The following is a 144,179-nucleotide window of genomic DNA, read 5'->3' on the forward strand; positions in this document are numbered from 1 at the left end:
GCACGCGCAGACTCGAGTTGCTGTTGTGTTATCCTTTTGTGAGCACGTCCCGTCGTCGTCTGTCATGGAGTCCCACAGGCATTTGTTTCCCGGGTTATGGCTCAGAATATTTCTATCAGAATACAATAAAATGTCGATAATATCGTTAATAGTGACGTATTAAACCAACACTATATGAAAGGGGTAAAATTACACATGTTTCTGTGATCGCGCAGTTTCACTAAATGCGAAGGAAGACACGTGAAACACGGGAAACAAATGCCTGTGTGGAGTCCCACGTCTGTTCTGTCAGATTTAGGTCTGTCAGCTTTCACAGCACGTTTCTTGACAGAGGGAGTCACTTTCTCTCATGTGCTCGACATGACTGAGGAAAATTTAATAAGTTTTGGTGTCAGAAGATTGGGTATGACCGACTTGATTTAAGAAGTCGGTGCCGGGAAGCTTTGGGGCGGGCCGGGCCTGGGAGCTGACAGGGGGTCCAACTCGTGCGGCAACTAGATCGCCTAGTGACGTCTAGATCGAGATCTACCGTAACTAAGGGGAGAACCGTTTGATTTCTGGGGGGGGGGGTATGGAGGAAGTAAGTATGGGAGCAATTTTTTTTCCCAGTCAGAGTGACAGCAATTTTTTTTTCTACTGTCAGTCCTGCATCAATTTTTTTTTCAAATGGAGTAGCAGTGCAATTTTTTTTAATTAATCATTAAGTTTGAATGCGTTGTTCATACTTATACCACGTCACAATGGTTCACAACTGTACCTCTAAATAACTTGTTCTGTGCAAGTAGAAGAATTAGCAGTTAGTATGAAAGACGTCTGTCTACGTTAAATTACAACTTTAAATTATAGAACAGTTCCAAAATCAACTCTGATCAGTACTAAACTTGCTTTTCTTTGAATCAGTCAATTCCTGTAAGTTCTCAGGGAAGATATTATTTTTTGTATTTCGTTATATTTGTTGTTCCTCAATTTTCATTCTCAACTTGAGAAAGATTTATTTGTACATCTTTATAAGAGATTTATATTGAAAGAAAAACACTAGATTTTAACACTAGTCTATTGACTCCTGTCTTGTTTTTTAAATTGTCTTAATTTACAGAAACCAAATAGTCCCCTTCAGATATTGACTGTGTCATTGAGATATTGCAACAAAAATCCTGAAATATGTTTTCTTGGGTCAGAAAAGGAAAGGAAAACTTATTAAATTTTCCACAGTCATGTCGAGCACATGAGAGAAAGTGACTCCCTCTGTCAAGAAACGTGCTGTGAAAGCTGACAGACCTAAATCTGACAGAACAGACGTGGGACTCCATGACAGACGACGACGGGACGTGCTCGAGCGCTCACAAAAGGATAACACAACAGCAACTCGAGTCTGCGCGTGCGTGTTTGAATCGGCGAGAAAGTGTGCCCTCTAGCGGGGGATCTTAACGAAAGCCCTTAATAAACTACTGTATGCACATAACGACGTAGTGTTACCGCATATAATAATAGTAACTGTACATATAATAATACAATATGCACATAATAACTTAAGATTTGCACATAATAACATAGTGTTAGCGCATATAATAATAGTAACTGTACATATAATAATACAGTATGCACATAATAACTTAATATTTGCACATAATAAAATATTTAATGCACATAATAACATAGTGTTACCGCATATAATAATAGTAACTGTACATATAATAATACAGTATGCACATAATAACTTAAGATTTGCACATAATAAAATATTTAATGCACATAATAACATAGTGTTACCGCATATAATAATAGTAACTGTACATATAATAATACAGTATGCACATAATAACTTAATATTTGCACATAATAAAATATTTAATGCACATAATAACAGTGTTAGCGCATATAATAATAGTAACTGTACATATAATAATACAGTATGCACATAATAAACTATTAAATGCACATAATAACATAGTGTTAGCGCATATAATAATAGTAACTGTACATATAATAATACAGTATGCACATAATAAACTATTAAATGCACATAATAACATAGTGTTAGCGCATATAATAATAGTAACTGTACATATAATAATACAGTATGCACATAATAACTTAAGATTTGCACATAATAACATAGTGTTAGCGCATATAATAATAGTAACTGTACTTATAATAATACAGTATGCACCTAATAACTTAAGATTTGCACATAATAAACTATTGAATGCACATAATAACATAGTATTTGCACATACAATAATAGTAATTGCACACTTAAGTCAGCTGTGGCTTTCCATATTGCAGGCTAATTGTTTTAGCCGATCGAAAAAAAATGATGTTTACAAAAATAAAACGATTTAATCAACACGTTGGCGCATCGAAAATGAACCACGCTATCTTCGAGACTTGTGAGTTCACGTCAGATGCGTGACATTGCATCGGCGATTTCCGGGTATTACATTTCTGTTTCTGTAAGATTCACAGAACGTGGCCGTAGACTAGCTTTGAACTTTCGCGTTGGTGGATTTTGACAACGTCCTCTTCACATACTATATTATATTATTCGGAGTGTCTAGTACCACCGCGGTGGCAGTAGCCGATCCTCACTGGAACGGCTAGTGCCACCACCCGCGATATTTCTCGTTGTTGAACATTTCCCAACAAATAAATCACACAGAACTCCTCGAACGCTTCCATTCTACCTTATAATACCAAATGCAAACTAATTATTTCATTTCTCGTGCAGCGCACAATCGCTCAAAAAGTCACCGTAACGGCAGCCATTCGGCCGGGCATGCACCGATGTCATGCATACGCTGACACTTGTGACACCACCACTACAGAGACTGGTTGTGCGCTGCGCGAGAAATTAAATAATAGCCTTCCATTTGGTGTTTTAAGGTAAAATGGAAGCATTTGAAGAGTTCTATGTGATTTATTTGGGAAATGTTCAGCGACGAGAAATATCGTGGCCCGGGGTATCGTGGGTGGTGGCACTAGCCGTTTCAGTGAGGAATGGCTAGTGCCACCGCGGTGGCAGTAGTCTCCCCAGTGAGGACCACAGGGGCATGTATTATTGCTTAGATTTCCGTTTTCTTAGGAAAATATCATACGAATCTTGCTGCTACAAATGTATCGATATCTATAGTACTACGTATACTATAAATACTACTCTTTCCCTATACAGGTAGGAATATATATTCAAAAGGTTGTTATATTTAGTCTGTAGACCTGGAAAACAACAATCTATGCAATATTACACGCCCCTGTGGTGAGGACCGGCTGCTGACACCGGGGTGGTACTAGACTCGGCCTATATTATTAGGGTTAAGGTCCTATAAATTGAGTGTGGCAACCACACTCTAACGATCGGCTTATCACGGCTCGATCCTTCGTGAACTTTCGAGACACGTCGACACCGAGTCACATGTACTGTAGTAGTATACGTGCGTTGCGTTGTTTATTTGCGTCTACGATGACGCTGTCTGAACGTAAACGGCAAAGAATTTGGCACCGAGCGATCCTCAAGGCTATTAAAGTTATAAAATGGAGATTTTGAAGGTACAAGTAGTTTAAATAAATGAGGTAATGTCTACTACGACTCCGAGTATCATAAAACGTCACTCGCAGTGGAAGAAAAACTGTTGACGTGAGTTCAAGTACCATTATTTATACCGTAGTTTTTGTAACACTCCTTACAATTTGTATAACATTCCCGATGTCGTACGGTGTCGTGGTGTGGAAATTTGATTTCAGGGAAAGGATTAACTTTTTTTTATTGTGTGTCTTCAACGAAACACCAACAACGTAGCAATGCCTAATACATGAGCAGGAATATGGAACGTAGCCCATATTCGAATCAAAACACGAACACCAACTGCGTAGAGCAAGAGCTTCGAATCCAAACCAGAAAGTATACTATGTAATGTCGAGAACGGCACGCGTACCGTATTAAAAGATTAAACCAAAGTCTCCACCCGTAGATGAATAATAGATGACTTGACACCTTTATCGCGGGAAACAAACACGTTTCTATCTGTAGCATTTCATGACCCTCCTAAAATACCCGATTTTCTTCATGTCTGTAGCAAAGCAACGTACACAACCAAATGGCAAGGATTGAGTAACATATTTGCAAGTCACAGAAAACAGCTGTTGCAATGTCTGTCGAATTTGAAAGCTTTTGTCGGGCGGAAGGAGTCCAATTGTGTTAATTAGCATTTTTCTACGTTCTTTATTTTGTATACTGTGTGAAGTTCAAAGCTATTTAACTTTGCGTCAGAACGTCCCAGCTGCGTCAAATTTGGAGACAATACTCGGAGACAGTGTGTCGAAAAAACGTTCCTCCGGATTGTTTAGTTTTTGAGGGAATCAAGAGATATTGCGTTGAGAAGTGTGAAAAGCGGTAATTTATGCAAAAAACACAAAAATACAACTTTGGATGATTATAACAAGACAATGAGAGACAAAATAAAAAATCCGGAGGAACGTTTTTTTGTTTATGTACATAGCTTTCATTTGAAGTCGAAAAGAGGACTATATTCAACTGTTTGTAAAAGTTAAATAGCTTTAAGTGAAAATCGTCAAAAAACACAGTTTTTGGGTACAGATCAATAATATGGTTAAAAATGTAAAAAATCACCACAGAAACCACAACTTCATACAAAGACTCGACATAATTAATGAAAAAAATGGTATATTTATCTTGTCTTTACTGTGAAATGTGATGGAGGAAAAATGAGCTAACGAACCTGCATCTCAACCTTAAACTGTTGGTACATACTCAGTTTTGTTTTCTGTCTCATTTTCTCGCATCATTCTGATTGGAAGTTTGACATTAATTGACCCTTAACAAACTCGGAATTAACATACATTGATATATTCTATAACTGGTGCTATTTTAAATGTTACCATGGAAGTCTATCGCAAACAAATTAGTGTTTGTTTTTTATCCATTGAGATATACATAACAACCATCAGATGTCCAATAAATTTTAGCCAATCACATTTATTCTTTTCATTCTATGATGACTGATATTTTATTAAATATAGCCTGATTACCGTCACACCTAAATCAACTTTATTGTCATTTCAATATGGTTTCCCAATGAACATCAGTTGTACTTTGATATTAACCCGGACATTATTTTATGATGATCCGTACTTTTTTAGTTCTGAAGAAAATGTTGTCTAGAAATTATCTTCTGCCTGTACTTTCAATGTCACAGGTAAAATAATTATATTGTTGGAAGTAATGCTAATGTCTGCTACAAATATCCTCATTTCTAATGTTTAAACGGGCTAACAAGCTTTGTTTCCCTAGGTCAAAATAATTACAATTGGCCTAAAACTTTCCCAGCTTTGTACACTCTTTAGAACACTAGAACTAGAGGTGACAATAACAGAAAAGCAGATTGCATTTACAGACAGACAGACAGACAGACAGACAGACAGACAGACACTTTGCCATGCCTATAACACTAATGAACCTAAGAAGATCAGTTGTTCTAAGTCTAAAAATGAGTTACATATTGTGCAACATAATACTTACCCTTTTTTTTTCGTTTTATTAATTTCCTTAAATACTTCATAATAATCTTCATTACCGACATCTGTGTAGACATAAATAAATGATAAAATTTATACACATGTACTACTATTGCAGCAAATTCAAACATTCAGCCACTGAATTAGTGAATCTCAGAAAGTGTTTAACTTTGCTTCTTTCAATGAATACATTAGCCATTATTAAGTCACCGTAGTGTCATTCTCACAAACCAGAGTTATTATTTCTACCACTACATTTTGAAATAAAACTCTTGGCATTTTACGGCTGTCAAATTTGTATCTCACACATACGTAATACATATTCATATGCAATGATGTCATGATAATCTGACCAATCAAAGTCCGTCTCTCAAAGAGTACGTTTCAGATAACAATTAACAGCCTCATCAATCACGGCGAATAATTACAACTGCCGCAAAGTTTGCGGCAACACAGAAAAACTTCAGGGTAACTCACACATACAACTTCCTCAACAAGAAGTCCTAAAAACTATAATTAGGGAGTACAAGAGAAATGATGGACTTTCACACAGTGATTTGTTGACACTGCAGTAAAAGAAGCTGTGGTTAGCATTAGCGACGCGACGATGATCAACGGAGTCCCAACACAACTAGCTAGCGTGAACAGCAAACGTACGGTATATACAGATGCATGCACTGAGTGAATGTGAAAGAGTGAGTCAAAAGACCAGAGTAAAAGTTACTAGTCTCATTTAAATCTACTAGGATAACCAATATTTGACAGGGTTAAAGAGTACAAAGGAAGAACAGGGAAAGATTTGTTGAACATTTACATTATTATTTTAAGGGCTGATAAACGGGTAATGTGCTAGTACGGGTGATGAATGCAGTCGTCCCGATGTTCTTAACTCATGCGTCCGAAGACACTGTGCTAAAAGGTCGTACTTTAATTAGCGTTCATCACAGGTTTAGTTCCTTGTAAAATCAAGACTACACATGTTAAACAACACTTCAATAACTACAAGTTGTGAATGGAATTAAGATTATCTTGAGTGAACTCCGGCGCTTGAATCAGCCAATCTTGGCTTGTTGTAACCATGGCCCTATTGAGATAATCCACATTGTAAACCTACTTCAGTACTTGCTACAAACTCACGAATGACGGTACAACAAATCCATTCTCTCACAAACCCTGCTTGACACTTCGTGGCAAGATTTATAGATTATTTTATGTTCATACATGTATCAATCCAATCTTGTTTGTAGGATGGCAAAATAAAATTTCAGTACAAGAGCCCAACTTGGCCAAGCCAGATTTCAGTGTAGCAAACGCAACAATTATTGTAGCTCTGGATAAGAGGTTTCTCCGTCCGCCGAGAAGATGCGTTGAAACACCGTGTACGCCTATACATCCTGAGCTACGATTATTGCAGCTAGCCTTGTCACATCGCTTGTCAAACAAGTTTATTTTCAAACTTGGGTCAAATCACTCGCTTTCTACCGAAAAACATTTGGATGTAGTCCTTTTCTTACGACGCCATTTTTAAAAAATCAAGACCCCATCAATTTGGTAAATTTTGAGCGAAAAACCGACCGAAATTGACGACATAAGACATAAGCGTCAAATTAAGTGGAATGTCAAAATGTAACGATGTATGGTCTGATGGTAAAAGCCACTGGTGAAGTTGTGAACGCACACGTCCGATGTTCTGGTTATAATGAGATCCAGTGTATGTCCTTTCATGTGTCGGAAACTTAACAATAACATGTTGCTCCAAAGTGTAGAAAGTCGTTAAAATGTGTGGCATCATTATTGCTAGGGTCATCGGTATGTATGTTAAAATCCCCAGCAATGACAAGATGGCCTCTTGCGTGAATGATGCCTTCAATAACGGTTGCAAATTCATCAAGAAAATCAGTTACTGTCCACTTACAGCTTTTATGCGAATACGGAGGTCGATAAATGACAATCAGACGAATTGTCGATGCCAGATTCATATTTCCATCTAGTACCTCAAAAGTCTTGAAGGAAGATGTTTTGTTCACATTAAACTTGAGATTTTTCTTGGCAATGACAGCAACACCACCTGATTATATTTGTGATGATTTTACAAAAAACATTTAAAAGAAATTCCACGTTGTTTACTTACATATAAACAGCCGTCGCCACGTTCGAAACGCCCGCGAAAATAGTAACGCAGAGAAGTAGGTCAAAATTGCGACGGAGTAGCACAAAATCTACGTCACACGTGCGCGTACACGTTGAACATGCAGCCGAAACTCTCTAATATACAAACACGTACTGCGGGCATGACATACATAATATTCGCGTCAATTTTGGTCAGTGTTGTGGTGAAAAAGAGCCAACGGTTATCACTGAACTAGATATGGTGTTATTGTTCCTAAAGTTTAGGGCATGTTGTTTGATGTCGTGTACATTATAAAATATGAAAAAGCAAGGTATTTTTTTCGCATTTGGCGACTTGGCGAACGTATAGAGTAGTATGAGAAACCCCACACACGTCTATTTTCAAAAAAAATTATATATAAAAGTTATTTTATCACAAGCAGGAAAAGTTACCTTATAAGTTCTGCGGCTACAATCTCTTCGTAAATTTTCTTTGGCGCGAATGTCGAAGGTGCTAATGTTGTCACGTGATTAGGGGTAGACCATTCGATATCCTGGGGGTGGCTTGGAAGATTGGAGAGTCATTATTTTTTCCCCACCTGCTTGTCAGTGAATTGTTTTTTTTTCTCCTCTGCCTATGCTGGCAACTTTATTTTTCTTTCCTTCTTTGAGATATCCGGATTTTTTTTACGTCAATGTTGAACACCTACTTTTGTTGCCACAATTTTCTGTTTGGTTTTCGCACAGGGTAATACAGAGAATAAAAAGATGCTGTTCTATCACACACACATTATATTTAGAAAACTACATATTTCATATGTGAGCCAAGATTTCTCGTTCTCTCGATTGGTCACTTGTTGTGTTCGACAGGTGTAAGTTTGGATATTTTACATTCAAATGAGCTTTATAAGGCGAGCCACACCCCAGACGTGACACTTCCAGAACGGGCGCCTTGCCGTAGGTAGTGTCACTCAATGTCCCTCTCGGTCTAGCCTACGTGCGGGGTAAGAGTTTATGTACTATTTATAATTCCTTATACTTGTGTTACTTTTATTAGTCCCATTTAATGAATTATTGTTCGCCTTATGTATCTGCTTTGAGTTGTGTAAACTTTCGTATGCTTTTCTTTTTTTGTATACTCATTGTAGGTTTTTTTCTAGTCGTCTATTGTCTACACGTGAGTGTGAATAAAGTCTTGTTAGAGATTGAGTGAAACACGTCTCTTTGCCGTAGTTATTTAGTGACCCCGGTCACACATACATGATTGATTTTCAATTAAATAAACATAATTGACAGTTTTTTTATACCATGGTATGATGCCACATTGAACATGCAAATCGGAAACTTGATTGGTGACCTCAAACATTCAGATAGACCAGTCAGTTTCTCCAGCCGGGGGGGGGGGGGGGGGGTGACAGTGTTTTTTTGCATTAGGCCAACAAAATGGGATATGTCCACCTCTTGTGTGAGTGTGTGTGAGTGGGGGGTTGGGGGGGGGTTCTAGGGGTCTCTCATAGAGGCCCTGGAGGATTATTACTTATAAAGGCAATGTTTAGGCTATTCACAGACACTTTCAGACAATAATTTACAAACTTTACAAGACAGCTCTAACATGTAAAAAGCTACTACATAAGGTTAAATCATTTTTTAAATAAAGTTTCATTGCATCTTGACAGAGGTTGGGGAAAGAACTTTGATTTGAGACTGGAACATGTCTACCTCATATGGGGGGGGGGGGGTTCTAGGGGGTCTCCCCCTAGAAGCTCTGGAGGATTATTACATTTATAGTCAATTTTCAGGCTATTCACAAACACTTTCAGACAGCAATTTGCAAGCTTTATAAGACAGCTCTAACATGTAAAAAGCAACTACATGGTTGACACATGGTTGACACATTTTTGAAATAAAGTTTCATGGCATCTTGACAGTAAGAGATTGAGAAAAGAACTTTGATTTGAGACTGGAACATGTCTACCTCTTACGGGGGTCCTAGGGGGTCTCCCCCCCCCCCTAGAAGCTTTTGAAGTTTTTTACCAATTTTGGTGAATCTTCAGTTGTTGGTTTAACGAATTATTGGCCTATGGGGGGATGGGGTCCAGGGGGTTTCCGTCTGGCAGATCTGCAGTTTTTTGTAACAGTTTCTACTTAGGCAATTTTTAGGTTATTCTGGTAATATTGCCAAGCTTCGAAAAGCTAAAGTAAATAGAACTTTTAGATAAGTTTTCCATGTTATAAAATTGGGCCTGTAACATTGGTATGGGGGCATTGATAGTGCATGTACTTTAAGTAAAGTCACTGATGTGTTAGAGCACTTTAGGAGGTCATACCTAGTGTACAATAGAAACTTGAATTTGATTTGTGGTGTCGATACATGTAGTGTCCGAAATAGGAAGTATATTCACCCCTTCTACAAATTCATACTGAAGAGACTAGAACGGTACGAGCAGGTTGAACAGTACATGTCGAACTTGTGCATCATTTCCCTGCCAAGACATTTTTTTGTCGGTTTGACCACTTCGTCGCGTCGCAAGCAATAACCTTTGACATATACCTACGTGTCAAATGACGTTCAATGTTATGGCTTCGAACATTGAACGTTTTTAGTATAAATATTCTATTTCAGCAAGTATTTTTTATATCATTTCGATTTATCACCACGATTACCACTTATAAATAGTATACAATGTCTATGAATGCTTGATTTCCGCTGAATATCATTTTATTTCCAACTTGAATGCAAGTAGCGACATCGGAAAGATCAACATCGCCCTAAACGAACTTCGAATTGAATAGAGTTTTACTATCGATACCTCAACAAGTTTTCAGTCATTTTATTCGTAAATATTAGCAATTTCATAGCATTTTTGCCAAATTCCTGCCGCTAGAAGACTTGACCTCGATGACCTGTAACTTTTATATATTTACGCATGTGCAACAGTTAGCTCTTGCGACTCACCATGCAACTAGTTGCATCGTGTACGCGCTCCCGTCGCAGTTGCTAGCCTCGTCGCATGCGACAAATTGCTTCTTGAGTTGCATCGTGTAACTGGGCCTTTAAGTTTGACGGTAAATTGAGATGAAAATGGCGAAAGATTGCAAGTGTGTATCAATTTTATCAATAGAGAATCGGTAGCCTATATACTATTTAGGAGTGAACGCAGTGTGTGGTCATCGCGTCCAGCACGCGACTATCCAATATATCGCAGCTATATATCGAGCAACGCTTCAGAACGTATACGCATGCGCGAACATGTATTCTCAGTTCGATTTTCGCGCAAAAATTCAACATGTTCTCTAATTTCCAGGGTAAATTCTCTCATATCTCCTTGCATTAAAATTACGGGGATTTTTTATCTGAAAGTTTCGCCGTAAATAATGCATATACCGAAGACTTTCCGAGTCAGAAAAGTTTGACCTCCTGAGGAGAATTCATTGACCTTACGTATAAATAAATATGACCCCAAAAGACTCACTAATTTGAATATGAATACCAAAATTGTATCAAATTTTTAACCCCTACCACAATTTTGAACGGCTGTGCGTTAGATCGCGAAAAACCTCCGTTACATCGGATTCCAACTGTAATTTAACATACTTTTTGTGACAAAATATCCGTCCATGTGACAACACTGAACTTCTCTTTCGAAAGATGGCTTGACATGGGGTTTCGATACGTAGAACATCTGTAAAGTTAACTGTGCACTGGGGTAACTTGTAAGCTGTATCCGGATAGCTATAGCCGGCCCTAGTGTAGTGTTGTACTACCATAGATACAATGTATGCTTTTTATCTTGGTCTAATATATTAGTATGGGAGACTTGTCTCAATCTGCATAACAATAAAGGTATTCCCCGTCAACGTCATTTCACTTCGGCCTAGATTTCTGACCGGAGGTATTGATAATGTCAACAAATAAAAAAAATAAAAGTTACACGAGTATCATTTACGAATGTCATTCTTTTTGACGTCAGTTTATTTTATTTGGCCCCTCCCACCTGTCAAACACAGACGACGACAAATCACCCGCCAAACTTCAAATTGTAAGTATCGTCTGCCAGGTGCCATTCTGTACTGTCAACAGGTGGTTGTCACTGTTAGCATAAAAATGACGTTTGTTTGCGCCCATGCCCCCCGAACCAGAACTTCTGATGGTAGATTATGTGGTGGAAGTTTGCTGGAAGTGTCAAGCGGGATTATCGCTCGAAATGCAAACGTCACTTGTGGAGAATATCTCTGCAAAAACCATTACATGGCAGCAGTCCGTCTGAGATTTTGTTCAAGCCCCAAAACACTAGGATTCCATTCACGTAGTTATGTACAACTACCATTGAAGTATCACTCAGTTTTTGATGAACTTGGTCAAAACAACCATAGCTATCGACGTGGTTCATACATTTGTACTAATTGTTACAAAAAAATTGAAGAAATAATTGGACCAAAAACTTCTCAGAAGAAAAAGTCAGATTCAAAGGTAAGTTGAAGTAAACTTCAATGTGAATTTGATACAGTTGGTCTCTGACGACATTTTCCCCAAATTGACTGAATGAACAATTAGACATATAATTATGATCTTTATTGATGCAATCATGAAATGAAATAATACAATGTGGTAAATCTATTTTATAACTCATTGTGTAAAAGTTGTTATACTTTACTTTGTTCAATTTGTTGGTATATATGTACTGGTAAAAAGGGTTTGACCTGCAAGTGTAGTTGTTGTTGCATGTCCCTTTATATCTGAAGAATATATTTACTAGAGTAATGAACAACAGCACTAATGAAATGACCTGTGGTTATATTAGTCATATTATTCAAAAACTGAATCTCGCTTCCATCTCACCAAACTAGACATATTTCTGCCAACCTTGTCATTTTCTCATTATTTACATTTTTTTTATATGTTGGTTGTAAATCAGTGCTCTCACCATTTCATTTGCCACAAAGCATATCAAACTACAGTCAACTGAAACATGCTGCCCATTTTTTTTTCAATATGTATTCTTACAACAAAGAGGTTATGTATGTTGCAAAACAATCCTAGAATATGCATTACTGGTTGCAGTATGTCATTGCAGATGACTGGTTGATTTGTTGCAAATCCAGACTGTTATTGAAATGATTATTCAAGACTTTTTCCTATACATTTGCATACTGAACTCCTGAGTTTTTAACAATGTATGTATGTATCAATATATACATGTTGGTCAACATTGTTTGCTAGCATATTGGTTTTGGCAGTATATCAAACTGTTTTAAAATACTTAAGTAATATAATGTTTGAGATTGTGGCACTGAAGTTTCTCAATGGACGAGTACAGTGTACTTTTAATAAAAGTTTGTGTTTGCTAGAATAATAAAATTAAGTTAAGAAAAACAACACAACAAAAACATGTAACTGACTAGATTGTCCTCAATGTTTATTAAAACACACAGAGTACTTCTCTTGATTTAACAGCATTGATATGCATGGTCATTTAACTATGTACATAGATCAGTCTTTGCTAACGGTAATTTAATGGTGTAGAAAAACACAAATCAGTGAACAGATCTGTATATCTGCATATTCTTGTTATTGTACGAAATACATATTTCTGGTAGTTTCTGTGATTGACCACATTTAATTTATGTCCAAAGTCAATATTATGAATGCAAGGAATAAATCTCTTCACATCTTAGTTGTTCCTGACTTCTATGTAGAATTACATGTAGGAGTTCCAGACATTTTTCAGCTGATGATTGATTATGGCTGTGCCACTAGTATTGTAATATCACTGAACATCCAGCAATTACCTGTAAATATAAATGCAGATATATATCCATGTAAGTTTTTGGAAATATCTTTTTTAGGAACACAAGCATATGGACAAGTCAGCACAAGGGGGTGTTGAAATAACATTAGACTACTGGAACAAAATACAGAGAATGATGTCTCAATGTCCTGATATTGGTAAGCTATTTTTTTACCTCTTAGGCTAACTACATGTATCTATTATGGGATATGTGGAATAATATCAATGTTCAAGCTGGTGAGAGAGAGTTTCTCTTGGAATATAAAAAATACAAGTAAAACTTCTTCATAATCTACCTCTGCTCTGACAGTCTTTTTTCTTTTCAGAACCACCTACATGTTTTCCACAACTGCTGGCAACTTTTCAGAAAGAATTATTCCGACACCAAAAAAACAATCCCGAGGAGAAACTTTACAGTCCAAACCAGATGAAACAATTCTGTGAGGAAAAGTGTCCTGGCTTGTTTGATCTTATGGTATCTGCACTTTCCAGAGATGATCCAAGATTATCTTATGATAGGTCAGATGTCATAGAACAAAAAGCAACAGCGGCACTCCACATTCTAGCATATATGAGGTAAATTACGTGCTACAATTACGTCTTCTCTTGGATGTTCTTAAGTCTGAACTGTATGTGGTACATGTATATCTCTTTGGTGTTAGATAACTTATTCATACTGTCATCTTCCATTGTTGAAGTTGATAGAAAATTAAGCATTATGTAACTGTTAATATCTCTCCAGCTACTATTTTCCAGTAATTCACAGGCTGAGTTTATACAGTATTTACTTTTAGTAATGCATAATAATTTACATAAAACCATGGCAAAACTAATCAAGTATAGTGTTTACAACGATTCATGTAGCCATGATATGTGTCACTTTTCAACAACCATCCAACTTATGTGTTGTGCATGTAATGACAGGGATTTCCTCAGATTTTGTTGATATGTACCAACAATTATGTCATCAAATATTTCAAATATTATATCTAAATACCAGGATTGAGTAATGAACGAGTGTGTTTCACTTTGTAGGCAATAGTCATCATATGTGACACATTTCACTACAACTACAAGACCGGTCTATATATAAAGTAACTGAATAATTGTCCTCCTTCATGCAGATCACAGAAAACAAATCAACTACAGAAGGACTGTGGCCTGAATCTTATGCAACATGGTGTATCTTATGATAGTCTAATGGCTGGTCCAATACTAGGATTCAGTGCTGCACCAAACACTATAACGCTACATAGATCTAAAACAGCCAGAGATAATACTCCACTTGTTTCTTCTCTACTATTAAGAGCAAGAAAGGTAAAGTTCAGTGTATATTTCATTTATTTGTAGACAGAAAGAAATAATACAAATATACTTTCATATTGTTATCATTTTAACAGAATGATTTTAGCAGAACTTTAGCAATTCATGTGCAGTTACATTATTCTTCATCACATACTACACAATAACTTATGTTCAGCCTCACATTTCTCATGGGTGGTGCAAATAAATATGATCTCTAAATCAACAGACAAACCAATTACAAAAATAAAATAATTGTTACTATAGCCATGACTCCTTGTGAGTTTCGCTAATTCTCCTGAAAGGGATAAAGTTATTCTAGACCATGACAGAATCCATGACGCGAGTACCAGTGTGAAAGACTATTGTCAAAGTTGCACTTTTCACTGGACTTATTTATAGTTGTGATAAACTCTGTTTTGATGTCAAAATTATTATCTTTCTTTACAGGAAAGACATCTAGTGATTCATCTACTTGATGATTTCACTAACATTCAACCAATAAGACAGGCAACAAATTTAACCACATTCAAGGTATCCAAAATGGCTTCCTCACTAGTAGACGTTCATACACAAATCCTTGCAATAAAAAAAAGACAGACTCCACACAGAACAGTACCTGTTGAAACAGCAGAAGGCACACAAGACTGTGTTGGTGGTATTGGTATTGAAAACATACTTGAAATCATGACCATGGGAATGACGGAATATTCTACTGTCTGCATCAACACATTGCCACAGTACATGAAACACCTTGATCCAGCAACCATTGAGCAATCACTCAAACAGTTCAGGTAAATGCCCCTCTTTTACTACATAAAGTTCAGGTATTAAAGGGGAATGCCACTCCAGGAAATAGAGCCATTTTCATATGTGTTGGTTTTTATACTGGAGAGTCATTACATGATTTTACTTCACCTACAATTACTTGCAATTTCAGAGAACAGCAAGTTGATCTTGTGCCTTTATATAGGGTAGTACTGTATCTTTACTATGGGATATTGCATCATGGAAGTCTTCACAAATTGAGTATTCATAAGCTTGGAGTGTCTATACCCTTGAGTGTACAGAATCTCATTGCGCAACTTGAATATATTATTTCTACTAACTCCCATGATGCAATGTTCTACAGCAAAGATACCCAAAAGGGCACAAGATCAACTTGATGTTCTTTTGAAATTCCAACTAATTGTAAATGATGTTAAATCATGTAATGCCTCTCAAGAATTAGAACCAACACTTAATGAAAATGCCTCTATTTAGTCCTGGAGTGGCATTCTCCTTAAATGTGGAATAATATATCAGGTAACTATTGTTTTACAGCAGAGTAACAACGACATAGGTACACGTACCCTTATTAAGACATAGCTTTTTATATGTGTTACTGATCCAAACTAGGTTTTCTTGTGAGTAATCTGTAAATATCACTACCCTGTTTGTTTACTCCAGCCTAATGTACACAATACGCGCATTCGAACAGCCCTGACTTTTGGCTTGTATTTGTAAGTGCTATGACAAGATTACTGTCATTATGTGTTGGATACTACAATATGTGTCAGCTGGAATTTAAACCTTGAACACTCACAGCCTAGTATACTTACTTTCACAATGTACTTTTATGTTGGACTCAATGACAATGCGTGCAAAACTAACAATTAAATCCACTTCTATATCTATTAACCTCAGACTTTATCTTTATAAGTGTACTTAATATCTGTCCTCGTCTTTCAGGGTCTACCAACAAGAGGACCACTCAGAAAGAAGCACACTTCAAACAACATACCTCATCGACGAATTTCAACAAGACTTGCATTCCATGGAAGACTATCAGAAAGCATATGATCACATCTTTAATACATCGCAAGACTTCTTTTCATATGCTGAACAGTTTGTAATTCCTGCTCCTGGTGATTGGCCGACATTTTATTTTGTAAAGAAACTTATTGCCCAAGACAAACTTAGTGATAGCATTTTACCAATACAGGGACCTTTCCATGTTTCCCTTAATCTTCATGACGACCATGTTAAACTTTATCATTTTTTTTACAGTGACTTGTATTCCTTTGTTTTTGGGGGAAAGCTCTCATGTAACCCCAAACCATTTAAAACATCTCTTGTTATCATGGCTGCTTTTACAGGTTGGCAGATTGTACGTGATTCCATCCTTCAACATTTTCTCAATTCCAAAGACCCAGAATACCTTTGCCTTAAACACATCTTTGACGAACAGTTACCTCTTCTGACCTTTCAATACACCTCTATTTTTCGTTCAGGAAATCACAACTTATACCTTCAAATCATGCGCAGAATTTCCATTTTATTCATCATCTGGAGAAGACATCATTATGACAAATCCACTCTTTCTATGCTTTCAGACACTGACTTTTACATGACCACATTTCCTGATCTTTCTGAACTCTTTCAAACTTATTTTCCAGTCCTCACTGAGAAAAAGGTAGAAGTATGGCACTCCATTCTGCGTAGTCAAATCAAACCACACACATCACCACACACAATAACAAAAACAGCACACAGCATTGCATCAACACGACTGAACAACACATTTCACCAAAACTTCTTACATGGCTATGGCAGAGGCAATTGGCATCATGACTACACTCTCATTGCAGGTAAGACAGCCGAGTATATTGTACAACTCTTTGGGAAGGTTGCACAGAACACTGGAAAATCTTCACTACTGGAATCAAAAACAAACATACTAAAATACCAACTACCAACATTCAAAACAGACATAACTAGTAAATGCTTACCCCTTGCTTTCAGTTTTGGAATCAACAATATACCAGCCATAGATAAAGTATGTGATTTCAAACCATGTAATAATCAGGGAGATACAATCAAAGTGCTTCCCTGTGGTCATAGTTGTCATGTGAATTGTTTACAATCATCAGAAGGCAAGTGTACTGTATGTCTTCCATTACTACTTGCCAAAGTAACAGAGCTTAGTAAAAGCTTTAATGAAGCCATTCTCACTCCAACACAACACAGGATAAGAGACCAATCCAAACAAAATGACAAAGATGTGGACACTGATGACACCACTGACATAAACACCACAAAAGACAGTGAACACTACACATCACAAGCATTTAAAGACAACATGACTCACTACATACAACAATATCCACCAATACAACAGCCTACAAAAGACCACCAACATCAAAATACCCATCAACCACAGCAGAACAACAGACGATGTGCTCACTGTAGACAATATGGTCACACAAAAAAGAAACGAGGTGTCATCACATGTCCTCAATTACTACAACAAACAAGACAGAAATCTTACATTCCACAACACCATGCACTCATTAACATACATCCCATTTCCATCATGTATACTGAAGGAGAGATAAAACTTTGGGCATTGCCAAAACACATATCTCAATCTACGATTGATGGCCGTGATGGAAGCAATGCCTGTTCACTTATTACAATAATATTTGGCAACACGTACTGGAATAATTTAATCAATCATGTGTCTCTCCCACAACAGGTATTACCACCACAGTGGTTTGAGGCGACACTCACAACATTGAGAGAAGGCAACAGAGTTTATGAGTTGTATGTAAGTCAAGTTGGCAGAAATTTGTCAGTACATGAAGCAGTCAACATGTTGCCGTATATAAATGTATGTAACATAGGACCAGAAACACCTATTGATATCATTGATACAGATAATGATTCACAGACACTTACACTAACTAATCTCATATCCCAACTCACCCCAAAATCAGCAGGCATTTTCATTTTTCAGGGGAAATCCATCATATTCCTTTGTAACCTTGATTGTAGCCATATAATTATGTTTGACAGTCATATTCATGGAGATGTTGGTGCCCTTTTTCTTTCCTGCCCTAGGAGGGAAGAAATAATAGCCAGAATGTTACAATATTTTAATTCTATTGCAAATAGCACACAGTTTACACTTGGTTCTTTCACAGTATTGAGATATGCCTAGATACATACATAGTTGTGTATACTGTCATCTGCGTAAACAGAAAATAATACAAATTGGTAATGCAATTGTAAGTATTTTACTGTAAAATTAAATACAATGTAGATTTGGGTCAAGATACTTTTTTAATTTTACACACTCTCACAAAACAAAAGTCTTAAAAAAGAAAATGGAATACAATTATCTAGACTTTGTAGTATTTTAAAGACACACTGGTACAATAAATGTACACGTATGTGTTGTAACCTCCAGTAGCTCCATGTAGCAGGTGAAAATTCACTGGATACTTTTTAGGCTCTTTATGTGAGCCTTGTAGGTTGTATTTTCATTCTTTTTTAATTAATTGTACCATGCATACCACACTCTCTGCTAGTGTGTGTTGAGTATAATAAAGATTGATTGATTAATTATAGGAACCAAGAATGATGGATGTAGATTCTCATTTACTTCCACGAGAACAAGAAGTTTACTACTCTTGACTTTTGAATGTAATGTAACTAATCCTTAGAAACTATTTTGTTAGCTAAATGTGTAATGTAAACAAATCTATACTAATACTCAGTGTAGTTTATCTTAGGAAATATATTTTATGATAAGGAGGTAAAGTTTACCTGACTATCAAAGGACTTTTAACTCTTTCAATTATAATCAAAAGCTATAATGTAGCTTCAGTAAACACATTTTTGAAATTCACCTTTTGCTACTGATGTTACTAAATATTAAGAGAAAAAAAATATTGACAGTATAGTATTGTCCTTGCATTTATATTAGAGTATAGATTTTCAAATACAATGGCATTCACATTTTGTATATCACACACTGTACTTCTCATGAGTAATTTATTCAAACATATAGTAACTTCCAGTGGAATTACTAAAGGTTACAAAGTAAGGACAAAAATCAAATTATTTAAAACTAAATGAGTACATTTATGGAATTAAAGTATTGTATAATTGAGTATGTATAGTAGTACTAAAAGAACATTTGTAAATAAACTGACTATGTAGATTAATTATTATATTGTATGATCATGTTTGTGTTTGTTCATAATTGTTTCCCAACTTGTGATTTTTTTGTAAACAATACCGTCCTGGTAGAAAGAGGATTAAAACATGGTATCAAATGTTATAAATATATTCCTTTAATGATTAATTCATATTGGTATTTTTGTGATAATAACAATCCCTGAATGGAACTGTTTACCCTTGAACATTAGGGAAGTATCATCCAGTTATTCAACATACTCATCACTAATATTAGTAATATGGTTGCTAGCAGGTTCATTGTTTACATATACGTGTGGTGGAGGAACGTACAGTGACAATGTGATAAACAAGTATGTAAGTCGTAACACTCATTACTATACGATGAGTGTCATTTACTTACCTGGTTAGGTGACGGTTATTCCCATTGCAAACACTCCGATGAATCGCATGGAAATGAGTCAATTTCTACGTACAAGTTACCTACGATATATCAATAATAACGCCATCGTGTTACAAATTCCATACTTGTCATGAGTACATCCATGATCCATTACGCGGTGAAGTTATACACGCTCTTCGATCATGTTTTCTCAAACGGGAACAGCAAAGGAAGTGTCCTGTTATATGTATGAAATCATTGTCCACAGGTCTACCTAAAACGTGTTTTAAATAAAGTGCGTATCTCCAGAGGAAGGCAGGGAGAACGTGAGCTCATGGCGTACATGTGCACCGACCATGCACGTCCATTTATTTTCATTTCCGCATATTCTGACGCATGCGCATTGCGTTTTGAAGCGTGGCTTATATATCGCTACATTGGAACGCATGCGTACTGTATACTGTAATCAGTTGGTGGAAACAATAGTAAACATGAATTTACACAGCGTCTCGTACATTTTATTAAGACAATAAAAATGCACCACTCTGGATGCCTATTCCGCCTGTGTTAAAACGTGCTGAAATATAAATAGAATAGGGCGGACTGGGACGTAACATCAACATGCGTAATGCATGTCTAACATATGGAAATCCGATTACGACATGCGACCTGCGACCCGCGACTTGCACAATTGCGATCTGCGACTTGCACAACTGCGACCTGCGACTTGCACAACTGCGACTTGCGACTTGCACAATTGCGACCTGCGACTGCGACTTGCACAACTGTGATCTGCGACTTGCACAACTGCGACCTGCGACTTCCATAATTGCGACCTGCGACTTGTACAACTGCGACCTACGACTTGTAAACCACTGTGACATGTTTTCATTTTAATAAATATAAATGACATAAATAAATTGATTTTGGCAATTTGTAACACTTCAATGATTGCGCGTTTGTTTACAACCTCGTTTCCAGAAGTGATGTGTATCACGTGCGCCAATCTGATTAAAATCCGATGTTGTGAAAGCGGCTTGATGTCCTTATTTACCTCTATTCATTACGTTTGTTTTGTTCGGAGTGATCGCCGAAGGCGGCGATCACTCCGAACAAAACAAACGTCACTCCGAACAAAACAAACGTCACAACACGATGAATAGAGGTAAATAAGGACATCTAGCCGCTTTCACCACATCGGATTTTAATCAGATTGCTACTTATCATGCCAAACAACATGGAACAGTTTGTAAAAATTACATATCAAAGTGTTCAAAAGATATCTTGCCTTCAATACTATTGAGTTTTACAGTGAGATGGTGGTGGTACAGAACAAGTTCTAACGTGTACTCGTAAGTCGTACTGCAACTAAAAATCTGAATAGCACTCCCAGTGGCCAAACTGTATAATCTTTCATCTTTCAGTTAGCTAGTCAATGCCCATGAACAGACTATATTACATTGAGGGTGGGGGGTGGGGGGTGGGGTGGGGGATGGGGGGTGGTTCAATATATCATTCTTTCTTTTTGGGTATTTTGCAGATTTCCCAAGCCTTGTTGGCAAACTTCAACAGTCCCTCAAATTTCAAGAGAATCCGACACCGTTGATGGACTACACGCGTATGTTGTCATATTCACATGCGCCAGGACTGTATCATACGATACACAAGTCCATCTCTACAAACAGGCAACACAGTGTGTCCAGGGAGGTTTTACAACACCAACGGACATCTTCCTTGTTGGCAAATGTTGCATACACTTTGCTATTTCAGGTAACTGTAGGACTCCAACATCTTCTTTACACTTTCTACCTATATTTAAAAAAGAAGAAGTCATGTTAGTACAATTCTTGATTATTATTCAACAACTTTGTGATATTTCTTGTGTTTAGGTCACAAGTTACAAATGAAATTCCTATGGTAGTTGGTCAGTACATGGCACAACATGGTACATCAAGTACAGCACTGGCATTAGGTCCAGTTTTGGGATTTGGACTGAATCCAAGGACAATATGCAGAACTAAAAACAGGATAGCCAGTGGTCATAACCAAATAGTGGCAACTAAAATATCAAATAACTTGGAGGTAAACTCAAATTTTCGAGATGGTTTTCTACAATATGTCAGAATTTAGGGGAGAACCATTTGATTTCTGGGGGTGGGGTTGGTGGATGGAGGAAGTGGGTATGGCAGCAATTTTTTTTTCCATCACTGTGACAGCAAACCTAGTGTATGCAATACATTGCGAAAAAAAAATTGTCTATGTAGGAGAAACCAGATCACCTATCACAAATCAGGAAAACAATAAATACGAACCAGTTACTTCAACGGACCATCTCACTCAATCAAACACTTCAGGATCATAGCAATTGAAAAACTCTACACACCAGATAAAACCTACCGTCAGCTACGGATACGTGGATCAATGGGGGTAAATAGATACAGTCACTTACCAATGGCATCAATAGAAAGCAGTAACATAGTAACCAATAATCACCAGTACTCAACAGCTACAGCTGGCTGTGTGTAATATTCATACCATTCCAGGACAAAAACACTATTTTGCATGACAATAACTGCTGTTCTCAGTATTTAAAATTTAACAGGACTTGATTTCTTTGACAGAACTGGAGACCCACCGGTGAAGAGAAGCTCAGTCTCTTCGAAATATTTGGGTCAGAACTGTATGGTTTACGATATTATTTAATATATAGAGAACCTCGGTGTAAAGTTATATATATAGACTTTTTTCTTTCTTTTCACCTCTCTCACTCTCTCAGACACACACACACACACACACACACACACACACACACACACACACACACACACACAAACGTGTTGGGTCCTCGGTTATGCGCAGATGTATGAAATAGACTCTAGAAGTATGGTCACTTCATGATTTTGAAGTTATTTTACCCAGATAAAGCAGCTAGACTCAGTCAATATCATCATCAAACACCTAGCTATCACCAGGAACTTGATGTTACCTGTAAGACTGTTTGATGGCCATCACATAGTTTACAATGATAAATACAATTTGATCAAGCTTTCCCAATTGTCAAGTCATTTGTAGTTCACATAATGTTTTGGAGAGTTCATGAATCATAGATGTAAGTTGAGCTATAACACACACTGGCTAAATGAATTTATTTTGAGAAGTACGACAGTGTGTTAGTTTTCAGTCGCCCTAGACAACCACTCTTGTCTTGACCTAGACTGGAAGGTTCGGTCGTTTATTCGCACTCCTTACCTCATTCTAAATGTGTTTGGCATGACTTAAGGAGTGCCAATAAACAACTGAACCTTTCAGTCTAGTCTTGACCCTACTTCGATTCGAATTCCAGTCCATACATTCATGATACAAATCCAGTTGTCAATTATGATCAAACAAAATGATGAGTTCGGCAGCACCATTGCGCATCTGGTGGAAGATAATGTATGAACTACATGCAGATTTCTAAATACCTAAACGAAAATTAATTATGCCATCCAAAAGGAGGTCATGATTGTCAATAAAACATGCCCTTACAAAAATTTACAATATTCATTCTTGTTTATGTGTTATTCAGTGCATTTAGTCACATATTTTCAATATACTTATTTTTCTCTACTGCTTTGCCAAGAAGACTCAATGACAAAGAGACGACTTGACAGTGTCTTGCCACACAAACTGGGCCTTAAACAGTTTATTAGAAAGTTGAACTACTGATTACCACTGATAAATAGTGGATTATTTCCTAAATCCTATTCATATCGACATCAAAGCTGCCTTCTAAATGAAGAGATAGTTTTGATAATGTAGCTATTGTGCAATGTAGTTGCCGGTGCAGTTGTTGCCTTGTGCTACGACCTCTCTCTAGACAGTGCAACCCTAGATGGCTCATTTACATAATATTTTATACATTGTTGCAATTTATTGTTTGTGTTGAAACTGTAAATATCCAAGGCTCACTTTTCTTTGGGCTGGGGGGGGGGGTATTAAAATTTGCAGCCGTAAAATAAACAGCTCCGATGTAATAACAGTGTATTATCACAGTGTATTTTGGTGTATTGTGCTTTCGATCTTGTTTTGACTGCAATGGGAACTCCACCCACATAGTGGTCACCTCCTATCAGAATCAGTGGATTGATGAACTTCACTAAAAGTTAAAATGACATGAAATAAAGATAAACATACTGTGATTTTAACCTTGATAAAATACTAAATGATGTCAACATTATGTAACTATATTATGCAAATATAATTTTATGACTTGAAACATGCATGTGATTAACTTCCCTAGTTTAGATTAATCATGAGGTTGACATTCTTATACGAATAGCCCCGGGCGAAGAGCCATGACTTTGAAACAGGTTTGCATTTCTATAGGAAATGTTATTGTGATTTTCTAGAGGTTTTAAGATACAGGCTAGAGGTTGAGATACTCAGACAGGGGCGGAAGTAGAGACGGCAAGACAGAGATAGAGACACTATGGTCCAGGGCACAGGGAGGCTCTCATTTGTAAGCTATTCCACAAAGCATTTAAGGCAGCAATAATTGATTGACAGCTACAATATCGATTGATTATACAATGTTGCAAAGTTTAGTGAAAAGAATATCGATTTTTTTCTGACACAGATCGTACTGACTGTGTTGATAATGTCATCAAAAGTAAGTTACAGCCTGCATCTAACCTAGAGTCTAACATAAGATTTTATTCGATAATGGCTATTTGTGTAATGTCGTGTCTTCATGAGGTCAGGTATAAAAAAAAAAGACATGAAGCCGCGACATTGCACATTTTCCATTATCGGATAATAATCAGATAATATCTAACTTTAAGACTTTAATATTTAGACTGCACACGACTCATCACAACCCCGGCCTCCCAACCAGCACGTCTACTATTAGACTCTAACTGAGATTGTTCCGATAATTTCTACCTAATTACAGTATAAAATCTAACATAGACTATAATATTGGACAGTTCACGTTTTATCGGATATAATCCGACAATTTCTAACTAAGAGTATAAAATCTAACTTAGACTATCATAGAAATATGCACTGAGAACTGCGACACAACTGCTGACAGAGTTCTCAAAGCATATATCAGAGCTAAGGTGGCTATTAATTGTTCTGCGTGTTCGAACGTTAACAATCAAAGTTATAAGCGTTCAAGTCACGCCAATCATGCCAATCAATTGCAATACAAATGCAAGATTTTAAAATAACACTACAAACGTATAATAAACAATAAAGAAAAAATAAGTCTTTTTTATGTTTCTGTTCTCCTACTATGAATACTTGCTATAAGAATCTGGCCACAGCTACTCATACAGCTACTCATGTCCTAGTCTAGTTGCTAGACCTCGTGTGTCATTCCGAATTTACAATACAACAAGGATAGGCGTCACAGCGAACTTCGTCGGAAGAAAGCCCCAACGTTTATCAGCAAGACTACTTGCTAGTTTATATTTTAGTCTTAGTTTCTATAGTGGTCTGAGTGTCCATGCATACACTGACAAGAGATGGGCAGAACAATTCTTTATTTCTGTTGATATAAATGATGAGACCACTATTAGTACATTCTACCAGCTTAGCATATTAACTAATCTCGAAAATCTGAGGTTGGGAAGTTCTCAATGGGTCACACTTGCACTTTAGCATCGGGAGAATTGTAATGTGGAGTCAGTCGTCTGACAGGAACGTAGACATATGCACCATCTGCAAGCAGGACGAGGCAATGTCACAATTTAGACAAGAGTGTTTCAGTTGGTAAAACATCTACGCATGATATAATACCGTTGCTATATCTATTTAAATCAAGTTTAGTTAATAGTGTAGCCATCACAGGCATTTCATTGAATTAGCTCATACGCGGCTGAGAAAGTTTACAATACAAAAAAAGGTCTAATGAGGGATACTACAGAAATGCAAGCTGGATAAATGCAGGTCGAGGGCGGGGGGGGGGGGGGGGGGGGCTAATGCCCTCAACGACGAGAGTCTGGAAGCGAGACTATTAGGCCCACCGGGAGTGTGAGGTCGGCGTGCGCAGATGTGCACACATTCCGGGTACACAGTATGGACGCTAATTCAGAAAAGGTAGGTATATAGATAAAGTCTCTGTATATTTCACAGTAAACGCAGAGTTTTTGATCGTAAGTATCATGATGAACATTAATAAACAACCACTTTGACGTGCGGTTGAGCATGGACATGATGGAGCTCCATGGGTTGAGAGATGTGAGGTAGCGATGTTTCATGTAACGTAATACCTAAATTTAGCGCACGTCTGTCCATCATCAAATGCAGCGTGGATAACTAGACGACTGGTTGTTTGTTTGAATTTTACCATATTAATTGTAAGTGTTTCCTCACTTCCCCTGTCATATGAATGATAGTCACGCTGTATTGCTGTAACCGTTAATTGCCTAAGTTAATGCCAATAAATCTCATTTTTATGTTAGGAACGTAATGGTAAATACATGTCTCGTAGACAGTCGAGGGAGAAACCACTCGATGTGGCTAAAGCCTTTTTGGCAAAAGGATGCGACCCTGACTGGTTGTCACTGCGATGGTGTGGCGAGAAAGGTATGTTGGGCCAAAAAAAAAGAATTGGTTCTGGTCAGGGCAGACTGACTAAAATGGTGCGACTATGCGATTTTTTTTTCTTTCTTTTTTTTTACTCCTCAATAAACCTGTCATTCAGTCTCCAGGGCCTAGGGTTAGAATTTTCTGTGAAAACCTACTAGACCAGGACTAGTGGAAATTGAAATCCACTAGTCCTGCTTGGAAATCTACTAGTCCTCATTCAGTTTCTTCTAAAGCCTGTTTATGTACATGTTTACGTACATACATATTTGCATACAGGGGTTTTCCTATATTTGATGAAGAAGTGGGATAATGTAATTTACATGATAATTTGCATATCATTACCATATTTTCAGAGCAGAAGATAGAATTTGGGGACTATACATGTACCAAACTAAAGAGAAGTAAAAGTCCATAGAATTTGATATATTTCATTGTGAATGATATTAACACACATTTGATAATTATCATGTAAAAGGTCCAGGAATATTGACAAGTGACAGAAAGATAAAGATTGACAAGTGACACAAATTTGAGGTTGTTTAAAGTGGCCATTTGGATGAAAATTGATTTTTAATCTTTAAAACAATTTTATCATGCTTGCTACTTGGAAAATCAATATGAAACAACATATACAAGGTCCTTGTTTGTAACTCAATAAATGGCAAAAGACTAATAACTGTGTAAAATGTTTGTAATTGTACATACAGTCAAACCTGTGTATAGTGGTCAGTCAAGGGACTAACAAAATGTGGCCACTATAGAGAGGTGGCCTTTCTGTAGAGGGTTGGTTGTTTTTGTAATCAGGTGGCCAAAACATTTAGAAGTTAAGAGAAGTGGGGACACAAACTAAATACAACATAATATTAAGGGTTTAAAAACTAATTATTTAATCTCACATCAAAAATACATGTACATGTATTTACAATTCAATGACAACTCTGCTTTGCATACATTCTAGAAGTAATTTTGCAGTTTCTGTGAAAAATATCAATCATGAATTTATGTAACACAGTTTTTCGTCTTTCAAATCTTTCTTTTACGATCACCTGGTGCGTTGCTTTCGAACTCCTCCAAAAATTTAGACCTGCGTTTCTTTATGATCAGTATCTGGGTACGCCCAACACCATACTTCTCAGCCAGTTTGCGTGAGCCCACAGAACAACCACTCGCTTTGTACAGACTGATAATCTCGACCTTCTCGTTCAAAGTCAACGTCTTCCGAACAGCCTTCGCCATGGTTTCGATGATAAACGGTAAATAATGCTGCGATACAATTTGTTACGACGTGATAGCCACGATGCAAAAGCATAGAATGGTACATGTACGAAGCTCTCGCTCCGAAACACAGTTGCCGCCATTGATGTTTTGTTTACGTTCACGCACAGAGGGACTGTGGTTCACGTGTTACGTGATGACGCACTTTGACCTACGACCTGTCAACTGTACTTCGATGTTTCTTTGTACGGTAAAGTTTCTGACTCCTTTCGGCACTGCAGCAAGTGTTAAACGGGTATCGTTGACATTACTGTGGGTCTATTGGCGGTACGGTCACCCTGTTTGATGTAACCAAGATGTACTTAGTCAGTCCACTGTTTTTTCAACTCTTGCCATGTTTTGTACAGGTGCCGTACTTGTCCTGGGGAAGTTTTCATGCCAAATCCCACAAGTATTTTACAGGAATCTGAACCAAGCCACAAGCTGCTCTACACACTTTAATGGGAGCCGAGGCGAGTTTCTTCCACGAGTTTGTGGCAGACTGGAATAAATATGTTGCATTTGTACTCAATCTTCTATACTCCCTGAGAAGATTATCATGCACGGTTCCTCCACCACATCTCCATCATTATTGACTACACACACAGCTGCATCTATGATTGCACTTTTAGCCTGGAAATCTTTATTTTCCAGAGGTGGATTATCAGCTGGACTCAGTGTAAATTCTTGGCTTTCAGCCGAATACACCATCTTGAAGCTACCGAAGTCATTGATCTCATAACCATCTGGTGTTCTCCTTCCAATACTAGGAAAGACGGTCTGGGTTCTTCTCAAGTCATCCATTTCAATATTCAAATCTTCACTCGACCATTTGTCTTCACGAGTATCATAGCGATTGATGACGCCTGGATGGTGACGTACGTATAGATATATGTATCTATCATTCACAACTACGACATCGGGAGTAACATACGCCTCTGGAGATGACCTCTTTCTCATCCAACGGTTTGTGTGAGGATTAAGCATCTCAATGGATTTGGGGTTACTCTCTCCACCGATAACATATATTTTGTTATTGCATACTACGGCTGCACCAAAAGTATGAGCGAGTAAACTCGGTGTATATATCGTATAATCCCATTTATTCTGCAATGGGTTATACACTGCAGTTGTTGTATTTGATATAAGTACTAAGTTATTGTTCAGAGCTACTGATAAAGGTGGGCTTGTGACTGGAAGGACGGTGTCAGCTGAAGGCAATGTCACCCATTGGTCTTTACTCAAAATGTATCCAAGCATATTTGGCATTGCTCTCTGGACTTCTGATGTTCTATCAGTTCTCTCAAATGTTATACCACAGCACACGAGAATGACATCAATCAGTATTTCACATCTGAGCTGCAGTCGGATATTGTCACTGTTGTCATCATCGTTTGCGAGATGGAACCGTGTTGCTTCCATGACATACATTTTACACTCTGGACTTGCCTTCACTAATGGCTCCACTTCTACCCGGTCAAGTAGGAATTTTTTGTCCACGTGTCCAAGTCGGATGTGGCTCATCAACTCTGGGAATTTGGATTTACGTTTTCTCCTCTCAACATTTACCCATTTCACTAGAAAGTCAAATAAGTCTTCTTCTCGTATTTGTATGCCCTCATTGGATATTATCGAACAGAGTTCATCAGCTGACAGGCGCAGCATATCATCTTCATTTTTTCGCATGATTTCGCTGAAGTGATATCCCAACACTTTCTGCGTCTCTGCTGACAAACTCTTCATTCTGAACTGCTCGGCCATCTTCTTCATTTGGAGACAGTTGGTTGAATTTAACTCTCCTTGGAGATAACTTTCACAGTACTCTTGCAGATGCGTCATCATAAAGAAGTCTGTGCCTTTCAAAATGTCAAATACATTGTCCAAGTTCAAGTTGATCGTACCAGAATAGATAAAATCAAGAATTGCTTCCATACCATCAGCGGACGTACACTGCAGTTCTACACTTCCACTTGCAGCTTCTTTCATTCAACTCCGTAGCATTGACTCGAAGTACGGACTACATGCTGCCAACACATTACGGTGGACCTTGAATTCTCGTTCTTCTACACGTAACGTCATATCACAGAATATCTCATCATCTCTTTGGTGTCTGATCTTGTCGATCAATGAGGACTGGTGACAGATTTTTACACTTGCAGAACTTACGCGACTTGTACTTGAACCCGCCATCCTTTCAACATGGGCGCTATTTGCGAGAATGTCCACGTCGCGGGTTGGCGCTGTTGCTGCACCAGCTCGCGTTGTCACTAGCACACAGGGGCAACGAGCATGTAATTGATTGATGATTGATTGATCGATTGATTGAATGATTATTTTTATGGTGAAATAAAACTTACTTTTTTTGTGTGATATCGATCAATTAACTGACTGATTTTGTGGTGATGCACACAGGGGGCAGCGAGCATGTAATTGATTGATTGATTGATTGATTGATTGATTGATTGATTGATTGGTTGGTTGGTTGGTTGGTTGGTTGGTTGGTTGGTTGGTTGGTTGGTTGTATTGACTAATTGATTTTTGTGGTGGTGATATAAAACTGTTCTTCTTTCCCTGGTTAGTTTTCTCTTTCAACAACTCTTTATTGACTAAATAAGGACATCTTGTCCATTCTTCTCCTCTTAGGGCGGCCCTTTTTATTTTTCTGTTTCTCATCTCCCGACCGACCCCTTTCCGACCGACCCCTGAGCACAGCAAAATTGTAAGGTTCCTCATGGCGTCTTAGACCAGTTCTGCCGAGGCCACGACCTTGCGACATTGGCCCCTAAAATTACAAATGACGCAATAATTTTCCCACCTTGCGTCGCTTTGGCGCATTCATTTTATGGCAGACATCAAAATTATCTAAGTCCACGGCCGGACCAGGCCAGGCTCTGACTCGACGTCAATCCCACAAGAAGTATACTGACTGCGTAAGGGAAAGTTTTGTTGACATCATATAAGATACAGTGACAACGCGCAGTTATATTGTTAACATAAAAAATGCCACAAAAAGATCAACTTTGATAAACTTACAAATTGAAACATTAGAGGGAGTAGATGAGACGTCGAAATGGACGTCTCGTCACACGTTTTGTCTACCGTCACTGTCGTGACCTCTGACCTACTCACTGACGTGTGCGAAACACTGAACTTGCTACCGGAACGCGGAACATCGATCTATCTGCCACAGCTCAGGTTGTGATTTTCATTTGTGGATGGGTTAAATTAAACGGATGTGTATTTTGATTCCGAAAAAGCTGTGTTAGGGGATCTTGTTGCATGATGTTGACAGTGACACATGTGAATGTTGGGCACTGAATCAATGCGTAATCACTGGCATGGCCACTATAGACGGTCACACATGAAGAACGAACTTGTTGTGCAAATCAGAAAAAAATTAATGTGGCATTTACAGAGCATCCCAACTTTGACGTTGTTGATAGTTTTAGTTAAAGATTCAAGTTCTGAGTGTCAAGGACACCTAATGTCAGTTTTCCGTATCAAATTTACGGTATGTAACTATGCTGTCATTTGATATAGCAGGACCAAATCATGATACACAGCCAGTAACGGTTAATTAATAAAAAATAAATTTTTTTAAAGTTTGTTTGACTATTATTTGTAAGTTTTTCGTTCACATTTGGTACTTTTTAAAGTCAAGGATTTTTTTTCTTCAAAATGTTATGAATTTGAAGAGGGAATGATAAACACAGCAGTGTACTAACAATTTAAAAAATGAAACAAGTGGTTACAAGTTTAGGATTTCTCAAAGTTTTTATTCAATCATATGTTCACTGTGACTTATTTTGAAGTTCTTTGTCCTTGTCTGAAAAAAAGGGAATTAAAAATTTGAGCACTGCTATTCATTGATATTCAGATTAAAAATTGTGACTACCTGGCTGTCCAATCTTTCTAAACAATATATAATATATTCTGTAGAAATGACTTAAAATTACATAATCTTAATTGCCTTCTTTTTATAAGGTGTAATGTGTAGTACACAATTTTCAAAAAATAGCTTACTGGGAACTGTTATTATGAATGGATTTTTTTATGTAGTTAGGTAATGGTCTATACGTAATGGAATATCTCAGACCACAGACTGGGTACTATGTGTTGTTTCATGTTGATTTTTCAAGTAGAAAACCATGATAACATAGTTTTACAAATTAAAAATCCAAAACATATACTCAGTTCTCATCCATATGGCCACTGTTAGTTCTTTAGGAGTATGACGTACACTGCACTCACATAACATGATACAAATACCAAAAAATGCCACTGGGCTAATAACCATTGAATAGTTTCAAGTCACTAGATTCGTTCTGTAAACTCGTAAATGATTCAGTAAAATAAAAAATAAAATATGACTGTTCATTTCTGTTTAACTTAGTAAAAGTTATCTTGATTCATTAAAGTGAAAAGAAAGGGAAATTTTATCATAAAAATTTGTTAGAAACTCAGTGTTTAACTTGACGAATTTGAGGCTATGCATTATACAATACGTCATCGCTCAAGTTGGTCTTGCAAAATGGCGGCATCACTTACGTTTCGGCAATGTTTACATCGCAAATCATATCCGAAACAGATAATTTACGCCTGTAATTCTACTGTAGAACCGGAGTAGTTATTCTTTGGCAATAAGTATACATTTTATGCTCCCATTTACATTTATCAACACCATAACGTATTTCGCAAACTTGCCTATGGTCCGTAGCTGGTACAGTACATGTATCTTAAGGAGTTTCCCTGATGACAAATTAACTGATTAAATAACATAGTATCAGATAGGGTATACTTTTTTTGCATAAAATTGGTATCCCCAAATTGTGGGTTTTAGTATTAGCGCAGAGCCTCGCTGCAATGTTACCCATGGAGGTACCCCAGGCAGTCCCATTACGGACTGCCTCCACGGCCTATTAGGTACTGTAACGTTTCATTGCATTCACTCCATTTTACTGTGGTCTACTAGGATTCTTTTACGCACCATGACTGCTGTGGCAAATTTTTTGACAGTTTAAAAATCTGGCATGGCAATCACGGCATATCACGTTTTCCCCTCCCATCCCCCTGCGTTGTCTCACGTCCATCCCGTTTTGTCCAGGGTGGCCTGAAACATAGTGTGGGATTAAGTAATCTGTGTAAGCAATTTTGTGTTTAGACTTGACAGATTATTGGCTGGACTCCTGATTAAGCTGCTTAAAGTGTTGTTGATTAGTCCCCACCACGGACAAAGTCCGGGACGGGGACTTATAGATTGGACTCTGTCCGTGTGTGCGTGCGTCCGGAGTCATTTCTCAGACATGACTGGATCGATTTCTCTCAAACTTGGTACAAGGACAACACATTATGTCATACATATGCACGTTAATTTGTTTTGTGATACGATCCAGTATGGCTGCCAGGCAGCCATTTTGTTTCAATTTTTACATGTCTAGAGCCAATACTTGAACATGACTAGACCGATTCTTCTTAAACTTTGTACAAGGACAAGACAATAGAGTGTAAATATGCACGTCAATTTCCTGGGTGTTACGGTCCAATATGGCTGCCAGACAGCCATTTTGTTTGACAATATCATTGGTGCTATATTTCATAGAATCTAATCACACTACCATGACTGGTGGCAATTCTCTGAAAACATTCAATGCAGGGACTGAGTCATCTCTGATGACAGCTTGTTAATATATATGTTTTGCAAATTTGTCAGTACTGCAGAAATTCAGAAACATTTTTTGAATGAGTTTATAACAAAAATTATAACTTCTTTCTCAGATCCATTCCCTATTAACTGTTGGTGGAGAAGGTGAAGATCTACGAGAATGTTCAGTGTCTAATGTAACATCACCCAACCACCTCGTTAACGTTGTTAAATCAGTGGCTGATACTAGGAAGAACTCAAAGTCTGCAACCCCTGTACAGAAAAACGTAAGTGTTTGAAAGCTATCCATTGAATACACAGGGAACATTGCACATCCCAGTACTAGGATGTGGCCACATCATAGAGCTAGGAAGAAGAGCATAGCTATGTGCCAGCTGTGTGCCTCACAGCCCCGTTACAGGGTATATTTTTTCACAGCCCTGGTACATGCCAGTTGAATGGATCTGGAATACTACATCTGTGCCATGACTGCATACTGCACACAGTTGTGCACATAACTGTAACAGCTATGGTGGAATAATACCCTGTAGCAACCCTTTTGTTCATATCTGACTAGCATTGCTCACATAGCTGGTACATGGCTGTGGGAAATACCTATGTTGCAGCTAATTGCTAACATAGCTGGTACATGGCAGTGGGAAAAAGCTCTTGTACATGGATGTTGTAAAAACCTATGCTGCATTGCTATTTTCACATCCATGTTAAATTTATGTTGGCATACCAGTTACACATCTGTCAACTCTAGGTATGTTACACCTGGTGTGTTGGCCAGAGCTGTTAAAGGGATATAGTGCACATAGCTGGTACAGTTCCCATGGCTCCAATGAGCTGGTACAGCTATGTTCACAACCCTGTCCTAGGTATGTGAATGTTACAGGGATGTGCAAGGTTCCCTGTGTAACATGTGTTTTTAGTTCACTTTATACAGAGGCGTTTCACTGTACAAGATTTTACCCACAACTCTCCCTGATTTGTACTGTTGGACATCAGCTCATTGAAGTCAGACAAATCTCACCTGTGTACAGGATTTTGTATGAATATTTTTGCCATTTTCAAAACGTAGAATTGACACTGATGAGTTTCTGAATATATATTTTCATTGGTTTTGGTATCAATGATTTATTGTAGAAGGAGTAGCAATTTTAGAAATTTGTCAACAGATTTTCTTGAAAGACATGCAAAATATTTTCCACAAAACTAAGGAAAATATATGCACCTGTTATGACTTTGCCAAAGATATAGATTTATTTGAATAGGTATGACAAAAGAAATTTACATACTAAAACACATCATACACACTGTCTACCCAAGTTATTGATACTTTGACATTGAAAAGTGTTTTATTTACAGTACATGTTTCATTTACTTGTTAGCACATTTTATGCAAAATTTAGAACTTTATTTTTGATTCCCCAATCGTACTTTTGTTACATATTAATTAAACATAATTACTATGCTTAAAATGTTGGCAAATATGGGTTATTGAAGAAGTTATAAAATAAGGAACTTCCAAGCATACCAATCAGAGAGAGTTGTGGGTAAGATATTGCACAGTGCGTTTGTGCATTCCTATTGCACCCATTTTTGTGTATACTATAATAATAGATGACATCATTAAAGTGTGAGAGCTAGATTTATGATATGTGGATATTAAATAACTTGATACATTTTTTTCTAAAACAACAATATAATAACTTCTTTTCCAGTTGAACTCTCCAGTAACTGGGGAAAGTGAAAATATGCCAGAATCTACTGAGTCTCATGAGAACCGTTTGACATTATCCCACCACATTGTTGAATCTCAAAGGCAGTCAAAAAGAACAAGTCAGATACTGCATCACCTATAAAGAATGAGGTAAGTGTTTGATAGCTGACGTTTAATCCCTACATGTTTCATAGTCAACAGAGGAAATTTTGCACACCTGTTTGTAAATTTATACTATAGTGGATAATCAAATTGATGCAATGTGTAAAATCAGAAAATTCAGACAAACTTTGGACTCATGTATACAAGGAAGTCCTCTATTTCTATATTTTACAGTTACTATAAAGACATGGCAACCACAGGCAAGTCATTGAGGACCAGGTTTTTATATGGGTTTCCTTTATAAATTAAACATGGCAGAAAAAAATATGGATTCCATAGATGTCATATACAATAATAATTAAATTAATGCTCGTGTTATTTTTAAATTTTCATTTGGAAAGCGTATTGAATACATTTGAGCTGATGTGGGGGTGAAGTCCTTTGTAATTGATATTTTGTGTTAAGCCTTGAAATGGGATTGGCAAGAACCCACATTTTTACAAGTGTTGGTGAATTATATATGGATGAATATGCAAATTAGGTCTAGAAATAGGCATTGTGGTGAAAAATCTGAATCCCAAAAACTACTGGTCTAATTAAGCTGAAATTTGTGGGGGATGTTCATTAGTGGGTGATTATCGATAAGAAAGTCATCGATAAAATGGTGTTTTCTAGAAGGATCATTACCCTGATGGCAATTTGTAAAGTATGAAATTCCTAGCTGTTCTAGTATGGCAAAAGCACATCTTGATGAGGGTGTTCTAATAATATGGATTGGACATATATCATGTAAAGTTGAAAAGTCCTCAACAAAGTGTTGTTTTGAGTGTGTGAGGAAGTCCTCGATAAATGGTGTTTTTGACAATTTGTAAAGCTTGAAATTCCTGCATCTGTGCTAAAATGGCAACAGCACATTGATAAGGGTTTCCTATATATGTATTGGACATATATCATGTAAAGTTGAAAAATCCTCAACAAACTGTTGTTTTGAGTGTGAGGAAGTCCTCGATAAATGGTGTTTTTTTATAAGGAATTACCCTGATGACAATTTGTAAAGTATGAAATTCCTGCATCTGTGCTAGAATGGCAACAGCACATTGATAAGGGTGTTCTAATATGTATTGGACATATATCATGTAAAGTTGAAAAATCCTCAACAAACTGTTGTTTTGAGTATGTGAGGAAGTCCTAAATAAATGGTGTTTTTGACAATTTGTAAAGTATGAAATTCCTGCATCTGATCTAGCATAGCAACAGCACATTGATATGGGTGTTCTAATATGTATTGGACATATATCATGTAAAGTTGAAAAATCCTCAACAAAATGTTGTTTTGAGTGTGTGAGGAAGTCCTCGATAAATGGTGTTTTGTATAAGGAATTACCGTGATGACAATTTGTAAAGCTTGAAATTCCTGCATCTGTGCTAGAATGGCAACAGCACATTGATAAGGGTGTTCTAATATGTATTGGACATATATCATGTAAAGTTGGAAAATCCTCAACAAACTGTTGTTTTGAGTGTGTGAGGAAGTCCTCGATAAATGATGTTTTCTATAAGGATCGTTACCCTGATGACAATTTGTAAAGTATGAAATTCCTAGCTGTGCTAGTATGGCAAAATCACATTTTGATGAGGGTGTTCTAATAATATGTATTGGACATATATCATGTAAAGTTGAAAAATCCTCAACAAACTGTTGTTTTGACTGTGTGAGGAAATCCTCGATAAATGGTGTTTTTTCTATAAGGATCATTACCCTGATGGCAATTTTTTTTTTTTTTTTTTTTTTTTTTTTTTTTTGTATATGTAGTGCAATTGCGAACAATAGCCACTTCAGGAATAAATGACAAAGAGATCTCCTAATTGGCCAAGCAAATTGGTTCGCTGCTGCTCAGAATAACAAAAAAAAAAAAATAATAAAAATGTAAGACGGCAACACTTTACGAAAGGTGTACATTGTACTTTAACGTGCATTGGGTATTGCACTCCAATACACGGGACCTCTATTTTACGTCCTGTCCGAGGGACAAAAGTAAAGTATAAAAAGGAATCAAAAATACATGAGACATACAAGTGTACAAATATCCATACGTTCTACAGAGGAGGCAAAATGCATTACTGGAAACCCAAGTGACCAATAAAAGAACAAGACCCTACTAGAGAATTACAGCACCAGGTCTTACTGCACTGTTTTCTGGCAGTTTAAGGAACAGGTCCAGCCAGCTCATAAATCACAAGTGCTCTAGTAAGCCAGGTGAATTGCCTACATCTCTTGAATCACCAGTCATGCATTCCACCCCTCACCAAGTGTATCATACCTTGCCAAAGATAACATGAAGCATGATTACATGAATTACACAGGATTAGAGTCTGCCTGTCAATGGTGCTATATTAAGTGTTTGTGCACTCGGCATTTGAAAGACTGGATACCATCACTGTTAATTTTTCCTACGACTACATCTGGAAGGTTGTTCCACATTCTTATTGCAGAGTGAAGGAAACTTCTATCCAGTGTAGATGTTTTTGCCGTTGGCATAGTCAGGGCATGATCAGGCATAGATGTGCTGGCGCGAGTAGTTCTGCGAGTTGTGTACATATTTGGTAGCATTGCCTGGAGGTCTCTGGGACAGTGGCTGGTGTGCATTGTAAAGTATGAAATTCCTGCATCTGTGCTAGAATGGCAAAAACACATTTTGATGAGGGTGTTCTAATATGTATTGGATATGTGTCATGTAAAGTTGAAAAATCCTCAACAAACTGTTGTTTTGAGTGTGTGGGGAAGTCCTAAATAAATGGTGTTTTTGACAATTTGTAAAGTATGGAATTCCTAGATGTGCTAGAATGGCAAAACCACATTTTAATGAGGGTGTTAGACATATGTCATGTAAAGTTGAAAAATCCTCAACAAACTGTTGCTTTGAGTGTGTGAGGAAGTCCTAAATAAATGCTATTTTTGACAATTTGTAAAATATGAAATTCCTCCATCTGTGCTAGAATAGCAACAACACATTGATAAGGGTGTTCTAATATGTATTGGACATATATCATGTAAAGTTGAAAAATCCTCAAGAAAGTGTTGTTTTGAGTGTGTGAGGAAGTCCTTGATAAATGGTGTTTTTCTATAAGGTTTGTTACCCTGATGACAATTTGTACAGTATGAAATTCCTGCATCTGTGCTAGAATGGTAACAGCACATTAATAAGGGTGTTCTAATATGTATTGGACATATATCATGTAAAGTTGGAAAATCCTCAACAAACTGTTGTTTTGAGTGTGTGAGGAAGTCCTCGATAAATGATGTTTTCTATAAGGATCGTTACCCTGATGACAATTTGTAAAGTATGAAATTCCTAGCTTTGCTAGTATGGCAAAAGCACATTGTGATGAGGGTGTTCTAATAATATGTATTGGACATATATGATGTAAAGTTGAAAAATCCTCAACAAACTGTTGTTTTGAGTGTGTGAGGAAGTCGTAAATAAATGGTGTTTTTGACAATTTGTAAAGTATGGAATTCCTAGCTCTGTTAGAATGGCAAAAGCACATTTTAATGAGGGTGTTCTAAATTGTATTGGACATATATCATGTAAAGTTGAAAAATCCTAAATAAATAGTGTTTTTGACAATTTGTAAAGTATGAAATTCCTGCATCTGTTCTAGCATAGCAACAGCACATTGATATGGGTGTTCTAATATGTATTGGACATATATCATGTAAAGTTGAAAAATCCTCAACAAACTGTTGTTTTGAGTGTGTGAGGAAGTCCTCGATAAATAATTTGGAAATTTCAGAGTATCAGTCCAACTATAATATTGAGCGGGTCCCAGGTGTTATATTCGGAAACAGTTCTTGAAGATGCTTGATGATTTAGGAATAAAACCAAGAGACCAGTTTCCAAAGTTAAAATTCTTTATTTATCCGACGTTTCGGACTTTCACAGAAGACCTTCCTCAGGGTACTAAAAGTGAATAGAGACAGTGAAAAGGACCGGTAAAAAAACTGGATATTGGGCAGTGATACAATAAAATATAAAAGGATACTTGGTAAAATGATACAGGTGAATAAAAAAGTTCGAAAAATGGAAGTGTTGAACAAAATAAAAGACTTACAAAGTGGTTCAAACGGCACACAGGTAAACTACGTGTCAATCGGGCCGATCATGGATGTTACTGACAAGTGATTGAGAAAGGCCCACCTAGCTGAGTGTAGATTTAAAAAGGAAATGAATGCTAGGGGTTATATAGAACAAACGGGGTCAAATGGGTTACCAGTCTTTTTTGTTCAAGCCGTTTGGTGAAAGTGTATCTAACTCATGGATTATTTTAAGTTCAAGCTGTTTTCTGATCTTATCTGTTTTGGAAAATACTTTACAGAGTCCTGAGAATTGGAAATCATTCATGCTGTGACATTGACTGTTAAAATGAGCGGCTACTGGGGTGTCCTTGTGTGTTTTGATACTGTATATGTGTTCCTTGATACGTACACGAAGTTCCCGTTTTGTTTCTCCTATGTATAACATGTTACATTTTGAACAGTTGATGACGTATATTAAGTTCCTTGTGCTGCATGTTAGTTGTCCAATGATCGGGTATGATTTCTTTGTCATGGGGTTCGTGATTCTGTCATTGTTGTGTATGATCATTGAAGGGCACACTTTACATTTGTTGCATGGCTTGCAGTTCCCCGGGTCTTTACTTTTTGTTGTTTCTTTGATGTTGGCTCTTACCAGGATCTTTTTGAGATTGGGCGGTTGTTTATAGGAGACAATAGGTGGTGTATGAAAGGTATCTTTGGTTTGTTGATCAGAGTTGAGTATGGACCAGTGTTTACGAATTATGGTGGATATGCTTGGTAGTGATGGATGGTAGGTTAAAACAAATGGTATTCTTCCTTGTGAGTCCTTATTTTTGTCCTTGTATTGAAGCAGGTCATTGCATTGAGTATCTCTGGCTTTCTGGATGGCATTGGAAATTGTAGTCTGTTTATACTTTCTATTAGTTAGTTGGTGTTCTAGTTTTTTTGTTTCAGCGGTGTATAGCGTGTTATCCGAGCATATACGTCTGTATCATAGAGCTTGACTATAGGGGATGGATTTGAAGACATGGCGTGGATGACAGGACGATGGCAGAAGATATGAATGTTTATCAGTGGGTTTGCTGTATACGGTTGTATGGAGTTCGTTGTTCTTTATGAACATCTTTGTGTCAAGGAATGCAATTTCTGAAGTGCTGTGTTCCATGGTGAATTGGAGTGTAGGATGGATCGAATTGCAGTGAGTATGGAAGTCAGAGAGTTGTTGATCACCGTGTAACCAGATGAATCTGACGTCATCGATGAATCTGTTCCATTTTTCTGGTTTGAGTGGAGAGCTAGATATGATTTCCTTTTCCAATTTTCCCATTGCTATGTTGGCATATGATGGGGCCATTTTACTGCCCATTGCTGTTCCTTGTATTTGTAGATAAAATGTGTCGTTAAATTTGAAGTAGTTTTTGCTCAGAATGAATTCGATCATTTCGGTGACTAGTTGTGGATGTGGAGTTGTGGTATTGTTCTCTTCCAATGCTTCTTGTACAGCCTTTATTCCATATTCATGGGGAATATTTGTATACAGAGATATGACATCCATTGTGACTAGAGTGGCAGTGTCAGGCATTGTGATATTCTTGATATCTTGTAAGTGATGAGTGGTGTCTTTAATATATGATGGTAGGTCATGTACGATAGGTTGCAGAATAAAGTCAACATATTGTGCCAGCGGGGTTGTAAGAGATTGGCATTGTGGGATAATTGGCCGTAGTGGTGTGTTCTCCTTGTGGATTTTTGGTAGTCCGTAGAAATGTCCTGGCTTCGGTTCTTTAGGTATCAGCTTGTTAGAGAGATCACGTGATATCCATTTTTTCTGTTCCCATCTTTTAATTTTTCTTTCAAGTTGTTTTAAGTAGAGATCCGTTGGGTCTTCATCAAGTTGTTTGTAGAAGTTTGTATTATCCAGGTGTTTCATGCATTGGTCTATGTACCATGGTGTATCCATGACTACGATACCACCACCCTTGTCTGCTGCTTTGATGGTTATATCATCTCGATGTGAAATTTCCTTGATTGCTGTCCTCTCTCCTTCGCTTATATTGTTGTATGTTTTTTTCCAATTTTCTCGTTCTAAGATGTCTTGTTCTACTGCATTCAGGAAAGCTTCAAGGGTTATGTTTTGGTTTGGAGGGGGGGTTGTAGTGGGATTTTTCGCGTTTGAATGGACCGGCTTCATTGACTTGTGGATTACTTTGATTCTCTCTATCTCTATAGAGGTATTTAAGTCTGCATTTTCGTTTAAATTCACTAATATCTGATTGTAGTTCATTCAAGTTGATATGATTGGGTGTGGGGCAAAACATAAGACCTTTCGAGAGAACACTAGCTTGAGCCTCGGTTAGTTGGCTTGATGACAGATTAGTGACAATTGACGTATCTGGTGGGGGTGGAGTTGTTTGCTTTTTTCTGTTTGAGTGTCTGTTGTTTCTTTGCTTCTTGTTGAAACGTCGATTCGGTTTACTGTGTTTTCCCGGATGTATGCGATCGGGTTGGTCTTCGACAAGACGTTGCAGTTTCGATCTTTGTTTGTTTATTCTAAGTTGTCTTAATTTAGTTGTCATCGATGATAGTTTTTCATGAACGTGAGTTAAGTCAATGGGGTGGAATTTATCTTCCATCTCTTCTTTTGTCTTCTTGATGTCACTTTGAACAGATGATAACACTTTCTTGTTTTCTTTGATAAATGGTGTTTTTTCTATAACGATCATTACCCTGATAGCAATTTGTAAAGTATGAAATTCCTGCATCTGTGCTAGAATGGCAAAAACACATTTTGATGAGGGTGTTCTAATATGTATTGGACATTATCATGTAAAGTTGAAAAATCCTCAACAAACTGTTGTTTTGAGTGTTTGAGGAAGTCCTAAATAAATGGTGTTTTTGACAATTTGTAAAGTATGGAATTCCTAGCTGTGCTAGAATGGCAAAAACACATTTTGATGAGGGTGTTCTAATATGTATTGGACATTATCATGTAAAGTTGAAAAATCCTCAACAAACTGTTGTTTTGAGTGTGTGAGGAAGTCCTAAATAAATGGTGTTTTTGACAATTTGTAAAGTATGAAATTCCTGCATCTGTGCTAGAATGGCAACAGGACATTTTGAAAAGGGTGTTCTAATAGCTATTGGACATATATCGTCATGTAAAGTTGAAAAATCCTCAACAAAGTGTTGTTTTGAGTGTGTGAGGGAGTCCTCGATAAATGGTGTTTTTTATAAGGAATTACCCTGATGACAATTTGTAAAGTATGAAATTCCTGCATCTGTGCTAGAATGGCAACAGCACATTTTAATGAGGGTGTTCTAATAATATGTATTGGACATATATCATGTAAAGTTGAAAAATCCTCAACAAAATGTTGTTTTGAGTGTGTGAGATAGTCCTCGATAAATAGTGTTTTTTTCTATAAGGATCGTTACCCTGATGACAATTGATATGATATTCCTGCATCTGTGCTAGAATGGCAACAGCACATTTTGATAAGGGTGTTCTAATATGTATTGGACACATATCATGTAAAGTTAAAAAATCCTCAACAAACTTGTTTTGAGTGTGTGAGGAAGTCCTAAATAAATGGTGTTTTCTATAAGGTTTGTTACCCTGATGACAATTTGTACAGTATGAAATTCCTGCATCTGTGCTAGAATGGTAACAGCACATTAATAAGGGTGTTCTAATATGTATTGGACATATATCATGTAAAGTTGGAAAGTCCTCAACAAACTGTTGTTTTGAGTGTGCGAGGAAGTCCTAAATAAATGGCATTTTCTATAAGAACCATTACCCTGATGACAATTTGTAAAGCATGAAATTCCTTCATCTGTGCTAGCATGGCAATTTTGATGAGGGTGTTCTAATATGTATTGGACATATATCATGTAAAGTTGAAAAATCCTCAACAAAATGTTGTTTTGAGTGTGTGAGGAAGTCCTAAATAAATGCTGTTTTTGACAATTTGTAAAGTATGAAATTCCTGCATCTGTGCTAGAATGGTAACAGCACATTAATAAGGGTGTTCTAATATGTATTGGACATATATCATGTAAAGTTGGAAAATCCTCAACAAACTGTTGTTTTGAGTGTGTGAGGAAGTCCTCGATAAATGATGTTTTCTATAAGGATCGTTACCCTGATGACAATTTGTAAAGTATGAAATTCCTAGCTTTGCTAGTATGGCAAAAGCGCATTGTGATGAGGGTGTTCTAGTAATATGTATTGGACATATATCATGTAATGTTGAAAAATCCTCAACAAACTGTTGTTTTGAGTGTGTGAGGAAGTCCTAAATAAAAGTTGTTTTTGACAATTTGTAAAGTATGAAATTCCTGCATCTGTGCTAGAATGGCAACAGGACATTTTGAAAAGGGTGTTCTAATAATATGTATTGGACATATATCATGTAAAGTTGAAAAATCCTCAACAAACTGTTGCTTTGAGTGTGTGAGGAAGTCCTCGATAAATGATGTTTTCTGATGACAATTTGTAAAATATGAAATTCTTACATCTGTGCTAGAATGGCAACAGTACATTTTGATAAGGGTGTTCTAATAATATGTATTGGACATATATCATGTAAAGTTGAAAATCCTCAACAAACTGTTGTTTTGAGTGTGTGAGGAAGTCCTCGATAAATGGTGTTTTTTCTATAAGGATCGTTACCCTGATGACAATTTGTAAATATGAAATTCCTGCATCTGTGCTAGAATGGCAACAGCACATTGATAACGGTGTTCTAATATGTATTGGACATATATCATGTAAAGTTGAAATATCCTCAACAAAGTGTTGTTTTGAGTGTGTGAGGAAGTCCTCGATAAATGGTGTTTTTTCTATAAGGATCGTTACCCTGATGACAATTTGTAAAGTATGAAATTCCTGCATCTGTGCTAGAATGGCAACAGAACATTTTGATAAGGGTGTTCTAATATGTATTGGACATGTATCATTAGGTCAACAATTTTGAAAATTAAGAAATTAGGTCAGGCTGAAAATTATGAAGATTTCAAAGCATGTGTAAATAAAGAATACAATCAAGATGTTGGTATTTACGTCATCAAAAGTACGAGGGAAGTTTACAGCTTCATAAAATCTTTGTCGTGCTTCCTTCCTGTATTTGAAGGGAAGATATAATTTTTTCTAGCACAGATGCAGGAATTTCATACTTTACAAATTGTCAAAAACACCATTTATTTAGGACTTCCTCACACAAGCTGCTGTTGTATAATTACCAAGGTTAAAACAGATATAAAATGGTCACAATTACAAACTCTGGCACTACTGAAATTCGGTAGAGAGAATTCCAAATTTTGATGAAACCACAGCGTCATTAAAATTTAATTACCTCATCACTTGACAGATATACAGATATACAAATATACAGATATACAGATATACAAATGAGCAATGGTACTGGTCTACAAGTAGTCTAATTTGGTACACATGAAGAAAAATCACACTGCCATGACAAGAGTCAATTCTCTATCTCAATCAATCTTCAATGGCCAAATATTTGACTTTATTAGGAAGTCTTAAATTCTTAATTTCTTAAATTCCAGTCTAACAATCAATTTGACATATGCCCAAATCTTACATAAAAACAAGCAACGAATATCAATTTCAACATGATCCTGGGATCCAACTTCCCTCACAAGATCATTATACAGTCATCACTCTGATACATTGTCGTGAATAGCACATCATTTGACGTGTTTGAACTAGACTGTATGCAAATGAGGTCAAATGTCCAGCATGTATCATGTGTACATGTATAGGATTAAATTTGCCATGGATCTGAATATGAAATCAAAAACATATTCAGGTTTTACCTGACCTGCATTTGAAAGGGGAGTGCAAATTAGCCATGGATTCAAACATGAATGTGAATCCAAAATATTTGGTATTTACATGGCCTGTGTTTGAAAGAGAAGGTAAAATTTGGCATGGATCCGGGTGTTAATATGTATACAAAAATATTTGGTCATTAGCTAATCTCGATTATCCAGCCTCTCATCACTTGGAATGCTACTACGAGACTTCCCCAAATGAAAGTCTGGAGATACTACATTTAAACTTTCTCACAAAGGAAGTACCTGCTGGAGCAGTGCATCATGGGTACACTTCACATCCAACATTGCAGGCTGAATGATTTAGATACTTTCCATACAGATCATCACTTCTCAAGCAACTGTTATATAATAATTACTATAATCAAGTATGGCTAGCAGATTTTTTAGGCTTCCAAGATATGTACTATGTGCCGTCTGGCGTGAAAAAATTTGACTGTGGTTTCTCCAGACTGACATATGGGTGGTCTCATAGGCAGTGCCGCAAACAACGAGAATCTGGATAATCTAGACTAGTCTTTAACTTGCCTGTGCATTTGATAGGGCAGTGGAAATTTGCAATGGATCCAAATGTTAATGTGAATCCAAACAAATATTGTCTTTATGTGTCCTGTATTTGAAAGGGAAGATATAATTTGGCTTTGATCTGGATGTGAATATGAATATGAATCCCCCAAAAATATTCGGTCTTTGGGGAAGATGAAATTTTTGATGGATCCGAATGTGAATGGAAATCCAAAAAAATCCGTTTTGACCTGGCCTGGCCTTGCCTGACCTGACCTGGCCTTGTCTGACCTGAAAACCTTGAAAACCCTTTTGTTCAAAGTATCAGATGTAACCTTTTTGCAGATTTTAATAGAAACAGGTATATCAATAAGTTTACTATTGAATATGTATAAGCTCAATAACAACTTTAATAAACAAGTTGCTGACAGTTGAAACAAGACCTGGGGATATACTTGTAGGTATTTTTAGTGAAAATATTACTACTAATATACCTTCTGGTAGTTTCACAAGACTGCTGCTTTCAAGGCTTAAATAGTTTCCACCGAGAAGTTAAGGCAAGCTAGAGGATTTGTTAGCCTGGATAATAACTGAGATATTCTATTCTTCAGGGTTATCCATAAAAAATGATGGGTGTAAAACAGGATAGAGTACTTTGACAATGCTTGCTATCACTAGTGCATATAAGTACTTACTTTTCCTTGAATGTTTGATCAGTTCTGCTGTCTTTAACAGTGAGCAGAGCTGTAGGGTTAGGTTGATATCTGACCTATGTCCATCTGTCTGTTGTCTATCAACTTTTTAGATTTCAATCTTCTCCAAAATTACTCAATATCTAATTTAGCTAACATTTGGTGTCCTCTGGGGAGTGGATGTAAGTTTGTTGTTACAATTAAGCATGTGCAAATTACGTTTAAAAGTGGGTTTGTATACAAAAAATTGTGTTCTATCGTACAACAGCCCTATGATATTTTCCCAACTCCTTGAAGAGCATACAATCTGTTGTAGTTGAATATAGTTGAATATAGTATTTTATTTGCCACAAACTCAAAATCATATCAACATAACAAGAGAGAAAGTAAAAAAGACAGTGGAATAAATATTACACATAAACTGATGGATGAATACAGAGTTTATGGCTGGACCACAAAAATAGTTTGAAACAAACTAGTCAAATTTGTGGCCCATACTACAATTGATTAAACAAAATAATCAAAGCAAAAACAAAAACAAATTTGAAATTAAAACAAAAACAAACAAAAAACAAACAAAATAAAACGCGTTCTCATAAAAAAAAAATATAACAACTGGCATTAAATGCAATGTAAGGTAGAAAAAGCTGAATTAATTTTGTAACAAATACTGTTTTAACTGAGATTTAAAAGTAGTCCTGGATTGTATTTTTTTCAATTCTTCAGGTAAGGAGTTCCAATGTTTTGCAGCTGCATACTGAAAATTGTGTTGCGTCAAAGTAAGATTTACTTTTGGAATGTAAAAGTTATCTCTCGTTGCATTCCGAGTGTGATACGTATTTGGTGGTGTGTTGAAATAGTCGTTAACTGTTTGCGGGAAGTGACCAGCCCTCAAATTGTCATAGTCATATTGTAACCACTTTCCTACAGCAGGGTTAACTGAGGCATGGCTGTGGTTCTCATTTTGCCTGAGAACATTAGTTATTCAGCAGTGGTGGCAGCAAGGCTTGTCCATACAACTGCTAGATTCCAAACTTGCCACCCAGACTAATAATCTGCCTATCATGACTCCAACTGATCAAGTGTAGGTATAGATGGGTTGACATTTTCTGCTAGTCTTAAATGTCCATAATTGAAAGATCTAGTACCACCCCCACCCCCACTCCTCATTCTTTTAACCATAAATTTGCTAACACCTAATTACTAATTAAATCATAACATTGACAAGAAATATTTGGGGATAAAATACACAATTGAAATTGAGAACTTTCATGACTTTAAATATATTGCATTTTATTTGTATTATTTGCAGGCTCCCATAGAAAGAAATGGCGTGCTGAAGAGCATGAAGTGGTTCTGCAACATTTCGAGAGAGAAAGACATAAGACTTCTAAGAGTGCCTGGAAAGCGGGATTGTGAATCATGTAAAAAAGAAAATCCTGTGTTGCAAAACAGGACATGGTCAGACATTAAATTTCATGTCTACAACAGAGTACAAATTCTTAGAAAAAAAACAACCCATTTTTAGCTCCAATGTCATAGTCATCTAAGCTGTATACTAGGGGCACCACAGCTGAAATTTTGGAAAAAAATTGCCCGGCTTGAAGTACAAACTTTGGCAGTATATTTAGTTAGAGTAATATCTGGGCCTTCAGAAAACTGATGTTGCCCCTCTGGATTCTCTTGCACAAACTCACAGGAGACGGTTTCCATAGTAACGTTGACACTATTTTGAAGGATGCTGAAACATTGAAAATGTCATATCTTGTGCCCCAGAAATACTACAACCATAATTAAAAGTAAGTGTGTATATGTTCGAAGGGACAGACAATTGAATGAACACAAAACCTGTTTGATTCAATGCCAAGGTCATAGTCAAAATTCAAGGTCATCTTCACTTTTTGGATTTTTATAGAAACATGCACTGAATATTTTATGTATACTCCAATCAAGTATGACGTGTAAAGTTGAAAATGGGTCAGAACATAGCCATGTATACAATCTTTCAGAAAAAAGATGAAAGAGCAGATATGAATTTGCTTTGTAGCAAAAAACAGTTGCTAAGACAACTGATGTCAAGATCCACAATTATATCGAAATGTTGATACACTGAATATTTCAGCATCAGAAAGTGCTATTCACACGATGTAAGTGTCTATATATGCGTTTTTTAGGTCAAACTATTCACTGATGACATGATATTTTTGATCCAAGGTCAAGGTCATTGTCAAAATTCAAGGTCATCTTATTTTTTTTGTAATTATTAAAACTCTATCGGAATCTTGTCTATTAGTCAGGTGGCTTAGCTACATTTTTGTTACATGCCGGATAAAAGCACCAAATTTGGCATGAATGATCCTTAGGATCTACTGATTGATTTTAGTGTGGGAGCCCTCGTGAATATTTGCATACATTGCATACATCAAGACAATTCAAAATGGCCACCATCACTCATGAAAAGGCCCACTTTGCAGAACTGTTTGATGAAATAAAAACACCGAATTGGGCATGAGTGGTCTCAAGGACCTACTTATTGAAATGGAACTTTTGTGAATATTTACATAAATTTGTTTATTTTTTTTAATGGCCACCATTACTCACAATAAATCCAAATTTTCTAAGATATATCATATTTTGCTGAACTGTGTGTTGAAATAAAACCCACAAATTGGGCATGTGTGATCCTGAGGACCTACTAATGGCATTTAGAATGGTAAGTCTCGTTTCTGGTTTTTGTAGTATATTACACTATCTGTAATTGTGATTATCGTAATGTTTCGGTGATTTGTTGATAAAAACTGAAAAAGTAAGATAACCTTGAATTCTGACAGTGACCTTGACCTTGGATCAACAAATTGAGTTGTCCGTCTCCCCCCCCCCCCAAACATATATACACACACTTTGATTATGATTGTAACACTTCTGAAGCCTGAGATGTGATGTTTTTTAATGTTTAGCATCTTTCAAAATAGTATCACCATTACCATGGAAACTGCCTCCTGTGAGTTTGCGCAAGAGACATCAGTTTTCTGATGGCCCAGATATTACTGTGACCGAATATGATGTCAAATTTTGTACTTCAAACCATGTGAGGTAACGCTACTTTTTGGACTTTGTGCCATGACTAATAGGGAAATTATAGTATATGGTAGAGTGGTCTGAAAAATGGTGGGAACATTTTCTCAGAGGTGTATGTGGGTTAAAGTCAAAAACTCTTATCTCAAAAAGTACTTTAAATAATTGAGTGTGAAATTTGATGAGATGTTTCTGAAAGTGTTATTCTGCAGATTTTCTCCAAAAACATTGACAAAATTGCCCCTAGCAACCATGACCACGCCCTTAGCAACAACCAAATGGCAGAGTATTTTGGTCAAATAACAACATCATCTGGCGAGCAATTGAATAAACATTCAAAAAATATATGCAAATACCCTAGCAACCATGACTAAACCCATAACAACAGCCAATGGTGCTGTATTTCACAAGTATATATGTAACAATGGATATTCTTAGGCAAGTGAGCACTCATTCAAAAACTGCATGCAAATATGCCTTGCAACCATGACCACGCCCATAGCAACAGCCAAATGGGAGTACATTTTGGGGAAAAAATACTATCATCTTGTAGGCAATTTAGTAAACAGAAATGTATGCAAGTATCCCTATGAACCACAGCTGATGCTAACATATTTCATAAAGGTAACATTGCAAAGTACAGTTGTGCTACAACGCCATTGGCGCTATTTTTTCTTTTTACTTTCATTGTGTAAGCTCATCAATGCAAGCATGATTTACCCAATAGAATTTGATGTACAACACTTGCCTGCTTAATATTTGAACTTTTTTTCTAGTGGTCCCTTAGGGCTGCTGTAGTTAGGCACCTTAACGCATTTATCATCACCTTAAAGTTTAAGGATGGCAGTGTAACGAAAAAGCCATCACAGCATATACTTTACTGATCATAGTGTTATGTATAAACAGATTATTACATCTGGCAGAAAATGATATCTCTGCTATACAAGTATACACATGTAGGAATACATTCAAATAGTCTACTGCCTTGTTTGTATCATGATTTTGGATTCATTGTGGATCGTATCATACTCTGCTGCTTCACCCTCTTTAAAACATTATTGAATGACATATTTACAACCATTTCTGAAATAGATATTGTTCAGGTGAAACTAATGAAGTATGGTTCCTATGAAAGGTAGCTATGTTAATTACATCAACATACTGTTATTTACAGAGTAAGAGGTTCTTTCAGATGAACGTGTTATTCTTGGCAGATACAATTTGAAACTGTATATTTCAAGAAAACCAGGTATTAGACAAGATTTAGCTAAAGATCGACTAGCACATTACATTAACCATAATCACAGTATGGCATCATTTCAAAGTAACATCCTTTGGTAATGTAGCAGCGGTAGAATGTGAATGATATTTCCACTGATAAAAGTAATTTAAGGAAATTTACACTTCATAAAAATAAACAACACTTCATAAAGATAAACAAATCGATCAAAGAAAAAAACAACCTAGTTTTGCTTTTCTTCACTCACTATGTTGTTGAAAGTGCAATGCTATTGCTTTGTCATCATACAAATTTAAATCTAGCCATTTTGTAGCAATTATGCTTTAGCTGAAAGAAGTAATGTAAAGGATAAGTAGACAAACATTATTGTTCATTCTGATGCTGAAAAGTTTATGCACAACATACATTAAATACCTTGCATTGTTTTGAATTAGAGTCAACGTATTTGTTACTACATAAATAGATAGCAACTATTTGTTATTTATTTGTTAAAATGGAGCAGAGTAGTGGTAGATGTTATTGTAGAAAATCAGAAAAAGTGCATCTACAATTTGTTTCGAGGAAGTGTATAACTTCAAATGCCTGCTATGGTCATTGAATTCGTCCTTAACAGTGTTAAAAAGAGCATGTGGCAATCATTTAATGATAAAGTCCTAGTATGTGGTCAGTCCAATAATGTAATCAATCTGTAATAAATGTACATATAGTGGTTGCTAGATATTAAACAAACTACTACAGTCACTGTGATCAAAGTTTCAAATTGTAAACAAAAGTATACATGTAGGCCTTAAAATTGCAAAGTCACTGTTAAAGATCACATTAGACTGACCACATACTAGGTTTATCATTGAACTACATGTACTTTATTTTATCTGGCATCGTTTACAGATTGATTACATTATTAGACTCTCCATATACTAGAAGTTTATCATGAATTGATAGCTTATAATGTCCTCTTTTCACACTGATAAGGGTGAATTTAATGACTAAAGCAAGTGAACTTCAACACTGATGGTATATTTCATACAATCTTATACATGTACATCACACTAACATCACTGGTGGCAATTCTCAGAAAACATCCATTGTGGGGGGGGGGGGGGGGGGGCTGTCATCTTCGATGGACCTATTTGAAATAAAGTTATATTTTGCATATTTCAACCAATTTCATGTAGTAGTATCTGACTGTAGTGGAGCAGTTTTACCAAACAATTACCTTGGTTCAGTGATACTGTTTGAGCTAGAGTGCTAGTCCCCTTAAATTTTAAGTGACTACTTATAACAAGTAGCACAACTGAGAAGGAGGATGCTGGTCTATCACTTAAATTTCAAGTGACCATACAGAGATCTTGCAGCTACCACTGAGTTTGAGAGTGCTAGTCCTTCCTTATTTTATAAGTGGCCAGTCAGAGATCTTGTAGCCACCCCTGAGTTTGAGAGTGCTAGTCCTTCCTTATTTTATAAGTGACCAGTCAGAGATCTTGCAGCCACCATTGAGTCTTAGAGTGCTAGTCCCTTCCTTAAATGTTTAGTGACCAGCCACCAGAGTGTGAGAGTACTAGATACTCCCCTTGATTTCAAGTGACCAGTTTGGAAGTAATAGTCCCTCCCTTACATTTTAAGTGGCTAGTCAGAGATCTTGCAGCCATCATTGAGCTTGAGAATGCTAGTCCATCCTTAAATTGTAAGTGACCAGTCAGACATCTTGCAGCTACCACTGAATTTGAGAGTGCAAGTCCCTCCTTTAAATTTCAAATGACCAATCAGGGATCTTGCAGCTACCACTGAATTTGAGAGTGCTAGTCCCTCCTTTAAATTTCAAGTGACCAATCAGAGATTTTACAGCCACCCCTGAGTTTGAGAGTGCAAGTCCCTCCTTTAAATTTCAAATGACCAATCAGGGATCTTGCAGCTACCACTGAATTTGAGAGTGCTAGTCCCTCCTTTAATTTTCAAGTGACCAGCCCAGAGATCTTGCAGCTACCACTGAGTTTGAGAGTGCTAGTCACTCCTTTAAATTTAAAGTGACCAATCAGAGATTTTACAGCCTCCCCTGAGTTTGAGAGTGCAAGTCCCTCCTTTAAATTTCAAATGACCAATCAGGGATCTTGCAGCTACCACTGAGTTTTAGAGTGCTAGTCCCTCCCTCAAATTTCAAGTGACCAGCCAGAGATCTTGCAGCCACCATTGAGTTTTAGAGTGCCAGTCCCTTCCTTAAATGTTTAGTGACCATCCACCAGAGTGTGAGAGTACTAGATACTCCCCTTAATTTCAAGTGACCAGTTTGAGAGTAATAGTCCCTCCTTTACATTTTAAGTGGCCATTCAGAGATCTTGCAGCCACCACTGAGCTTGAGAATGCTAGTCCATCCTTAAATTGTAAGTGACCAGCCCAGACATCCTGCAGCTACCACTGAGTTTGAGAGTGCAAGTCCCTCCTTTAAATTTCAAATGACCAATCAGGGATCTTGCAGCTACCACTGAGTTTGAGAGTGCTAGTCCCTCCTTTAAATTTAAAGTGACCAATCAGAGATTTTGCAGCTACCACTCAGTTTTAGAGTGCTAGTCCCTCCCTCAAATTTCAAGTGACCAAAATCTTTGGATACAGTGCTTATCACATGACAACCCCTGTCTGATAGCATATTCTGTGGATGTAAATATATAGACTCACAGGAACTCTGTTCTTGTACTGTTAAACTTCAGAGTGTATTCATATTTATGTGATAAATGTTTAAACCAAATATACCACCACAGAGTCCCCCAACCAATATTAAAACATGACAATTTTTTCAGGTCCTCTGTTTGTTCATAATATGGTCCTCGAGCTGAAGCCCTCTATGTAATAGTCCAGATTCACATCTTTAAATATCAAGAATTCCCAAAATCTCTATAGCCTATAGTAGTCTAGGTATGCCCAGTAATAACATATTAACTGTTCATGACTATACCCCTAAGGGAAATGATGGTCCTCTAATTACCACGTATTGAGATGAGTCCTCAAGATGGGGGTAATGCCAGTATGTGTGTGTGTGTGTGTGTGTGTGTATGTGTGTGTGTGTGTGTGTGTGTGTGTGTGTGTGTGTGTGTGTGTAGGAAGAATGGGAGTATCTGCTTTCATTTTAATGCTTGTTTATGTTTTGTACAAAATACATGTTTTACATTTTGTACATTTTATAATGCAAAATGATATTTGAGTCAGTCAACTTAATAGTTAATTATTCCTATTTCAAGGGACACATATTTGGCTATCCATATAATTAACAATGGCTATTTGTACAATTGCATCAGTGCTAAAGATATGAGTCAAAACATTTCAAATCACCATTAATTTTGCCAATTTTTCATAAATTATGCTGGAGGAGGTATAAATATGTTATATTTTGATATTTTACTTCAATCAACAGGAAAATACTCATGAACCAAGAATTTTGTCACTGATCATCTTGAGACTCTTGACAAAGCCCCTTAGGTCACTCATATTTTCCTTGGCTGAAAGAAGAAATATCTGGGAAATAAATATCTAATTTTCCTGTTTAAAATATTTACATCTTGTTATCTGTAATACACAAACTTGAATCAACTTTGTCATTTACAGGAATCGATATAAGATATTTATCTAATCTTGAAGAAAAACATACACCAAGAATGACATTTGTGCAAGTTTTAAATTTGTAAATTTTAGTTTAAATTAACAAATCATTTAAATAGCATTTTGATTATTTGAAATTGTGTAAAATATGTTTGAATTATTACCGTGATCACCCTTTTATTAAAGCATATACATGGAACAATTATATGTACAATATGTTGGTAAATCCATACTATTTTCAGCTACACTTCATATATATATACATGCATGTATGACTGAACACCAAGTTTGGATTCTGCAATTATCAATTACTTGTATAGTAGTCCCATAGTATTATAGAGTGCTCTGGACACCTCCCTGCATGAGCATGCACCAAAAATTACCCCAACAAGGAGCTAACATGAACAGTGAATATGGAGCAAGTTTCAAATATGTATTTCTAGGCAACTGTGCACAACATAAGTGATGTAAAATCATGAAGTGTTTATACACAAAATGCCTTTATTTCCATAAGTAGTGACTTGCCCTGTAGTTTATCCCTTTTTAATGCCTTGGACAATAACCCTTGGATGGTAATCTAACATTGTAATCCCCAATCTCGCTATAATGGGGCAGTACATTTGCAAACAGGACATTTGGTTATGAGGTGTACACATCATATTTAGTCCCCGAGGACGAAGTCCGGAACGGGGACTTATGGATTGGGTTCCATCTGTCCGTCCGTCCGTCCATCCGTCCGTCCGTCCGTCCGCAGCCGTTTCTTGGAGATGCATGGACCGATTTTTTTCAAACTTGGTACAGGGGCAACATGCTATGGCATACATATGCACGTCAATTTGTTTTATGATACGATCCAATATGGCCGCCTAGCAACCATTTTGTTTGCGAATTTTCCCTGTCTAAAGCCATAACTCAGACATGCTTTAACAGATCTCATTCAAAGTTGGTATTAGGACAGTGTTCTATGACATACATGTGCATATTCATTGTTGTCATGATACGATCCAATATGGCCGCCTAGCAGCCATTTTGTTTGTGAATTTTCATGTCCAAAGCCATAACTCAGACATGCTTGAACAGATCTCATTCAAAGTTGGTATTAGGACAGTGTTCTATGACATACATGTGCATATCCATTTTCGTCGTGATATGATCCAATATGGCTGCCTGGCAGCCATTTTGTTTGTGAATTTTCCATGTCCAAAGCCATTACTAAGACATGCTTGAACAGATCTCATTCAAAGTTGGTATTAGGACAGCGTTCTATGACATACATGTGCATATCCATTTTCGTCGTGATACGATCCAATATGGCTGCCTGGCAGCCATTTTGTTTGTGAATTTTCCATGTCCAAAGCCATAACTCAGACTCCATTTTCATCGTGATATGATCCCCCATACCCAACCAATCCTTTATTGTTGGAGGCATATTCCATGTCCAACAAGCACACACAACATATCTAAGTCTGTTTGTTTTAGGTTCACAAATGTTGTTGCGTGATCAGAGTAGTGATAATTCCTTAAAACCCAATTATAGCGGGGACTATGTCATTCTCAATGACTTGTTATTATTGTTTTATAGTTTAAAGATAGTCAGCCAAGTAGTGAAAAGGAGATAATACCGACTCCATCACATGGCATCTATAGATCTGGCTATTAGGGCAAAACTGTTTCAACAATAATAGGAATTTGTGGAGGAAATAAGTTGGAGAATTCAGCATTCTGAAAATTGTTAAAAGCCTATGGATTCAATTCCTACATTTCTTGCAATAGTGCTATTACCGGGTGCTAGTATTCAATTCCCACATTTCTTGCAATAGTGCTATTACCGGGTGCTAGTATTCAATTCCCACATTTCTTGCAATAGTGCTATTACCGGGTGTAGTATTCAATTCCCACATTTCCTGCAATAGTGTTATTACCGGGTGCTAGTATTCAATTCCCACATTTCTTGCAATAGTGCAGCGATTGAATCACTTTATGGTGACAGTTTATACATATCTTGATTACTGCACGCGGTTTCAAACTTAGCTGTTGTCGTCTAGCTTGTATAAGTTTCCATTCCATATCCATTGACTCCTCAACACGTCATCAATATAATTTAGTCAGCTTATTTATTTTTCATCAAAAACCTGACGATCACAGAATGTAATGTATAAATGTTTTTACAATCCGGGGTACAAGAAAACACTGTTAGTAAAATTTCAGCAATTCCATTATTTTCCCCCCGTTTAAAATCAGTTATAGTCTATATTCTATGTTTTCTTTTAATCCCAGAATGATTTACAAAATATACAATAAACTATTGTTTTATGATAGTTTCAGTGCACACATTTGATGGCGTTCTACATAATTTCAGATAATTTATACAGGGGATTTCTTCAACATTCTATTATAGGTAATGCTAAATTGGTAAGATGTCGTCTAATTGTTTATGCATCAAATATTGGGTTTGCGTTATGAATACCAAGAGCTGGTTAAGTTTCCTTGGTAGTATATATAATACTGTAAGTACCATTTACATGTAATACTAGTATGTGAGGAAACGTCTAAAACGCATGCGCAGATGATGACCGTTTAAAAGAGTTATACGTTATAATTATAATAATAATGTCACTATTTATTTCGCGACTGAGTGCACAACTTGACGCTTTGATTGACAATTCACGTTTATCAACTAAATTAGGAAAAAGTCGCTTCTTAGTGTATTCTGGTTTCTTTGAATAATGTTCAAATCTCTTATTTATTTTTCATTGAGCGATCTAAGATTGAAAATCACCAAAGTTGCGCATATATTTGAACCGTCAGCAATTGTTATCACATCGCCACCTAGTGGCAGCTTCAAACACAAATATAGCTATTCCAAATATATAACTTTTTTGTGGCCCTATAGACACTCAACACATTCCTTCTTATTTCGGCTCGATTTGATAAAACACTATTTTTTTAATTATATACAACTTTGACCTCTACCAACTGTCAAGGTAAAGTCTAAGTGAAAAAATGTAACACGTCGTCATACGTTGCCAGTGTTTTCTCAGAACCAAAATGGGAACAATTATTTAGTATTTCTGAGTGCGAAAATATGTATACTGTATGTCTGTGTTCACACATTAATATATGTCTGTGTAAGCTATACAGACTTAGAAGACGGGGCAGGTCACCGACACCATGGGAACTAGTCGGGTTCAAAACAAGTTTTACAATAAATTACAATAAACTTTGAATATATGAAATGACAGTGTATACGTATTCTCACTTGTCAACATATTAATTATTATACAAAACATAACCGTTCAATACAAAAAGCAAACATGAATCGACTTTCAAGAACACCACCGGATCAATTTCAAATAATTCAAATGAATACAGTACGTTATTCTTAAATGAAATTACCTTAAAGTTTCTTGTTATCAAATACAAAATATGAACAGTCGATTTAAATCGACGGATATAAAATGGGACGACTTTGTCTCAGCAATAAATGTTATCGGCAAGTTTAGATAGAGTATAACATAATATAATATAAAATGCTAGATATAATAAAACTGCCGTGGAGTTACCCTACACTGGAATAGAGAAAAGAAAGTTCACGTAGACAGAATAATAAAACCGGATAGCTCCAGACAAAATACCCACGTAATTCACAAATACTTGATCAAATAAAATTCACTATAACCAAACAAATATATGAACTTGATAATTCCCGGAAAGTACCGTGTAATCTCGTCCGTATTCAGCAATGAATTCACAATTGAACTTAGAAATCCCTCGAAGGAGTGTCTTGTCGACAAGACTATGAATTCACAATTGAAATTGGAAATCCCTCGAAGGAGTGCCTCTCGACGGACAAAGCTATGTCCCTCCTCAGAATTCCGACATACAAATTTAAAAACATGAAGTTCGAGAGCAAAGAATGGAAAGTTTTTAATGTAAATAGAACGTGGGAATGGTGACTGTTTTAGCATTGACAGAAAATTATGGGTCGTATATATTCACTTATATTACCTTGAAAATGATTTCTCACGACAATTTTCTTTGTCAAATTGATGTTAACAACATTTACTCAAGGCAAGATGGAAATTCTTTTCTTGTCAAATAAGATATCCAAAGGTATATGTTTTCAATACTTAATTCGCTAATTTTATTCTCTAAAGTTATGGAGAGTTGTTTCTACCATAAATTTATGTGTGATTCATTTCTTTTCATCATTTCAACAGAGAATCGTGAAAAAATGACGAATTGGACAAATTAGAAGACAGAACTTGAACATAAACAGAGGAGAGTTTATGGCAAATAAGACGGAGTAGAAGAGAAACTAAGAGATCTTGAGATAAGAAATTAAATACTTGACGACACTCGACAACAGCTAGAAAACCCAAATATGAACTTCGTACAGAGAATGAGTAATTATCTACGTTTCAAAGATTAGCAGATAATTGCTTCGATAAATTTGTCAAGTGCAGTTGCGACAGGCGTTAATGCGTGATTGGTCAATTCGTGCTAACAGGTGTACCAAGTGTTACAGGTATATAAAGGGTGTTGAAAGGCCGGTGTGTTCAATCTCAGTTGCCAACACCCATGGTCAGACATTTAAATTATTATAATAATTATAGTAGTTCTCGTTCATTTTCAGACAGACCTTCAGGATTCCAACTGTTAACGTCGGTACCGTTTCATGATTCTTGTTTGTTTTTTCTGCCTCGTCCATTTTGCTCCGACTGTAATAACTTCATCAAGAAGATTGTAGTACATCGACGAACTGAAACAACTCTGAATTGCACTATTTATGAAATGTAAGAGAGAGCTGAATAAACGCGTGTAGTACATGGGGACAGCAACCAACACAAACGCAATTTGCGAGTTCTTGTTTTCATGTTTGAATTCGTATGCTTTGAACTTTAGAATAGATAGAGAGTTGACATAAGGAGCCATCATTATTTACGACCTGGGGAGAGGGGGGGTCGGAGGAATTTTTTTTTTGGGGGGGGTCACTCAAAAACTGGGGAGTGAAAAGGGGGGGGGGCTGCTCAATATTTGACAACTAAGTTAAAATAGCACCAGAAAGCATTCTTTTAGGCCTTGAAATTCAAAAATCTATGAATGAACATTGGTATGACTACAAACACAATACAATATGTATGCATCAATCACATACAACTTTTAATTCGGTGTGGACTTAAACTGTGCATGGTAAAGACTCTCAGTGTTGACACTATCTTCATTACAATGTGGTTATATTGAAGTAGAAGTGATGTTACCCCGGTTGTAAAAACTGATCGCTTCCTTAACATGATCTATCTATGAATGGACATTGATAAGATTACACACACAATACAATGTATGCATCGATCACATACAACTTTTAATTCAGTGTGGACTTCAAACATAAGCCTCTTCAGCCCCAATGGGCACCACCTGGTGGAGGCTATTACATTGGGTGCGTGTCCCATCAATGCGTTCACTCTCATAACTCTGATATGCACCAAACCAAACTTGACACAAAGGTATTCTATGTGAGTCATGTGCTCATCACTTTGTTTTGCAACTGATAAATTATGGCCGAATGGTGAATATATTTGTTGCAAAAGTTCATAATATGCATCATAGCCTTGGAGATGTAATGTAGGAACACTTTTCAAGTGCCTACGTCCACGTTAACTAATAGTGACCCTTCTCCTATTACTAAAACATTTCCAAAGACGTTTTGTTCTTGAACAAGCAGGTGTCACTTCATTTAGACAAACCATTTTCGTACATTCTTGTCCCAACACATTGCAATAGTATATTTTAGTTGTGCAAATTCATCCTGTGTTATCAAAAAAATACTGAAACTGCATGCGCATGCACGAAATACGCCTATACTTTCCCACATGAGTCACATGTTTGCCATGTTTTTTTGTTTTTCATGTACAACATTCTAAAAGTGCCTGTAGTTGGCAAAACGTTTTTACTCTTGAATGCACCCAGTACGTACAAGAATGAGTATGAAATCTATGTGAAAAATGTAATTTCTAGCACAGAAGACACTAATTCCATGGAGATTTTTGAAAACAAAGATGACTGGTGGGGAATTGCTGAAAAAGAATAACCTGACGACAACTAATCGAAAATCTACACCAAATATAATGACGGATTCACATCATTGGATCTGAATGTGAATAAAAAAATATTCAGTGGATACATGACCTGGCTTGGCCTATATACCTGGCCTGTACCTGCGTTTTGTACCGACCGCTAGTATAATACTATATTAATAGCTAGTATAATCTTATTACATGTATACGCCATATTAATTTGACTCGTGAGAGATACCGAGGATATACAGTATATTTCACAAAACATGCCAAATATTTTTGCCTGATCACTACTCATGGAAAATAAAAAAAGCACATTACGAGCAACGGAAAATGTCCCCATCCTCCCTAGAGGCTAGATGGAATGGCTTTAATTATGTGAAATCGTATCATATCATCACACACCGTCATTCCCTTTGGTATCGATAGAGGGCGCGCGTTCATAGTTAGTTGACATGCGCAGACCTAACGTCGAAATAAAAATTGATTTTCTGCAGACTCCACTCGCAAGGGTTTATTTGATTTCTTGTACGTTTTTTCCCAATTTTGTGGTGTCGGCACGAAATCAGCTTAATAGTGATGTAGCTGTGGAATTTTGTTGTAAATATTAGGTAAGTAGAAGTGATTTTATCAATACTTATGGAACTTCTTTGAGACGTAGCAATAGTTCGAGTTGTTGACTAAGCTATGCCTATGCGACTGATCGCTAGAGCTGTCGACGGCAGATAGACATGCGAACCCGTCTGTGGCCATTTAATTTCACTCGTATTTTTGCGATAGAATAAGCATAATGATTCCTGTTTTATGTAGCTTGCCAGAAATTATCCAACTCATAGATCGGCAGTGAAATATTTACATGTCGGTTCTTTAGATCGTAGAATTTAAGTGCGTTGCGAATGTAAACTATCGAGATGAAGGACCGAGTATTTCAAAATGGCGCAGCCGGGATACGCTTTACTCGAATTTCTCTCCGTCGATGTAGTGCGGGTATGTAGAACAGTTACTGAATGACAGTTCAATCTAAAAAAATGAGTGCAGTGTTTAAAGTTAACAAGAAGTCTTATTAACGTGAACACCCACACACTTGCTTCAAAAATAGTAGAAAGCGTGTCTGATATGACACAGGTAAATATAACTACTGACATTGACAGCGCACAACGTTGCCTATGCGACGACCTCTGTTCCGTCATTTCCGTCACTTTATTGTTGTTATCTTGAAGCGTTTAAAGTATGGCCTACAGACATTAAATATGAAATGAACGTGAAATGTATGCGTTGAACATTGTTCTGTGGACAAAATATTATCAATTCAATAACTTGCTAAATCTTTAATAATTAAAATCAATATGCCAATATAGTTTGACATCCCATTTGAACTGTTGTCAATTTTATTTTGCCCTTCTTGTAGATATGTTGTGTTACACCATAGGTAGGTAACATTTCCAAGGCTGAAATTGTGCAAACTACTTTTTTGGCAATATACATGGTACTACCTGCCAAGTTTGGTTACTTTAATTATGGTATTTCTATTTAAACAATAGGATATTGTAACAAGAGAACCCATTGTCTCAACTCTTTTATCCCAGGCCAAGTGACATCAACAATAAGTGTTAATTATTTCATTAGTGAGAATATTGAATAATCAGTTAACACTGTCATATTGTTTGTTTTTGAAGTTGAGATAAATGTCAGCCTGTTACACAATGTATCATTTTTTACTTTTTTCTTGATTTTTTTTTTCATGATTGAAGTCATTTCCTGATGTCATTAGTGTATGTTATTACCAGTTGTTGTCTATGGTCGTGACTCTGATATCCTATTTGTATCACGACCTTTGACTTCCTTTAGATCATGTTAATATTTGCATCACAATACCAACACTGCATTATGCATACCTGTGAGTGTAGTGTATTCAAAAAAGTACTCATATTTAGACCTGTCAACTGTTTCTTAAAAAAACTTATCATAGGCATTGCTGTTTGAAATTTTAAATCACCTAAAGAACATTTGGACAGTAAACTTGTCATTAATTATGAGTTGAACTTGACACAATTTCTCTGGTAATGATACAAATTACAATCCAGTAGAGTGTATTCCTTTGCAATGACAAATGTCAAACATATTGTGTCATTATCAATCACATGCTAAGAGTTAGTACACTTCCTTAGATTTCACATAATAGTGGAAGTAATTGCTGCTGACTTGTGATGTATTGTCTATTGAAATGAATATTTCACATTCCACCTGACTGTAATTAACATCATGGCTGACCGTCATGGGCAGATGAAATTTGAAATTATTTGATTTACACATTACCTTTGTTAGAGTCTTAAATACTAGTATTTTAATAGTGAACACATTTTAGCAAGTTTGATGCTATAGATTGGTCAGTTCAACCCAAACTTTCAAAACCTCCAATCTGTGTATATTTATTTGTATTTTGAAACAGTGTTGGTCTGGTATGGGTGTTTTTTAAAATGAGTAGTTTGTCCAGGGTGTATTTTTCAATAAGTTGGGTATACTGGATGTGATGTCAAATTATGTTGTGTATATTAGGTGCAGACATAGAGTAGTGTTGCCTAGCATTTGACTGGTGCTGTGTGTTTGATATAACCAAGATACAAATCATGTCTCTATGAGCTGAGCCATTACATAAATATACACTGCCTGTTTTACTCAATGGAAGGCTACTATCTGTGACGTTAGAGTGAGACACTCCTAGTATTGTACTTCAGATGTCTGGAGACTTGAGTTTTAGTAAATCAGGAAATACATGTAATGTAGGTGAGAAAACCAACAACCTAACTGCCCCCCCCCCCCCCCTCCAACTTTGATCAGCTCATTTTGGCATGCATCTTTCTATATTTTGTATTCTTGTTTGCTAGATGCAGAAGTATGTCAGACACATGCCATAAGTATTGAGATGTTGATGTGTGTAGAGTTTGTGTAAGTGTGTGTGTGTGTGTGTGTGTGTGTGTGTGTGTGTGTGTGATGGGGGGGGGGGTGTTAATACCAAGTTAGAGTGTTTAGTATTAGCATGTGGCTCTAAGCTAATATTCCCAATGTAAGATGATTTTCAGTGTCAATTTATGGTAATTTCCTGTGATTCTAACTTCTAAATGACTTGCAAAAAAAAAGATCCCAATCAATCCCAATAAGAAATGTTTAGATAGTTTTTCATATAGTGTCACACTGTTCTACAGGTTATGAAATGAATGAACTGTGAAGCAATCAAATAGGTAGGTTATGTTAGCCAATGTGAAATAGTGACCACCTGTTGAATAGGTATAGTACTGTATGTGAAGTGATGTTTTATCTGCTGTATTATGCAATATGTTGTAACATAGTGTCTTTAAAACTAGTCTACAGATCTGTATACTAATACTATGCTGTAAGGCATAATCCAAACGTGTCAAGCCTTCCACTAGCCCAAAGACTAATTGGCTATCTGGCATGACAGTGTCATTCTCCAGAACAGCCAGTATGCTTAAAGCTAGGTAGCCAAGTCTTCCTCAGTGCTTTGAGACACCTTCCTTTTGGCCCTTTTTACATGTGTCTAGATCTCCTTATGAAAAATGCCTAAATATTAACAGAATTACACAATAATCCTAACCTTAGAATAGAATAGAATAGAATAGAATAGAATAGAATCTTTTATTGCATCCGTCAAGAAAAACTACATTTCTTCATTGGATTTTCTGCACTAAGTGTTTGGTTCTAAAACAAACTAGTAAATATTTCAGCTAGAGTAATAATAGTTAACAAAATAACAAAATAAGGTTTAAAGAAAGTGTAAACTTTAGGTTATGTATATCTTTTAACTTTGTAGAATGTCTTTCCGTTTGATAAGTGTTTATTTTATGAAAGTAGTCAGTGTTGTATGTGTCTTTGATCATACATGTAGTTAAAAAGAGTAATACATTTTGTTTCATTGTCCTCAGAAGACTAATTATGTTTTTTCATTGTCCTCAGAAGACTAATTATGTTTTTTCATTGTCCTCAGAAGACTAATTATGTTTTTTCATTGTCCTCAGAAGACTAATTATGTTTTTTCATTGTCCTCAGAAGACTAAGTATGTTTTTCAATTGTCCTCAGAAGACTAAGTATGTTTTTTTCATTGTCCTTAGAAAGTATGTTTTTCTTGAATTCATGCCAGTCCTGTTTTGTACTATGAACAGTGTTGAACAGATTGAAAGATGGTATACTAGCACACACTGAATGCATGACTTCTGAGTTTATAGACTAGCACACACTGAATGCATGACTTCTGAGTTTATAGACTAGCACACACTGAATGCATGACTTCTGAGTTTATAGACTAGCACACACTGAATGCATGACTTCTGAGTTTATAGACTAGCACACACTGAATGCATGACTTTTGAGTTTATAGGTTTAAACAGATTAAAACAAATTGATCCTAAGATTAGTTACTCAGTCCTTTGTATATTATAAAATACAAGATTAGGTTCTAAGTTGGATAAGCTTTATAGCCAGCCTAATACAAGATTAGGTTCTAAGTTGGATTAGTTTTATAGCCAGCCTAATACAGGATTAGGTTCTAAGCTGGATTAGTTTTATAGCCAGCCTAATACAAGATTAGGTTCTAAGTTGGATTAGCTTTATAGCCAGCCTAATACAGGATTAGGTTCTAAGTTGGATTAGCTTTATAGCCAGCCTAATACAGGATTAGGTTCTAAGTTGGATTAGCTTTATAGCCAGCCTAATACAGGATTAGGTTCTAAGTTGGATTAGCTTTATAGCCAGCCTAATACAGGATTAGGTTCTAAGTTGGATTAGCTTTATAGCCAGCCTAATACAAGATTAGGTTCTAAGTTGGATTAGCTTTATAGCCAGCCTAATACAGGATTAGGTTCTAAGTTGGATTAGCTTTATAGCCAGCCTAATACAGGATTAGGTTCTAAGTTGGATTAGCTTTATAGCCAGCCTAATACAGGATTAGGTTCTAAGTTGGATTAGTTTTATAGCCAGCCTAATACAGGATTAGGTTCTAAGTTGGATTAGTTTTATAGCCAGCCTAATACAGGATTAGGTTCTAAGTTGGATTAGTTTTATAGCCAGCCTAATACAGGATTAGGTTCTAAGTTGGATTAGTTTTATAGCCATCATCTCCTTGTATATGAAATGAAAGGACCATTGTGTCTTAAAGTGAAACTATTTTCAGTAAATTGAATGAAGACAGATAATAATATCAGTCTTCATAATTCATTTCAAAGTATGTGTTTTGTTTTCATATTTTGTAATACCTGTAATTCTCAAGGAAAGTTAATAACTATTGGATTAATGTAACAAGCAGACAATATAAAAGTAATAGAATAGAAATTGATATTTGACGCCATTTTATTTTAGTAGTAACAATGAAGTTACCTAATATTGGAATCTACATAGTTTTCATCTGAATCACTCTGGTGTCATCAGTGTAATGATGTTAATAAAAGTACCTATTCATGTAATTTATTAGACAAACTAAAATTAATAATTTGAAATTATCAGACAAAATGTAATTATTGGACAAATAAAAGTGAATATTATGAATAGATCATAAAATTAAATTTAGACCCGAGAGACCTCAAAGTGAAATGATTTGAAGAGACATTCATAACCATTGTTAATCATATTTGTACTAATCAAAGTAGATTATATTGTATGGTGTTGACCAAGTGGATAGGGTTAGTTACCAGCATTTGTAGGTACTATTCAAAGTAGATTATATTCTATGATGTTGACCAAGTGGTTAGGGTTAGTTACCAGCATTTGTACTATTCAAAGTAGATTATATTATATGGTATTGACCAAATGGTTAGGATTAGTTACCAGCATTTGTAAAGTTAAGACAGATGATACTTTGGTATGTATCAAATTTGTGATTTATAGGTTTATAAATTGCATCAGACATAATTGACTATATAATATATTTCAAGTGAAATATTGAATGGCTCGGTTTGATTTTCTAAAGAGGTATTCTCAGAATCCTAATATCAATTATGAAAACGGGACATCATACCAATCAAGTCTAGAAACAAGAATATGTGATAAGTGACACTCAGAAAACAAATTGTTAATAAAATGACAATATGTAGTCATTCATTCATTACCTAGTTTTTCTGTAAACTTGTGTACATTCTATATAGTGTTGGTATAGTTGTCTTTAAAAACCATTATGTTCTTACTACTTTAATACAGAACAAGTACTATCAGTAATATTTGTTACCTCATGTAACAGTCACAGAATGGAATTCAGTTTTATTTTCCATCAAATGTTTGTCTGAATTGTTGAGATCTATGTACTTGTAAATTGTATTAGACTAGTTATTGGTTGAGATAATGTCATATCTTTTAGTGTAAAGCATACATGTATATGGTATGTGTATAGGATACTGATACTACATGAAAACATTTATACAGTCCTGGAACAGTTGAATCTGATACTCTTCTGTCCATTTTTGTAGCTAGCATTTTAGCAAGAGGAAGTCCCTATCCCTTTTCAGACATGAACAAGAGAAATCATTACACCTTTTCAGACAGTATTTTGACTCATTTTGACACTTATTCAATATGCAAAAAAATATGAGTATGAAACTCTTATTAGAGGAACACCTTTTCAAACAAAACACCTACAAAATTCCTGAAAAATAGACAACTTTGGGTTTGGATTTCATATATCTGAACTTGTATAGCTTTGAAATGGGAGTACTTTGATATTGTACGAAGGAAAGCAAATTGTAACATGTACTGGTCAATTGTGAATTGATGTCTAACCTATTTCCAAGGATTAATATAGGCCAATCTTATATATAGGCACTGAAAGTACAAAATACTAATTTAGCACAGAATACAACAAATACATACATGTACAACTGCATGTGCACAATACACAAAACTATGTACAAGAGACAATAAAACTGTGATGAATTCCAAAATACTAGTGATGGGTGTGGTTGACATTGATGGATGTGATATAAACACATGAGTATTTGTCAGTTTGTACCACCTTATTTCTATTCTAAATGAAAGGAGACCACTGGCACTCATTGTTGGGAGATAATGAATTAGTGACTACATCTAGCTCCACAGGAAGTAGCAGCAGTATACTTTGTCAGAAGGCGTGCAGTAGTATTAGAGTCCCTTCATTCAGAGTAAAAGTCAACAATAGCATACAGTAACTCTATAGTCAACATGTAGTGCTATCCTTCATTGAATCTCAAGATCTCTCTTTAAAGATTGGTGTTAGAGAAGATTGGATGCATGTTGGCATCCAGACTAGCTCATGTACATGTATGTTTGAAATGATGTCATAAGTCAAGTGATGTCATAAGTCAAATGGGGTCATTATGAAGATTGAAATAGATATATACATATACAACATATTGACTAGCTTCTTTGGTATGCAAATCAGTGAAACTTCAGAATATTTTTAAATAAATTCAGTTTTAATATTAAAATGTAACGCTTTCATTTGTTGTGCATTATGTCATGGTAAATTGAACTATTGTTAGAGGGAAGATGTGTCGAACCTCGTAGCATATACATCCAGAGCTAATAGTGAATAACTTATGCAATCTTGTTATGAAAATTGACCAACATATTATGTTACATGTAAGTGACACTGGGGGAAGTCCAGCAAGTAAGCAATTAAATTGTGACTGTGTCAGTGTTGTATTTGTTACAGTGTTTAATGGTTGAATTGAAATTCAGTACATTTGGTTCACATTTTGTACTTACAATACACCAAGATAATTACAATTTAAAGAGTAACTCCAAATAGTACTTATTGGATCAGTGATCTCTTTGAACTGTGTGCTGACCCCAAACCAATTCTGCACAGAGTACAGAGCACCAGTCAAAAACACCGGTTGGCATATAATCTGACTTCAGTCTTCAGGTACTCACCGGAAGGCCAGCCACTAATCATCCCAAAATCTCCTAATTTCTATGCATCCAAGCAGTTGCAATGATTGAGATGAAAGAAGTACAGTGTACTGATTACCCAACTGTGAACGAACTCTGACACTGCCTTTCTTTAAAGTTGCTCAAATACTGCATCTGTTGTGTGTATACACAAAAGACATTTCAAAATCCGCGAGGGTCAAATCTGTCCAAATAGTGGTATCTGCTAGACAGCCCCAAATGATGTCATATGCCTATATTGAAAATAATAATTATTATAAGTAATGTATTCTTTAAATATAGTCATTTGTGATAATACACAGGGTTGTTCCATTATAGAATCAATATGTAATGTTTGGTGTTTAACAGGGTACCAATGTACTACCAATTACATACATTTAGTTATATACTTATCAACAATAGACAATTGGTTTCTTCATAAAGAGTGTGCTCATGATTAATTTCATCGAAATACTCCGCTTGCTTTTACTTTTTGCCATATTTTCATAAAAGAATAAGAAATGAAAGTAAATAAAATCGTGTTGATTCAGATATATTATACAAATGTAGTTGTATCTGTGGTGGGAAATCCTGCTATCATGATGATCATGTTAATCCTCTTTCTATCTGGGAGTATTTTTTGTACACACACACAAAACTACAAAATGGGCAAAATGGAATCAAACTCAAAACTGTAGGGTGAAACTCTGCAGTGCTATATTTTTAACGTACATTAAACTGTGGTGGGAAAGCCTGCTATAATTTAGCAATGTGATGTAACTTTGGTGGATAACTTTGCTATATAACAACTTATATGTTTACCAAATTGTATATTATTAAACTTTAAATGAATTAAAATAGTATTCAAGAATACATTGGTTTATCAACCCTTTTGATCTGATGTGATGCAATTCAAACTTAAATGTATGTGCATTGTTTTTGTTAACATTAGAATGATATAAGTACATATGACATATACACAAATCTATACATGTAGTTGTACAATACAGAAATGTAAATGAAAAGTCAGAACTAGAGGAATTTGGCATGGTTCTGAAATAGTGGGTTGTGACTGGATTTTAATCCAATTGTTAGGATACAATATGGCTAAAAGAAACACACCAGGGTTCTATTGATTGCCAATATCTTCATAGACAAAAGGTATTGACCAAGCCATTCTTTTCACAAATATAGAGGTATTTCCTTTCTTTGTAATAGGTTATATTTACCTGTGAGTCATAGAATGTACGTAGTGCATACAGCTTGGCATGGTTACCTGACTGTAAATTCATTATTTTTATCCCAGTGTTTGTTTACTCTGTAAAGAAAACATGTGTGTAGTGTACTATCAAAGGTAGACTATTTGAAAGTTTTCACTGATGGTAAATTTTGATTAGCACGACTGAACTGAGGTTCAGTAATGTATAGCTATGATGAAATGTCTGTATAGAGGTTGTATGAGACAATGTGGGGAACTCTAGGTTTGGGTGAAGATCTAGAATCTAAGATAGAATATTAATAATGATGCGTTGTGTATAAATAATGAATTTTGATAATAAAGCAATTATATCTTCAGAATGCAAACTTCAAATTTCATATAATTTGGACGGTATATGTTGATGATAACAAAATGCAAGTGCTCTGAGTTTGTTGATTGATAAATTGCATGATTAACAATTTTCAGTAATTGCATGTAATATCTGAAGAAAACAGGTTAGAGATGTCAAATAACTTGGTACATAAAGTATATAGTATATATTAGGTTAGAGATGTCAAATAACTTGGTACATACATATATAGTATATATTAGGTTAGAGATGTCAAATAACTTGGTACATACATATATAGTATATATTGATGACGAATTACAAAGTACACTTGCCCAACAATGCTTGCTTGTGTAGCTTAAACTGTAACAAGTGATTTGCATAATTAATGAGTGATTTGCATGATTAATTATTTTTTGTAACATTACAAACTTCAAATCTCAAATGATAATATATCTCAGCAACCTTGACACACTGTTACTGTAAGTGATATTATAATATATTATAGTCATTTCACTGTGTTACTGTAAGTGATATTGCAATTGTGAACGCCTACTTAAGCACACTCATAAAATTTATACTAATCCTGTGTGTACTTTGGTAACTCAGAATTCTTGACAACCAACCTGAACTCATACAAGGTCAGAGTAGGTCAGTGTCCTCAAACACTAATAGAAATTAGAATGTGTATTGAACCATGCTGTTCACAGTAAAACTTGACTGAACATGCACTGTTCATTCCATCAAACATATAATAAGACAGACCTTGAACAGGCATTCAACTCAACATAATAACACAGGCACAGAATGGAATTGTGATTGTATTTCAAATGTGTCAATATTACAAGCTATTAATAACTATCTACTGTAATTATTTGTAACTGATTGATACTGTGATAATGTAATTATGAGTTTGACCTCATGATTTAGGTCAGTACATATATGAAAGAGTTATGTGACTAGGATTTCTATAAAAAGTACATTGTCAAATAAAACATATCCTGAAAGTCTTGATTAATATAACCAAGTTGTGATGCTGAGTCCTGTACCCAAATACATGAACAGACACTGACTGACAGACAGACAGACAGACAGACAGACAGACAGACATACATACATACATAGACAGACTGACAAACAGACGCAGACAGACAGACATACATACATACATACATACAAATGTATATACATGTAGCTGTTATGTAAGGTCAATAACTTCCTTTGCCTGTATTAACAGTTACAATGAACTGTCCATCAGCACATAGTTTATGGGCAAAATGCTAATCTGTAAAGTTCTATTGTGTTTTTAGGTTGAACTTTGACCTTCTATTCTATATTTTGTTGTCTGAAGGACATTGCATGTACAGTCATCAGTACAGTCAGTTTTCATATACATATAAACATTAAATAAAAGTGTACATTGCTCATCCTGAATTTCAACAAGCATGTAATTGTAAAATGCAATTGTAATCAGTATGCCCTCTATTAGCCACTGATGCACACAATTCCTAGTGACGCACCAAAATTTGGTCTTCCCCATCTCTTACTATGTGGTGACTGACAAGAAATGCCACTTTTTCTCATTTTCAGACTAACAACAACAAAATTTGGCTATCATTTAGAGGAAACACTGATTGTAATTATGGGTGTTTACTAAAACAATCCCACCTTATTACAGATATTTTAATTACATACATCATCAGTTCATCACATGTTCTTTAGTATCGAATTGAACTTTTGTTCCAAACACAAGCTTGAAAATTTTACCATAAATTTTACAACATGTGACCTTACACATCAGAGCCTAATAAGTTGAGTTCAGTACAATATGGTTTACCAACACTCGATGAATTTTCATTTGAACATATGTTCTTTGTTTACATAAATGCATGCATGTCTAAACGTATGTTAAATTAGATTTGAGCAAATATGTATTTACCATCATTCTGGCAATTCAAAGGGCAGTTATATATTTTTTGGCTAGGCAGTGCTTCTTTTTGAGTACAAGATTTATCAATTCAGTCAATTTAGTACAATTTACAAATACAATATATTTTGATGGCCACCATACATGTACATGGTGTACAGAATAGCATCAAAACAGAACTACCGTATACCACAGTGTTTTGCCATGCCATATAATAGAGTGGTAGATTCCACTCAATAATTTCTTTTGTCATTATGAATATATATAAGCATAACAATTTATGAGTGAGATTTTACTTGAGATTTTTACATTTATACAATGAAAACATTTAAAAAAGTTATCCTTGCTCATAATAAACTGTCTTTCCATTTGAAATGCAAATATATAAGAATTAAAAAAAAAAAAAAATTTAGTGAAAAAAAAGTAGATAGACTGAAGTACATGTAATTTATACATAATCTGCAATGTAAATCAAAGTATCATATAGAGTGAGGAATGATGATGCAGTCAGTAGAATTCAAACAGCTGTTGGACATCAAAAAAACAGTGATTTCATAACTGTATCCACTGTCAGATACAAAGTACAGTATTTCTTGTAGTCAGGTCAATTGAAAAGGTTACTGAACAATTTTGTGACTCACAATTTCATTATGGTTACTTAGCACACCAAGGACTTTTTATAGCATTACCATGGTAACACAATTGAAAATGACAATGTCTGACAAAGAGGTTTCTGTATTTATTAATGATAGGAGCATACCAATGATGAACAACTCTGTTGCCATTCTATAAAGTATAGTTTAAATGCAGACTGAGGGGATTTTTAACACAACTTTGAGTCAGTGCTTTGGACAATATTTGTGTGTGTGTGTGTGTGTGTGTGTGTGTGTGTGTGTGTGTGTGTGTGTGTGCATGTGTGCATGAGTGCATGAGTGCGTGTACAGTAGTGTATGTGTGAATGACTGAAAGTGAAAACCGCCCGACCAATTGCCTTGATATTTATTTGGTTCTGACAAGTGAAGTGATCAGATAAGTGAATTTCAAGTTACATCCAAAAACATGCTTTAAGTTTCCATCAAATCTATCAGTTGTTAATAGTACTCCAGCACAGTCACTTGTGAACTATATTCCATTCCAGGATGGTGATATTCTAGTCTAGGATGATCATAATACAAAATAATGACGTTATTATAGAGAACGATATTCAAAATATGCCATACCGGTGACTTTCAGATAAGAGAGAAGTTGGGAAACAGCCTGTCCTGATACAGTCAGTTATGTCATTCCTCAACATGTTAATGAATGAATACATGTCACTGATTGGTTGTAAACATTGCCGTTTTGATCGCGACCCCAGTAACATGTTAATGAATGAATACATGTCACTGATTGGTTGTAAACATTGCTGTTTTGATCGCGACCCCAGTAACATGTTAATGATCGAATACATGTCACTGATTGGTTGTAAACATTGCCGTTTTGATTGCGACCTCAGTAACATGTTAATGAACGAATACATGTCACTGATTGGTTGTAAACATTGCTGTTTTGATCGCGACCTCAGTAACATGTTGATGATCGCCATGAAAGGCGAGTTGTTCAAAATGTGAAGGCATTGCTTTGGAAACACGTTCGAAAACCCATTTTGGATCAAAGTTGTTGCAAATTAGTTTTCAGGTAGGGTAAAGTGTTTCCTAAGAGTGCCATGGGTGGTAATGTTTTGGTTATATTTGTTGATTTCGGAATTACATCGGATCGTTGAAATTGTCGTGTACCTCCACTGTATTATTAGCTTGTAACTTTCACTGTTTTTCAACTTCTCTCTTATCCGAAATAGTCACCGGTACAACATTTTTTGAATATCATAAATACCTACATGTATACACATGTAATAACGTCATTATTTTGTATTATGATCATCCTAGACTAGAATATCACCATCCTGGAATGGAATATTAGTTCACAAGTGAATGTGTACTCCAGTGAAATGACCAGGATGTTGAATATTTTCCCAATAACAAAACATTGAAAATTACACAAATGTCATAATAAAGTGAAGAATCCCAAGAATACATTGCAAATGTAAGTGTAAACTTTCAATTTTGTGGGAGAAAATTTTACTCAAACTTATCAACATCTTCATATGAGTCTGCTATGTAGACTGTTGAGGTGGCCTGCAGTTCAAGTAACATCTGACTATTAATACATGTACATGTACGTGTTATTGTCAGTTTATATTCAGGATAGTCATACCATAGCATGCAAAGAGAGGGATTACATGTCTATCACTACTATCACATTACCAAGTCTAGTTGATCCAAATACATGTATACACAATTGATTATACTTGCATTCCAAGGTTGTCACAAGGTTATACATGTACATGTATATACACAAACTTGGATTGTGGAATGGCTGCATGACTTGTGTACTCTGTATGTCAAACTTGATGATCTGAGGATAATTGTAATCTGGTGAACTACAGTGGTTAATGTTGACATAGGTAATTCTTGGTTCTTCTGTACATTTGTATGTTGGTATGACTGCATGAGAATTCTTGTAATGGTGTTGTTTCTTAGGTGTAAGGTTATGTGCCAGGAAATAAGATTAGTATGAAGGCCATACATGTACAAGAGACTTAGTCACCTCTATGTTCAAACTACACATGTACATTGTGTATGTACATACATTGATTCACAAAACTGTATGTATACATTGATACACAAAACTGTATGTATACATTGATTCACAAAACTGTATGTATACATTGATACACAAAACTGTATGTATACATTGATACACAAAACTGTATGTATACATTGATTCACAAAACTGTATGTATACATTGATACACAAAACTGTATGTATACATTGATTCACAAAACTGTATGTATACATTGATTCACAAAACTGTATGTATACATTAATACATAAAATTGTATGTATACATTAATACATAAAACTGTATGTATACATTGATTCACAAAACTGTATGTATACATTGATTCACAAAATTGTATGTATACATTGATTCATTAAACTGTATGTATACAAATATACATTAATACATAAAATTGTATGTATACATTGATTCACAAAACTGTATGTATACATTTGATATACAAAACTGTATGTATACATTAATACATAAAACTGTATGTATACATTGATTCACAAAACTGTATGTATACATTGATACACAAAACTGTATGTATACATTGATACACAAAACTGTATGTATACATTTGATATACAAAACTGTATGTATACATTAATACATAAAACTGTATGTATACATTGATTCACAAAACTGTATGTATACATTGATACACAAAACTGTATGTATACATTGATACACAAAACTGTATGTATACATTGATTCACAAAACTGTATGTATACATTAATACATAAAACTGTATGTATACATTGATTCACAAAACTGCATCAAATGTGCATCAATATACACTGTTGTGTATGTATACATTTGTACTTGAGTAAAACATGATATCGGAGTGTATATGAATATTCCAATAACCAGATTGTTGAAATGTTTACTGGAATAAACATATATGCATGTAGACAGTATTTATGACAGCAATCACAAAAGCCAAACATTAAAAAAAAAACTGTTGCAGTAAGCTCTGTTTGATAAGGATTTTATTATAATTATTCATTTGTCATCAGTGGTTAGTTTACAAAGACAGCAATGATCTAGAAGATTGTATCCTGATACTTGTCAATGACTTGATATGACAAGACTTTCATTACACTGAGAGTCTCTTCTCTTCACAGTCTACATGTATGCTGAGAGTCTCTTCTCTATACAGTCTACATGTATGCTGATGAGAGTCTCTTCTCTATACAGTCTACATGTATGCTGAGAGTCTCTTCTCTATACAGTCTACATGTATGCTGAGAGTCTCTTCTCTATACAGTCTACATGTATGCTGAGAGTCTCTTCTCGTCACAGTCTACATGTATGCTGAGAGTCTCTTCTCGTCACAGTCTACATGTATGCTGAGAGTCTCTTCTCTATACAGTCTACATGTATGCTGATGAGAGTCTTTTCTCTTCACAGTGTATGTGTCTATTTTTGTTTCTGTCAACAATCTAGGTTATTTATAGGATAAGAATGATTAATTGCTAATGAATGTATCTTTCTCCCACTGTGGTAGAATGCCCCAGGGACTAATTTCACTTAAATCAGATCTGAATTTCTTAAAACTTAATATATTCTTATAATTTGTAGGATCACCATCTACATCATACATGTACAAAAATGTTGTTTTCAAGGAAATCATCAGTCTTTTATTTTCCTCTAGAGTGTAAAACAGCATTTGGTATTAAACCTAAAATAACTCATTATTACCTTGAGCTCTGATATTTTTTCTTGATATTTTATTAACAGGGTATATCAGTGGTGATTAGTATTGTGAATGACTGTCAAGTCAAACTTTATTTCTAGAAACTAGCTATAGAATAGAATCGAATCGAATAGAATAGAATAGAATAGAATAGAATAGAATAGAATAGAATAGAATAGAATAGAATAGAATAGAATGATACTGAATCTTCATTGCTTCCGATAAGAAAACTACATTTCTTCATTCATTTTCTGCACTAAGTGTTTGGTGCTAAAACAAACTAGTAAATATATAAACTAGAGTAATTATAGTTAACAAGAAATAGCAGAATAAGGTATAGGATGTAACTTTCTAAAGGATAAACATAATAACATTTTTGTTGTTTTCATCACTAGAAAATAATCATAGCTATATTGATAGAAAGTAGGAAATGAAATTATACTAGTACTGGTCATGAACTATTGGTTTCCAACTGGGCTAGCCAAGTTCTAACAACTGACACCTCACTACTAGTAGTAGCATATAAGTTGTATAATTATACACTATATGTATGTTAGCAACTCAACTAACCATGCTAACTGTGGCTGGAAAATCAGTCAGAAATTTTAGAGTTATACTGCATGTACTGTAAATTGTCATGTTACACAGGAAGTGAAAAAAAAGAGGTGTACCAGACCAGACATAAATGAGGTCCACCCTTGTCATGCAGACATGAGTCATAACCAATCACAAATATATGTATAAAATGGTATTGTGAGGTCTGGATATCACCAAATATCTACATATGTATGTATGTATGCCCTTGGGATGTGAACTTTACAATACACCAGTGTGTTTAAATTACATCTCCATGAATAAATCATGTTGATGTAATGCTAGTAAGGCCTCCCAGACTGCTACCTAGTAAGTAACATATGGCCATAAGAATTAAGATGAACACTTGCTGAGATTACAAGATAACATTAGTGTTGAATGTACAACTGTTCACAAGTGGTAAATGATATTGTGAATAAACACTATGGATTCCACACAGATGACTTGCTGTTTCTCTGATACAGGATTATAACAATGGTAGGGATAATAAACTTTCTATCCATCTTTGACTTCAGCTGTGTGTTGTACATTTTATTAACAGACGTGGTAGTCTGATGCCAACATGGTCTCTAAGTGAGTGGAGATGTAAATTGTAATGATACTGTATAGGAACTAAACTATAACAGCGGTAGGGCTACATGTACTTTCTGTCCATATTTGACTAGCTGTGTGACATGTGGGGTGTGGTATAAATTAATGATGTTGTGTAAATCTACTTTCTATCCGTATTTAACCTTAGCTGGGTTTGGTATAGTAGTAAGGGCTACATGTACTACTTTCTAGAAATGTTTGACCTTAGCTGGGTATGGATTAAAAGTGGCAGGCTGTGTGCTGCCTATAAATGTGTGTTTAAGTTTACTTTAATTTTATGATTCTGTCCTAATACAATATTGTACATTTTGTATATTTTCCATGCCATGAAGAATCATGAATAACATGTATGTAGGAGTATCTGATCAGAGTAAGAAATATGATATATATGTATGTAGGAGTATCTGATCAGAGTAAGAAATGTGATATACATGTATGTAGGAGTATCTGATCAGAGTAAGAAATATGATATATATGTATGTAGGAGTATCTGATCAGAGTAAGAAATATGATATACATGTATGTAGGAGTATCTGATCAGAGTAAGAAATATGATATATATGTATGTAGGAGTATCTGATCAGAGTAAGAAATATGATATACATGTATGTAGAAGTATCTGATCAGAGTAAGAAATATGATATATATGTATGTAGGAGTATCTGATCAGAGTAAGAAATATGATATACATGTATGTAGGAGTATCTGATCAGAGTAAGAAATATGATATATATGTATGTAGGAGTATCTGATCAGAGTAAGAAATATGATATACATGTATGTAGAAGTATCTGATCAGAGTAAGAAATATGATATATATGTATGTAGGAGTATCTGATCAGAGTAAGAAATATGATATATATGTATGTAGGAGTATCTGATCAGAGTAAGAAATATGATATATATGTATGTAGGAGCATCTGATCAGAGTAAGAAATATGATATATATGTATGTAGGAGTATCTGATCAGAGTAAGAAATATGATATATATGTATGTAGGAGCATCTGATCAGAGTAAGAAATATGATATATATGTATGTAGGAGTATCTGATCAGAGTAAGAAATATGATATATATGTATGTAGGAGTATCTGATCAGAGTAAGAAATATGATATACATGTATGTAGGAGTATCTGATCAGAGTAAGAAATGTGATATATATGTATGTAGGAGTATCTGATCAGAGTAAGAAATATGATATATATGTATGTAGAAGTATCTGATCAGAGTAAGAAATATGATATATATGTATGTAGGAGTATCTGATCAGAGTAAGAAATATGATATACATGTATGTAGGAGTATCTGATCAGAGTAAGAAATGTGATATATATGTATGTAGGAGTATCTGATCAGAGTAAGAAATATGATATACATGTATGTAGGAGTATCTGATCAGAGTAAGAAATATGATATATATGTATGTAGGAGTATCTGATCAGAGTAAGAAATATGATATATATGTATGTAGGAGTATCTGATCAGAGTAAGAAATATGATATATATGTATGTAGGAGTATCTGATCAGAGTAAGAAATATGATATATATGTATGTAGGAGTATCTGATCAGAGTAAGAAATATGATATATATGTATGTAGGAGTATCTGATCAGAGTAAGAAATATGATATATATGTATGTAGGAGTATCTGATCAGAGTAAGAAATATGATATATATGTATGTAGGAGTATCTGATCAGAGTAAGAAATATGATATATATGTATGTAGGAGTATCTGATCAGAGTAAGAAATATGATATATATGTATGTAGGAGTATCTGATCAGAGTAAGAAATATGATATATATGTATGTAGGAGTATCTGATCAGAGTAAGAAATATGATATATATGTATGTAGGAGTATCTGATCAGAGTAAGAAATGTGATATATATGTATGTAGGAGTATCTGATCAGAGTAAGAAATGTGATATATATGTATGTAGGAGTATCTGATCAGAGTAAGAAATATGATATATATGTATGTAGGAGTATCTGATCAGTAAGAAATATGATATATATGTATGTATGTAGGAGTATCTGATCAGAGTAAGAAATATGATATACATGTATGTAGGAATATCTGATCAGAGTAAGAAATATGATATATATGTATGTAGGAGTATCTGATCAGAGTAAGAAATATGATATACATGTATGTAGGAGTATCTGATCAGAGTAAGAAATATGATATATATGTATGTAGAAGTATCTGATCAGATCAGAGTAAGAAATATGATGTACATGTATGTAGGAGTATCTGATCAGAGTAAGAAATATGATATATATGTATGTAGAAGTATCTGATCAGATCAGAGTAAGAAATATGATGTACATGTATGTAGGAGTATCTGATCAGAGTAAGAAATATGATATACATGTATGTAGGAGTATCTGATCAGAGTAAGAAATATGATATACATGTATGTAGGAGTATCTGATCAGAGTAAGAAATATGATATATATGTATGTAGGAGTATCTGATCAGAGTAAGAAATATGATATATATGTATGTAGGAGTATCTGATCAGAGTAAGAAATATGATATATATGTATGTAGGAGTATCTGATCAGAGTAAGAAATATGATATATATGTATGTAGGAGTATCTGATCAGAGTAAGAAATATGATATATATGTATGTAGGTGTATCTGATCAGAGTAAGAAATATGATATATATGTATGTAGGAGTATCTGATCAGAGTAAGAAATGTGATATACAAGGATTCTGGTATATCCCTGCGACATCAAAATTTTGTGGATAGTTTTTCCTTCAAACTATATATAAATGTACAAATATACATTGTACATTGCTTTCATTTAAAGTGGCCATATGGATGCAGTTTGGGTATTTAGTTTGGATTTTTAATTTATAAAAGAACTTTATCATTCCTTCCTACTTTCAAAGTCAACGTGAAACAGCATATGCCAAGTCTGTGTTTGTAACTCAGTATACATAGAGATACATAGTACATGTAGCAAAAAGCTAAAAAATGTGTAAAATGGTTAATATGTACAATAACAAACATTTGATACATTTATCAGTCTTTGGCAATTTATTGAGTTTAATACAAACAAGGACTTTGCTGGCATATGTTGTTTCACATTGATTTTGCAAGTAGGACACCATGATAAAATTGTTTTAGAAATTAAAAATCCAAAATAATTATTAATACCCATCCATATGGCTACTTAGCAAACAGGATGAAGTATACTTGCCATGTTTGAATGTGACTGTAGTATAACTGTATAATGATTAATTTAACATAATGTACACTAAATGACATAGCAACAAGTTGACATAGCCTTGAAAGCTTTTACAAACATAATGTCTCTTTGTACCTGCCAGTCTGCCTTGGAGCAGTTTAAATGATTTGTCTTCCTTGGAAATTCTTGGAGAGTTATATAACAAAAATAAGTTAAAAAGTGCAAGTGTGCTAGTACTACTACGTATACCAGGATAAACCCAACATTTAGTATGTATACCAGGTACTCTGTAATACTTTGGGATACAGTATGTGATTTAGTATATATACCTGGTGTGTGTGTGTCTGTGTGTGTCTGTGTCATTGTGTGTGTGTGTGTGTGTGTGTGTCTGTGTCACTGTGTGTGTGTGTGTGTGTGTGTGTGTGTGTGTGTGTGTGTGTTAAGTAAATTTTGGTATACAGTGTTTGATTACTGAATCATGGTACTTTATAGGTTGTTAACCTTTTGTTCACTGTGGCACCTTTTTGAAAGAGAACTCGGTAATATCACAATATTCATAAATAACAAATATACATGTACACTTCAGCACTTTCATTTTCACACATAATTCCAAAACTCTAGCTACATTGCCACTCATTTCAGTAAATTTTAAATGCTGTCCAAAGATATTTTCAAGAATAAAAGATTGTCACCACATACAATGGCTGTGGGTCAGTGACTTTGGACGAGGAGGGACTTTCTATCTTGTGAAGGGGAACCTTTGGGAAGTTAAAATGGGACGATTTGACAATTAATAGAAGGTAACATTGTATTCTAAAGAGGTTATTCTGTCAAGAGTTTTGGCTACTGATCCCATAGGGTAACTTAATGACCCTAGAGGCTATAGAGTATAGGAACCACAGTTGCCTGCCCCATTAAATTCAAGAACAAGACATATTGTGTTGTAGTACATGTATAGTGCTATTAATCCTCTTTCTACCAGTGGGAATTTGTTTGTCCACAAAATACTACGTGGTGGGAAAACCAGGGTTCTTTGAGATCTCTCTTAGAGACCATGTTGAGACCACATGACATCCTGATTAATGGTGTTGTGATTTTTAGCACAACTGAACTGATATGGTTTAGTAGTGCTATAGGCATGGCAAAGTGTGTGTGATTCTTAGACAAGTGAACAAAAATTCAAAAAGTGTATGCAGATATGCTTAGCAACAAGACCACACCCATGGCAACAGCCAAATGATCGCATATATTGCAAAGATAACAACAGGGATTAGTAGAAACATTCAAAAAATGTACGTAAATGTGCCTAGCAACAAGACCACGCCCACAGTAACAGCCAAATGATCACATATATTGCAAAGATAGCAACATGGTTGGATAGGCAAATGGATAGTCATTCAGGAAATGAACACCTATTGTTAGCATGGATCAGCATGTGAGTAAACATTTAAAAAAACTGTACAGTTGTGCTGCAATGCCATTGGCGCCAATTTTGAAACTGTACTCTTATATAACTTTTAAATTGTTTACTACTGCACATGATAGATGTAGGGCATGTAAGCCAAGCATCAAATTTGGACACTTCCAAGCATTTAGTGTGGATTGGACATTTTGGTGGCATTGTATATGGTTTTGGAGTCTGCAGTGATAGAATGTCTTTTTGATTAATTTCCAGGAATGCTATTTTGTTTGCAAGTCTAAACTTTTCATACTGGTACAAATAATCACTGGGACATATGTACTTCACTATTAATTCTTTTCATCTTCCAAATGTAAATACTAACTATAACTTAATGGCAAATTAAAGAAAATACATGTACAAATGTACTACATGTAAATATAAAGTTGTATTTTGCCTTACAGTCAATATCCATATCCATAACACACACTCTTCAATCAATTCAAACTATGTCTGGATAAGGAAACTTTGTCAAATTTATTTCAAATTTCAGGTCAAATGTCACAGTAAATGTCATCATCCTGTGTTTTGTTTTAATCTATTGTTTTGAATCATTTTATAGGTTTATAAAATAACATCAAGGAGAGGCATGCAATGCAGACACTTGAAAATTTGCCAACTTGAACAAGAAGAGTACAAAGATACCATCCAAGGACTAAAGTAATATTCCAGGACTGGTTGCTACCATGAGTGGCAAGAAGAAAAAGAACACTGATGCACCTTTCTATGAAGCCCCAGATGATAAAAGATTAAGTTCAAGCATTATAAATGAAGCCAGGCATTCTGTACGTGCTGTGAAAACAAACCGTCCTTTTACACCTAGAGATAACAAACGAACTTTATTTAGTGGAAATACTAGCAGAGCTCCAGATGCAAGACCACCGTCAGCTTTCAGGTGAGTCAGTGTAAACACCCCTGTTTTTGCCTGATCACTTGGTTTGACCCAAGCAATGCCTACATGTATGTATGGTCATCCCCATTTGTATTAGACACAGGGTAAAAAACTGAGTGATCAAGTCATGTGTACTCTTGTAATCAAATAGGGTTGATCAAGTCACTTGGCTCATTTATTGCTCTTGATATGTCAGAGGACGGGTAATGAATATCCCCATTTTGGTTATGAGAATTCCTCAAAGGAGAGAACTATGACATTTATGGAGTTAAATACAATACAGCTTATCAAAAAGTAAAACAGACAGTGTCTGTCATAGTTTTCAAGTGAGTCTCAATGTCTTGGCTATCCTGATTAGTCCAGACAAAAATAATTGGAGAAATTCAACCAACCATATGTTCCAACACATATAGTAACATGTTGTTATTTATGTCACTGTAAACTTGATATCAACAATGTTCTGACTGGTGATAGGTTAGACTCTCTCACCAGTCCTGACTGGTGATAGGTTAGACTCTCTCACCAGTCCTGACTGGTGATAGGTTAGACTCTCTCACCAGTCCTCCAGAGCATTGCTATTAGTTGTTTTGTATGTACAGATATCTACCCAATAATTGTACTTGAATATCCTTGTACTGTGGACCCTCATGGTCTACATACATAGGGCTAGTCATTTGTTGAAGTGTAACTGCGACTCCATGTTATTGCAACGCTCCTTGGGGCATTGCAGTAACATGTCAACAAATGATTAGCCCTATGTACTCCATGAGGGCCCACAGTACAATTATGCAGTAGATATTGGTACATGTACATACAAAACAACCCTTTTAGCGATGTGATGTGCTTTTTGAAAAGACTGTGAGAGTCTAGTGACAGGGTTTAATTACATACAAGTTAGTAAGCATAAAACATGTACTACAAGGTTAGATTTGTGTTGGTAAAATTTGGATTTCTATCCATATCATTGAATAAATGGTATTCATTAATTTCAATTGGTCATAAGGACCGACAAAACTCTGCAAAACTGTTTATAGGTCCTCATGGTCTTGGTGACCAATTTACGTATACAAATGTAGTCTACTACATGGTAATGTTGTACATTGAGCATATTCCTCTTGAGATCTTTGAAAATTACCTTTATTTACATGAAAAACCTTCCTGCACTGCTAGCACTGATGACACTGTAATAATATTGACAGTATTACATGTGTTCTTACTGTAACTAAATAAACAAATTGAAGTTTGTGAGTGGGTCCTGGTGAGTAAACTGACTAGTTTATAGTACACTATCAATTCTAGGATAAATTATACATTTGTACAATGCTGTCAACCCCAGACCCCATTTTAGACCAGTTTTGACCCAAAACCAATACCCCATTTTAGACCGTTCAACTTTTTAGAAGACCCTATTTTAGACCAATCTTGAACGCATGGTTGAATGATGAATGCAGTATTGGACATGTTGCAGTTAACGTAAGAAATTGAATGTGTTGTGGGGCAATATCTAAGACCAAGCATTTCAGAGGTGTGCATGCTATTTCATAGTCATCAATATGAAAATGTCAACCAGTGCAGGAGAAATTCCCGAGCGAATTCCTGGAAATTCCGAACTAGTCGAGAATTTATAAAGAAGTTCTTCTCAGGACCCCCATTTTAGACCAAACAAAATAAAAAATTGTGAAAAATGGACCCCATTTTTAGACTCATTAGCTCTAAAAAGACAGTACCCATTTTGGACAAAGGGATGAAAAACCCTACCCTAAAGCCTAAAGGGCAGCACATATACGTATACCCAATAGGCAGGAGTACCTTCCCCACCCCCTGTGGCCTAAACAAGGTGTCTCTATCACAGCAAAATATTGCTTAGAGTCTCACCATATGTATAATATAATGTATGATAACCTCTAAGTTTAATACATATCGTATCTAATAACTACATCTATGTACAATAATACATATTGTGATTGCATGACTCCAGCATCAGCTGTTACATCTATAATGTTATCATAAAAATACACATATGTCAGACATAATAAATATGATATCATTAAAACATACAGCATGTATGTAGACATGTAGGCATGCTTTGGGGTAGTGCATTACAATGACAGTGATATGTATACCAGCCCTTACTGTCCCTACTGAATAATAATTCTTTAAGAACTCGATATGTTTCTTTTGCACCGAGTGTGTACGGCAGAAGGGCCTTACTTTAGTAGGGCCGTTAAACTGTACTGCCAAGGTCTGCAAAATCCATAGGGTCTTATCTTGATGTAGTGACACTGAAACATAATTTAAATCACATAAATTGATACATGTAGTGAAACATTATGTTATGCTTAATAAAAACTAAGATATTGAGAAAAAAAATCAACTGAATCTATGAAAGAACAGATACAATGTATTGATAATCAGTGCGCCACTTACATTTTGTAGCATATCTTGGCAAAGTGTGCTAGGGTGTGATATGGAAAATGTATTGATTGGATTTGATGTGCTTGCTCTCCATTAAATTACAGAGGAAGAGAAAGTTATTGGAATATTTAAAAAAAAAAAAATTTTATATACTGTATTAGACATATACTTGTAATTCTGATAATGTCACTAAAGATTATTGTAATATATTATAACAATTTACAATTTTCCATAGTATGCTTTCACTGCAAAGTATTCTTTATGTCGATTTTCTGTTATTTTATCATTACAGTGAAATTAACATATTTCCTTTCCAATATTGCATTATATCATTGTTGCCATGGTAAATGTGTAAAGACTTCCATTTCTATAGAAATTATGAAAGACCACCTAGTGGTCTAAGCTATAAATAATGTGTTTTTAATAATGTGCTGGTTTTTTAGTGATTCTTTCCATTATTAAAAGTGGCACAAACTAATAAGCTTTCTTTTTTTTTCAAGTCAAAGTGATAAGGACCATTGTCAGATTAGTAACATTATTATTTATTTCTTTGATCTGCAGTCTTGGTGCACGTCACTTTGATGGCAGTGATTCTAGACCAGTTTCAGGTACAAGACTAACACCACTTGATATTGTAAGTATTCAAATCTATTTATTTTCATCCTTAAGTCTTGTCATTTTAGTGGAAATGACCCCATGCCTTACACTTGAAGTATATTGTGTAAATGAATGATACATTATCATGCTACATTTCAGATAAAACCTGAAGGGTAATCCATATTTTAGATACCTGTTGAACTGGTGCCTACTAAATTGCCCTCAAAGGGCACACCTATAGGAATGACCCATAGTTGTCCATGGCCAGCCATAACTCATACCCATATGACTCAATTTCAACCAAACATGGGACAAATGTCAAATACTATATGGTTAATATGCACACCACTTAGTTTTGTAACCTTGACATTTGGAGCAAAATGGCATTGAATTTCATATTTGTGAGTAAAGGCACATTTTCTCTCTCTCCAAAGGTTTTATACAAATGGGACATTTGCTTCCCATTATCAATGATGAACTGCCTAGTGAGGTACAACATGTACATGATGTACCAGTCAGTATTGTAATGGTTTGTAACCAAAGACTTGCCATTGCAATACATAACATAAAAAATAGACTTGCCAACTCAAGGCATTACATAACCATAGACTTGCCAACTCAAGGCATTATATAACTATAGACTTGCCAACTCAAGGCATTACATAACCATAGACTTGCCAACTCAAGGCATTATATAACTATAGACTTGCCAACTCAAGGTACTACATAACCATAGACTTGCCAACTCAAGGTACTACATAACCATAGACTTGCCAACTCAAGGTACTACATAACTATAGACTTGCCAACTCAAGGTACTACATAACCATAGACTTGCCAACTCAAGGTACTACATAACCATAGACTTGCCAACTCAAGGTACTACATAACCATAGACTTGCCAACTCAAGGTATTACATAACCATAGAGTTGCCAACTCAAGGCATTATATAACTATAGACTTGCCAACTCAAGGCATTACATAACCATAGACTTGCCAACTCAAGGCATTATATAACTATAGACTTGCCAACTCAAGGTACTACATAACCATAGACTTGCCAACTCAAGGTACTACATAACCATAGACTTGCCAACTCAAGGTACTACATAACTATAGACTTGCCAACTCAAGGTACTACATAACCATAGACTTGCCAACTCAAGGTACTACATAACCATAGACTTGCCAACTCAAGGTACTACATAACCATAGACTTGCCAACTCAAGGTACTACATAACCATAGACTTGCCAACTCAAGGCATTACATAACCATAGACTTGCCAACTCAAGGTACTACATAACCATAGACTTGCCAACTCAAGGTACTACATAACCATAGACTTGCCAACTCAAGGTACTACATAACCATAGACTTGCCAACTCAAGGTACTACATAACCATAGACTTGCCAACTCAAGGTACTACATAACCATAGACTTGCCAACTCAAGGTACTACATAACCATAGACTTGCCAACTCAAGGCATTACATAACCATAGACTTGCCAACTCAAGGCATTACATAACCATAGACTTGCCAACTCAAGGTACTACATAACCATAGACTTGCCAACTCAAGGCATTACATAACCATAGACTTGCCAACTCAAGGTACTACATAACCATAGACTTGCCAACTCAAGGTACTACATAACCATAGACTTGCCAACTCAAGGTACTACATAACCATAGACTTGCCAACTCGTAGCAACTGAATTTCACCAAAACCAAAGAGTGATAAATGTATAATACTTTTTTGTTGACCAGAGACAAGATACAACAGTATACAGTAATGTAAGTATGAACATATGTTTACAGCTGATTTAGTTATAGACAAGCACTTGTGTGTCACTGTTCATGTCATTGATAATGATTTACATGCTGTAGGCAGTATACTACGCTTGGCACAATGCAGTGCACTTTTTAGATTTAACCAATTAATTGTGGGAATAATTTGTTATTGACTGGAGACGTTAGCATTAATGTTACTCCAACATTACAACTAAATATGTAATCATACAATTGTGAGTGGATAATACTTGTTATTGACTGAAGACTAAATATTTAACCATATATGTGTCTCTTGTCAGTACTAAAGATAATACATAACAAAGTTAGCCCAAACTAAATATTCATGTCATCATTTGAAATTTATCATATCGACCTGGGTGTATAATAACAAAGTCTTTGATGTTCTGACTCGACATAGCAACTTACACTTTGATACGGCTCTAACAATTTTTTCAATGAAATTATAGCAAAGAAAAGTAGGTGTACAATGATACATGTTTTTGACAAGAAACCCCACACAGCAAGAAGCTTTTGTGTGTTTTTGTTTTGTATGTTTACTCTGTGTAGGTGGCTTGCAAGACAACCACAAATATTTGACCTACATTGCACTTAGGTGGGGATAGCCTATGGTATGTCAGCAATGGATTCAAACACACACTTATACAAACATTAGATTTACATGTTGTAACAGGTTGAATGTCCCCAAATAGATGTTAAATGTATACACAGTGATTTATAATGTATATATACAGAGATAGATAAACAATAGTTTTAACACAAATGTCATTTCAAAGCTGTGTCATTCATTTGTGGCAGTGACTCCTCATCAGATGAAAAAAGAAATAGTGGAGGAAGGAAGGAGAATTAGATATCAGAATAAGATGATTAGTAAAGATTTTAAGATTATGTACATGTATCCACATTAACATTCTAATATAAAGTCATGTATATTCTTAAAGTTTTGAAGTTTAGAGTCAAAAACACCTATTTTGAATTGAAAATTCCCATTCCTAGTCTTAGATCATCTTAAAGTCAACTTACTATCACTAGATGTGTACAAGAAATAAACAGGTAAATTACAGGCTGTTGTGCTATAAATATACTGGCAAGATTTCTAGCTGTGTATTTCCTATATGCCAGTTGAAACATACTAACACTACATTTTTAATTGGTATCTATGTTTTGCATACCAATAATATCATTGGTGAACTGCACTTCCCAAACATCCCACCTGTTTTGGCTTCCTGAATTAATATGCTTTGTGTCACTCTTTGATATTGTTAATTTTGTCAAAGTAAACTTCACTGAGCAAGAGAAATTGTCAAAGTAGGCTATATTGTGGTGATGGCAGCAGTGTGGGTATGCAGGGATGTACAACACCACCATATCACACCATGTTTAATTATAATCTACCCATTATAGTTGTCCACTCCAATGGGTAACATCAGTTTAGGTACATAAATAGCACTGTCAGTCACTATACATTGTACATGTAAAATAGACTATTACAATGGGCTCTGTCCATCTGTCCATCCGTGTGTCCATCCTCCATAATAAGTCATTTCTCTGACATGCAATATCCAATGTCTTTCAAACCTGGCACAATGGTGATATATATATACTATTAGACACACACACTTCACTTTGTTTCATGATGCAAATTGACAGAATGGTTTCCATATGTATAGTAAAAAAATTAATATATTACAGCAGCATAACTCAAAATCTCATATTTAATACATATAGTAATACATATAGTAATACATAGACTTTGTTCAAGTGTCTAATCCTATCTCTAATAGTACTACATAGACTTAGTTCAAGTGTCTAATCCCATCTCTAATAGTACTACATAGACTTTGTTCAAGTGTCTAATCCCATCTCTAATAGTAATACATAGACTTTGTTCAAGTGTCTAATCCCATCTCTAATAGTAATACATAGACTTTGTTCAAGTGCCTAATCCCATCTCTAATAGTAATACATAGACTTTGTTCAAGTGCCTAATCCCATCTCTAATAGTAATACATAGACTTTGTTCAAGTGTCTAATCCCATCTCTAATAGTACTACATAGACTTTGTTCAAGTGTCTAATCCCATCTCTAATAGTAATACATAGACTTTGTTCAAGTGTCTAATCCCATCTCTAATAGTAATACATAGACTTTGTTCAAGTGTCTAATCCCATCTCTAATAGTAATACATAGACTTTGTTCAAGTGTCTAATCCCATCTCTAATAGTAATACATAGACTTTGTTCAAGTGTCTAATCCCATCTCTAATAGTAATACATAGACTTTGTTCAAGTGTCTAATCCCATCTCTAATAGTACTACATAGACTTTGTTCAAGTGTCTAATCCCATCTCTAATAGTACTACATAGACTTTGTTCAAGTGTCTAATCCCATCTCTAATAGTACTACATAGACTTTGTTCACGTGTCTAATCCCATCTCTAATAGTACTACATAGACTTTGTTCAAGTGTCTAATCCCATCTCTAATAGTACTACATAGACTTTGTTCAAGTGTCTAATCCCATCTCTAATAGTACTACATAGACTTTGTTCAAGTGTCTAATCCCATCTCTAATAGTACTACATAGACTTTGTTTAAGTGTCTAATCCCATCTCTAATAGTACTACATAGACTTTGTTCAAGTGTCTAATCCCATCTCTAATAGTACTACATAGACTTTGTTCAAGTGTCTAATCCCATATAATCACATGCATGCTTTCTTGTAAGACTTACCTTGACTTTTAAGGCTTGCCCTTCAGGGTAGACTATCATAATTAATATTGCATATTAGGTTTATGTAATGTCTTTTTGACAGTCAAAATGTTCTAATTAATTGTGTTGTTACATGTGATGTATGGTTTGGTGGGCTTCAGGCCCACTGGTTGAAGATTTTACATTGATTTTTTTTCTTTTAAAATAATACCTTTTGTAATATTTTTCTGTTTGTATTTGTCTGTTATGTAAAAATTAAGCTGTCTTGTGGTATGTTTTTGTTCTCCTCTGGACTATGGGTCTGTAATAAAATTATATAATGATAATAATAATATTGCAGACACTATATGTAGTAATTATGTGTGGCCAATTTCTTTTGAATCATATCATGTCTACAGGTAAGATAGAACAAGAGAAATATACTCTTGTATTAAAGCACCATTTACTTCTGGTGCTCATAATCACTTTTTACTGAATCAGTGAATGGCAGCCATATTTGTAGTAAACACTCATGATTTACCCACAGAAGTCAAAAAACGTCAATACATGGAGACTACATTCAAGTGTCTACCTTCATATTATCAGGTGTAAACTTTCTTTTTAGACCTTGAACTTTGACCTTAAGGGTCAATTATCAAAATCCTGCCATTTCCTGCATATCACAGACACTTTTTAGTATTTATATACCACAAAATATTTGTAAAATCATGTGGCCAGTCAGTCACATAGAAAGAAGTATTTGAGGGCTTCTGTGTTCTACAAAAACTTGTGCTGTGAATGTTGACAAAATGACTTGAAGAAGGGAGGGAAGTGTTAACATCAAGTGTGGGAGTTTTCACCTTTAACAAATAATGCATTAATGGTTTCAGACTAACACTGGCAAGTACACCCAACTTCAACTGAGTTGTCACTTTCAAGCATTCAAAATAGATTATTCATTACAAATATTGACCTTAAGTTATAGTTGTTGAATAAGAATGACCTTGGATATGTACTTTTTGAAGGTTGGTAAATAAAGCCAAAATGCTGATGACAGTATATCTGTCCAGATGCTGCAAGCACACTCAAAAATGCGATGTTTGGTTGCTTTTAAAGTAAGCAGAATAGCCCTCTAGCAGTGAGGCTAGTTTTGAGTTTGATCTTCACAAACCTGTAGATATTTACAACATTAGAATGTCAAAATTTATGTTTTGACATGAAATGAGTGATTCTCATTATCAAGTGATATGTATTAAAATACATGGAGCAGGGAACCAATCACATAATAACAGGACATAGACATTTAATTTGATATTCTGAATATATATAATTATGTGATTTGTCTTTATCACAGAAACCTCCAGTAATTCCTGCAGGAAGTTCTCCCTCCAGTGCTAATGATGTATCACCAAAGATTCCCAAACCTCCATCCAGTGAACCAAGTAGGACAGGTAGTAAACGGTCACACAGAACTAAATTACCAGCCATAGGGGCAGATGGAGAAGGTCAGTGTGTACCTTGTATTTAACAACAATATAATAGTCTGTCAATAAAATGCTGACTTTATTGCTTGTCATCAGCATTAAAGGGTGTTGGTTGCTGGAGAAGTCTTGCATTTCTTAACTTCAACACTAGAGGGTGCTCTTTGTTGGAAGGTCTTTAATACTCTAACTTCAACACTCGGGGTGTTGTTTGTTGGAAGGTCTTCAATTTCTCTACTCTAACACCAGAGGGTGCTGTTTGTTGGAAAGCCTTTAATTTCTCTAAATCGATGTGAACAGTTGTTCTTCCTAACTAGTAGGAGTGATATTTATTCATGATACATTGCCACTGAGGGTAATTACTGTTGTGTTATCTTTTATAGATAGAGTTTGTTTCAATCACTGCTGTGGGTTACCAAGGGGTAGACTCTGAGTCATTTCTCAATGTCATTGTAGCCTTATTTTACCACTAGAGGATATCATAAACTAGGAAGGTCTGTTGATTGTAGCCTTATTTTACCACTAGAGGATATCATAAACTAGGAAGGTCTGTTGATTGTAGCCTTATTTTACCACTAGAGGATATCATAAACTAGGAAGGTCTGTTGATTGTAGCCTTATTTTACCACTAGAGGATATCATAAACTAGGAAGGTCTGTTGATTGTAGCCTTATTTTACCACTAGAGGATATCATAAACTAGGAAGGTCTGTTGATTGTAGCCTTATTTTACCACTAGAGGATATCATAAACTAGGAAGGTCTGTGCCAAATCTCTACATCAGTTAGTAGTCACTAGATAGTGCTATCTATCAGAAAAGGAACACAGCATTACATAATTCAAATAATTGTTGTTTGTATATCTCTCTAGGAGCCTTACCATCCCTACCATACAGGAGAGGTTCCATACCATGCAGAGCTCCTGAATCACCACCTGAGGAATTTCCTAGAAGGGTACATAGTGGTCCTAAAGAACGTACTAAGAACTTCTTTGATGAGAAAGGAGATGATGACACAGTTGATGAAAATGTCATCAGGTCAAGTTCAGCTGGTACTATTAGAGTCAATTCTAACATGTAAGTTGTCATGTGATATTTCTACTGGTACTATTAGAGTCAATTCTAACATGTAAGTTGTCATGTGATATTTCTACTGGTACTATTAGAGTCAATTCTAACATGTAAGTTATCATGTGATATTTCTACTGGTACTATTAGAGTCAATTCTAACATGTAAGTTGTCATGTGATATTTCTACTGGTACTATAAGAGTCAATACGGCGTATGCCGGTTATCGAACTTCCGGTTGTTTCGCAGGAAAGTATCGCGAGAGGGCGCACCATATCTGACAAAGTGAGGGCCAGAATTTTCGTCATGGCATCTAATAGTACGGCGATGTATGAAGCTGTCAACAAAATGGGCGTAAAAGAACTCCGTGCATTCATAAAAGAGTGGAAAATTACTACTTCTAAATCTACTAGATATCGCCAGAAATGCTGTCAACCTTGGTCTTGAAACACTAGAAAATGATAATTTTCTGAGAGAACGGAAGAGGAGATGAATAGTGGATGTCAAGCATCAAAAGATAGAACTAATCGACAGCGGAAACATTGAAAGTTGGACGGAGGACCTTCGAAATATACCCGATGTAGACATGATAAACATATTTCTTTACCTTACTGGTGTCTGTTGCTTGACAAAAGAACGATTACAAAATTACAAATCTGACAACAGCTTCCAATCTGATTAAAATCCGATGTAGATGTTGGCTAATCGTTCATTGCTATTTTACCTTCGTTATTTTGCCTGAATTGACCTTCTTGGTACATGTTTACATTTTTTAGCTTGCCTGATCGCCTCCTCTACGATCAGGCTAAAAATGTGAACATGTACCAAGAAAGATAATATCAGGCAAAATAACGAAGGTAAAATAGCAATGAACGATTAGCCGACATCTACATCGGATTTTAATCAGATTGAACAGCTTCCAGCTACAGTCATTGCAATATTGAGAGTTCGGTCGACTATTACCAAGCCACATGTTTATATTGTAACTGATGTCGCCGCATACTTAGGCCTTTCTTGTTTATTAGAACAGTGGTGTAGCACCACGGGTGAAATCATAAAACTTTGTCCGGAAAAAAACATTTCATGTACTGGTTATAAGTTGGCATAAACATATTTGTATTGATATACTCATCTTTACTATCACACTTTGGTTAGCTTGCTATTCTTCATTCAGGACCATCAGTGTATAAAAAAACCATTGAAGTCGGCAACGAATCATAAATATTGTTATTGTGATTGATGTACCACACCGCCCACCCCTTCAATGAATCGGCCTTCCATGTAACGTTTACGTGGTTCACTCATCATACCATGTCTTATACCGATCTGATTAAAATCCGATGTAGATGTCGGCTAATCGTTCATTGCTATTTTACCTTCGTTACTTTTGGGTTTTCCTCACGGTCGAATTGCAGAGCCAAACTTACGCGAAATATTAGGAGAACAAGAGGTTAATTTGCTATTTCGTTATTTGATGGGCGATAGCGTAAAGTTACGGGGAATGACAGAAAATCTTTAGTCAGTGGTTAAGATGCCTATAGACTCTATGCTTTGCAACAATGCTCTACAATTCTGGCCCTCACTTCCGGTTCTAAAACAGCGCCCCTAGTGGCCAAACATTCATATCTTTTATCTTTTCGGGGCTTCTTCGATAACCGGAATACGGCGTATTCTAACATGTAAGTTGTCATGTGATATTTCTACTGGTACTATTAGAGTCAATTCTAACATGTAAGTTATCATGTGATATTTCTACTGGTACTATTAGAGTCAATTCTAACATGTAAGTTGTCATGTGATATTTCTACTGGTACTATAAGAGTCAATTCTAACATGTAAGTTATCATGTGATATTTCTACTGGTACTATTAGAGTCAATTCTAACATGTAAGTTGTCATGTGATATTTCTACTTGTACTATTAGAGTCAATTCTAACATGTAAGTTGTCATGTGATATTTCTACTTGTACTATTAGAGTCAATTCTAACATGTAAGTTATCATGTGATATTTCTACTGGTACTATTAGAGTCAATTCTAACATGTAAGTTGTCATGTGATATTTCTACTGGTACTATTAGAGTCAATTCTAACATGTAAGTTATCATGTGATATTTCTACTGGTACTATTAGAGTCAATTCTAACATGTAAGTTGTCATGTGATATTTCTACTGGTACTATTAGAGTCAATTCTAACATGTAAGTTATCATGTGATATGTCTACTGGTACTATTAGAGTCAATTCTAACATGTAAGTTATCATGTGATATGTCTACTGGTACTATTAGAGTGAATATAAGTTGTCATATGATATGTGGTGTTTGTTTACAAGTGGTTGATGCTAACACTGCTGTGGTTTGTTTTAACAGTGAGAGGGTAAGCAGTGGTAGTTCTGTACGGAGTGAAAGTGGTTATGCCAGTGATAGGTCTAGTAGTGCTGGTAGAAGAGAAGATGAAAGTCAAGAAGATGCACTCTACTGGAATACACATATACTACCTATACTAGAAAATATGGAATGTAAAAAGAAATGTAAGTATATAATACACAAACGCATACATACATACATACATACATACATACATACATACATACATACATACATACATACATACATACATACATACACAAACACACTCATTCACATAAACACACTCACATACATACATACATACATACATACATACATACATACATACATACATACATACATACATACATACATACATACATACATACACACAAACACACTCATTCACATGAACACACTCACATACATACATACATACATACATACATACATACATACATACATACATACATACATACATACATACATACATACATACATACATACATACATACATACATACATACAAACACTCACACACAAACACACACTCACACATAAACACACACTCACACATAAACACACTCACACATAGACATAGACACACTCACACACAAACACACACCTACCTATTCCAGAGGGTATAGATTAAACTGGCACAAGCTGAGTTTATAAACCATTTACTCAAATGAAAATACATGCATACAATCTATATATTTATAGTATAATGTTTAATATCAATACATGCATACAATCTATAGCTGAAATACTGTGAGTGACTTTTAAATACTTAGTATTACTCTATAGCTGAAATACTGTGAGTGACTTTGAAATACTTAGTATTACCCTATAGCTGAAATACTGTGAGTGACTTTTAAATACTTAGTATTACTCTATAGCTGAAATACTGTGAGTGACTTTTAAATACTTAGTATTACCCTATAGCTGAAATACTGTGAGTGACTTTTAAATACTCAGTATTACCCTATAGCTGAAATACTGTGAGTGACTTTTAAATACTCAGTATTACCCTATAGCTGAAATACTGTGAGTGACTTTGAAATACTTAGTATTACCCTATAGCTGAAATACTGTGAGTGACTTTTAAATACTTAGTATTACCCTATAGCTGAAATACTGTGAGTGACTTTTAAATACTTAGTATTACTCTATAACTGAAATACTGTGAGTGACTTTTAAATACTTAGTATTACCCTATAACTGAAATACTGTGAGTGACTTTTAAATACTTAGTATTACTCTATAACTGAAATACTGTGAGTGACTTTTAAATACTTAGTATTACTCTATAGCTGAAATACTGTGAGTGACTTTTAAATACTTAGTATTACCCTATAACTGAAATACTGTGAGTGACTTTTAAATACTTAGTATTACTCTATAGCTGAAATACTGTGAGTGACTTTTAAATACTTAGTATTACCCTATAACTGAAATACTGTGAGTGACTTTTAAATACTTAGTATTACCCTATAGCTGAAATACTGTGAGTGACTTTGAAATACTTAGTATTACTCTATAGCTGAAATACTGTGAGTGACTTTTAAATACTTAGTATTACCCTATAGCTGAAATACTGTGAGTGACTTTTAAATACTTAGTATTACCCTATAACTGAAATACTGTGAGTGACTTTTAAATACTTAGTATTACCCTATAGCTGAAATACTGTGAGTGACTTTGAAATACTTAGTATTACTCTGTAGCTGAAATACTGTGAGTGACTTTGAAATACTTAGTATTACCCTATAACTGAAATACTGTGAGTGACTTTTAAATACTTAGTATTACCCTATAACTGAAATACTGTGAGTGACTTTGAAATACTTAGTATTACCCTATAGCTGAAATACTGTGAGTGACTTTTAAATACTTAGTATTACCCTATAGCTGAAATACTGTGAGTGACTTTTAAATACTTAGTATTACCCTATAGCTGAAATACTGTGAGTGACTTTGAAATACTTAGTATTACCCTATAGCTGAAATACTGTGAGTGACTTTTAAATACTTAGTATTACCCTATAGCTGAAATACTGTGAGTGACTTTTAAATACTTAGTATTACCCTATAGCTGAAATACTGTGAGTGACTTTGAAATACTCAGTATTACCCTATAGCTGAAATACTGTGAGTGACTTTTAAATACTCAGTATTACAATATAGCTGAAATACTGTGAGTGACTTTTAAATACTTAGTATTACCCTATAGCTGAAATACTGTGAGTGACTTTTAAATACTCAGTATTACCCTATAGCTGAAATACTGTGAGTGACTTTTAAATACTTAGTATTACCCTATAGCTGAAATACTGTGAGTGACTTTTAAATACTCAGTATTACAATATAGCTGAAATACTGTGAGTGACTTTTAAATACTTAGTATTACCCTATAGCTGAAATACTGTGAGTGACTTTTAAATACTTAGTATTACAATATAGCTGAAATACTGTGAGTGACTTTGAAATACTCAGTATTACCCTATAGCTGAAATACATATAAACTCAGCCTGTTCCCATTTCAAAAATAAGACATTTTGAAATGTACATATCAAATATAAGAAATGAAAATATCTATACTTGAACTGAGACAGTTATTTGATCTCATACCAGATTTACTAGTCACTGACAAACTTATTGACAATGTGTTTGACCTACAGCTCCTACAGAAGAAGACATTTTGGTGTTATGTAACCAATGTGATGTACTGTATAAAACATTAGAAGCTGGTAATATGCTAGGAAGGGGTGTCAAAAGAAGATCCTCAGTCTTAAAACCAGTGTATCGACTCCTAGACATTGATAATCCTAAATTAATGTTAAAATTAGCAAGACTTATATTGGCTGTAAGTTGATAAACATTATGTGTATAATCATTGCACTTCACCATTTCAATACTTGACATGATATACATGTATGTAACACTGTGTCTTTAAAGTGGTCATATGGATGACAAGTGGATTTTTAGCACACCTGAACTGAAGGTTCAGTAGTGCTATAGGCATCGCTGTGTGTGTGTGTGTGTGTGTGTGTGTGTGTGTGTGTGTGTGTGTGTGTGTGTGTGTGTGTGTGTGTGTGTGTGTGTGTGTGTGTGTGTGTGTGTGTGTGTGTGTGTGTGTGTGTGTGTGTGTGTGTGTGTAAACAACTTAAAGTCAAAAACTACTAGACCGATTGCTTTGATATTTGGTGGCCATGTTACTTTGGGTGTCTAGTTGGGAAATTGTTCAAAATTATCTTTTTGGTCAAAATCTTTAATTCCAAAACTACTCAGCAGATTGGGCTGAAATTTAATGGGGTTGCATCTGGGGATGTATAGATGAAGAAAAATTCAACATATAATGATCTCAATCAGTAATATGCAAATTAGGTGTAAACAATTGAATTTTGGTCAAAAATTCATATCTCAAAAAGTACTTGATCAGTGAGACTGAAATTTGGAGAGATGTTTTTAGAAGTGTTACTCTGCAGATTTTCTTCCAAATATTTTGACACAATTAACAGACTTCAGATTTAATGTCTCATTATTGATAACACTTTTATCATTTTTAATAACATTGTGTTTTTGTTTTTTATGTTACAGTTCAAAGTTAGTGGCAATAATTTAATGAATGTTTGCAGATTGGTATTTAAAGTGAGTCGAGAAGAAAACAATGATACACTCTTCATGCAGCATAATCTTTTAGGTAATTATATATATATATTGTTATAATTGAACTATAAAGATCATTAGTGTTATAGATGTGGAAAACTTTGTGTGTGTGTGTGTGTGTGTGCGTGTGTGTGTATCTGTGTGTGTGGAAAAGTTTGTTCGTGTGTGTATGTGTATCTGTATATATATGTGTGTCTGTGTCTGTATACGGATGTGTATGAGGTAAAGTGTTTTTCTGTCTGTCTGTCTCTGTCTATGTGGATATATGTATGTGTGTGTGGTAAAGAGTGTGTTGAGCCCTGTCTGTCTTTCTCTGTATATGTAGATCTGTGTATGTGTGATGCAAAATGATTGGTACCAATTATCCTACTTAGGCAAAATGATGGGTACCAATCAACCTACTTAGGCAAAATGATTGGTACCAATCAACCTACCTAGGCAAAATGATGGGTACCAATTATCCTACCTAGGCAAAATGATGGGTACCAATTATCCTACCTAGGCAAAATGATGGGTACCAATCAACCTACCTAGGCAAAATGATGGGTACCAATCAACCTACCTTGGCGAAATGATGGGTACCAATTAACCTACTTAGGCAAAATGATGGGTACCAATCAACCTACTTAGGCAAAATGATGGGTACCCATCAACCTACCTTGCTTGGCAAAATGATGGGTACCAATCAACCTACCTAGGCAAAATGATGGGTACCAATCAACCTACTTAGGCAAAATGATGGGTACCAATCAACCTACCTTGGCAAAATGATGGGTACCAATCAACCTACATAGGCAAAATGATGGATATCAATCAACCTACCTAGGCAAAATTAATCTGTGCTTTAAAATTGACTTTGCTTTCCTTGAATCATTTCAGATTTAATTTTAGATATTGTAAAGAATACAGATCATCATACAGCATGTGATGCACTGGTTTACTGTGTTGGAGCTCTGAAATTCCTCACTGGGAACACTTCAATGTTGAAAGAACTATCAGAATGTGGATGTGTAGAGGCTTTATCCAAGTTACTACTTGCCATCAATACTGCAGTAAGTAGCCAAGTTAGTCAATACTGCAGTTAGAAACCAACTTAGTCAATACTGCAGTAAGTAACCAAGTTAGTCAATACTGCAGTCAGTTAGTAACGAAGTTAGTCAATACTGCAGTAAGTAGCCAAGTTAGTCAATACTGCAGTTAGTGACCAAGTCAGTCAATACTGCAGTAAGTAGCCAAGTTGGTCAATACTGCAGTTAGAAACCAACTTAGTCAATACTGCAGTAAGTAACCAAGTTAGTCAATACTGCAGTTAGTAACCAAGTTAGTCAATACTGCAGTTAGTAACCAAGTTAGTCTGTACTGCAGTAAGTAGCCAAGTCAGTCAATACTGCAGTAAGTAACCAAGTCAGTCAATACTGCAGTCAGTAAACAAGTTAGTCAATACTGCAGTCAGTAAACAAGTTAGTCTGTACTGCAGTAAGTAGCCAAGTCAGTCAATACTGCAGTAAGTAACCAAGTCAGTCAATACTGCAGTCAGTAAACAAGTTAGTCAATACTGCAGTCAGTAAACAAGTTAGTCTGTACTGCAGTTAGTAACCAAGTCAGTTTGTACTGCAGTTAGTAACCAACTTAGTCAATACTGCAGTTAGTAACCAACTTAGTCAATACTGCAGTAATTAGCCAAGTTAGTCAATACTGCAGTTAGTAGCCAAGTTAGTCAATACTGCAGTCAGTTAGTAGCCAAGTTAGTCAATACTGCAGTTAGTAACCAAGTTAGTCAATACTGCAGTAAGTAACCAAGTTAGTCAATACTGCAGTAAGTAACCAAGTTAGTCAATACTGCAGTTAGTAACCAAGTTGGTCAATACTGCACTCAGTAAACAAGTTAGTCAATACTGCAGTAAGTAGCCAAGTTAGTCAATACTGCAGTTAGTAACCAAGTTAGTCAATACTGCAGTTAGTAACCAAGTTAGTCAATACTGCAGTTAGTAACCAAGTTAGTCAATACTGCAGTTAGTAACCAAGTTAGTCAATACTGCAGTTAGTGACCAAGTTAGTCAATACTGCAGTTAGTGACCAAGTTAGTCAATACTGCAGTTAGTAACCAAGTTAGTCAATACTGCAGTTAGTAACCAAGTTAGTCAATACTGCAGTTAGTGACCAAGTTAGTCAATACTGCAGTTAGTAACCAAGTTAGTCAATACTGCAGTTAGTGACCAAGTCAGTCAATACTGCAGTTAGTAACCAAGTTGGTCAATACTGCAGTTAGTAACCAAGTTGGTCAATACTGCAGTAAGTAACCAAGTTAGTCAATACTGCACTCAGTAAACAAGTTAGTCAATACTGCGGTAAGTAGCCAAGTTAGTCAATACTGCAGTTAGTAACCAAGTTAGTCAATACTGCAGTTAGTAGCCAAGTTGGTCAATACTGCAGTAAGTAACCAAGTTAGTCAATACTGCAGTTAGTGACCAAGTCAGTCAATACTGCTGTTAGTAACCAAGTTAGTCTGTACTTCAGTAAGTAACCAAGTTAGTCAATACTGCAGTTAGTAACCAAGTTAGTCTGGTCTTCAGTTAGTAACCAAGTTAGTCTGTACTGCAGTTAGTAACCAAGTTAGTCAATACTGCAGTTAGTAACCAGGTTAGTCTGTACTGCAGTTAGTGACCAAGTTAGATAAGTTACTACTCTGTATGTGCATGGCAAATGTAACAGTGAGTATTAATTAAATTCATGTGTACAAAGTATCTAGCATGTTATTTTACACTTGTTTTTAGCACAACTGAACTTGTTCAGTAGTGCTATAGGGATCGCCCGGCGTCTGTCTGTCTGTGTGTGTGTGTGTGTGTGTGTGTGTGTGTGTGTGTGTGTGGATGTGTGTGTGTGTGTAAACAACTTAAAGTCAAAAACAGCTGAACCGATTGCCACGATATTTGGTGGGTCCATTACTTTGGGTGTCTAGTTGGGAAATTGTTCAAATCAAAATGATCGCATCACAGGTGTGTGATTTGGGTCAAAAAATGTGATTTTTGGTCAAAAAACTTAAACTCAGAAACTACTGGGCAGATTGGTGCGAAATTTGGTGGGAACATTCTTAAGGTGGTGTAAAGTAAGATTTGTTCATGACGGGATGATTCCATCAGTGATATGCAAATTAGGGCTAAAAATGTGTCTTTTTGGTTAAAAATCTATAATTCTAAAACTACTGAGCAGATTGGGCTGAAATTTAATGGGAATGTATCTAGGGATGTATGGACGAAGAAATATTAAGCTTACCATGATTCCATGAGTGATATGCAAATTAGGTGTAAAAATGTTCATTTTTGGTCAAAAACTTATATCTCAAAAAGTACTTGGTCAATTAGTCTGAAACTTGGCGAGATGTTTCTGAAACTGTTATTCTGCAGATTTTCTTAAAAACATTTTGACAAAATTGGCCCTAGCGACCATGACCACGCCCTTAGCAACAACCAAATGGCAGTATATTTTGGTCAAATAACAACATCATCTGGTAAGCGAGTAAACATTCAAAAAATGTATGCAAATACCCTAGCAACCATGACCACGCCCATAGCAACAGCCAAACGGTGGTGTATTTCACAAAGATAACAACAGGGTTTAATAGATAATTGAATAAACATCCAAAAAATGTATGTAAATTTGCATAGCAACAAGACCACGCCCATAACAACAGCCAAATAATCACGTATATTGCAAAGATAACAACAGGAATAGAAAGACAGATGAATTAACATTTAAAAAATGTATGCAAATACCGTAGTAACCATGACCACGCCCATAGCAACAGCCAAACGGTGGTGTATTTCACAAAGATAACAACAGGGTTTAATAGACAATTGAATAAACATTCAAAAAATGTATGTAAATTTTCCTAGCAACAAGACCACGCCCATAGCAACAGCCAAATGATCACGTATATTGCAAAGACAATATCAGGAATTCATACACAAGTGAACAAAAACATACACAAATGTATGCAAATATATCTAACAACATGACCACGCCCATAGCAACAGCCAAATGATAGTATTTATCGTAAAGATAGCAACATGGTTGGATAGGCAACTGGATAGTTATTCAGCAAATAAACACCTATTGTTAGCATAGACTAGCATATGGATAAACATTTTTAAAAACTACAGTTGTGCTACAACGCCATTGGCGGTATTTTTTGTTTGATGGAAACTAAGTGAAACTGTACCAATGAAATTATTTTTCACAATATGAAAGTTACAGAAATGTGTTTTTTTGTCTTTACAGAATAGTGAAGGAGAAAAGACAACAGATCAGACCTCTAATTTACTACTTCAAGTGACGGCGACATTTAGGAATCTAGCAGACCTAGGTGCAAACAGACCAAGGTTTATTGGTTGTCAAGTTATACAAGCCATGTGTAAAGTGATGGAAAATTACCCCAATGATAGCGATCTTATGTTAAACATTTCAAGAGTTCTTAGGTTAGTACACCAATGATAGCGATCTTATGTTAAACATTTCAAGAGTTCTTAGGTTAGTACAGTTACATCCTCTAAGAATAGTTAAAGCCTATAGTTACAGCCTGTGCCACTTTTATTACGTGAATATCCCATGTGTATCTTTACTTCACTAAACTAAATGAAACTACTGATCCACTAACTATCCATATATATTGTTTTTTTCTACAGTAAGTTAACTCTGAACAATGACTGTTGTTATGTGTTGTCAACCTATCCAACCTGTTTCAAGTCCTTCATCAATTTGCTAAATCGTCATAAACGCAAGTGTGATTTAGTAGTCAGGGTATTTTTTGTGTTGGGTAATCTGACTGCCAAGAATGATGACGCCCGTGCTAGTCTGTATAAGACTGAAAACTGTATGGAAGTACTGTTGGCAGTCTTTAAAACTTACTTCCAGAGTGATATTAAGGTATGTATTCACTTTGATATATTTCATTGAAGTACAGGTTAAATTTTGCAACATTTTACAAAATATTTTGACTTCTACATTCAGAAAAAGAAACACTATTTTTAGCCTCAATGGGCACAGCCTGGAATAGGAATGATCTATGTCCATCCCGTCATCCATGGACAGACATATGTCTGCATCTGTCCATGGACAGCCATATCTGTGCATCCATCCATGGACAGCCATATCTGTGCATCCATCCATGGACAGCCATATCTGTGCATCCATCCATGGACAGCCATATCTGTGCATCCATCTGTGGAAAGCCATATCTGTGCATCTGTCCATGGACAGCCATATCTGTGCATCTGCCTATGGACAGCCATATCTCTCCATCTGTCCATGGACAGCCATATCTCTCCATCTGCCTATGGACAGCCATATCTCTCCATCTGTCCATGGACAGCCATATCTCTCCATCTGTCCATGGACAGCCATATCTCTGACAACCTGTGTTGTATTTTTTAGGATAAACAAGAGAAATCTCCGTCCAAGTCCAATGGTAAATCTCCAAGCAAGACAGAAGATGTCTTGATCAAATTGATTCGTGTGATTGCAAATTTGTCTATAAATCAGGATGTTGGTCCAGTAATTGCTGCCGATAATAACTGTGTCAGTCTTCTTTTACAAATACTTGGTAAGTTCGCAGGATAGTCTGAATCATGCCCTCTAGTGTTCTGATATGGAAATGTTTCGAGGTAAGCTAGTAAAACTTCCGATGAATGTCGCTCTCATCTGATATACTTAGTTAAATATTTCATGATGGTTGATAAAATTTTCCAGTGAATAACAGCATCTTCTTGTGTTAGTCAACTATAAAAATTGTAAATGTTATAGTTTACAGTGAATATGGCTGTGTTAATGTTATTAACATTGCAAGATGGCTATATAACCTTCATATCAATGGCATTCTTGTAGATTTTTGTACCAGTGTATGAAAGGTGAATCAGTTTGAAATCACCAGTTAAATGTGTGTGTGTGTGTGTGTGTGTGTGTGTGTGTGTGTGTGTGTGTGTGTGTGTGTGTGTGTGTGTGTGTAAAAACCATCCACTGGCACAGTAACTGAGTGTTCTTTTTACACTTGATATATTATGACATTTTACAGCATATAAGGATGTAACACAGAGTGAAGAATTGGTGCTGAACACTGTAGCTACTATCAATAACTTATCGTACTATGGACAAAGGAATATAGCCATCAATGAAAGACAACTAGAGATTGCTGAATGTGAGTACAGATAAAACACAGTGTTTTATTTAAGGGCGGTAAGTAGGTAAAATCTACCGGGGTTCCCACATCATTTTACCGGGATTCCCCACCTAAACTATGATACATTTGCATGTTTTACCTCTTTCCCCCTTTCTGTTACCGGGGTTCCCAAACTTTAGCAAAAACACTGAAACATGTCTCTCATATTAATGAAACATGTGTGCCTAGCATTACACACATAGCTACACTTGTAAAATGACACCCTAATGCTCTCGAAAAGTTACAAAATCATTTGTTACCAAACTATAGATGTGCTACAACACTATTGTGCTATTTTGATTTGTTATTATTTTGCAGTGTTGGTTAAACTATTAATGAATGATAACATGGATGGTATGGTAGAGGCATCTAGAGTTTTTGGAAACCTTTCCAGGAATCCACCAGTCAGAGACTTCATTGCTCAAAAGAAAGGCAAGTTCAGTCACTCGCATGCACCCTCCTACACACACACATATATACACACACCCCTCCCCCACACACACAACCTCCCCCCCCCCTCCCACACACACATACACACACACACACATACAAAATTAGATACTGTAGATTGTGGCCCACTGTAAACACATCTAACATTATTGTTAATACAATAAGTAATGTTAATTTAAATTGACAGTGGGCAAGGTCAAATACTACCACCTGATAATTGTGACAGTGGGCAAGGTCAAATACTACTACCTGATAATTGTGACAGTGGGCAAGGTCAAATACTACTACCTGATAATTGTGACAGTGGGCAAGGTCAAATACTACCACCTGATAATTGTGACAGTGGGCAAGGTCAAATATTACCACCTGATAATTGTGACAGTGGGCAAGGTCAAATACTACTACCTGATAATTGTGACAGTGGGCAAGGTCAAATATTACCACCTGATAATTGTGACAGTGGGCAAGGTCAAATACTACTACCTGATAATTGTGACAGTGGGCAAGGTCAAATACTACCACCTGATAATTGTGACAGTGGGCAAGGTCAAATACTACCACCTGATAATTGTGACAGTGGGCAAGGTCAAATATTACCACCTGATAATTGTGACAGTGGGCAAGGTCAAATATTACCACCTGATAATTGTGACAGTGGGCAAGGTCAAATACTACTACCTGATAATTGTGACAGTGGGCAAGGTCAAATACTACCACCTGATAATTGTGACAGTGGGCAAGGTCAAATATTACCACCTGATAATTGTGACAGTGGGCAAGGTCAAATACTACTACCTGATAATTGTGACAGTGGGCAAGGTCAAATACTACTACCTGATAATTGTGACAGTGGGCAAGGTCAAATACTACCACCTGATAATTGTGACAGTGGGCAAGGTCAAATACTACTACCTGATAATTGTGATAGTGGGCAAGGTCAAATACTACCACCTGATAATTGTGACAGTGGGCAAGGTCAAATACTACCACCTGATAATTGTGACAGTGGGCAAGGTCAAATATTACCACCTGATAATTGTGACAGTGGGCAAGGTCAAATACTACCACCTGATAATTGTGACAGTGGGCAAGGTCAAATACTACCACCTGATAATTGTGACAGTGGGCAAGGTCAAATACTACTACCTGATAATTGTGACAGTGGGCAAGGTCAAATACTACTACCTGATGATTGTGACAGTGGGCAAGGTCAAATACTACTACCTGATAATTGTGACAGTGGGCAAGGTCAAATACTACCACCTGATAATTGTGACAGTGGGCAAGGTCAAATACTACCACCTGATAATTGTGACAGTGGGCAAGGTCAAATACTACCACCTGATAATTGTGACAGTGGGCAAGGTCAAATACTACCACCTGATAATTGTGACAGTGGGCAAGGTCAAAGGGACTAGTTCCATCGCATAGTACCTCAGGATGACGTCATCTGTGTGCACGAATACAGACGATATTTTCAAAGAACGACAAATTGTAAACATGCATGTCTTGCTCGTCTGCAACTATGACCGCAAGCCGTCGCCAAAGCAGTGAATTTTTTGCTTGATTCATCGAAATTCCAGAGAAGAGCTGGCCAACATCATCTCTGAGAAAGACTCTAAAAAATTAAAGGCAGTAATCAAGACAGCAGTTAGTATTTGGAGAACTATTGCGCCATTATTTATTGAAAATTTATTGAAGCTTATATGGAGAAGTTTGTCATAATTATTTTAGTGTGCCGTGGTGTATGATTCTTGTTCGGTGTGTTATAAAACATATGTTGACTGACATTATTTGGGCGATAGAGTACGTTTGTTTCACCTCGGGACTAGCCAGTCACACCAAAACAGTCTCGAAACTGTTTAGGTGTGACTGGCTAGTCCCGAGGGAACAAACATACACTATCGCCCTAATAATGTCAGTCGACATGTGTACATTGGTACATATGCAATAATATATGAAATGTTTTATTTGTATTATGCAGTGGATGAAATGATGATAACGTTATTAGATGCTGGCAATCGAGAAGTTGTCTATATTGCCTGTGGTGTACTTATTAATCTGATGACAGATGAAAAACAAAGACCTAAACTGAAAGAAGAAGGTGGTATTAAAAAGTAAGTTGTTTTCATTACTAGAAAATGTTGTGATTTTACGGTCTTCAGCTATTTCTCAAAGACTAAATTTTACTTATTAATACCAGACTGGTGGTACATCGTGTTTATGTATAAAAAGCATTTTAGTCACTTCTTATTTTTGCATTTACGAAATAAGCAACAATAAGTGTTTAGTGAAAAAATTCCAGGTTTACAGTATTATTTTGTAAGATGACAATAACTTGCCCATATTATAGAGACCTTAAGAACATCTATTTTCAACAATTTGATTTGCTAAATTATAAGAATTTTTCAATATTCCAATACCTTTCATTCACTTGTGTGATCTTAGTTGTAGTAATTTCGTTCACTTGTGTGATCTTAGTTGTAGTAATTTCATTCACTTGTGTGATCTTAGTTGTAGTAATTTCATTCACTTGTGTGATCTTAGTTGTAGTAATTTCATTCACTTGTGTGATCTTAATTGTAGTAATTTGATTCACTTGTGTGATCTTAGTTGTAGTAATTTGATTCACTTGTGTGATCTTAATTGTAGTAATTTGATTCACTTGTGTGATCTTAGTTGTAGTAATTTGATTCACTTGTGTGATCTTAGTTGTAGTAATTTGATTCACTTGTGTGATCTTAGTTGTAGTAATTTGATTCACTTATGTGATCTTAGTTGTAGTAATTCCATTCACTTGTGTGATCTTAGTTGTAGTAATTCCATTCACTTGTGTGATCTTAGTTGTAGTAATTTGATTCACTTGTGTGATCTTAATTGTAGTAATTTGATTCACTTGTGTGATCTTAGTTGTAGTAATTTGATTCACTTGTGTGATCTTAGTTGTAGTAATTTGATTCACTTGTGTGATCTTAGTTGTAGTAATTTGATTCACTTATGTGATCTTAGTTGTAGTAATTCCATTCACTTGTGTGATCTTAGTTGTAGTAATTCCATTCACTTGTGTGATCTTAGTTGTAGTAATTTCATTCACTTGTGTGATCTTAGTTGTAATTTCATTCACTTTGTTCCTGATTAGACTTATTGATGTACTGCGTGACTTTGGACACAACGATTGGCAGTTAGCTGGTATGGTTTGTATGACACTTTGGAATTACAGTGAAAAGTTAACTAGTTCATCTATCTGTTTCGGTGAGAAAGAAACCAACAATCTTATAGATCTACTGCTTGAATACTTGGGTAAGCTTATCTTTCATCTACTTAACCTCCAAAACAGACTCCATCCATTTATCTATCCATCAATGTGTCTGTATGTAATATAAGTCATTTCTCTGACATGTAATTTCATTCAAACCTAGCACAAATGTGATGTAATGGGACTTGTGTGTGTCACTTTGTTCTACATTTGGTATTGTCAAATTTGAATGAATAGTGGCCATATTTGTAGTTAAAGATCAATATTTACTGCACAACATGAAAACTGTACTACATAGGTATGCCATTCAAGTGTCTAACACCATATTATCAGGTGTGCCATTCAAGTGTCTAACACCATATTATCAGGTGTGCCATTCAAGTGTCTAACACCATATTATCAGGTGTGCCATTCAAGTGTCTAACACCATATTATCAGGTGCAAACTTTAAGGGTCATGTATCCAAATTAAGGCATTAGGCAACCCAATAGTTTGATACAAGTTTTAGTGACAATTAGCAGTCACACAGTACAATCTGCTTGGTTCTCATTTGATGTGTTCATAAATGCTTCTGCACAGAGTTTTAAAAGTTAAATTTACATATATAGATAATAATGAATGTCTAGTCCAACAAATAACACTATATCTTTGTTATCAATCAGATGAAGAGACCGCCATAGATGGATCTAATAATGATATGGATGATGAAACCAGGGAATATCTCAAATCTGTGTGGGAATCAGACTTCTGTCCTGTTGCTCAACAGTTGCTGAACCGTGTTGAAAAATATCATACAGACCTTGTACCATTGGAACAGCCTAGTTAGAGAAGAGAAGACAGCAATGAGACTAACAAGATATGATTTGACAATGAACCGAGTGTACATATCTGAAAAAATTATGAAATTGATAACAGTAATGACAAAATCTAATTGATATCATGTGATGATTTCTGAGAAAACTGTTAAAAGCAGTTTGTCATTGGTTCTATTTTCATGTTAGCATTTTTTTTTAGACTTTTTTTTTGATGGGGATGTGTGATGACAGTGATACTGTATATTTGTTTCTCAGACTCGTACATTCATATTTCACAATTTTTCTAAAATAAAAAAGACTCAAGCTGACAGGAATTTATTTTTCCCCCAAAGTTTGCATAAAATAAATCTGATGCCTCATAGAAATTATGTTGTCAGCTTTGTTCTGTTGGAGTAAAGTTGCATAATAATAATAATAAGGTAAATGAATTTACATTCTGGTAGATAACATGAAATGTGAATTCTTGGTACTTGCAATAGAATGTTACTGCCTAGGTTGCATCATGAAAATTATGAACATTTGATTTCTTGGTTGACAACCTAACTTCCGCTTTGCGTGCTTCACATGCATTACTATACCTGGTAGGTGTGTGTGAAAATTAGTAAATCAACCACCTTTTTCTATTGTGACCCTAGTATGAGGTAAAAATGCTATTGCAGGTATCGAGAATTGTTTCAGAAATCTTATTTGTGTTGTTTCTGTAAAATGCTTGAATTGACATTTTGATGAATTTAAACAAACCCTAGTGGAAGGAAAATAAGTCAACATTGAAATTTCAACATTATACTTGTCACTTCTTTTATTACTGCAACTATTTCATGATCAAGATAACACACGCACTTGCAGTCTAAAATTAACTCAAATAAATTCAAAATATATAATCATTATGAAAACTAGACATTGTATGTTGGGAAAGGCTGCATGTATTTTGTGTCGTGTTCAGAGGTATTGTACAATTCACCATTTTCTAACAATGTATATTTCACATCATTTCAACCATTGCAGTGTTTTATTTTCATCCTAACTTACCTGAAATGTATTTAGAAGAGTTATGTTATTGCAATCATTGGATTTGCACTTTCCGTCCTCTTTCTCTATATCTCCTTTACAATATCTCCATCCATAGCTTACATATCTCCTATACAATATCTCCATCCCTAGCTTACATGCCTGACTTTTGTAGGTTTTTATTCCCTCCATACTTCCTGTAAACAATGTTGTTATCCATCCATATTTTGTGTTAATTTTGTAAGTTTTCTGTTTACAAACCTAGCACTACTTGTAACCATGGCATTTTTAAAGGGGCCGTTTGTTATTGTAGGATTAACATGACTTGACTAATTAATTCTAACACCATCACTAAGACAGACTGTATCATATATAAATCAATGGGTACTGACAGAGTACACAGATGACAAATATTAGATAATGGTATTTGTAATTACATCATTTTATGTTTGTATAAATATATGTTGACTGTGAATTACAGTATAGCCATCTTTATTCCATGACCTTTGACCTATCGAGGGTTATTTCAGTCTCTTTATTTAGCTTGGCATTAGCTTATAATGGTATATTATATAAAAAATATTAATATATGTAATTGTTCTTGGTGTAATGTTACTAACATTAAAGTTGTGCCTTTGATAAAGACCTTGATTTTACTTAGTAAGACCAAATGATAGCTGTATACAATGCTATTATAATGGCCACTTAAATTGCCAATGTTATCTTAACCTTGCAAAACTTTGACATTTATCTTAAATTCTTTCACACCTTGTAAAGTCAGAAATACGTCCAATATTTGCACAAAGAATGGCTAGATTGACCTATTTCTGATATAATAATTGTCTTTTGTTGTTGTCACTAGTATTTACATTTAATAAATTGTTATGTGTTTATGATGTTGACTTTTAGTAATGGCAAAGAGAATCTTAACATGGCAGGTTTGTTCTAAATGGTTTACCCCTTACATGGCCATTCCGTTTGCTTCATCTTACCCCTTACATTTGTTTTGCTTATAATAGTATAGACTCACTGATTGGCTACCACACAGTTGTATTGTTAATTCAACAGCTGATAGTTTAGACTCTGTGATTGGTTACCACCCACTGGTAGGTGTTTTGTTAATAATAGTATAGACTCACTGATTGGCTACCATCCAGGTGTATTTTTAATTTCATAGCTGATAGTATAGAGGCAGTGATTGGCTACCACCTAATTGTTTTGTTAGCCCCCATAATGGGGGCGAAGGGACTACTACATTGGGGTCCATCTGTCCGTCCGCGTGTGTATGTGTGTGTGTGTGTGTGTGTGTGTGTGTGTGTGTGTGTGTGTGTGTGTGTGTGTGTTCATCTGTGTTCACCAGTATCTGTGAAATGCATGAGCCAATTGTAACCAAACCTGCACAGTAATAGTAAATGGTACTTTAGCTATTTGATGTGTATGTCTTACAAGTTAGATATCAATTCAGCAATATGAAGGAAAACTAGATGATTGATATTTACTAATTGGTTGGCGTACAGATGCAGCTGATTAATTACCTTGCTAATTCAGATTATGTTCTGTGGTATGTGTCGTCCTCTGAGCAGATGTACTTTGAATTTTAGCACAACTGAACTACAAATGTATAAGGTACAGTTTTGCTCTTGGCATGGTGCAGTGTCTGTCTGTCTGTCTGTCTCTATGTATGTATGTATGTATGTATGTGTGTGTGTGTGTGTGTGTGTCTGTCTGTCTGTCTGTATGCATGTAAATGATATAAAGTAAAAAAAATGCTGGTCCTATTGCAGTGAAACTTAATGGCAATGTTACTTTGGGTATCTAGTTGGAAAATTGTTCAAATCGAAATTATCACATTACAGGGGTGTGATTTGGGTCAAAAAATGTTATAACTACTGGGCAGATTGGTTTGAAAGTTAGTGGGGATATTTCTAGAGATTTGTAGATAAAGAATTATTCAAGACATTATGACCCCATCATTGATATGCAAGTTTGGTCCAAAAAGATATTATTTGTTTGTCAAGTAATTCTGAAATTAGGTTGAAATGTTAGGAGGATTGTCTAAATGGAGAATTGTTTAACACAAGATGACTCCATTGTACAAATGTAAATTAAGTATTAAAACTAATTACTTGTAGTAAAAAACCTAAATCTCAAAAATGACCAAGGCTGTTGAGGGCTGAAATTTGGTTGGCATGTTCCTAGATTTGTCTTTATCAAAAGCTATTGAAGGTAAACTTATCTTTGGTATGCAATTTGGTTCTAAAATGATCCAAATTTAGTAGTGCTGTTTGCCGATCATTTTAGGATGTTAACTGGTAGCATTAACAAAGCTTTATTTGTTTTAGTTCAAAGTCTGTGGTATTGGTGGTATAATACATATGTCAGAGTAACAGCCTGTTTGGTGTCATTTGAGGACACATAGCCTATAAAGGTTGTAATCAATCTCTTGTCAAACTGCTCTAATACATGTATATTCAGTTGTGCAAAGCTATGCCATTGACTCTATTGTTTAACATTTTAAGGCAGTCCTAGAATTGTATTTTGCTAAGTTTTACTTCCACTGAAAGCAGTATTAGGGGTTTATATGCAAATATAACAGCAAACATTTTAGTTTGCCGTTGTTACAGGGAGCTGTGTGTGCTATTTCAATTTGCAAACATGTTTGATGCAATCTAGCAGTGTTACCAGCACGCTTTTACTGAAATACAGCTTTGCAACTTGATTAGTAATAGAAAATCTTATTTGGTGCCAACTTGGCCAATCAGATATCACAATTTATGTCATGTGACTAGTATAATGCTGCTCAGAACAAACTCCAGCTGACATTGGATACGATAAGAGTTATTGTATAGTATTTACAATAGTTGAATAATGGTGTATAGAAATAATTACAGAATTCTTATAATTGTACATTCAATTAATTCTATTGTCAATATCTTGACTTGTATAATTAAAATGTCTAGAAATGAAAACAACATTCACAATCACACCAAATTTTTTTCAAAATGACACTAATTTTCTAAATGTATGCCAGTAATGTATTTTGCCTTTCAATATAATATCCCGATTCCATCCATTAGAATGAATACTGTTCATACAAATAAGTGTCAATGCATTATTGTCTCAAGCTGGTCTTGTGTGGTTCTGCTCTAATCCTTCCTGTCTGACAACAGTGTTTGATTATTTAGATAGATAGATATATATGTAGGTGAATATAGTCATTTACTGACACTCATACCACTACTTTATGTGTCTACATTTTTGTTACATAAATTGCAGTGCCTGCAGTGAGTGGTTGCAGCAAAGTCTCAATGGTTTCTTGACACTCTGGTCACAAAGTGATTGTTTTCATTATTTGCATTCAAATCGAATGTGTTATTCAACTTGTCAAATTTAAAACACATTCCAAAAAACAAAAGAAGAGAGAATTTGAGACATTTCCAAGTGTTGACATTGATGATATACCAACCCAAATATTACATTTGACACATTACCAAGTCCTTGAGGCACATGTACAGTTACTGGAGTGATCCTGTTAGATTTGATGGTTGCCACTAGTAACCAGTTTCCATACTTGATTGTGTCTGACTAAGCCTGAGAGAGTGCCAACACTGTTGTCATGTTTTAGTACAGTGGTATTCTAGTTTTCAATACTTTGCACATTTCTATCTAATGTTATTATTTTTATTGAGTTGGTGTGTGAAGTGTGAAACTGTGTTTACTGAAGTTAATTGTAAGGGTTTTATCAGCTTTCAAGAAAAAAAATAAAACCATAAAATATAAATACATGTGTTTTGTCTATTTTAGCCCTTGACTGGGATAGATGCAGTCTTATTGAATGTGATGTTTTTGGTGTGTGTGTGTATGTGTGTGTTTGTGTGTGTGTGTGTGTGTGTGTGTGTGTGTGTGTGTGTGCTTGCGTGTTTGTGTATGTATGTGTGTTAGTGTGTGTGCTTGCGTGCTTGTGTATGTATGTGTGTTAGTGTGTGTGTGTGTGCTTGCGTGCTTGTGTATGTATGTGTGTTAGTGTGTGTGTGTGTGTTTGCGTGCTTGTGTGTGTATGTGTGTTAGCGTGTGTGTGTGTGTGTGTGTGTGTGTGTGTGTGTGTGTGTGTGTGTGTGACAAAATAAAAAACTGCTGGGTTGATCTTGGTGAAACTTGGTGGGGATGTTCCCCACCCGTATGACCACAGGCACTTGAACCGATATCTATTAATAAAACATAATGTACACATGTATTGTGTCAGTGTATATCTTTGTATGTAACATAGGAGCAGATCTTGCCCTATATACAAGTAGTAGATAGGTTAGTATACACACTCAAGATAGATTCTCTCTCTCTCTCTCTCTCTCTCTCTCTCTCTCTCTCTCTCTCTCTCTCTCTCTCTCTCTCTCTCTCTCTCTCTCTCTCTCTCTCTCTCTCTCTCTCTCTCTCTCTCTCTCTCTCTCTCTGACACTATTAGATTAAATATCCGAATGATTCATATGATAACTGACACAGAAAAAGTTTAATTTACGACTAGCTTAGGAGAGACCCTAAACTTTTTTTTACGTATTCGAGAAAAAAAATAAAATCGCGAAAATCGTGGCGGAAGTCTCGCAAGAAATAGTGGATGCGGAAACTGAAATCAACTTAAAAAGACAATATAAAACTGTTCTTCCAATCTGTAATGGCTGTACATCTCATGAGAAGAAACCAATAACACAGAGACCATATGGAAAACAACGGAAAACATAACTACCTGAACTAGACACTCATATATGAAAAAAAATGAAATAAAATAAAAAAAATATACCGACCCAAAAATAAAATTTAAAAAAATATACCTACCCCACCTATTCTAAAATTGAATGTAATCGGAACCACACCATTTTTTACGCCTTATTTAGTTTTAAGGACATTAATTCTTTTTACCGTTGTTGATATTTCCATTAAGACGCTTCAGTGCACACGGGATAAAGTATGTTTAGGGAGAGTTTGGGTTAGTCACTGACACATCTAACATGTTTGAATTACTGATGGAGAGTTTGGGTTAGTCACTGACACATCTAACATGTTTGAACTACTGGGAGAGAGTTTGGGTTAGTCACTGACACATCTAACATGTTTGAACTACTGATATATAAATGGCTACCCGCATACTAGAACCGGTCCAGTTCATAAAATATGGAAAACAATAACCTTTATCAAAATATCGATTAGTAATGCCTCAGTAAACATCGATCAGTGAATGTATAATAAACGTCATAGAGAATCCCGAGGTGTCAACTCCTGTTAGCTTCTCCCTGTTTCTTACATGAAGTCTTTAATATTACTTATTAGCTCAAACATAACTATACATATACATATACAAGTCATGTATTACCTAGCTACCACACTAGTTACAGAACATGTCATGTAAATGCTTGGCTGTTTCACAATCAGTGCTTCACTTATATTGCACTTTGGGGCAAACGTGAACTTGAAGGTTTCTTAATGGTAATCTTGATAGATATTTTACAAAAGAAATTGTTCTACTCGTCAGTATGAACTTGTCAGAAGGGATTAATACACTTTCTATTTCGGACACTACATGTTATTGACACTACAAATCACCACATCTCATCAGATTCCAGTTTCTATTATACACTAGGTATGAACATCTAAAGTTCTCTAACATACCGGTGACTTTACTATACATGCAATATTAATGCCCCTATACCAATGTTACGGGCCCATTTTTATGTGACATGGGAAACTCATTTAAAACTTACATTTACGTTAGCTTTTCGAAGCTTGGAAATATTACCTCAAAGGCTATGAATAACCAAAACATTGCCTTAATAGAAGCAAAAAACTCCAGCTCTGCCAGGGGGGAAACTCCAAGGACTCCCTCACCCCCAGAGGTCACCCATGCATTCAACCAAAAATCAGTTGCACCAACAACCTTTTTACTGTCATAGTGGTATTAAACGTTTCTAAAATATTTTCACCCTATTCTAATTTGAGATGATATTGTCTTTTAAAAGATGTGAAATGTTTGCCAAGATAGTCTAAAATTGCCTTAAACTCCAAATCTCCCCTACCAATGATACTACCATTAGATGTGCTGACCTTTACTACATGTATATAATGATGCCATTTAACTTTTAAGAACACATTTCAACCCAATGTAAGTTATAAAGAATAGTTTCTGATACTTGATGGTGCTGTCTTGTAAAGCATGGATTAAGTTATTGCTTGAAAGGGTCTGAATAGCCTAAAATTGGCTTTAAGAGTAAAAATCCCCCCCCCCCAGGGCTTCTAGAGGGAGACCCCCTCGGACCCCCACATGAGGTGGACATATCCCCCCTATATTTCAACCCTATGTAGTTGCTTTTTTACATGTTAGTGCTGTCTTGTAAAGCTGGAAATTATTTTCTGAAAATGTCTGAATAGCCTCAAAATTGACTTTTCAGAGTTATAAACCTTCTGGGCTTCTAGGGGGAGACCCCTTAGGACCCCATAAAAGATGTACATATTCCCTTCTCAAGCTTTCCCCAACCTTTCACTGTTAAGATGCTATTAAACTCCTTTTGGAATATATTTACCATGTGTAGTCAATAATTATAATTATGATAGTGCTAACCCAGGATCTTACAAAGTATTTGCGAGACAGTCAAGCAGTCCACACTGAATCACGATAAAAAAATATCTGTCATGTGAATATTATATATGGTGTGTGTGTGTGTGTGTGTGGGGGGGGGGGGGTCATCATGTTTTAGAATTAAGTGATGGGGGGGGGGGGGGGTCAGCCTGTATTTGGTTTTACAGATAGAGGGGTTCAGTGACTTTTTGTCAGCCCCATTTAAGAATCCACCGCCGCCCCCCCCCCCCCCTCCAAGCTGGAGAAACTGACCAGTCCCTTAGTAATCACCCAACCGGTCAGTACAAAACACAGGTACAGGCCAGGTACAGACCAGTCCACGCCAGGTCATGTAAAGCCTAAATATTTTTTTTATTCACATTCACATTTGGATCCAAAGATTCGCCATCTGTTTTAATTGCAATATATATTTGCAATGTATAATTTCACCTTCTCTTTTATAAATGCTAATTCAACAATGTAAGTACTAGAATATGTCCACATTCTATTGAAAACGTTTGTGATAAATACTCCGAACCACTAAAATGATATCTCTCTTGACAATCAACCAACTTTAATTATAGCTCACATGAAACATGCGCATTTGTTACATTGCATACAAAAGGAGTGAGTATAAATGGTAGATAAAATCCACAATTACAAAGCATAGAATGTACCCATCACCTAACCTGATTTTTGTGCCACATTTCATTGACCTCTGCTGTAACGTATTAGTCTCGGTTACTCAAACTCTTGCTGTTGAGGGCTCCACCCCCACCCCTACCTGTACCTGGCATGTACCTGTGTTTTGTACCGACCAATGGGGAAATACGCAATCAGTTATACGACATAGTAAACGGAGCCATAACAACGCAGTAGCAAGTACTCCTAATATTTTATCACCTACTGAATATCAGAGGACTTTGGAAAACCTACAACAATGGTGTTATCAGGGTTGGTAAAGAAGGCCAGGAAACATTTATGGAATGGACTGATCCCAATCCTTTACCTGTTAACTACATTGGATATTCTACTGGCTGGGGAAGTAATGGAGAATTCCAGTTCTGCGATGATGGTTAATTATGTCATATTTACACCAAACCCTTCCAATACAGTTGAATCGATTTCAATCAGACGTAAACAGAATAAGGGGAAAACATAGAATAAGGGAACTAACATAGATTTTTGTTGCTGCAGACGTCGTTGGACTCCACAGTTTTGAGCTATACATATCATTACATGATGTATCCCTTAATTGCAAAATTAACTATTTGAAACTCTATATTGAATTTGCATACTAAAGATATTGCCTAATTATAGAAAAATATAATACGCAATACACACATAAATACATAAATTACATTGTATATTTTGGATGTTCACAGTCTAACCCCAAACCGCCGACAACTCCAGCACCAACGCCACCACAACCTACAACCGCGCCCCCTACAGGCAAGCTTATTTCTTGTTGCAATTTCTTTCAGTATCTCTATGTTTGCTTTCACTCTTTACCGTGAACAGTATTGCATCATCTGTGGGTGATCGTATTTTTCGTATCTGTATAGACGATAAATCAATCAAATTGAATGGTCCGCATCCAACACCCAGCGCCCTCAACGGCGATCACGATTTCAATCTGTGTCTGTACTGTTCGTGGATAATATTGCCCTCTGATTGACATGTACAACTTCTAATTATTGGTATTTTAACAATTTTCAATGACTATAATGTTTGTCTGATCGAAAGAAATGATAGTCAAGTTACAAGTTGTACAGCTTTATCATGATGACAGATTCTAAACCGACCTTTCGATCAAGATTTAAACTTGCAGCTCCACTACCTACAGACAGACAATGGCCTGCTAGTACAATGTCTTTTTACAAGTATAAATTGACCAATATTTAGTGAATATATCTTTGGTTATTTGATGAAAAATTGTCCCAGTTGCAGCTAGCGCAAGTTTAATTGATTGGGGTGAATAAAAGTACTTTATTTGACGCTTCGTTCTTCCACAGACGATCTTCCTGAGTGTAGTTGGCGTATTTCCACCAACACAAAGAACTATATCAGTAGTGGTAATCCAATAATCCCTAGTACTAGGATTTTAAGGATTTTTAATACTAGGCAAATAAGGACTTACTCTGAATTGATCATGTAATCTCTTTTAGAAATGATGTTTTTCAAAGATATCAAAATGCCAAAAACCTAGTTTTTACGTTGTATGGCCATAGGAATACATTTGTATTAATTATCGATCTAACATTTTATGACATCGAGTATAAAATACACACTAATGCATCTCAATCGGCTTCCGGTGACCTTCAGAATTCAGTATAAAATTCTATTTCTCACCTATAAATCATTAAATGATGTCCCCCCTCAATATCTTGTTGAACATATCATAGTTAACAACCCTACAAGATCTTTGCGTTCAAGTCATACAACACTCAAGGTTCCCAGAACAAGACTTAACTCGTACGGAGATCGATCTTTCAGCTACGCTGCCGCAATTCTGTGGAACCAACTGTCAACTACTGTCCGCTCTGCACTAAGTATTGAGATTCTCAAGTCAAGACCAGAGACATACATTTTTGCATGAGAGTTAATTTGTGACAATATTGATTGTAAAAGTGCCACAAAGCATCGTTTGATAAGCTAGGCGACATATAAACCAGTATCGTTATCAGGTCCAGTCATAAGATTTCCATGACAACTTATTAGGAGAACAAGAAAACAGTTACTGTAACTTACCTGTGCAACAAAATTGCTCGAAGATACATATGTATATGGAATAGTCACTTTGCTGCTCTAGTCATTTGCATGAAAAGTTTATCACACGAGTTAGCGAGTGTTAGAGTGTGGGTGTCCTCAACTACTTTACTTCTCAGATGACTGTCTTTGTGCTAACGCTAAATAAGTCCGTGGTGATAGTTTAAATCATGTGCAGACGTTTTGCATAAGAATATAAGGGATTCTTGCTTCATTTTGATTTCTGCTTTATTCCATATTCTAGGGCCAAACAACAGCTGGTAAGACTGCGATTAGAATTTACGGTGGGGGGAGGACTTGGGGAAAAATATTTTGGTAAAAAAATTTCGCACTTTTTCCCCTTCGCGCTCTCAACATTTCATGGCGCCTTCCCCCGAAATGAAATCAAACATTTTCGTAGCCCCCTCCCTCGGCTGCACTTATTTTAATAATATAATATGATAATTATACAGTACCCCTCTCCCTCCCCAACTTCCAACATTCTAGATACGTACAATTGTATGGGACACTACATTAAATAACAGTGGCAATCGACTTTAGCATTATTATTATTATTATTATTATTATTATTATTATTATTATTATTATTATTATTATTATTATTATTATTATTATTATTATTATTATTAACTTTATTGCCATAAGTATAAAATTATACAATGGAATTCGCTTTAGTTATACGTAACTCGGTTAAAACACAAACGGTGTGGATATGAATAACTATTAAAAGTGGTAAATATGTACATATACGCTAAAACGCTAAAACAAATTACGACTCATTTAAAATACGAACTGACAGAGGATAAAAACTATTTTTGAAGCGATTTGTTTTGGTTTTGATTGATCTATATCGAGTACCAGAGGGCAGCAGTTCGTACAATGTGTGGGCTGGATGGTTTATGTCATTAATTACTGATTTTGCTTTCCTGGTGACGCGTGAATTAAAAAGTGACTCAAGAGATGGAAGGCCTATACCAATAATACGTGATGCCGTTCTCACAATTCTATTTAACTTAGCACGATCCTTATGAGTAGTGTTTCCATACCAGACTGTGATTGAGAATGTCAGAACACTCTCAACCACAGCCCGGTAGAATTTCTTTAAAAATAGCTTGACTGACACCAAAGCTCTTTAAACGGCGTAGACAGAAAAGGCGTTGTTGAGCCTTTTTTACAATGTGATCAACATTTTTCTCCCACTTTAAATCCTCTGAGATAAGTGACCCGAGAAATTTAAACGTATCTACGATTTCTACCTCTTTCCCATGAATATTCAGGGTGTGTGATACATTCTCTTTTTCCTAAAATCTACGATAATTTCTTTTGTCTTAGCAACATTTAACTCAAGGTTATTATCGGCACACCAACCAACAAGACTGTCCACTTGGTCTCGGTATGCTGTCTCGTTGTCATACTGGATAAGACCCACAATTGACGTGTCGTCAGCGAATTTAAAAATCAAAGAGTCGCTAGCAGATGAAGCACAATTATGGGTAACGAGAGAATACAGCATGGGAGAAAGAACGCAGCCCTGGGGAGCACCTGTATTTAAAATGAGTGGCTCCGAAAAGAAAGAACCCGTCTTAACCACCTGGGGTCTATTTGATAGAAAGTCAAAAATCCAATTGCATAGAGAACTATTGAGACCAAGAGACAGTAGTTTGTTGTGAAGATTTGCTGGAATTATGGTATTGAAAGCCGAGCTATAGTCAATAAAAAGTATTCTGACATAAGAATTTACCTTTTCAAGGTGGTTGATAGCATAATGAAGGAGGGAGACTATATTTAATAACTTTCAGTACTACACGTTCAAATACTTTCATTACAACTGAGGTTAGCGCAACGGGTCTGTAGTCATTGAGATGGGAGATTGTGGCTTTCTTAGGGACAGGTATGATTATTGACTTTTTAAATATACTAGGAACCTTACAAGTACTTAGCGACCTATTGAAAATGTCAGCGAAGATACATGATAGTTGACTCGAGCAAGCCCATAATAGACGAGGTGACACCTCATCTGGGCCAGCTGCTTTACGTACGTTCAACTTCGCTAAAATGTGCCTTACATCATCGTCCGATACCGAAAAGGCCCCAGAACCAGACATGTCAATATTAGGATGAACAGTTAGCATCCATATATAACAATGAGAGATATCTTTACTAATAGATACGGGCATTGCAAAACAAGGTCTCACTTTAGGCTGTAACTTGTACTTAGGGATACTTAGCCAGCAGGGTTTTCTCTTTCAATCTCTTGATTCTGGGCAGAAACAGCATCCCCCATGACAGCTAGTGGGGAGGGTGTAGGAGGGGGAATCCCCTCCTACGGTGAGCATTTAAAAAAAAATATAAGGACAATGTTTGCTACTTTTGATCATTTTAAGTTATTTTCAATGTATGTGTCGCACCTCCAATTAGAACCTACAAAAATTATACTGGCTCTTTTTATAATACACTGTCATTACGTGTTGGGACTCTGTACTGTTAAATAAGGATGTCAATCAGGCCTATATAATTTTTGTAGCCATTTTTGAAGACATTTTTAGTAAATTTGCACCTGTTGTCACACCCAGGATAAAGAGTAAGTTTGCTCAGAAAGTCTAAAAAAATTGTATTATTCTATTTTAGCTGTAAAACTACACATAAACATTTAAAATTAGTTTGTAACTACGAAAATTATAAAATACTACACCTAAAATAGAATAATAATTTTGGCCTGAACGGCTTGCCATTTAAACATATCATTCGATACATGATGTATGGTGTATTTGTATTTCTCCGTTTTCAACCTACACCAGCTTTTCTATATCGCCTTGTAACATTGTTATTGTTGTTGTTGTTGTTGTTGTTGTTGTTGTAAAGATTCAGTTTACTTCATCGTACATTGTAGTATACATTCTTTTAGTGGTCTGAGTATCATGAACAGTTGAGAACAACACGTCTACGTATGTAATACAGCAGGTCGACGTCAACATGTGCGCTCGTACTAGAAGTAGTACCTGACTGACCCATTGGAAATACGCCTTCACTTTTCCTCACATTTTTGTTCCTAAAGCTATTTTACTCACACTCACAGTATAGTGTACCATCTTATTTCAATTCTGGCCAGTTTCACAATAATGAATGTTATTGCTGCAACAAACTTTAGTTGTTTTAGATTAAGTACCTTTACCCGTTGCACATGGATCGTGTCGTACGTACTACATCATGTAATACCAGGGCCGTAGTCTGACTAAATTGCCGGAGGGGGGGGGGGGGAGCAGAACTTTGTCTTGATGCAATCATGCATTTAAAATTTAGAAAAGTGGCCAATTTACATAAATTTGCATACAATTTACATGATATCTATTTTAGCATAGCATTTAAATATATGTAAGGCCAGAACAAAATAAAAGCTGGTCAACGGACAACCTAACCCATCACATTGGGTAGATAGGTAGATTTCATTTTTTCACTGCTTGACAAGGATAAAACAAACCATATATAATGATAGCAAAATATTTCAGGTCGAGTTTAGATAGAACTTATTCAGTCATCTTGATACTATCTCTTGCAATTTGTCTGCATAGCTACAGTTATGAAATGTACACAATTTACGGTTAAACAAATGGTGTAGTTCCTCTCACCCTCTCTTCTCAAAAAATGTTAAGCCCCGCCAAATGAAACTCAAGCATTATTTTAGCCAACCCTTCTGTCACCTACACTACAGTGGAGATATAAAATTATATGGCACAATGATGCATTAAAATAACAGTGATAGCCAACTACAATAATACTCCGAACGAGATTACTTTACACAGGATGTGGATTTCACATGCATAAGGAGATGTCTCTAATTAGCTCTAACCTATACAGGGAGGTACTTTAGCCAGACACCATCCATCTTGTTTTGGAAGAAAGACAATTATCACCTTGATTGCTACTGATTGGAAGAAGACATCTCCAAAATTGAAAAAAATTGAAAATAAGACAGTGTAGGAGGCCATTTAGAGGCATAAGATATCAAATCATAGACATAATTTAAAGTCTTACAATGCTTGAATATGGTAATAAAATACCAGAATTGAAACAATTATGCTATGCATTACATATTATTTGGAAGTGTATTTTGTTGTGGCAAAGCTGAAAGATATTTTGCGGATGTCCACTTGGTAAATGACTTCTCCTGAAGTTTAATTTGGTTCGAAAAATCCCGAATAAAGAGCAAAACATTTCAAGACTTTCAGATTTTTGATGGCCCAATGACTGCTCAGCCCACTCTCATGGTCGTAAACTTTCGCTCAATTCTTTTTAGTGCACATTAGATATGCAACAGCTTAATTTAATGCTTGTATGCATCATGAGAGCCAAGTAAACCACTGTATAATATATTATAATAGACTAAAATGTATATTGTTACATGTACTATTCAGAAAATATAAAGAAATCTCCTTAATTTTAAAACAAATGCGAAGCCCGCATGAGGATATATTGCTCATCACCAAAAAAAAATAATATCCATTGGGTAGGTTGAACAGCTTTTTCATTTTTCCTGGCCTAATGTCATATCTTTCAAAGTAGTTGCCGAAAAGATGTCACATTCAAAGTAAAAACAAATACTCTTGCATTTTAGAAAATGGATGGTGCTTTCTCAAATAAGTAACAAAATAATCATTTTCTTTACCCTACTCCCAACACTTTTATGGCCCTTTATTATGTCGAAACCCAAAGTGAACTCAGTGAATTCTCCTTGTCATTATCATTATAATGGAAATTGAAGTTTGGATTTTAATGTCGAAGGTAAAGCTCTGTTTACAAATTCAGGGCCATTCTTTCCATAGCAATTCAAGTTGTCGCTTCAAAATGAATTTGCGTAATAACGCTAGTGTCAGTGCAATGAGATAATTATATCAAACATTAACCAAAGGCAACGCCGAACACAATTATTGAAAGTGGATCTTAAACTGTGTGCCTAGTTTAATAGTTTTTCAGGGCCACCAAATATTCCAAAAAGAGATCTGCCGTTTTATCAGTAAATGTTTTAATATAAGGAACAAGATGTAAGTGAGGTCGAGTGCATCTTCGGAGTCACTGCATGCAGCAGGCGACCTCACGTTGAACGACTTTTCCCGTCTTTTTTTGAAGTTTCACTCTCTGGCATTATTGCGACTTGCTATCTTCAAATGAAGGACACTTTGAAGACTACTGTTAAACGCGGAAAATGCACAGTGCATGTGCGCACTTCTTTTGTACTTTCCCGCACAAAGAATTTTTAATTTGCTACACTGCAAAAAGTTACAATTTTTAACTGGACACATTTTTATTCAAAGTTAAGCCAGCGTACAGTAAAGATACAAGATACATATTAGCTAGGAGTCAGTGTACAGTCACTTTTGACTTTAGTAAACTATCAATTTAAATCGTGCATGCTAGGAATCGTCACGTAAATAACGATTTTAATAACATCATTATGTATTCAAAAAGTCCCTTTTTTCTTTCTTTTCCCCCCAAAAATCTCGGGGGGGGGGAGCAGCTGCCCCCTCCTGCCCCCCCCCCCCCCCGCAGGCTACGGTACTGAATACATCATACATGCGGTCGATCATTACCTTAACGTGACGGTGTACACATGTGTGTTCGTGGCTGAAGTCACGGTTGTTGATATTATCAAACCGTAAATTAAGTTTTGAGAACTGACATAGTGTTTGAGTGATCAATTTCGAAGGTAATAAAAACGTGTATTTGACGCCCCCGAAACACATCGTAATGGATGTCAAAGGTCACACCTGTGACCGGCGCCTGTCAGCAGACTCGGCCAAAAAAAAGTTGAAAAAAAGTTGAAAAAAAGTTGAAAAAAAGTTAAAAAATAAAACTTTAACAAAAAATATATTTTGACTTTCAATTATATATAATCCTTAAAAAATTCTGGTTTGACGAAAAATAAAACAATAACCTCAAATAAATGAAAACTTGTTTGAATTAAATAATGTTAACATGGAATAAAAGTGTGGATTCCATCGAAAAACAACACCTAAACGGCTAAAACTAGTTTGCAACTACGAAAAATATAAAATACTATAGCTAAAATAAAATAACACTTTCGGCCTGAACGGCTTGCCATACGTAAGTCCACACACTGTGAAATATTTCGCGGTGTGTGGACTTACGCGATCCTATCGAAACCCGTGTTATTTTAACCCTTTCATATAGTATTTGCCGAGTATCTCAATTTTATCGATATCTTATTGTATTATGAAACATATCTCGGGAAACAAGTGACTGTGTGACAGATACAATGTACTGGAAATATCGGACTATCATAAATACATGTGACTATCATACATACATGTGTGTGTGTGTGTGTGTGTGTGTGTGTGTGTGTGTGTGTGTGTGTGTGTGTGTGCGTGCGTGCGTGCGTGCTATTTTTGATCTCCTATACAAATTAAAAAATACTTTGGCCTTGTAAATGAACAAACCAATCATAGCCTATTTTTGAATATTATTTCACAAGACAGTGTGTTAGACTTCACAACACTTTTGTAACAGCGACGTCATTATTCTTAGTTTGTATGTGTTATTCTGTGTATAATTGGAGAACGGCCGTGCATAGATTCATTCTAATGATATAAATCCTGGTTTAAATTGATCCAACAATTAATAAAAGACGGATACGTGTTTGGTATTCTGAATGAATACTTGTAACTAACCTTGGAATACCAGATAATGAGTATCGTGTCAGTCATACCAATATCTACAATAGATCACATCTTGTGCTATTTTGTTCCACAATTATAACCACGTTAAGCTTCCCAAGGCATTTATAGAACGCTCGACGTGACGCAAGGCCTATGTTATGAAACGGAATGTCATTTGATAACGAAGGTTTAAATATAGAATGTGTAAAAGCAATTATAGATAACATTATGAATACTGTACTTCTTACGGTAAATGTATCGTCACCACATAATATTATGAATACTGTACTTCTTACGGTAAATGTACCTTCACCACATAATATTATGAATACTGTACTTCTTACGGTAAATGTATCGTCACCATATAATATTATGAATACTGTACTTCTTACGGTAAATGTATCGTCACCATATAACTCCCTTGCAAGTTTATGATTATGGATGTGTAATTTAACTTTAATACGAACGGCATTTCTGTTTTCCATCTCTCTCTCTCTCTCTCTCTCTCTCTCTCTCTCTCTCTCTCTCTCTCTCTCTCTCTCTCTCTCTCTCTCTCTCTCTCTCTCTCTCTCTCTCTCTCTCTCTCTCTCTCTCTCTCTCTCTCTCGTTCTTATTTCAGTCAACAATCATTCATCCCAGTACTCTGCCTGTCTCTAGATCTGTTTATATATATAGTGTACAGTGCTCGATACGGATGTAGAGCTTGTTAAGTGAATGAAGGAAAGGTGGCTTGGTTACTTTGTTACATTCGGTTCTCCACCATGTATGTATGTATGTATGTATGTATGTATGTATGTATGTATGTATGTATGTATGTATGTATGTATGTATGCATGCATGCATGCATGCATGCCAGGGGTGCCCGTGGTCATGTGATTGTTTTCATTCTAAGCAAGAAATGTAAGTTACAGTTTATTTATTTGCTACTTTATGTCACTGTGTACTGAAATTACTTGTTAATAGATTCCTGGTAAATAGTAAAAGAAATGTAACAGTGTGCCAAAAGTATAGTGTTATAGGTGTTATAGTGTTATATAGTGTTATAGTGGTTATATCGTGTTATAGTAACATATTTGTATCAGAGAAGCTACTTTAGTTATAAATACTTGCTTCAAGTTCGTTCAGTTTCTACTAACAGATTGTAAAGGAAGATAAGTAGGAAAGTGGTGTCAAAGCAAAGGAGAATGACGTCACAAAAGAATGACGTACCGCACAATCGATATGACGTCATAGTGTGAATTATTCATGAAAGGCAAAGTTCACTGAAATATGATTGAAATGATTCCAGTCGATCAATAGATGATAGTACCCGAACAATAGACCATACAAATCTATTATTGCTATGGCCGTATGATAAAAAGAGAAATGTTATTATAGTTGACGACCGAACTAGAAATAATCCAAAAGTCCCGTTGTATATTTGAGCAAACTTATAGTTTCGATATCAAGTTAATAATTAACCAAAACTGTGACGATCAATAAAACCCAACCAATATTTAGATATCATTCACTAACATTTTTCTTCCTTCATCCAAGGAAAATATGAGTGACCCAGGGGGCATTGTCACTACGAGTCGAAAGACGAGTAGTGATAAATCCTTAGGTCACGAGTATTTATTGAATGTAGAAAAATATTAGGAAATAATATAATGATACCACCTCCAGCATGATTTATCAAATATTGGGAAATTATGGCGATTTTGAAGGTTTTGACTCGTGTTTGGAGCACCACAGATTCTGTGACGTACACACGGGTTCTGTATTTAAGTAGAACTGTATGTTATCTATATTTTCTGTTCAAGGACAATAACTTGGCTTGTGCATGCATAATAATTAACACACAGTATGCTAAATTCATATGACTCATATCACATCGCTCATATTCAGGTCGGCAAAGCAGAGAGAGGTCACACGTCACATTTTAGTCTGCCCATCTCACAGTTACCGATTATCAAATAACTACACATTTTTTTTGCAATCGTTGTATCGGTCACTGATAAGTGACTGTACTCTAGACATCAACCACAGTTACGAATAGAGATATGATTGAAGCTGGCGCCGATGATTATTATTAGCCACCAAAGGGGTAACACCAACGGCCCATTAACATTTCAAAGAAAATGTACACTTTAATACATTAGATTGGTCTCCGAAACTAATTTCTTTGATTGTGTTGTTAAAAGTAAAAATCGTTCCTAATTGATATATAATATACCTAACTACAGCCCTACATGTAATAGCACAGAGTCATATACCTAACTACAGTCCTACGTGTAATAACACAGAGTCATATATCTAACTACAGTCCTACATGTAATAGCACAGAGTCATATACCTAACTACAGCCCTACATGTAATAGCACAGAGTCATATACCTAACTACAGTCCTACGTGTAATAACACAGAGTCATATACCTAACTACAGTCCTACATGTAATAGCACGGAGTCATATACCTAACTACAGCCCTACATGTAATAGCACAGAGTCTTATACCTAACTACAGCCCTACATGTAATAGCACAGAGTCATATACCTAACTACAGTCCTACATGTAATAGCACAGAGTCATATACCTAACTACAGCCCTACATGTAATAGCACAGAGTCATATACCTAACTACAGCCCTACATGTAATAGCACAGAGTCTTATACCTAACTACAGCCCTACATGTAATAGCACAGAGTCATATACCTAACTACAGCCCTACATGTAATAGCACGAAGTCATATACCTAACTACAGCCCTACATGTAATAGCACGGAGTCATATACCTAACTACAGCCCTACATGTAATAGCACAGAGTCTTATACCTAACTACAGCCCTACATGTAATAGCACGGAGTCATATACCTAACTACAGCCCTACATGTAATAGCACGGAGTCATATACCTAACTACAGCCCTACATGTAATACCACGGAGTCATATACCTAACTACAGCCCTACATGTAATAGCACAGAGTCATATACCTAACTACAGCCCTACATGTAATAGCACAGAGTCATATACCTAACTACAATCCTACATGTAATAGCACAGAGTCATATACCTAACTACAGCCCTACATGTAATAGCACGGAGTCTTATACCTAACTACAGCCCTACATGTAATAGCACAGAGTCATATACCTAACTACAGCCCTACATGTAATAGCACAGAGTCATATACCTAACTACAGTCCTACATGTAATAGCACAGAGTCATATACCTAACTACAGCCCTACATGTAATAGCACGGAGTCTTATACCTAACTACAGCCCTACATGTAATAGCACGAAGTCATATACCTAACTACAGTCCTACATGTAATAGCACAGAGTCTTATACCTAACTACAGCCCTACATGTAATACCACGGAGTCATATACCTAACTACAGCCCTACATGTAATAGCACAGAGTCATATACCTAACTACAGCCCTACATGTAATAGCACAGAGTCATATACCTAACTACAGCCCTACATGTAATAGCACAGAGTCATATACTTAACTACAGTCCTACATGTAATAGCACGAAGTCATATACCTACAGTCCTACATGTAATAGCACGGAGTCATATACCTAACTACAGCCCTACATGTAATAGCACAGAGTCATATACCTAACTACAGCCCTACATGTAATAGCACAGAGTCATATACTTAACTACAGCCCTACATGTAATAGCACAGAGTCATATACTTAACTACAGCCCTACATGTAATAGCACGGAGTCTTATACCTAACTACAGCCCTACATGTAATAGCACGAAGTCATATACCTAACTACAGTCCTACATGTAATAGCACAGAGTCATATACCTAACTACAGCCCTACGTGTAATAGCACAGAGTCATATACCTAACTACAGCCCTACATGTAATAGCACAGAGTCATATACCTAACTACAGTCCTACATGTAATAGCACAGAGTCATATACCTAACTACAGTCCTACGTGTAATAGCACAGAGTCTTATACTTAACTACAGCCCTACATGTAATAGCACAGAGTCTTATACCTAACTACAGCCCTACATGTAATAGCACAGAGTCTTATACCTAACTACAGCCCTACATGTAATAGCACAGAGTCATATATCTAACTACAGTCCTACATGTAATAGCACGGAGTCATATATCTAACTACAGTCCTACATGTAATAGCACAGAGTCTTATACCTAACTACAGCCCTACATGTAATAGCACAGAGTCTTATACCTAACTACAGCCCTACGTGTAATAGCACAGAGTCTTATACCTAACTACAGCCCTACGTGTAATAGCACAGAGTCTTATACCTAACTACAGCCCTACATGTAATAGCACAGAGTCATATACCTAACTACAGCCCTACATGTAATAGCACAGAGTCATATACTTAACTACAGCCCTACATGTAATAGCACAGAGTCATATACCTAACTACAGCCCTACATGTAATAGCACGGAGTCATATACCTAACTACAGTCCTACATGTAATAGCACAGAGTCTTATACCTAACTACAGTCCTACATGTAATAGCACGGAGTCATATACTTAACTACAGCCCTACATGTAATAGCACATAGTCATATACCTAACTACAGCCCTACATGTAATAACACAGAGTCATATACCTAACTACAGCCCTACATGTAATAGCACGGAGTCATATACCTAACTACAGCCCTACATGTAATAGCACAGAGTCATATACCTAACTACAGCCCTACATGTAATAGCACAGAGTCATATACCTAACTACAGCCCTACATGTAATAACACAGAGTCATATACCTAACTACAGCCCTACATGTAATAGCACAGAGTCATATACCTAACTACAGCCCTACATGTAATAGCACAGAGTCATATACTTAACTACAGCCCTACATGTAATAGCACATAGTCATATACCTAACTACAGCCCTACATGTAATAACACAGAGTCATATACCTAACTACAGTCCTACATGTAATAGCACAGAGTCATATACCTAACTACAGCCCTACATGTAATAGCACAGAGTCATATACCTAACTACAGCCCTACATGTAATAGCACGGAGTCATATACCTAACTACAGCCCTACCTGTAATAGCACGGAGTCATATACCTAACTACAGCCCTACATGTAATAGCACATAGTCACATTTTAACAGCTTATCACTGACTCAATGGGTTGATACATGGCGTATTGTCATGACAATGGCTCAACTAGTGATAAACGGAACTATACCCTAGGGCCTGGGCGCGTAGTATTTCTTAGACTCTCTCACAGTCCTCGGAACTTCGCTTTACTAAAATCGACGCTAAATGAATTATTTTGTATGTACCGATACCATCTACATAACGTACTCCCATCGTACTCGAACAACCTTGTACTGTGCGCCCTCATCGACCACATAGAGATATATGTTCGTTGACGTGTGACTGCGACGCTCCGTGTTATCGCGATTTCCTTATCTATAGGATAAATAACAATGTTTTGTCTTGAATATGTGTCTCCTACCTTTATGGAAAGAACAAAAAGTTATCTTCTAGTAGAGAGGACTCCTTAGGAAAACAACAATGTAATCATGATACGTGTCCGTGTGAACTACACATGTATACGATGTAAGGGATGATTGCACAAAGTCACATAAGCAAACTTCGGTCGTGGGGGCGGGGGGGGGGGACGTCTGGCGTCAATGCGATTGCTGAACTTCATTGTGATAGAGGGACTGTGATTTACGATATATGGTGCCTGGGTCATACATATATGAACATTTGATGTCACAATCGTGAACGTTCGTTTAGGGAGAGGGGGGGGGGGTTGACCTAAACGAGCGAACAATGTTCGTTTGTTGAGCTTGTGCGACATTGTACGATCGTTCCTATGTTGCATGTTGATTATTCGTCGGTGACACAGATAAACACCTACCAGGGTCAGTAGAGTACTGTAACTGTGTGTGAGTCGTGACACAGATAAACACCTACAAGGGTCAGTAGAGTACTGTAACTGTGTGTGAGTCGTGACACAGATAAACACCTACAAGGGTCAGTAGAGTACTGTAACTGTGTATGAGTCGTTATTTCTGTATGATAAAACACAAGACGTCTACCCACATTATCAACTTATACAACGTGTAAACAGGAAACTACTGTCCTTGGCATCATTATGGCTATACTCGACGGAGACACTCTGCATATCATTGAATTCTTTGTAAAGACAACAAATAACATCCCACGACACACATACAATATTTAATATGGAAAACACGTACCTAAAACAAGATGTTTTTGATTTGGTGTTTGTTTTTTAATCGAAAAGTGTGACTCAAATTAAGAATAATGACATTGTGTATTTTTCTTGCACAAACCTACATAAGACGTCTTTTTCTGTGTTTAATTTTTAACTCAAATTCTTGTATAATATGTATATAATGTGTATTTTTCTTAGCAGAACAGAAATTAATACTCGACTCCATTTTACATAACACTACTACTAGTGATAAAGTTACCTTCCTGGAATCAGGGCCCTGTTTGGAATCTACTTTATTTGTAGTTTTCGTCTGAATCACTCTGACGTCATCAGTGTAATGGTGTTAAGCAGTTTGGCCACGTGATCCCCTGGTGTATTTCCATCTAAATAAGGTTGATATCATAAATTGGCGGGAAGTTAGAGTTTATTTGATATTACACATCAGGAAATATATAGGTCATACTCGATGGAAAATTACCTCGTATCCTAAACATTTTACAAGCAGGATATGAGGTACGTAAGGTCATGGGTCAAGGCAGTATTCAAACTCATCTCTCGTGTAAATGTTTTTGTTGTCTCTTCACAAAACACCACAAAGATGTGTATGACAAGTATTTGTGAAGTAGCATTAGAGAACATATTTTACAATTTGATAAGAAAGTCCATCAGCTGTTGAGTTAGGATCCAAATGATGTAAGAGAGAGAGGAATACAATACTGTGTACGATAGACTATCAATGCCATAGCACATCATTACAATCCTGTCGGAAGATCTACATAATTTCATTTTTATGCAATTATAATTATCTATCGCTGAATATAGTCACTTTTGATAAAACAGTCTTACAGAAACACTCTTTGTCACAACACCACATTCCCCTCGAATCGAATCTGATAGGCGTTTATATAGAAATTGTACCGTGGACAGAGTTGTAGTTTTTCTGTAGACGACAAGTAGTTTACCCACTCCATAGGGGCACGTATAGAATCTTTAATAGATTGTTGTTTTCTTTGTCTGCAGACTATATTTTCCCTACCTTTATAATGATATTCTAGTTTACAACATATGTTGATAGATTTGTAGCGTAGTTCGTGTCATATTTTACTAAGTAAAATAACAATCTAAGCATAATACGTGTCCCTGTGGCCCACTTCGAGTCATGTTCTTAAAGTCAGAGTCATATTCCAAGTCACATTCGTTGACATTTTTGTGTAGTACCTTCAAATAATAATAATTTGTCTAATGGCTTCTAATGTCAGTATTTTGAGGAATTTCTCGAAATTAGTTTTTTTTTAGGCAACAAAAAGGACGAGATCGAGATCGCCTCCAATTGTGAAATATCGACTATTTTTGACTCCTGTCTTTTTGTATCGCGGTCCCTGAGAAGACAGCCTGCGTTGCGTGACGTCACCAGATAGAGTTATGTCCTAGTAATTCGATAGACGTTCAGAGAGTCTCACTCCAACGTCTATACACGGTTATTCAGCACGTTACATAGGATAACTATTGTTTAATAAGTGACGTCATGTAATTATAAAGGTCATCAAATTACGTTTGTAGACTATAGACAGATGAATCTTGAATTATTAATGTACCGTATTTACATTTGAAAGCGACCAGATGACGTCACGGTGTTCTAAAACCTACTTTACTGTTAAATAACAATGGACAAGTTTTTTGTTGCCGTTCTGAATCAGAACCCCAGATGCCAATCTTTCTAGAATCTTTTCGATTTTCACAGAGTAAACCTGGCCCCTGATTTAGCTGACAAAATTGGCTTCAGTACACCCGGTGTCTGCATCTAATAGTGTATTTACAATGTCAAACATTTCTTATTTGTTTTCATCATGAAGTCTGACACGTTAATTTTCAAGGACCAGTCTGTTGACACAAACGACAAATTCACCAAGGCTCTAGATTCACGGTGTTTGTCGAGGTTCGTAGACAGACTTTTGAGTGCTGATCACATCCTGTTCGATGCTTCCAATTACGTACTATTGTCTAGTATATCCGCGTAGCATACATATCATTTTTATTTCTTGCGGTCACGGCTCTTGGCTTTGACCAGGAAAACATACAGCGGAAGCTGGCCAATAATGGGTTTCTATTGAGTTCTCACGAAAAACACAACAATTTGTGTTATTCAGCCTTCAGGCAATCTTACAAAGTGGATTTCCTGGACAGCTGACGTAAGGCCTAAAAAAATGCGTGGTTCCGATTACGCTCAATTTTAGAATAGGTGGGGTAGGTAGATTTCTTTGTATTTTAAATTTACTTTTTTCCCCCATGTATTTATGTTTTCTGTTGTTTTCCATATGGTCCCTGTGTTATTGGTTTCTTCCCATCACTGGTGTATAGTCAGTACAGATTGGAAGAACCGTTTTATACTGTCATTGTAACTTGATGTCAGTTTCTGCGTCCACTATTTCTAGCTAGACGTCACAATTTTCGCGATTTTATTATTTATTTTATTTTTATTTTTTCTCGAATACGTAATTTTGTTTAGGGTTCGGCAGTGAAAAACTAGCAAGCAATTTTGTAGACCTAAGATGGCAAAATGCATCGTCGCAAATACGGTCTGTTTTACGGCAACGTTCTTAACGAGCCTCCCACAGGTTGTAGAGGTAGAAATAATAACTCTGGTTTGCGAGAATGGGCAAAATGGCATAATATTGAATTGTGGAAATTAAAACGTTTTGAATTGTGTATAGGGTAGTTGTACTTGCAGACGGAGTACAGGACTTGATTATGACAATCAGAACTATATAAAGTCATCACTACACTACACTACACTACACTACACTACACTACACTACACCACTACACTACACTACACTACACTACACTACACTACACTACACTACACTACACTGCACGTTTCCCGTTTCTTTCTGTAAAAGACAATGGGTTATCAATTCTTAATCAGTATTTACAAGATTCCATGTAAAAAAAATAGTGTCAATATTTATCGACATTTTCAAAAAAAGGCACTTCATGTATCTCTGACTAACTTTGGGGAGGAAAGAATCATACCCTGGCATCATTTGAGGTCAGTGCAGTATCGACCATGAAATGATCACTATATTCACATAATAACTCACAGTTATACAATACATGAACTCTTCTAAATAGTAATAGATATCTTTCGTTGTGACGGGAGGACAGATGATAATAAGAACAGCTTTATTAATTACTTGTATTTCTTCGTTATTCGTCGGAATCGTACGTACGTACGTACGTACGTACAGGGGAAAATTAGACTCAGATTGTAGTGCGTTTACTATTTTTGGAATTCTCTGCCTATTATGGTACACAGGATATTAATAACATCTTAATATTGTCAACTGTTGGGCATCCTAGTCAGATAAAATGTATTCACTGATTGCATTGTATTGTGTATTTAATGTGATGTCATGGTCACGTTGTATTAGCTGACGTGGAGATGAGTAACGTACATTGTTGTCATTCTTCACATACTATTTCAGGATTGTCTTTTATTTACATACTGAACATCACGTGCAAAGAAGTGTACATGTATTGGACACAACCATTCAGCTGTGGGGGTTGTTTTTAATACCGCACCATACGGTACATCAGCACAGCATTACGCACTTTGTACGTGCATACGAAGTTAGCATATTTCATTCGATTTTATTGAATGCATATCTCGTTGAATGGTTTGGGGAATGTTTCAGTTACGAGAACTGTTTGTGTTTAGAGTGGACATTTTAACGCTGTCTCTCGATGTAACTATGTAGAATGAGTGTGTGGATAAGTGGAATAAATCGGTCTTCGCCCGGTCGGCAATGGATTAGTCATCATTCTATTAATAGCCTTCGACGGTTCGACTGCATTTAGAGACTAATAGTCATTTAAACAGGTAGTAGTCGGTATACAGGTTGTGACATGACTGGCAATGACAACATCAGGTATGTTGCGTGTTGGATGTAACTTTTACGGCGTTCAATAGTGCTGTCCAGATCGAATGACTCATTTAAATTCCTGCTTTCCCCATAGACAGTCAGAGTCGTATTGTGAAAGATAATTACTGTACTATACGCTTACTGACTGACTGCACGCAACTTGGTCAGCTTACGACATTTGTTCGGAATACGCACCGTCTGTTCAACCAAACGGAACACTGAAGCCTATACTTACTGCAGTGGACTACAACGTTTGTGAGCTCCGTGTCGGAGTTTTGATTTGGCAATCTTTGGATTTAAAAAAAAGCAAAACTTTTATAGTCAACATAAAGATGCGTCAATACAACCAGCATAGAACTCCACCGATTGTGAGTCACCATAGTAGCCACCTTTGTGGAAATGGCGCGAATTTCGCACGTGGGAAAGATACAGCACCGATGCATACGATGTCTCGGCAACAAAGGCATACATCAACGTACAATGACAGAATGGATTTGCGTTGTATGGATAAAATTGACGAAGAAACGTTAAGATTATTGATCGTGGAACTTGAACTGAATAAACCTAGAGAACTGCCTGAATTGCGGGTGATTAGTGTGTCGCAGGACTTGCTCGTTAGTGTTCAGCGCCCTGAACGCTAATGTCTTGACATGGAGCTGTTTAAGAAAGTAATCTATTCACCAAAGGCTTGAACGAGTGATATACATGAATATATTCAACACTGTTGATTACAACTAAACATGACACTGCATTACTGAGATACAGTGCTCCTTTAGACTTGGCGTGGAGATGTTCGTCACATTCCCGACCAAATGCAATCAATTTACACGACGATCATACGCCATGAATGCCTTAACTTGCTTCAAGTTAAAACTGTACAGCTGCGAAATATGTAAGACAAGCACGAACGTAAAACATTCAAGTTAAAACGGGGAGTGGCAACTCAATATAACCAAAAGGGATGTTTTTTGTAAGGTGAACAACGTGAGCACAAACAGTGTGGCGGATGTGACGGTGTAACTCGCGACTAGCAGATATGCGTGGATATTACGACGAAATGTCGACTCATAAGGGCACGTGAAAACGTTTGAAAATTTGCCAGAGCTGTTCATCTAAAGTTACACACTTGCTTTTATTTCCATTTATGTTAATTATTAGCGTGCACATTACGCATCATCGTGCCGTTAATAGTTACTGTTTTCACATATAGTAATCCGATTAATATTAAGTCTAAATACTAAGTCCATAAGTTATTACAAACAGGTATTCAGACCTCGCCATTTGTTGTATGACCATGTTGCGCGAATTTAAAAATAAGGGTGGTTGCATTCGGCGATGCGAAAATAACCATTTTGAGATACCTAATTATGTAGGTGCATGTAGACCGAAGGATGGTCGCATACATGTAAGCGGAAAATTCAGAAGCATATTTTATGTTAGAGATTGGTGGGTACCAGCTTTTGTTAGATTTAATATTTTGGTCACATCTCGTCATTGATCACTGTTCTAGGGAGTTCATGAAATATTAACAGTGCTAGTCATTATAACAGGTAAAGTCGCTCAATCGAGATTAATACACAGCCCTTTATCTTACTGGTAATTTGCACTATTATTTATTGTCGTATTCACAACATACAAAGCTAAAGTATGACCGGATTGAAGATACAAGGTGTACGATTTCGGATTGATTTGGGTTATTAATAAATGAACTCTGTGTGTTCATCCACAAACTTGCCAAGCAGCACTAGGCCACGCCTCTCGGACACGCCGCCATCTGTATGGGACAGCTGTCACGGAAACGGACTTGGTTGCTTGTACTTTCAGTAGTTTATCATGTCTTTCATTGTAAATAAAGTACCTTTAACAACATACTTTAATATCCTGTACACAAGGTTTCCGATCTCACCATTCACTTATTTACTGTCATTCGTCACGTAGAGGACGACTTGCTAAAACAATGTGTACTTATATTTCAGTCATCTCCAACTTTGACTGTAATTGGTCGATTTATTGACATTCTTAACATCGTCTTAAGCTCGAAAATGAATTGACACAAACCTAGCCATGTATTTTGACATTGTCTGGTTGCTGTAATCTAGCTAGGCTACACCCCTTCTCTCCTTGACTCTGTAAAACAAGTTCGTAACTTTAAAAATTAAGAAGAGATTTATATGTTTACAACACGCATGATAACAGTTGCATGGCACTGGAGTAGACACAGTGTGTACAGCCATGGAGATCGTTTAGTATTGTGAGTCAATTCTTTGGCCTTTGTACTGGTTTCTATTGTATCTGACGAGAGTGACCAGGCAGTCGATGTATACGTGTATATCAACACCAGGTATTTGGTACTCCTTTATGAACACGCAGTGAAAGAGCCCTTTGTATATATTCAAAACGGCCCTAAATTAGCAACATTGCCAGCAAAGTACACAATATACGTGTCACCAGGTAATAATATTTAGGCAGTGAGTCATGCGACTTGACGAATGTACATGTCTATAAATATGTTAATTAGAGTACGTCTGCAATATCTGTCGCATTATATCAAAACTTGAAGGAAACGGGTGTGATGGTCTATTTTAATGCCTGCTAAAAGTCGCATGGCAGTTTTCCTACATTTTGCCTGCTGTGTTCTCTAACCAGCATATAAAAGAAAATTAATATCGATTTTACAATAGGACCATCCAGCCTTCCATTATACTACTAGTAAATTAGCAGACGACACGACAACTCCGTCAACTCACTGTACTTTGGCAGTGACTGACAATCAAATGTAAAGTACAGATCTAGAGCTTGGCAGTTTTCGTCACAACTAGGGTTCAACTTGAATAGCTACTGATATAATAGTCATCGCATGATACTTGTAAACTTTTCACCTGCTTCACAGGACATAATTATACAAATGTAAAAATGACGTAATTTTACTCCAATTGTTACGTCATGAAACAATTATATTTGGAAATGATAGATTAGAGTTCTGCAAAATATACTCGCCGTTGGATTCCCTTGCTAGAATGGATTGATGACCGCAACTGTGTAAACTGTCGCGTTGGATCCCTTTAATACATAATCTTACAATAAGTCATTTTTTCAGTCATTCTCTCAGGGTAGTTCGTCGACGTTATGAAGGCCGGTGACTACACGATAGACGTATTAATACTATCCAATATTTACAGCTCCTGCAAAATGAGATGAATAAAACTGAACACCTAAAGAAATCTTTCGACGACAACAATGTAACACACCTCCCCGGCTAAATTTGTTATAAGATATAAATACATCGTGCATGGCACTTACAAGGTGCATAGCTGCACCACCAAGTAACTCTTGTTTACACATGGCCTAAGTTACGGGAGGGGGGGGGGGCAATAATGTGAAAACCACTAAAGTGCCCTTATGAAGACAATGACGTAAATCAATCAGACAATTGAACGTTGCCAACGGTTGTCTGTCTTTAAAGCGCTCAACAAAACGCACCGACGGCTGACAACTTTACATTCCATTGTTGCCTCGTGATTTTCCGATCCTAAAAATGACAACATTGCTTTGTGATAGTGTACCAACCTTAAATGTGCCATTATGAATCAAACAATTGAGACTAACTTTTCAATACTAGCGCCATGGCAAATTAACCAGATATAATCTGAAATGTCTTCCGTAGGAATTATTGTTCCGAAATCTTTGTTATCATCAACGTATACACATTAAGATATTGTATATTTACCAAAACCCAAATTGCATCAACAAGCTTTTTATTGCACGTGCGATGTGCACCATGAATGTGTACATTGAATCATTAATGTTAATGGTGTTTACGAAGACCTCAGTAATCAGTTGATGTTATCAAGTTACCATAAGGAAGATGTGTAGCAATTTTCCGAAGTTCCGACTTTGACAAATGATGGGGTAGATAATCCTGCTATACATAACTTGACTAGTTAGCACACAAACTAAATGTACAGTAACGGTGTTATTGATGGTAACACCTTCGAATACCGACATACAGACAATCAACCAACAGAATGGTATTATTTATTACTAACTTCCGAAATGGCGCAGCATCCCACTGCATGCAAAGAACCATATTTGTTGGTATATCATTAATAAATGGTTGCTCTGGTCCGACCGTAAATATGACAGTATTAATGGACTACTTTCAAACATCGGTTGATACAAGCTAACCCACTTACATTAAAGGTACGACTGACGTCATCAATAGACTCGAGCGAACAAATGTTCCTAAAACCAGTACTCGTATTAAACGATGGACATATAATTCTTGTATATACCGATGACCAATAAAACTATCTACACAGAACTAAATTCAAGTGCAACAACTATTATTAAGTTCACACCAGTTGATCGAACATACAACAAGCACCCAGATATACGAAAACATTGCTTGAAATAATTCTGAAATCAACACATTTGAATTCGATAACGAATTCATACATAGGCACATGCGGCTATTGCATGGATACCCAGCTTCTCCAAAAATTGTGGACATCACTTTGAAAACAAACTGCTTTTAATATTGGCAAACAGTGGATCCACACTTGGTTCAGATTTTATGACAATATATTCATAATTTTTACAGAGTTCATAGAGAACTGCAACGAAAGTCACTCAATATACAATGTACCTACAAATACTCAACTCGATCTAGATATATTAAAGGGCACACAATGCTTACCTCGATCTAGATATATTAAAGGACACACAATGCTTACCTCGATCTAGATATATTAAAGGACACACAATGCTTACCTCGATCTAGATATATTAAAGGGCACATAATGCTTACCTCGATGTAGATACATTAAAGGGCACACAATGCTTACCTCGATCTAGATATATTAAAGGACACACAATGCTTACCTCGATCTAGATATATTAAAGGGCACATAATGCTTACCTCGATGTAGATACATTAAAGGGCACACAATGCTTACCTCGATCTAGATATATTAAAGGGCACACAATGCTTACCTCGATCTAGATATATTAAAGGGCACACAATGCTTACCTCGCTCTAGATATATTAAAGGGCACATAATGCTTACCTCGATGTAGATATATTAAAGGGCACACAATGCTTACCTCGATCTAGATATATTAAAGGGCACACATTGCTTACCTCGATGTAGATATATTAAAGGGCACACAATGCTTACCTCGATGTAGATATATTAAAGGGCACACAATGCTTACCTCGATCTAGATATATTAAAGGGCACACATTGCTTACCTCGATGTAGATATATTAAAGGGCACACAATGCTTACCTCGATGTAGATATATTAAAGGGCACACAATGCTTACCTCGATCTAGATATATTAAAGGGCACACAATGCTTACCTCGATCTAGATATATTAAAGGGCACACAATGCTTAGTGACACAACCATGTATTATAGTGGCACAACCATGTATTATAGTGACACAACCATGTATTATAGTGACACAACCATGTATTATAGTGACACAACCATGTATTACAGTGACACAACCATGTATTATAGTGGCACAACCATATATTATAGTGACACAAGCATGTAATATAGTGACACAAGCATGTATTATAGTGACACAACCATGTATTATAGTGCCACAACCATGTATTATAGTGACACAAGCATGTAATATAGTGACACAAGCATGTATTATAGTGACACAACCATGTATTATAGTGCCACAAGCATGTATTATAGTGCCACAAGCATGTATTATAGTGACACAACCATGTATTATAGTGACACAACCATGTAATATAGTGCCACAAGCATGTATTATAGTGACACAAGCATGTATTATAGTGACACAACCATGTATTATAGTGACACAACCATGTAATATAGTGCCACAAGCATGTATTATAGTGACACAAGCTGACTTTAGGAACTTTTTACTCAAGTGAAAATACTGACAAAAATTGATTAAACTATAATAGTATAATGTTAATGTCGCTGCATGACTTCTATAACTGTCACACTACAATTTCTGTTCTGGCATTGTTAGAACTGCATGTTAGTTGCATAGTAGGGAGTTCCTGTTAAGTATACATCAGTAAGTAGAATAATGTGAACACCTTTTACATGTAATATGCAGAAAAAATTACACCCCAAAATGTATAATCTCACCTTGTGCCCCTTTACGGCATGGAACTCTGGTACTCAACTTATGCCCCTTTACGGCTTGGAACTCTGGTACTCAACTTATGCCCCTTTACGGCTTGGAACTCTGGTACTCAACTTATGCCCCTTTACGGCTTGGAACTCTGGTACTCAACTTATGCCCCTTTACGGCTTGGAACTCTGGTACTCAACTTATGCCCCTTTACGGCTTGGAACTCTGGTACTCAACTTATGCCCCTTTACGGCTTGGAACTCTGGTACTCAACTTATGCCCCTTTACGGCTTGGTACTCTGGTACTCAACTTATGCCCCTTTACGGCTTGGAACTCTGGTACTCAACTTATGCCCCTTTACGGCTTGGAACTCTGGTACTCAACTTATGCCCCTTTACGGCTTGGAACTCTGGTACTCAACTTATGCCCCTTTACGGCTTGGAACTCTGGTACTCAACTTATGCCCCTTTACGGCTTGGAACTCTGGTACTCAACTTATGCCCCTTTACGGCTTGGAACTCTGGTACTCAACTTATGCCCCTTTACGGCTTGGAACTCTGGTACTCAACTTATGCCCCTTTACGGCTTGGAACTCTGGTACTCAACTTATGCCCCTTTACGGCTTGGAACTCTGGTACTCAACTTATGCCCCTTTACGACGGCTTCGAACTCTGGTACTCAACTTATGCCCCTTTACGGCTTCGAACTCTGGTACTCAACTTATGCCCCTTTACGGCTTGGAACTCTGGTACTCAACTTATGCCCCTTTACGGCTTGGAACTCTGGTACTCAACTTATGCCCTTTACGGCTTGGAACTCTGGTACTCAACTTATGCCCCTTTACGGCTTGGAACTCTGGTACTCAACTTATGCCCCTTTACGGCTTGGAACTCTGGTACTCAACTTATGCCCCTTTACGGCTTGGAACTCTGGTACTCAACTTATGCCCCTTTACGGCTTGGAACTCTGGTACTCAACTTATGCCCCTTTACGGCTTGGTACTCTGGTACTCAACTTATGCCCCTTTACGGCTTGGAACTCTGGTACTCAACTTATGCCCTTTACGGCTTG

General features: G+C 36.0%; 3 protein-coding genes and 1 long non-coding RNA gene across 5 annotated transcripts; 2 read left to right on the forward strand and 2 right to left on the reverse strand.

The window, feature by feature from the left end:
* Nucleotides 1-12,225: 12,225 nt before the first annotated feature.
* LOC144453990 (uncharacterized) lies at nucleotides 12,226-20,457 on the reverse strand. The gene is made up of 3 exons (XR_013482470.1): nucleotides 20,095-20,457; nucleotides 18,477-18,607; nucleotides 12,226-13,428 (listed from the first exon to the last, which is right to left on the reverse strand). It is a non-coding gene; the product is annotated as an uncharacterized LOC144453990 (long non-coding RNA).
* A 5,627-nt stretch (nucleotides 20,458-26,084) lies between these two features.
* On the forward strand, nucleotides 26,085-49,376 carry LOC144432764 (uncharacterized). 2 transcript variants are annotated; one of them, XM_078121041.1, is made up of 5 exons: nucleotides 26,085-26,157; nucleotides 26,523-26,646; nucleotides 33,679-33,831; nucleotides 35,272-35,420; nucleotides 47,818-49,376. In XM_078121041.1, the coding sequence occupies exons 1-4, from the start codon at nucleotides 26,111-26,113 to the stop codon at nucleotides 35,410-35,412; spliced, it is 465 nt and encodes a 154-aa protein (XP_077977167.1). In that variant the 5' UTR covers nucleotides 26,085-26,110; the 3' UTR covers nucleotides 35,413-35,420; nucleotides 47,818-49,376. The 2 variants fall into 2 exon arrangements, with proteins under 2 accessions (XP_077977167.1, XP_077977168.1); XM_078121042.1 differs by lacking the exon at nucleotides 47,818-49,376 and adding an exon at nucleotides 35,607-35,740.
* Nucleotides 40,442-41,410, reverse strand: LOC144432660 (uncharacterized). The gene has a single exon (XM_078120925.1). It carries the CDS (start codon nucleotides 41,408-41,410, stop codon nucleotides 40,442-40,444), a length of 969 nt encoding a protein of 322 aa, XP_077977051.1.
* An 11,586-nt stretch (nucleotides 49,377-60,962) lies between the features above and the next one.
* Nucleotides 60,963-112,097, forward strand: LOC144432535 (armadillo repeat-containing protein 2-like). Its single transcript, XM_078120764.1, has 17 exons — nucleotides 60,963-61,096; nucleotides 82,648-82,980; nucleotides 85,954-86,026; nucleotides 91,847-91,997; nucleotides 92,843-93,047; nucleotides 95,408-95,568; nucleotides 98,068-98,252; nucleotides 98,987-99,089; nucleotides 99,935-100,107; nucleotides 103,334-103,530; nucleotides 103,738-103,978; nucleotides 104,486-104,654; nucleotides 105,123-105,245; nucleotides 105,585-105,698; nucleotides 107,701-107,833; nucleotides 108,856-109,016; nucleotides 109,635-112,097. The coding sequence occupies exons 2-17, from the start codon at nucleotides 82,772-82,774 to the stop codon at nucleotides 109,796-109,798; spliced, it is 2,562 nt and encodes an 853-aa protein (XP_077976890.1). The 5' UTR covers nucleotides 60,963-61,096; nucleotides 82,648-82,771; the 3' UTR covers nucleotides 109,799-112,097.
* Nucleotides 112,098-144,179: the final 32,082 nt, after the last annotated feature.

Source organism: Glandiceps talaboti, chromosome 3, assembly GCF_964340395.1.
Source record: "Glandiceps talaboti chromosome 3, keGlaTala1.1, whole genome shotgun sequence".
NCBI lineage: Eukaryota > Metazoa > Hemichordata > Enteropneusta > Spengelidae > Glandiceps > Glandiceps talaboti.

Bases quoted from the DNA above. Each gene is read 5' to 3' on its own strand.
- LOC144432535 (XM_078120764.1), top strand. From the start codon at position 82,772: ATGAGTGGCAAGAAGAAAAAGAACACTGATGCACCTTTCTATGAAGCC. The intron at 95,569-98,067 runs GTAAGTATATAA...TTTGACCTACAG, and splicing joins TATGGAATGTAAAAAGAAAT to CTCCTACAGAAGAAGACATT. The intron at 103,531-103,737 runs GTTAGTACACCA...TTTTTTCTACAG, and splicing joins AACATTTCAAGAGTTCTTAG to TAAGTTAACTCTGAACAATG.
- LOC144432764 (XM_078121041.1), top strand. From the start codon at position 26,111: ATGTGCACACATTCCGGGTACACAGTATGGACGCTAATTCAGAAAAG. The intron at 26,158-26,522 runs GTAGGTATATAG...TTTTTATGTTAG, and splicing joins TGGACGCTAATTCAGAAAAG to GAACGTAATGGTAAATACAT. The intron at 26,647-33,678 runs GTATGTTGGGCC...CTTCTTTCTCAG, and splicing joins GCGATGGTGTGGCGAGAAAG to ATCCATTCCCTATTAACTGT.
- LOC144432660 (XM_078120925.1), bottom strand. From the start codon at position 41,410: ATGGATACACCATGGTACATAGACCAATGCATGAAACACCTGGATAAT.